Here is a 144,179-nt window from a genome sequence, read left to right as displayed (position 1 = left end):
CGGATGTGGTTGGGCTGGTACTTAGGTTTCCATGGGTAAGACTGTCTTTCTGGGATGTGGGAACAGACGCGCTATCCGCAGCCGTGTCCATAGCAGAGTCACTCCTGGAGTCCAAGAAACAGTTCAAGATCTCCAGGATCCGTAAAGGCTCTTGCGACGCCGTCTATCGTCTACATCATCCATGCGGGTTCCATGGGTCTGTAATTAATGCCGTGGTGTTGCAGGTGGGGTGGAGTGCAAGAAATGTATTGCGTTTGAAGGCTGCAGAGAAGGAGAGACTGCTGCTGTCAAGAAGTAGGAGTGCTGTGTAACACCTGGCTGCAGAGAAGATGGTGGTGTCAGGTGTGGTTTGGGGAAGCTTCACAGATGGCTCTGCACAGCGCACCGCTTCCGAGAATAGGCATGCTTACTGTAAGTTCGTAAAAAACTTTGCTCCTAGGTCACAACAGTTCCAGTTCTACCCATAGTTGGCAAATACTACTTTTTAAATAGCAACACAGGGGCTGGTGCCAGGTTTGGAGGAGCTGCCCTGCAAGTCGTCTTACTCCAGTATTTGGTTAGCTTCTTTCCTCCCTGTTCCAAAGTTGCTAGGACAGTAGGTCTAAAACGTAAGTGTCATTCGACTGTGTGATGCTGTATGCTAAATTGGGGTCTTGTGGTCTTTCAGGCTACCACTCGACCTCCCCTCCGCAATATGTCTGTTCACCTTAGTTTTTTTTTCCCCCCATCAGGATCCTTGTTCTTTTAACAAAGTAGCTTCATTGAAACCCTTGAAGTTGTAAGAGCAATTTACAAAAAAAAAAAATAACATAACAAACTGATATACACAGATCTTCCGTAATTTTTATTCGCTTGCAGTATTTAAGTGGAAGCCAGTTGCATTTAGGAAAGCTATTGTTTAGTATGATTCTCTACTTCTTTTTAATGTTTGTTGTCTTTGAACTGGATTTACTAATCAAAAATGATTATTTTTTGTATTTCCTTTCTTTTAGTCTATGAGCATTAATGGGGACAAAGAATATCTTGATCTGGAGAAGTCTGCCCCATTCTCTTTAGAGCCTGTTATTGCGGTCACCGTCTGCCCCACAATAGAGACTGAAGAGGCAGGACCACTGCCGGTCAAAGTGGATCTGGATAGAACCATCATTTAAGCAATATCTATGATTGCTGAAAAAACATTTCATGTTCAGGCCTTTGCCCCCTAGGTTGTGTGTCATTCTTATTTTGCTCAGTCTCTGTGGACAGTTTATAACATGTAGAACAACCAAACTACTCACAAATGTATTGGGTTTTTTTGTACCAGGATATAAGTTTTTTATTTCTCTGCCAGAGCTCCATTAGATGTCACCAGTGTCTCACCGAACATCCTTTAACTCCACTGTCAAAGTGTGTCTTAATTGTAAAAAGTTGACTCTGTGCCGTGAATGGCCACCGTTGACCGGATCACCAATGGTGTGTATTTCATCATCAAAGATAAACCCTGTCCATGAAGTAAGTCTCTGCAAACAGTCTCTTGTACGGAAACTGATGCTTTTTTCTCTGCAGAGGCGTATTTTATGAAAGCTGTGAACCATAATGCAGCGTGAACGTATCACTTTTCTTTAGTCCGAATTTTAGCAGCTGGAAGTTCTTACATGCAACTGTAGATTTATACATAACTGGAATGAGAATTTCCTTCTTGTCCCAATACTTTTTTTGAGGTTTAGATGTATAAATTACAGAGTTAATAAGGCTGTTGCAATGAAAGTAACATAGTTTTGATCACTTTAAAAGAACGTTTCAAATGTGAAATATCGAAGTTGTTTGGGGGCATAGGTTAGCACATCAAAAGCCTTTCTAGAGTTTGTAGGTTTTGTATCAGTGGGTTCTATTTACAGCACTTTTGTTGGCCAATAAGGAAAGTCTGATAGGTTTACTTTAGGCCAGGGCCGGACTAACCGTAGCGGGCACTGGGTGTTTCCCCACTGGGCCGCCAGTGTGGGGGCCGGTTTTGGGCCCCTGGGGGGCCGTTTTGTTACAGGGAGCAGGCAATATCGGCCCCCCTGTAAAAAAAAAAAAAAACAGCTGGGCCGCAAGCCCCCCCCACCTAGGGTGGCTGGCGAACAGTTTGCCAGGGCCGGTTTCAGTTCCCAGTCTGGCCCTGCTGTAGGTACTTGGAGATCTGTCAGTAAGACCTTGCTGACAATGATGTTGGAGCAGTTGAGGTAATATTTTTGGTCTTGAGATGGGATGTGAAATCCTCAGCAAAGGTAAAACTCGAAAATGCTCACCTCTATTAATTTTGGTGGTAATCTACTCTTCATATGAGCAGTTGGCTCTTGCTAATGTGGGTCATTTTCACCCACGTTCTTTCTTAAGACGATGATTAAAACAGTGCATGGGTACCAACCTGTGTAAGGTTTGTGTTTAAACTACCGAGAACTGACTCAGGCAGACCTTGACATGTACTGTTCTGTTGTATTCCACAGTACCTGGCGAGCTATTCCTCAGCTGTGCACACACTTTTAAATTTGATCTTGTTTTCCTTTCATTAACGTTATCCTTTGTCTATTTTGGGTTATCATTGTGATTAATTGAGATATGGATTGGTAATTTGCTAATATCACTCATATGTAATATCTTTTCTAATACTGATTTCCCACAGTCTTCATAACCATACTATCTAAATTTGTTTGTAATGTTCTAGTCCTCGGTTGTCCAATGTTGCTTTGGTCCACATCGAATGTCTCCCAGAGCTCTTCATTTTAAGGACAGACTGCAAATTGTTAGCATGTTGGTAAAGGGGCAGATTAATCAATGAATTGCTGGTGTGCAAAAAACTACACACATTTTAGTTCGAGCTATGCCTTTTCTAAGAAATGTAGAAGAAATTAAATTCTTAAATTACCATGGCATAATTTACTTGCCCTTAAGTCCCAATGCCTGGCAAATAACACGTTAGCTAAGTAAATACAAACTTTTAATAGTATACTTTCTTCTAAATTCTATTTGTAGGCAAGGTTTTTATTTAAACAAATGTAGACAAATGGAAAAGCTGCATTGAACACAGTTCAGGTGATCTTACTTCTTCATCACTACTTTTAGTAACCTGACTTGGACCGGTTGTTCTTTGTACTGGTGACACATCTTTTAATATTGGGTTAACAGACTTGGAACACAGCTTCTTATTGCAGACTTGTTTCTATTTTCAGTTTTCTACTGAAACTTTCTAGTTTGAATTCTAAGTGAAAACATGCAAGCATATTATTGAAAACTGGGACTAGAGATTTGCAAAGATTCCCCTCTCTCTCCCTCGCTTCTTTTTCTGACTTGTGAAGTAAATAGAGGGGCATATGAGGCAACAAACAGTAAGAATACAAACACTTCTTATTAGTGCGTTCATAGAATACAACTTGATCAACCAAGACTTTTATCTTTGCAAAGTAAATAAGTGATGTTGCATGTTTTCAGCTAGTGCAAAATGGTGAACAACGGTTGCATTCTTTGTAGCTCTCCATTTGTGATTAATTCAACTTGCCACAGAAATTCACCCACGTCTTTGTGTGAAAATAGGTACTATTTGAAATACAGGGGTGCCTGTTGTGTGGGTGAAAGTGTTAAAATTCGGTGTTTCAAAGTACAGTGTCACTCTCTCTAAAATGACAAGTCAGTAATGTTTGTCACAAGTGACAAAGGGGAGAAAGTTAAAATTCAAAGTGAAGAAAGCGATTTTAAAGAAATTGAGCCATTGTGTTGTCTAGTGGTCATTCCTGTACTAAGAAATCCTACGTTGACAGCTAGATGGTGGCATTTGAAAGTGTGTGGTAGGTCAGAGATACAGTAGTTAGATGTTTTTTTCAAGTTTCCTTGACTACTGCTATCAAACTCTGAAGAAAATATTGTGTTTTGACTCAACATTGTAATAATTGCAGAATTGGGTAGCTTCTTATGAAGCTATTTTTTGAGTTTGTGTTTTTGGTGATTTTGTTACTATCGTTTATTTTGAAGCACATTTTTCATAGAAATGTATTGTGTTGTAAATAAATGCTAGATTTCTTGATATTGGGTTTCTCTGATAACCGGCAATACCCTTTTTAGAAACCAGAATACTTTGTGTGGTGTTTTTTAAGATTAGTAACAACTACAGATTCTTTCTTTTGCAGGAACTGAAAAGGTTCATAGGACATCATTTCAATGGGTGGTTTATGTAAATGTTTTGTCAATAGATGACCACGGTGCTGGAATCCTATATTGTGCGCGGTCTCAAATTTGTTAATGAGCAGAGAGACACTGCTCAAGACTATCCTTGAGGCCGAGCCTAGGGAGCTTAGCATGATGAAAATGCAGGAACTTGTCTACATGCAGGATTCTGCACTAATTTAGTTGTAGTTAATTCACTGTGAATTAACTTATTTTGTGGAAAAAGCTGTATAGCTTAATGATATTGTATGACGGTGTCTTTCGTTTGTGTTTGCACAAGCATGCTGAATTCTGGACAGTTTTGCATGCACATTTGGTAATTTCATTGTGAAGAACTTCATTGAAGGAAAGTGCAGGATTTAAAGCCTAGCACCAGTTCCTACTGTGGATGTTTATAAGTAACAACTACTGCATGTCGCTAATACTTGTCTTTCAACTGGATAACTGGTTTTATTTTAATTATTTTATTTAATGTGTCTTGTCTTCAGTTTGTGTAATGTTAGAAAAATAAAATCTAAGCTTTTAAGCTTTATTTTGATGCTGTCAGCTTATTGAATGCGTGCATACATAAATCGTCTCTTGTGTGAGATATACTACTGTTTCTTAGTTAATATGTTGACTTTCCTTGCTTACACTTGATCAGAGCAGACTTGCATTCAACTACTCAACTAAAATGGCACTTTCCTGCAACGAGTGGTCCTTTCACGAACTTCTTTGGTGTTTGGATCCTGTCAAAACATTGGGTCAAACCATTAATGTTTCTTCCGAAAATATTTTAAAAGCAGATTCTTTTATAAACGTGAAGCTGGCGCCTAAGCTGTATCCAGACAGTATGGAAAAAATAAAAAAAGTGTAAATCAAATGTGAAATCTTGTCATTGATGCTAACAAAACAATACACTGCAACGTTATTTACCTGCAATTATGTCACTCCATTGGAATCTGAGGCTCTTTCATTGTGAAGAATTTAGTAGTGTTTACGCTTTATTAGGGGTTTTGTTAATTGTATCCTTATTAAGACAGCCTGTTGAGCTTCTGAGGGGTCTCTGTTTTATTTACGAGAAAATGTAGCAAGGGTAAATGATGGGTAACTGGAATTTCATGTGATTGGCTGGGCAGACCATGCCTACCACAAGTACATGTTCTGACTGTTCTAAAGATTGCTGGAGACACCGTTGTAAACCTAATCGGTGTCGCACAGGCTTTCCACAGAATTGAAATCCTAAACAGCAGTTTGCAAAATGAACTGCATCATGTCCTAGAGATGAAAAGGCTGATGTGAATTTATTTTGCATAAGGGGCACTGGTGGGGGTGCTTGTGTCCTGAAGAATCTCCCCTAGGCTCGTCTCGAGCTATAAAGCTTAGTGTTAATAAATTGGAGACGGTCGCACAATATTACTTGGTCTCTTGAGTCATTTCGTAAAGTGAAGAGATTAATATTGTAGACTGACCTCCACAGGGCTGCTTTGTATATCTTTAGTGATGACCATTGCCACTGCGGAATATTTTTTTCTTTACATGGATTGGGCTGTTAAAAAGCATAGAAAGGGAAACTTCGGCTTAAGTCTGTGGAATCTTTCACCAGCGACCATTCGTTTCACTGAGTATTGCTTAGTGATATTGCTTCTTTTCAGATTAAAGTGGAAAGCGAAAAATCGATTGCCATTTCAATCGATATAATAATGAAGTGCCCTTGTGGTATCACAAGTTTACTGAACAGGCAATATTAGAAAAGAACATACACCTTCCATTTACTATGTTGCCTACCCCCTGCATATCCTCTCTCCTATGCACTGACTGGCCTACTGTTTTTAGGTCGAGGACCGTCGCACTGCATAGCAGTGGGCGGAGGCGAAGATTTTATGTTTCTTAGAGGGGGCTTGGAACCCACCCCTCTTCTCCATTGGCTGGCCAGCCATTGGAGGAGAGGGGCGTCACTCTCTTTAAGCCCCGTCTTTTGGCGATTCAGGGGGGGGGGGGTGTTTTTTAGGTTCTTTCTATCTGTGACGTCATCCGTCACTCAAACCTAAAAAACACGCCCCCGAATCTCAAAATGACGGTGCCTTTCTCCGAGGCATTTCTTCTTGACCTCTGAGAAAGGCGGATGTGCTTTCCCTCACGCTGGGCCCCCCAGAGCGGCGTCCTGCTATCCGTGCCTCCCCTCCGCGGTTCTGGTGAAGGAGAGCCCTGCCCGCGGCACCAGGGGAGCTCTCGAGAGCCCCGAAGTGGAAGTCGTCGGTGAGGAGAGGGAGGACGGGAGCCCACCCCGCCTCCCTGGATGTCCCGGCAGCCATAGAGCCCCGCAGCCCAGCCGCCGAGAGGAGCAGCCGCCGCACCGAGAAAAGTCGGTGAGTGTGAAGGGCGGAGGAGAGCTCCGGGCAGGTTCAGCGTAAGGAGAGCCCCGCCCGCGGCACCAGGGGAGCTCTCGAGAGCCCCGAAGCGGAAGTCGTCGGTGAGGAGAGGGAGGACGGGAGCCCACCCTGCTTCCCAGGACGTCCCGGCAGCCATAGAGCCCCGCAGCCTAGCTGCCGAGAGGAGCAGCCGCCGCACCGGGAGAAGCCGGTGAGTGTGTTGCGGGGCAGGCAGGAAACTTTTGTTGTTGCAGAAGAAAAAGGAAAGAGTGGGGGTGAGAAGGGGTGGAACCTGCATTCCCTCTTGTGCAAACCCATCGCTCCCTTGCACTCTCATCTCACTCGTAACAAACGTTTCACCACATTGTATATAGGTAATCGGGTGAAATGTCAATAGCATTGTTTGCGAAAACAGGCTCTGGTGACTAGCATTGTAACTGTTTACTGCAGGCGTGGGGTCAGGGACTTGGAGAGGAGGGGGGAGTTGAGGCATGGGGGCAGAGGCCATCTCTGTGCCTGTCACAGAACATGTTTTAGATGCAAAACGTATTGATATTGTACTTGCAACTGTGTTTGCACTCTTTAGTTAGTTCTTGTCGAACTCTTATTTTAAACTCGGTTTCTCCCCACTCTTCAAGTTGTTGGCGATACTGGGTCCAATAAAGAACAGCGTATAAACCTGTGCAAATTGTTAACCTCGTATTTTTAAGGGGTCTTGAAACATGTTGCCATGCTATGATAAATCTGAGGAAAGAGGCAAACAGTGACTTGATCTACTCTACATATGCTAAGCTGCTGGTCTCTCTTTCACCCTCTTGCCTGTACCGCATAGTGTATTTTAGCCAGTGTATATCCTCTCCCCTGCCCAGAAGGCGGAACACTACTGCAGCCTCGCCATCTCTCTCTCTCGCCCCGTGGCTTCCTCTCATCCAACTAACATGTCCCCCCCGCGGCTGCCGCCCTTCCCCGTGAACTCTCTTCCTCGCCCCATCTTCACTCCCGGTAGCAGCCTCGGACACTCCCCTCCAGCAGTCTCCCGGCCTCTCTTCTCCACTAAAGCCTTTCCCGGCACCCGCCCACCGCGCCACAGACTTTAGAAATCTGCAAACCTCTCCCATGCAGCTGGTGGGAGCCGCGCATTCCTGCCGGTCTGAGGCAGCGGAAGGCCTCGGCTCTCCACACCGCCGGAGGAGGGGGCCGGGGAGCCCACGTGCTCGCTGGACGAGGAGGTCACAGCTAACGGAGGCCCTGGCAGAGAAGGCCTGACCCCCACCCTGCTCATTACCCCCCCCCTCCTCATTACCCCCCCCTCCACAGATCCCACCTGCTGGTCGAAAGAACACCATGCCATGGAGAAGGGGGGTCTCGCCCCCCCCCCTACCTGCTGAATAAGGAGGTCTCGGCTCAGGCAGGTTTTGGCAATGAAGCATCTGCCCTCCCCCACTAGAACGGCTTATATCCCAGTGAGTCCAGACAACGAGTGAAGGTAGTGGGCAGGTAAGACGAGCGGAATGAGTGAAAGCTAGGGAAAATAAGGGTAAAGTGAAGGTACGGGTGAGAATCTGGGAACGTGGGACAAATGGCTGCCAAGGACAAGTCGGTATGGAACAGGAGGCGATGTATGGAGCTGCTGAGTAGGGGCCGTGGAGATGGGAGAGCAGCATGCTGGAAAGTGAGCCAAGAAAGTGAAAAAAAATGTGAAGGTAAACAATACGTAGGTTTATCCAGTATTATGGGTGTCTTTCATAGATTCACATGCCTGAATCATTCCCCGTCGTCAAGACGGGAGTCTCCGGTACATAGAAAAGTAATGTCCTATAGACATATATAGAGAAAAATAGGCCTAGAGGCCTCGCCTTAGTAGCCTATCTATGACCTTTTGTAAAAAGGACCAAACTCCAGAAGGTAGCCAATCAGCTATCACCGCCCTCTGGAACCTTCCTGTCAGGAGCCTCAGTCTCTCAGATTTTCTACCGCACGTTGTGCTAGGGAGTCTCCACCTGAGTTCTCCTCAGGTTTCCTTATTTCAACTCTTTTCTTCACAGAAATTGGATATTTTCTTCATAATTCTACCATGGCTGATCAACAGAAGAAGGGTCTCTTCAGAGCTTGCTCTTCTTGCTGTAAGAAGAGGCTCCATATTGATAAGCATGAAACCTGCTTATACTGTCTTTATCCGGACCATACTCCAAAAGAATGTAGAATTTGTAGAACATTTTCTACAAAAACTCTGAAAGTCAGAGAAGGACGACTACTACTCTGGTTGAACAGGCTGAAAACCAGAGACAACCTGGAGTCTTCAGAGGACGGTGAGATAGCTTCTGTTTCCTCTAAATTATCCTTGAAGAGGCCAAGGGTTGCTTCCCCTAGCCCTACAGACGTTCCTCCTAAAAAGGCTGTCAAAAAGTCTTCAGAGGCAAAATCCACAACGTCTGACAAGGAGGTTCCTGCCTTCAGGAAGTCTGCGCCGTCGTCGACAACTTCGTCGACGCTTTCCTCAGCGCAGAAGAAGACTGTGTCTCCAGTATATGTTTCGACGACGACGGTGTCGACGACGACGGCGTCGTCAGCCTTCTCTTCGACGACGACTACTCCATCGTCGACGGCGGGTAAGCCTGTGTCATCGATTATCCTCATTAAAAAGCCATCGACTACGATAAAGATTTCGTCGAAGACGACATCAGTGTCGACGACTAAGCCAAAACCGTCGACGCCTACGCCGTCGTCACAGAAACTCTTGTCGACGAGCGTGCCGTCAACGAAGGTACCGTCGACGTAGGTACCGTCGACGAAGGCACCAACGACGACCATTGATATTCAGTCAACGACGACCACGTCGACGACATCATCGTCGACACCATGGAAGCAATCGGAGCTGATTTCTCCGTCAGCTCCCATTCAGCCGTCTACGATCTCACCATCGACGACTGGGCCATTAACACCAGCAGACGGTTTGCATCAAACCCCTAGGAAAAAAGGGCACAATAAAGTCAATTACACCAGACTTCACGTCTCCCAGTAGGGTGCAAAAGTTGCCCCCAGCTCGCCTACTGCAGGACGAGGAATCTGACGAGGATATGTACGAACAGGCTACCAGTCCTTCAGACCTAATAGTGAAGTGCCAAACCACTGATGAGGAGGGGGATGAAGTGGAATTTACAGAAGAGACTGAACATTCACAAGTCCAGACGCAAGTCACGCCTATGGTATGCCTTCCAGTGTCTATTGTTTCAGACTTGCAGTTCTTGATTCAAGACTACAAGCAGCAATTTCCTGAATCCTCAGCTCCATCAATGGGGGCAAATCCAACTACATCTGGACCGACGCCATCTTCAAGGCCTAGACCATCACCTCTAGTGATCCGTCAGGAAAGAGAGCCAGTGCAGGATATCCCGTCTTCTGACGAGGAAGTCGAAGAACCGGAGGTTGGAGAGGTCCAAGATGACCAGTCTGACCATGGAGATGATGAGGACTACATCGCTCCATCTCCTGCCACACCCGAGCCCACTACCTCAGACTCACCGCCAGTGGATATTGGCGGATTTCATAACTTAGTGGAGAGGGCGGCCAAGAGATTCCATATGACGATAGAATCTCATGAAACAGACTGTTTCCTGTATGATTTTAAAGACCCGGTTAGGAAAACAACCAGATCAATTCCTATCATTGACCACATATGGGAGCAGGGAAAACAGCTGATGCAGACACCAGCCTCAGTCTCAGCAGTGGTACCAAGGCTGGACAAGAAATATAAGGCACCAACAACAGCGCCAGCCTGCCTTACTGGTCATCCCAAACCAGATTCTGTGGTTACGCAGGCGGCACAGAAAAATTCTAGGAATCCGTCATCTCCATTGTCAGCTCCACCGGACAAGGAGGGCAGGAAACTGGACAGTATTGGCAAACGCTTTTCCACCACGTCGGCCATGACTGTGAAAGTAGCTAATTCCCTTGCGCTACTGGGCCGCTACAACAGGCAATTGTGGGAGGACATTGCTCCGTATCTGGCGGAACTACCAGATACCGTGAAAGAGGAGGTTCAATCACTCCTTAAAGAAGGCCAAACATCAGCATCGGAACTTATTGACTGTGCGATGGATGTTGCAATGACCGGCTTCAGACAGCTGGCAGGAGCTGCGGTCTTGCGAAGGCAGGGGTGGCTTAAAGCTACATCTTTTCGCCAAGAGGTCCAAACTAAGGTACTAGACATGCCTTACGATGGCCAACACCTCTTTGGGGAAAAAATCGACGAGGCCCTACAAACGATCAAGAAAGACACGGCAAGGGCGCTTGGCATACTACAGTGTCGGTGCCAGTCCTTTCGAGGGAGTAGGGGAAGAGGTCAATCCTCTTACAGAGGATCTTACCAAAACAAATCCTCATACTCCTATAATCAAGGCGGATCGCAATACCAACAGCGTCAGCAGCAACAAGACCTCGTATGGAAAGTCTAACTACAGGGGAAAAAAGCAAAGGAAACCCACTGGCGGACGCCAATGACCTTTTCCAGCAGCCAGTCCGTCCACAATCTCATTTTTTCAAACTTGGAGGAAAACTGACACACTTCCTCGACAATTGGAGATCAATTACAACAGATCGGTGGGTGCTCCAATTGATCCAATTCGGACATTCATTGGAATTCAAAACAATTCCCCCGACAACTCCTCCTCGCAAAATGCAACACAGGAATTTACGATTACTCCTTCAAGAGGTCTCTTCTATGTTGAAGAAAGGAGCAATAGAACGAGTACCATCAACTCACAGAGGAAAGGGATTTTATTCCCGCTTCTGTCTGATACAAAAGAAAGGGAAGAAATGGAGGCCCATCTTAGATCTCAGGGCACTCAACGCATTCTTGAAGAGTCAATTGTTCCGCATGGTTACGATCCAGGAGATTCTGGGATTACTGGAGGAAGGGGACTTTGACGTCTTTAGATCTGCAAGACGCATATTACCACATCCCTATTCACAAAGGCCACAGGAAATTCCTCAGATTCGCAGTGGCGAGTCAACACTATCAATTCTGCGTCCTCCCATTTGGCCTCAAGTCAGCACCTCGGATATTCACCAAGTGCCTCTCTCCAGTGGCGGCTTTCTTTCGACAGCATGGACACCAGGTCTTCCCATATCTGGGCGACTGGCTGGTGAAAGCACTATCTATGAAAGGCGCAGCCAAGTCCTCCAGCGCCTGTCTCAATCTTTTCCAACACCTGGGCCTGACGCTCAATCACGAGAAGTCTACTCTACAGCCCTCCCGAGTTCTTACCTTTCTCGGGGCGACATTGGATACGGAATGTTCAAAAGCATTCCCGTCTCAGGAGAGAAAGCTCAAGCTTATCACTCTGGCTACCGCAGTAGCATCAAGGAAAACCTTACTGGTCCGAACGTTCAAGTCCCTCTTGGGGATGATTTCCTCGTGTATCCTGCTTATTCCCCACTGTCGGCTCAGAATGCGCCCACTGCAGGAGGCCCTGACCAGACAATGGACCCAAAGCACAGGTTCTTTCGAGGATCGCATTGTGGTAACTCAACAAATGACCAAGGCCTTGCTCTGGTGGAGGTCGCTCAAGAACCTCTCACAAGGGCTACCATTCCTGCTTCCTGCAGCCGCACATGTGGTAACAGACGCCTCTCTAGAGGGATGGGGAGCGGTCCTCCAGGAATTGCAGATCAGCGGCAAGTGGACGGACCAGGAAAAGCAGCTCCATATCAACCTCCTAGAGCTGAGGGCAGTTTTTCTAGCTCTGCAGGCTTTCCTACCGCGCATCAAGAACTCCCCAGTGCTAGTCAGGACCGACAACACTACGACGATGCACTACTTGAACAAGCAGGGAGGAACGCGTTCGTTAACACTATCTCACGAATCGCAAAAAATCTGGAACTGGCTTGTGATCCACAGTATCACGTTAAAAGCGGAGTATGTCCCAGGCAAGGACAACGTCATAGCAGATGCTCTAAGCAGACAGAGATCTATGTCCCACAAATGGGAGCTCGACCAAGAGGTGCTCGATCACATCTTTTCGGAATGGGGGACACCGCAGATCGACCTTTTTGCCACCAGGGAGAACGCCAAATGCCGCAACTTCGCAAGTTTGCATCCCCAGTTAAGGTCCCTCGGAAATGCATTTTCCATCGCCTGGCGCAACGTATTTGCGTACGCCTTTCCGCCGTTCCCTCTGATACAAAGAGTCCTCAGAAAGAAGAAGACAGAGCACTGCACTCTGATTCTGATTGCCCCGTTCTGGCCGAGGCAGCATTGGTTCACGGACCTCCATCGCCTCTCAGTTCACCCACCAATCCGTCTGTCTCAACATCCATCCTTGCTCACGATGTCCTACGGCCAAGTACAGCACCGGAATCTGAAATCACTCAGGTTATCGGCTTGGCTCCTGAGTACCAAGAGTTCTGCCAGCTAAACATCCCGCAGGAGTGCAAAGAAGTCCTCGCGAAGGCAAGAGCGGAGAGCACAAACAAAAGCTATTCCTTAGAGTGGAAACGCTTTTGCATCTGGTGTAAGACAAAAATCTACATCCCTTTCAGGCTACTCCGGAGCAGCTACTACCATGCCTGCTACACCTGGCACAGTCGGGCCTTGCGCTGCCTCCATCAGAGTTCATTTGGCGGCGATTTCACGGTTTACAAGAACTTCAAAAGGGCCCTCTCTCTGGTCACACAGGTTAATAAAACAGTTCCTTAAAGGACTCTACAGATCCTTTCCTCGGCCACGGAGGGTTCCACCAACATGGCATCTCAATGTGGTCCTCAACCAATTGATGAAACACCCTTTCGAACCCATTCACAGGGCAGACGTCAAATACATCTCCTGGAAAACAGAGCTTCTACAGGCTCTTTCCATGCAAGGTCCCTTCATGCAGTTTAAGGAAGACAGAGTGGTTTTAAGAACTAATCCTCGGTTTATTCCTAAAGTCCCGTCGGACTTCCATTTAAATGAGCCTATAGTCCTCCGATCTTTCTTTCCAAATCCCAGCACTGCAGCTGAAAGAACTCTGCACTATTTGGAACTGAAGAGGTGTCTTAAATTTTACCTTGACAAGACAAAACAGTTCAGGAAAACGAATCCGCTATTCATCGCTTTTAGTAGACCAAGGAATGGCATGCCGCTTTCCAAACAAAGTATTTCAAGATGGATTTCTTCGGCAATTGCCTTTTGCCACGACAGAGCCGGACGGCCATTGCACTCCAGAGGAAGAGCTCATTCTACAAGAGCCGTGTCCACATCGGCTGCACTGTTCGCTGGGGTGCCGATACTGGATATTTGCAGAGCAGCGACGTGGAAGTCGCTGCATACCTTCACCAGGCACTACTGCCTGGATACGGAGCTGATGCAGGATGCAGCAGTGGGCCAGGCTGTGCTTCGCCATCTATTCCAATGAGGTGAGCCTTCCTTCTTCCCACCATCCTTCGCTGGTATGCACATTTATTTACTTATTTCTTGTTGGCTCATAGTCTCATGATATGTATTATCTACAGACTGGTATATGCTGTTACATCAGAAATGTGCATAATGTATTGCTTGTTACTCTGATTCAGGCATGTGAATCTATGAAAGACACCCATAATACTGGATAAGAAATGCGTTACTTACCTGTAACTGCAGTTATCCAGTATTGGTGTCTTTCATAGATTCACATGCAACCCTCCCGCCTCCCCTGGAAGGACTCACTTATCTCTCCAACAGTTTTACACCTACCTAGCTTGGTGCGTACGAAAATCTGAGAGACTGAGGCTCCTGACAGGAAGGTTCTAGAGGGAGGTGATAGCTGATTGGCTACCTTCTGGAGTTTGGTCCTTTTTACAAAAGGACATAGATAGGCTACTAAGGCGAGGCCTCTAGGCCTATTTTTCTCTATATATGTCTATAGGACATTACTTTTCTATGTACCGGAGACTCCCGTCTCGACGACGGGGAATGATTCAGGCATGTGAATCTATGAAAGACACCAATACTGGATAACTGCAGTTACAGGTAAGTAACGCATTTCTTGGGTGACACCTGGGAGGGTGATAAGGTGGATTATGCAATCCCTCACTCTATCCCACAGGTGAGTGTGAAATGATGTAATTGATACAAGAGGGTTTTTTAAAGCTGAATACCACCAGGGAAGCACACTAAAAGTGTATGAAGAGATGAGTCTTCAACTAATTAATGACTTTTGTTTTAGCTTCACTGCCCCTTGGCTGTGCTTGCTTCCCTGCCCCCCTGCCCCCTGGCTGTGCTTGCTTCCCTGCCCCCTGGCTGTGCTTGCTTCCCTGCCCCCTGGCTGTGCTTGCTTCCCAGCCCCCTGGCTGTGCTTGCTTCCCTGCCCCCTGGCTGTGCTTGCTTCCCTGCCCCCTGGCTGTGCTTGCTTCCCTGCCCCCTGGCTGTGCTTGCTCTCCTGTGTGTGTATGTGGCTCTGTGTGTGTGTATGTGGCTCTGTGTGTGTGTGTGTGTGGCTGGCTCTGTATGTGTGTGTGGCTGTGTGGGTGGCTCTGTATGTGTGTGTGGCTGTGTGGGTGGCTCTGTATGTGTGTGTGTGTGTGGCTGTGTGGGTGGCTCTGTATGTGTGTGTGTGTGGCTGTGTGGGTGGCTCTGTGTGTGTGTGTGTGTGTGTGTGGGTGGCTCTGTATGTGGCTCTGTATGTGTGTGTGTGTGGGTGGCTCTGTATGTGTGTGTGGGTGGCTCTGTGGGTGGCTCTGTATGTGTGTGTGGGTGGCTTTGTGTGTGTTGCTTTGTGGGTGTAAATTCAATAGGACATGCATTTGCGAGCGATTAAGCTATTGGCAATGTAAATGACAATGCCATTTAATTATGATTTTAAAAAAAAAGTCATGAGCAATGCCAATAGCTCTACCTTTATTAATGCCGAGACCATTGCATTGTAAATGCTTGTTAATTTTTTTATTTGAGCCATCCATTACAGCAGTATTGCTGCTGCACATCATGGCTAAAAGACACTGACAAAGCCATTAGCGCTCTCATAGGTGAGACCTAATGGCTATGCCGATGATTGATTTAGTAGTTTTTATATGGTCTTTTGCTGCTTATGCCAGGTTTGAGGGACTTCAAGAAGTACTTTGTATATGTCCCCTCTACCGTTCAATATAAGCACCCCACATTCGGGCAACAGTATTTTTGTTTCCAAATTTGACCTCGTAATTTTTTGATCAGCAGCCATCTGCTTTTCTAAAGGCCTACAGGTACCCAACCAATGATCAATGTTTATCAAAGTACCGTTCGTATAGCTCAGTCATCCTGTTCATTACCTTCATTAGCACATACAGATTGTAAGGAAGTTACTGCGATCCAAAGTCATTGGAAGAAAGACCATTTAAGTCTGATGTGGTTGTTTTATCCATGAACTTAAGATTGGTAGTGAAGCCATAAATCCTTTGTGACCAGGCTCTTGATGACCTGCCTGTTCATTTGGCAGAAAGACAATGTGTAAGTGCCAGCTTATGCCCCTATTTCTGCTCTTAGTTGGGCAATGCCTCCTCCAAAGCCTACTGCTCTTCCACTGTAGATACACCAACGCAGCCTTCTCGTTTCTCGAAGCAACAAATGGACACTGAGGCACATTCTCCTGATTGGTAATAGCTTCCATCCTACCAGGGTTTTGCATTCAGTGATCTCCAAATCCATTCAAAGATTGAATTTGATGATGATGTTCATTCTTTCTGTTCCTTTTCATACGGGCTTGTCAGATGGATGCTACTGCCTCTGTAGTTGGTCCCAGGACTTTGAATGTACTCTTGATCTAGAAAAGAAGCAAACCCAATCTTATCAGCTTCAAGAAATCAGTAAAAACTTACTGTCTCCAAATTAAAGACACTGTCAAAACTCACTGTCTTGAGGACATCTGTTAACTAACCTTTGAATTGGCTTAGTACCCAGGGAACATTCAATAAATAAGCAAGGGGAGGGAGCTGCAGGCTGTAGCTCAGAGCTTATGAACCGATATACACCCACAGTAGAGCGCAAGCCATAACTAACCATCCTATTCCTAGGCAACGTTTCTGGTAAGCAAGAGAGTGGACAGGATAAGTGTAGCATCCTCCCCAGTCTGGGTACTCGTAAATGAATATGCCACACAAAAAACGTGGTCTTACACATCTTAATTGCTTTGCGTGTAACTGGGAACTCAACATTCTAAACATGAACTCTATGCACCACATCCCAATACTTGCGTCACAGTTCTACAGAGTCCATCTGGAACCAAAAGGATCCCGTCATCACTAACTCACAAGACACTACAGCTCCCCCGTCCCCTTTGTTAAATAAAGAAATACTTTTTACAGATATATATATATATAGATATATAGATATATTCAACGTGAAGCTCTTGCCAAATGCCCAGATTGTGTCCTCTGAGGCTGTGAAGAGAAACCTCCATGACTGGCACAGGTGATGTAGGGACAGATGCAGTTGGGGCTCTCTCCAGTCTCATCCCTGACATCAGGAACGGGCAAATGATAAGGCAGAGACTGGAAGTGCGAAGAAACTCACTTAATGGACTTTCCAGGATGGTGAGCAGTCACAACTTTGAAGGGTTCAGCATCAAAGGGAGCATCAGATTTGTGTTTTCTTGGTTGTCGCATCAATACTTGATCTCCTTCATTGAAAATAATGTTCTTGGCCTATTGACGCTTGTCGGGATATACTTTTAGATTTTGTTTACGGCACATTTTCTGTTGATCCATTTTGGTAATTTGGTCATCATGGCTGTCCCGAACATCAGGGTGGCAGGGCTTTTCACCTGTCATTGAATGAGGAGTCGACCAGTAGCCTCTAAGAGCAGCATGGAGAACTGACTTCAGGTCAAGCTTTTCCATTTTAGCACGCTGGACAGTCTTTTTAAGTGTGCTTATAAAGCGTTCATCAAAAACATTTGCTTGCGGCCAAAGAGGTGTGCTTTTCTTGTGCTTCACATTGAGGTGATTAAGAGTCTCTGAATTCTCAACTTTTGAAAGGTGGGCCATTGTCAGACTTTAGAATTGAAAGAACACCCCATGTTGTAAAAATGCCATCCAAGCCAGTGGTTCCGATACTTTTTTGACTCCTGAGGACCCCCATTAAGACACTAGTGGAAGCCAGGGAGCACCCCAAGCAATTTGTACGATTTCAATTTCAAACATTAAAACAGTTATTTAAAAAAAAAAAAAACACGCGTGTACACACCAAACAAATACTCTAATTAATTAAAGGTTTTAGCACTTTATACCGAAAAGATTTGCAAAATCGAAAAATTTTAATGGGAAGGTTGGGGCTGCATCTCCGCTACTAACTATTCAATGACCGGTTTTATTTTGTATAATGGGGCTTCTGCTTCCGCCAGGGCAGGACTGAAAACCCAAACAGCCCTGGCAAATGTCAGACCGGTCCCTGTACGATGCTACCAAGTGCAGTGAGTGAGCCTGACCACTACAAAGGGGACTTTGGGGGGGGCTCTTCTCCCAAGAAAATGTGGGGGGAAAGGTGCATTCTACAACACATTTGTCATTATGTATTGAACTGTTTTAGCTTTTAAAGCCTAGTAAATGATGACCTTACTATGCACCAGGATATGACAAACTTTGCTGGTGCCCTTCAATGATTCCCTCCCTATCACCCTCCAACAGTGCCTCACATCTCTCGGTAGCCCCTCTGTCACATGTATTTTATTTCTTTTATAGCACCTCTCATACCAGTGTAGGGTGTCGGAGCACTTTACATCACACACATACAGTAACAATGAATCATTCATGTGTAAATCAGTGTATAGAAAATGTTAAATAAGGCAGAAGGGATTGCAATGTGTAGGATTCACGCCATCCACACTGGTAGGCATTTTTTGAGAGTGCTTGGTCTGGAGAAGCACAAACTCAGGATTCAGGACATAACACAGTGGGTAACGTTTACTTTAATAATAAGACTATTTCTACGCAAGAAAAACTTTTTAGCAGCATCAGGATAATGAAAGACTGGGGGGAAAAACACAACTTACTAACTTGTACCATGCAGTTTGTATGCAGCTCTTTGATGGCAGTTCATAGCTCACTGTGCTAGATTATGATTGTAACTTATTAATTGTACTGTAACAAAAGAATCTGACAAAAGCAGTATCCCAGTGAGCTATGCACATAAAATACAGTTTTTTTAAATGCATGGTACACATTCTTTGCAACAGGCATATTAGCCATCTGTGCTACCTTAGATGAGTCAAAGGCGCCACTGGGCAAAACTTACATCTTTCTCCAGCAGGTAAATTAATCACTGGAGTTAGCTTGACATTTTTTTGTTGCCCGAAACTGCTGATTATACAAGGAACTTTGCAGTGATTTTAAAACTGCTGCCTTTGGACCCCATGGGAATGTGTCGCGGACCCGGGAGTCCGCAGACCACAGTTTGGAAGCCGCTGATCTCTTGATAACTCTTTCTTGAATGATCGGTGAGAGATCTACTAATGAAAAACTGGAGTATTCATCAATGACCACTATCAGTTGATGTCCATTGTCGAGGACCAAAGAAATCACCAGTGATTCTCTCCCATAAATGTTTTGGTAAATCAGACATGTTCAAGGTATGTTGAGTGGTTTTGGGAGATAAGTGATTGCACAAATGACTGGCCTTCAACTCTCATCAAGATAAAGAAACCAAACTTTTTCTCGGAGAGCTCTATTAGTGGTAACAATTCCACAATGTCCTTCTTGGGCCACTTCAATTACTTGTCGCAGACTCTCCAGTATGAAAATTCTCGAACCTCGTAAGACCATACCTTCTATAGTAACGGACAGTCCATCTTTCACATTTTTGAACTTCTGATAGTCGCTGTCACCTGTGAGAGGTCGAGTGTTCTGTTTTCAGGACTGATGTGCAATAATGTCGTTTAGTATCAAGAGGTCACTTATCTTTGCTCGTTGCAGTAATGATCATGCTCCTTTTGTGTAGCTTCGAAAACCAATGTGTAATCACTGTAATTAAAAGCATTCGTGACAGGTTGTAGGATTAATTGAACGGCATTTTGAGAAAGTTCTGTAGTTGATGACACACCAAAATGTAATTGTTTTTATCCGAACATACCAATATAGGTAGAAAAGATGGTAATGCACCTGAAATTGTCTTCGAGTTCCAATTCATTATATCCTTTGTTCAGATCAAGGCGAGACAAGACTTGGGCACCATTTAGCTGTGTGAGCATGTCGTCAATGTGTGGACCAGGATGTTGTTGTTATTTATCAATTGCCTTGTAAGCTTGACTCGTATTAACACGGATGCATACAGTGCTTTCACTGTCCTTTTTGGGTACAACCACTATGGACCAAACCCACAGAGTTGGACCAGAAGATCGCTCAATGATGTGCTTTAGTAATGTCTCCATCTCTTAACAGCTTCTTATAAACTAAATGCAATTGGTCAATATCTTTGAGCAACAGGACAAACGTCCACATTGATTTGCAGTTGCAGTTTCATGATCTTAAGCTTTCCTAAAACATGAAACGATGACGGGAGCTGACTTACTATTTTGTGTTGAGCATTCCTGTTGCAGATCAGATATCTGTCCCATATCAATAGCAGTATTGAAACTGAGTAAATAGGCACTTGACGCAATACCTTGAAGTACGTGAATGAGTGCTTGTACTTTGGTCTTTTTTGATTTTCATGGTTGCTATAAATTAACCTTGACTCTGAAATGGCATCTATGCAGCCCAGGTATACACTTTTAGTCTTCGACGGTGTGAGACAGGGCAATGGAGACAGTTCATTGTAATTCTCCTCAGGCATAATGTTCGACGCACCACTGTCAATAATAAAAGTTATACAGCAATCGTTTACATTTAGTGTAATTTTCAGACAGTGTTTGAATGACTTTTGTGATTTTACTCGTCGACTATTCTTTGACTCTTATTCTACTTTGCAATTGGCCAGTTCGACATACGCATGTTTTTCTGTGGTAAACATCAACATCGCACATCTATCTTCCTCACTGTCACTTGACAATGAAACTGAAGAACTCTTGAACGAACATTTAGAGGACGTTTGACTCAGTTTAGTGTGCATTTGCCTCAGCTGATGTTGCCGCTTGGCCTTGTGGGCGTGTGTAGAACGTCACTTCTGGAACGTTAGGTGGCCATTTTGCATTCTCGTTTTGACACACTTAGCTTTTCTTTTGCCTTGCAAACCTTTACAAAATGGTTCTCCTTCCTACAGCCTTTGCATACTTGTCCAATGGCGGGACACATGTGGAAATAAAATTCCACACCTAAAACCGTTTCTTTTTCTTTAGAGACATTATGTTGTGTCCAACAGCTCTTGTGTTTTTGCGTACTTTTCATGCTCATGACTGATTCACTCTGGGCACATCTGACCTCCATGTCAGCAGCTTGTTGTTAAGCACTTTCCTCAGCTCTGGCAGCCATGAGAACTCACTCCAGACTAAGGGTTTTTCTCCGCATTTGTCATCTGAGTGAATCTGACAGACATCTGTCGGTACCTCAGACATATAGCTTCTTCAGCATTAAATTAATTGAACTTGGTGTTTCATAAGCGCGTCCAATCTCAACAAATTTGTCAATTGTTTCACCCTGTCACTCCTGACTGAAAATATATCTTTCATTATCGTCATTCGGCATTGAACTGAACTTGAGATTTAACGATTCTTTGATTTGACAGTATCTGACTTCCTCAGTTCACTGCAGTTTTTTTATTACTTTGTTTACTCCTTCACCTGCAAGATTTTTTGAGGTGTTTGCCAATCTTTTTGTTATCAGTTTCTTCCAGTGCATCGATGAAATCATTTAAGGTTTCGATCCAGGCAGTCCATCTGCTGCCAATTTATTTGTTTTTTAGCTGTATCGAATAGGAATTAGGAATGCGGGGACACCATAACCTGTGGGACTTTATACTTTTGAGATCGACACTCACTTCAGCAGCGTCTGCTGCCTGCTTGTACTGGCACCTTCATCAAATACTAGCTGCCTGTTATCATCCAGGTTGTCGCACCTACTCTCTGGCTGTATGACAATGTCTTCTTTGGCGGTGAGTAGCAGCTTTGTTTTTTGCAAGAATTCTTTGCCTTTCTCGCCTCTTTGCATTTTATTTGTTTTCTTCTAGCTTTAGTGTTTCTTTGTGTTAGAAATTATTTCAGCGTTTAGCACTTCCTTGTACTCATTGATCACTGCCTTAGACGCTTTTCTGTACCTGGTTGTGTCTACCTTTAATATTATCGTTCCGTATGATTTATAGCTCTGTGTTGCGTAGTGGCACAATCCCTCTTTCACGACCTTACTAGCAGGTTTTCTGGCCAACGATAAGTAAACTTCTCAGCGGGGCTTTTGTTATCTTCAAAAGCTTCACGCTGGCTGAAGTGGCGCTTTGACTCTACATTTGCCAAACATCGATCTTCACTTAGACGGAGGCTCATGTGGCACACACGAGAAGTTTGGGGGCACTGCAAACTCTCTGGTAGAGCACTGTTGATCTTCGGGTTACGTATCCCCTAACTACTCGTAAATTAATACGCCTCACACAGAGGTTGATCTTTCACATCTTTATTGTTCTGCAGCTAACTGCGAACTCAACATTCTAAACATGAACTCTATGTATCCCAACACTTACGTCCTAGTTCTACAAAGTCCATCAGGAATCAAAAGGGTCCCGTCATCGCTATCTCACAAAACACTACAATAAGCAAGATTAAAAACTGAAAAACCAGCAAGGCCATGCACACATTGATGACTCAGATAGAAATATGACAGCACCTACTATGCTCCCCAAGACATGGGGAAGCAGAGCTTCTTAAGGATTTTTTGTCTTTGAGATTCCACGTGAACCCCTGCGTCCATTTTACGGCTCGACCTGTGCGGTAACCGATGTAACATTAGTAGTGTGCAAAACCACGGGCCTGCAAACTTGGTGCACCCCCAAAAACTGCAACATACCTCTGCTCTGAGGTAGTGGAACCGTAAGTGAGATGTCAACAATGACACCACCTTGAGGTGGTCACCTCCTTGCTGTGCCTTAGGTTATAGTTCATGCCCTAAATGCCCCTTCTGTTAGTGACCTCTTGAGCCTGAAAAAGGTCACCATTGAGTGTTTATCGTAAATCACCCTGTTACCATAGACTGTGCGGATTGACTATGATGTATTCCTCATCTTGATTGATGTTGGATATTACCATTGCCAAAAATAAATGTCTGAGTCTGTTGAGCAGGCTCCTGACCTCAGCTCTGTGTCAGTCTTTGGTACACTGTCCGCAAAGCAAGAACCCTGTAGCTATCTTTGCTTCTGATGCATGGAAGTATTCTTTTTAAGGACCCTGCGAAATCGCTTCCTCTTTTCCAGACCCATTGATCACTGTGTTAGCTTTAGCAGGCAAAATGTAGCTTAAATTTGCGACCTCATCTTCCTCTCCTCCTTCCGTTACAAAAATCTGAGGTTTCTCTCTGGAGGAGAGCGCTTATTTTTTAGGGAAAGGGCTCCAAGTTACAAGGGCTGATTGAATCCCTTCCGTGTTCGCTAGCTTGCCCTATTAGGATGTATTTGGTTTGATTTCCTGTCTTTGCCATGAATTTCTGTGTCGGGGAAATTTTATTCTCATCGGTTCCTGTTGGGGCTTCAAGAATACTAAATATTAGTGCCTTGAAAATTATTTGCATCGTTCGAAAATCTACGTATACTTATTTGAAACTAGTATAAAGACTTTTTTATGTTTGTTGATATTATATGTTGACTAAATGGAATATATATTTTTCGCTATCATTTTCTCTGGTTTATTATTTATTATTTTTTTGTCTCTTTCTGACACTACTCTGACTCTGCTTCCTGGGCTCAGATCATTTTTTCAGCCTACCAGAGATGCTGTGCGCTCTAATTTATCCCTAGGCAGGTGATCCCCCTTTCCCTTCTTCGGAAAGTTCATTTTTTCAGTAGCTTGCCTTATTAACTATGGACTATTGATTTTTCTTCCAGTTTTTCTACAGTGAGTAGGTAATTGAAGTACACATATGTTCCCCACCCAGGGTCTTACCACAGTCTCATAGCATCCATCTTTCATGCAACTACTCAGAGTTGAGAGTAGAACCGGTCATCAACAACTGGACATGATGCTAAATACAATTATCTTAAATGTCCGGAAGACATTGTAGTCACCTCGCGAATAGCTCCACTTCCTCCCCAAAAGCCTGAGGGGTACAAACCTCTGGTTGGTTCCCTTTGTTATAATTTTATTACCTTCCATATTGGAGGGTAGGCTTGCCACTGCAGGAACCCTCGTTTCTACATCATACTCTCTCTTCAATTTTGGGGGCTTCCCCCTAAAATCAAAGACAAAGTCAAGATATTGAGCCTGTCCTGGTAGGAGGAATACTTGGATGTCTATAGGTATCCTATCGCAACCCATCACCATTCTCAGATGTGAGACCCTGACACTGGTAAGGTGAACCTTTGTAGTTGCAAAGTATTCTCTGTTCGTTATGTTTCCATGGTGACATCTCCATGGTTACCGCTGCATACATTATTGAAGACAAGGGGTCATGGTCTGTACCCACTCAGACTTTTATTTCAGAACTAAAGCTGTCTTTTTCAAGGCCTTTTCGTTTATTTTTCATGAATTTAAACTTATTAATCGCGTTTGGAAGGGGAATTTCACGTAGGAGTATATCTCGTCAATGCACAAGGCAGCAGAAAAATTAACAAAAGCAAATCAATTTCTAAAGCGCGAGACCTGAATGCACAAATGCCTTCCCTCTTGAATAGCTCTCACTGCAACCCTCCAACCTCAGAGTGTAATTTGTTTCGCAGCTTTCAGCAAGTGGGAGGCGGAAGGTGCAGGTGAGTTTTGAACAGAAGCTCCTGCCAATATGAGACTTTACTTTTTTGGCAGCAGTTTTATGTGGAGTTTTCACTAATGCACTTGTCTCAAGCCAAGAGGTGATGGAAAGCTCACAAATGTCCTAATACTTTGGGATGTTGGTCCCTTGACCCACTCTCACAGCATCTCCGGTCTGCCGGAACCCGAGGTCCCTATGATCCAGGAATGGCGGTCTCCTCTGCCTCCGTACACAAACCCATAGAATGGAAACCCTGTGCTGGGAATTGGGGGTTCAGGCTAGAATGTGTCGAAATCCTTCCTGAGGGGTGTGCACTATAATAAGTTTTGCTCAGCTCTTACTTGACATTTATCTGGATTGAAACCCTTCCAGGTAGATTAACCCTTGCCACATACCATATTTTCTTCATTTGGGAATAACAGATAGGTGATATTCCTAATCCTGCCAAGGCAGCAGTGAGGGAGTGAACTTTCCAGTTGGGTTAGGGCATCTAGCGGGCTTTTTATTGAATTTATTTTAGCTCCATCCTACCACCCGACTCCTTTATTTAGGATCCTAAAGTTTGGCATCTTAAAATATGGGACTGGATAATTACGCACTGTATAAATGTTGCAATCAAATACAATCCAAATTGACGTGATTTGTGTTGACGTACAGAAAATAATAATGGGAAAGGGCCTAGGGTTCCCATTATCTGACATTTTTTCCCATTAAATTATGCAACATGTCTCATCCAAAATATTTGGCTTTGGTTTGATGGGTTAAAGAGCAGCCCCTTTAAGCTGCCCTGCATTTATTTCCAGAGCCGCTCAGTAAAGTTTGTGCACTATTGCATCCTGTAAAATGTTTCCCTTCCTGTAACTGTTAATCCTTTCCACCTACTAGAGTAAACCAGTGTGTGTAAAACATACACATTGTTGCATGCATCTGAGTATGCTTTCATCATTTGCAGTTTTTTCTGTAGTCTGTGAAGAGGATGAGGCCGGCTAATGGCCAGCCAGAGGTTAGAGAGTTGAGAATGCATAGATCTTCCTTGTAAGCTGTAGAAAGAAGAGCCCTAGAATTCCTGAGGGTAATGAGATAATTCAACCTTTTTCATTATGGAATGAAATCCAGATCAAAGGTAACTTTGGTTCCTGACCTTGTTGGAGTAAGTTGAGGGAAGCAGCCAAGAACAGGTGCCTGTCTACTAGCTTTCACACCAGTAGGCAAGGTGACACACAGCATCAGCAGACTAGTACTCCCCAAGAAGACACTTTTTATAGTGACTTTTTGGGAAGTAGGCACAACCAAAGATATTGAGGCTGACACCTCTTAAGTGATGGTGGATACCAATAGTCCTCATTCATAGGAAACCAATGATTCAGGCTGAGGCTGCAGATAAAGATGCAGGATGTGAACTGCTTTGGGGTGACTGTCTATGTGACGTTACCATGTAACGTGTGTCCTTAGCAAATGGTAATAAAGCAGTCGAGGAAATGGGGGAGCCAGTGGGCACTAGTCAGAACGAGAAGCAAACCGGTCTACAAATAGCATACGTTGTTCCTCCCCAATGCTCCCACACTCAAGCAGTTGCTTGGGCGTGATCGTGCTGACAGTATGTTCTTCAGAGTCCTCTCCCTGTCCAGTTAGAAGAACATGGCGAGGTTGGAGGACTTGATTAACCACCATGGACCAGGAGAAGCTCGCCTGTGTCCAGCATTTATTTTATAGAAGATACACTGGACATGAAGAAGGTCAGGAGCTAGATGGTCCATCAGCACCGACACGTGTTTGCAAGTTGTGTCCCTGGTGTCATCTGCTAACCTTGATAAAGGAATGAGACCTGCTTTCTCGTCTGTGATGCACCGGGAGCCTTTTGATGCACTCTTCTAAGTTTGTAATTTTAGTATTTGTGGCATCGTCATTCCCAAGCGTAAGCCCCTCTACAGTTTCATCCAGACCTGAACTGTTATCCACTTGTAGGTGCTTGCCACGCTCTGAGTCATTTGAAGAGTAAATGTCTTGGGCTACCAGCTATCAGCCTATACCATCATAACCACCACTCTGGTTGGGATACCCTGCTGCTTGTGAGATATTGCAGGACTGACGGATTAAGGGATGGGAGCTATGAGGGACTATCCTAACCAGAACCTAACAAACCCTCTTTCTATAAGATGTCATGGTTAATTTCTGCACAATGGAATCAAAGTGATAGTCATTATACGCCAAAATAACTTGTCTGTATATTTGGTAATTGTTGAAGATGATGCCTTAAGACAACAATATCTGCAAATGTGACTACAATACATTCAAACATAATACAATTAGTACTTGGATAAACATACCAAGCTTTTTGAGACTTTATTGACTATTCTGGGGCAGGACATATTTGAGTATTAAAGTTCTGAAGCTCAGCAAAGCTTGGCCTTGACACCGTTAGGTTTGACAAAATGTTGTTGTGTCTGTCAATTCATTAACAACATAATATTTAATATTTTGTCTGCTTTATGTGACAGAAGTGAAGCTTGACAGCACAGAAGTTATTCACAGCCCACAGCTGACACGTTTCGGCCCAACGCAGGCACTTTTTCAAGGCTCTAAAGTTATAGCTTGAGCCAGGATCAAGAAACAAAATATTACAGTGGAATGACAACTTCCAGAGCATCAAATAATGTAGGTATTATTGTTAGCACATATGCGGTGGAATGCCCTGTTAGACATGGCTTGTAAATCTAATCTGAGAGCAACCCAATTACATATCTTTTGGCACTGTGAATATTTTTAGGTAAATCGCTTTACTTTTTGCTCAGTGCTTGCAAAACTGAGACTAGCAATTCAGTGGCATGCAATGTGTTGATAGGTTCAGCAAAGTTAAATTTTATTAGGTCAATTTGTGAATTTTGCCATTATTTCAAACTAAGTGTGATCACCAAATTGTAACTTAAAGTTGTGTTGAAGGTGATTTTAATACTAGTTATATACCAATTTGCATGTATCTTATTGTTATAAGGGTTTCATTTAAACGGAAAACATTTAGATAAATATTTTTTAAATGTGTGCATGCATTCATGGTTGTATTTTCACCAGCACATATAATAAGTCCTTGATAAAATTGTGTTTTTGTGCTTCCATGCAGGATGAAATCTCTTGTTGGTAGATTACATTTTTAATAGTGTGCTAAAAAGTTAGCAGTTAAAACAAACTCTATTTCTGAAAGCAGTGGACACCATCTAGTATCTTTACTGTAGGAAGGTAGGGTCCGTATAGCATGTTTACTCCCACTTTTTGCTGATGTCAGTGTGTTTGTGATTCTGCTAATCTGGACCCCAGCCACTGTGCTTCCTGCCTAAATTTGACATGTTGAGTACTTCTGCACCTCCACAATTGGCTACAGGTGTACCCTTCTAAGTTCCTAGTATATGGTACTAAGGTACCCAGTGCATAGGTACATCTGGTGTCTCCCATGGGCTACAGAATGGATTATATCACCCATGAGAGACCACTCAAACTGTGACTACAGGCCTGCCGTTGCAGCTTGTGTAAGCTGGTGCAAGCACCACTTACCACCGATATAAGTTTCCTTCTATCTGAGGTCACTACACTTAAAACCTATAAATCACCCCTACAGCTGGCCTTTCAATCCTGAAGGCAGGGTGCTGGGTTATAAGTGTGAGGGTGTCCCTGCATGAGCAGGACACCCCCTACAAACCCCGCAGTCTATTCTCCATGGCTTTTTAAGTGCGCTCAACAATTTTGATACCTATAGTGGCCATGCGTCATTATGCAATGGCTAATTAACACCATGCGTGCGGTGCAGATTTCCGCGGTGTGCTGAAGTTTGCAAAAACCCGCGGTTCATGACGAGCTTAGCTCGTCATGAGCGTACGAGAGGTGTACCTCATGACGAGCTGAGCTTGTCATGAGCGTCGAAGGGGCTATATAGTGGTTGCGCCAAACCTGGGCATGTTTGGTATCAAACATGTTGGAATCATACCCCACAACCATTACCAGTGTTGGGGGTATGATTCTATGCACTGGAGGACTTCTCCGGAAAGCCCCCAGTTCTGTAGTAGGGGATCTCTGTGTATAGTCATAATCTAGTGAATAGTCCCGCCCATGTGCGTGGACCCCGGAGCAATCAAAAATAATCTCTTACAGTGTCAAAAAATGCAGAAAATGCATAGACACTTAAGAGAGAATTTAAAGACAGATAATGCAGCCAAAAGGCTACACTGTCCAGTACTTCAACTAGAAATTTCCACCATAAAATCCACAAAACAGCAAAGCCTGTACAGATTTCCCTTGCTTAACAGCAAAATCCCTCAGGAATGATAGAGAGAAGAACCTGGACAGACAAGCCCCATAGGCTGCCATTATGTGGCTTAATTAGGATACTGTGCCTTTAAGAGAACCTTCCAGAACCTTCTCTCAGTATCCCAGAATGCATAGCAGGTCCAACTTAGCCTCAGTTCTTTTTTCCGGCTCCTGCAAGCAGGACCCTGGAGCATTGAGCTCTCCCTTTCAAGGGTTTTTGTTAGTGTTTTACACTGATTTCGATTTTTGGTACTTTTAAAGTACTCTGGTGACTTTCTTTCTGTGTTTCTGCACTCTTTTTTGTCCATAATGCCTGCATTATTCGACAAATGCCCTGAGTGCTCAAGAAAGAAGGCCAAGACAGACTCCCATGAGGTCTGTATTCTCTGCCTTCCCTCTTCCCACATCCCTGAGGAGTGTAGGATCTGCAGAAGCTTCTCTGGGAGGACCCTGAAGGAGAGGAAGAAGATCAGGCTTCAGGGACTTGAGGAGAGAAAGCTGAAGGCACGAGGTGGGTCAGGAGGGGCTCCTTCTACCCATGCTGAGGCCTCTGGGGGGCTCCCCAGGGGCAGGAAGACCAGCCCTCGCCCAAGGTCTCCGTCTGGGTCAGTTGCGCTGACCACGACGTCGAGGGGACGGTCAACGGCCAGTTCCAGGTCTCCCCAGGGCTCTGGGTCGAGAAAACGTCGCCCGTCGACGTCGAGGAACGTGTTCCGGCCGCCGTCGAAGCCGGTGTCGATATCCTCGTCGTCGCTGTCGGCGTCGAGTGATCGACATCGGAGGGCCCGGCGTCGGCGCTCGCCGTCGAGGCGACACCGCCGTTCGCCGTCGAGGACGTCGTCGTCGAGGGGATCCTCGTCGTCAAGGTCGCCGTCGAGACGAAAGGCGTCTCCGGCGCCGAAGAGGACGACGGCGAAGCATTCCAAAAGGCCGACGTCGAGACGGTCAAGGAGATCGACGTCGAGAAGGTCGGAGAGGTCGACGTCGAGAAGGTCCAAAGGGTCGCCGTCGAAGCGATCCAGGAAGTCGACGTCGAGACCGGCGAAGAGGTCGAGGTCGCCGTCGAGGCACCATCGCCCGTCGTCGAGGTTTCGTGGCTCGTCGATCTGGTCGGGGTCGACGTCGAGACGGAGACACGGTTCGACGTCGAGGAGTGTGATTCGGTCGACGCCGAAGGACCGTTCGACGTCGAGGGGACATCGGTCGCCGTCTGGACACCGGTCTTCAGCGTCTGGAGGTCCTAAGGACAGGCCCAGGACTGTGGGGGGCTCCCCACTCTCTGGTAGAGGTGATGGCTCGCCGGGACCGGCGCATTCCGGGGTGGATACTCCGATGAGGCCGTCTACGCCTCCTCCGCGGCCGGCTGTGCCGAAGGGTCCTCCTCCGAAGGCCCCTACCCCGCCTCCGAAGCCGGCTCCGCGGGACCCGCGTCCGGTTGCTCCTCCACCCCCGATCCCACCGAGGGAGGTGTCGATGCCTAAGTTCCCGACGCCTCCGAAGAAGACTCCTAAGAAGCCTGGAGCTCCTGACCCTGGGAGGCCGAAGGAGCGTCCGAGGCCCAAGAGGTCGAGGTCTCGCTCGGGGAGACGGGACAAGTCGAGGAGTGGCCGCGGATCTTCATCACGATCCAGGCATCATCACAAGAGACGTCGTTCCAGGTCACGTTCTCCGTCTGGGACCCGTTCCTACTCGCCCACGCTGTCCGATTCGCCGGAGACTAGGGTGTCTCCGATAGACGATATTAGCACATTTCAGGAGGTTCTCCTGCGTGGTGCGGCGAAGTTGGGCATTGAGGTTGAAGCGCCTACGGCTTCTACCTCGGTAATCTTTGAGACTTTACACAAGAGGCACTTGTCTCGCCCCCTGTTACCTCTGGTGCCGGGGCTCCTTGAGCCCGCCGAACAGCTATTCCTGACGCCGGCGACGGTGAAATCTGTACCTTCCAGGATACTGAAAAAGTACAGGGCTCCGGACTCAGACCCAGCCTTCTTGAGGAAGGACCCGGTGCCGGATTCAGTCATCGTGACTGCTGCTCGGAAACTTCATGCCACCTCACCTGCGTCCACGGTGCCTCCGGACAAGGAGAGCCGGTGGATCGATTCTGCTGGTCGCAAGGCGTGTGGGACATCCGCCTCGTCCATGAAGGCAGCCAGTGACTCGGCTTTGCTGGGACGTTACGACCGGTCCCTTTGGGACTCGAGGGAGCAGTTCGCAGACCTCGTCCCTCGAGACCGCAAGGAGGACTTTGTGGAGATCGTCAAGGAGGGGATGTTGGTCTCTAATCAGGCCATCGGCGCCGCAGCAGACATATCGTTGCTGTCCGCGCACGGATATTGCCACGGGATTCACCAGAGACGCCATGCTTGGCTCAGGTTGACATCGTTGAAACCGGAGGCTCAGCAACGCGTGGCGAATCTCCCGTTTTCCGGAGATACCCTCTTCGGGAAGCACGCGGATGATGAGATGGCCAGGATGAAGGCCGAAGCGGAGACCCTGACGGCAGTGGGCCTGGAAAAGCCCAAGGAAAAGAAACCCTTCCGACAGTACCAACGTCGGTTTGGGGCGCAGGGTCGTGGAAGGGGGCAGTCTGCTGGTCAACATCAACAGCGGCAGCAGCAGCAGCAGTACAGGCAGCCCTTCCAGAAGCGGCAGGGTGGTAGAGGTCGTCAACAGTCCTCTACCGCGACCAAGGGCCCGGCCGGGTCCCGTCCCTGAGCTGTTACTTCCCCCTCGTCCGTTACCCGCTCCGGTGGGGGGAAGCGTTCAATTTTTTCTGGCAGAGTGGAGAAAAATTACTCAGGACAAGTGGGTGCTGAATATTGTTTGCAATGGATACAGTCTACGTTTCACCAGCCCTCCTCCATCGATTCCTCCCGTCAGCTCGCAGTATCAACTGCGCGAGCTTCAGACGGAGGCGGACGTTCTGCTACGGAAAAGGGCGATCGAAGACGTACCTCTGTCTCAAAGAGGAAGAGGTCTGTACTCTCGGTTCTTTCTTGTCCGCAAGAAGGACGAAAACTAGTTCAGGCCCATTCTGGATTTGCGGCAGGCAAACAAGTGGATTCGCAGAGAAAAGTTTCGCATGCTGTCGTTGCATCAGATCTACCCTCAGCTGCAACGGGGAGACTGGATGTGTGCCATAGATCTACAGGACGCATACTTCCACGTGCCCATTGCATGCAAACACAGAAAATTTCTGCGCTTTCAAGTCGGCACCAATCACTATCAGTACACGGTGCTACCCTTCGGACTGAAGTCTGCACCAAGGACATTCTCAAAATGTATGGCAGTGGTAGCGGCACACCTGAGGAAGAACAAGGTGTTTGTCTACCCGTACCTGGACGATTGGTTGATCAAAGCCTCCTCCTTCTCGGAAGCTCGAGCACACTTCCAGAAGACGTGCGTTCTCTTGAACAAGCTGGGGTTGCACATCAACATGTCCAAGTCGGTCCCGATTCCGGTGCAGTGCATCCAGTACTTGGGGGCCTCCATCAATACGCTGTCAGCAAGCGTGTCTCCTTCGGAAGAGCGACGTTTATCACTCGTTCGGAAGGCTCAGGCTCTCATGAAAACTCCGTCTACGACTGTGAGGACCGTGTCTTCTCTACTGGGATCGATGGCCTCTTGCATCTTTCTCACTCCTCACGCACGGCTACAGATGCGACCTCTGCAGGAGTGCTTGGAGGATCAGTGGGACCAGAGGAGAGGTTCTTGGGACGACAGGATACGACTGTCTCTACATGCTCTTCAGTCTCTGAAGTGGTGGTGCTCGAAGGAGAATCTCCTCAGAGGCGTTCCTTTCCACAAGGACATTCCCACACAGACCATCGTGACGGATGCGTCTCTCCAAGGTTGGGGGGCGCATTCCGGAGACCTGCAAATTCAAGGGACGTGGTCCCCGACGGAGTCCACGTACCACATCAATTTCCTGGAACTGAGAGCTGTTCACTTGGCACTGAAGGCCTTTCATCCGTCCTTTCAGACCAACTCTCTGCTTGTTCAGACGGACAACACGACGACGATGTATTACCTCAACAAGCAGGGGGGCTCGAGATCGCGCACTCTGTCGCAGGAGGCGCAGGCGATCTGGCACTGGCTTCTGGCTCGAGGACTGTCGATAACGGCCACCCATCTGCCAGGTGTGCAGAATGTTCAGGCAGACGAACTGAGCAGAATCGTGCAGGAAAACCACGAATGGGTCATAAACGACGAAGTACTAGGAGAAGTCTTCGCAAGGTGGGGAACTCCAGACGTAGATCTGTTTGCCACCGCCGAAAACAGCAAATGCCGAGGCTTCGCCTCCAGGTACTACCAACCAGGGACGCTGGGGAACGCGTTATGGATCAACTGGTCGAACAGCTTTCTGTACGCTTTTCCACCAATTCCCCTGATTCCGGCGGTTCTCATCAAGCTGTCCCAGTCCAGGGCGAGAATGATTCTGATTGCCCCGGAATGGCCCAGACAGTGGTGGTTCACGGACCTGCTTCACCGTTCTCTCCTTCCTCACATGAAGCTGCCGTGCAGGCCGGACCTTCTCACGAAGTTCGGGGGGCGGATGGTGCACCCCAACCTCTCGTCTTTGAGTTTGGCGGCATGGCTCCTGAAATAGTGCAATATGGCCATCTGAATCTCCCAGAGGATTGTATGGGCATACTGAAGGAGGCTAAGCGACCTTCCACTAGGACTTCCTATGCTTACAAGTGGAAGAGGTTTTGCATCTGGTGCAAGTCTAAGAACTATGACCCTACGTCATGCAAGGAAGATGTCATCCTTCCATATCTGCTTCATCTGGCGCAGTCGGGCCTTAATGTCCATTCCATTAAGGTTCATCTGGCTGCTTTGACTGCCTACAGGAAAGGCCCTTCACAGACTTCCTTTTTCCAGATCCCTGTGATCAAAGATTTTTTGGAAGGCTTGAAGAAAGTGTTCCCTCCTGTCAGGCTTCCTTCGCCTTCATGGGACTTGAATGTGGTGCTGTCCAGATTGATGAAGGAGCCTTTTGAACCCATTCATAAGGCTTCGTTGCAGCACCTGTCCTGGAAGGCGGCGTTCCTAGTGGCCATTACATCGGCCCGCAGGGTGAGTGAGATTCAGGCATTGTGTTGCCAGGAACCTTATACTGTATTTCATAATGCTAAAGTTGTTATGCGTACTCACCCTAAGTTTCTTCCCAAGGTTGTTTCTGATTTTCATATCAATCAGACTATCACTTTGCCTACGTTCTTTCAGAACCCTTCCTCTCCGGCGGAAAGGTCTTTACATTCCCTGGATGTGCGGAGGGTGCTGAAGTTTTATCTTGATAAGACTAAAGATATTCGTAGGTCGGACCAATTGTTCATCAATTATGGCTCGGTCAGGACGGGTCTTGCTACCTCTAAACAGTCCATCTCTAGGTGGATTGTGTCCTGCATTCAGTTGTGTTACTGCAAAGCTAATAAGACCTTAGGGGGCAAACCTAAGGCTCATTCCACCAGGGGCAAGGCTGCTACGACAGCTATGCTCCGTAATGTTCCCATTGCAGAGATCTGCAAGGCGGCCACTTGGAAGTCGGTCCATACCTTTGCTAAGCATTACTGCCTGGACTCTGATGCCAGGGCAGACGCTCAGGTTGGGCAGGCTTCGCTGCGGAATCTGTTCGCACAGTAGTGGCGTTATTTTACTCTCCACCGCCGCTTGGTGTGGGGATGGGCTTGCCATTCTATTCACTAGATTATGACTATACACAGAGATCCCCTACTACAGAAGGAGTAGTTTCTGTCCTGTAACTCCAGTTCTGTAGTAGGGGTATCTCTGTTATAGTCATAAGCGCCCTCCCGCCTCCCCGGTGGAGTGTTGTTCATGATCATAATGCTACAGGTCTGGCGTTTTTCTACGCCTTCGAAAAGAACTGAGGCTAAGTTGGACCTGCTATGCATTCTGGGATACTGAGAGAAGGTTCTGGAAGGTTCTCTTAAAGGCACAGTATCCTAATTAAGCCACATAATGGCAGCCTATGGGGCTTGTCTGTCCAGGTTCTTCTCTCTATCATTCCTGAGGGATTTTGCTGTTAAGCAAGGGAAATCTGTACAGGCTTTGCTGTTTTGTGGATTTTATGGTGGAAATTTCTAGTTGAAGTACTGGACAGTGTAGCCTTTTGGCTGCATTATCTGTCTTTAAATTCTCTCTTAAGTGTCTATGCATTTTCTGCATTTTTTGACACTGTAAGAGATTATTTTTGATTGCTCCGGGGTCCACGCACATGGGCGGGACTATTCACTAGATTATGACTATAACAGAGATACCCCTACTACAGAACTGGAGTTACAGGACAGAAACTACTCCTACTCCTGGTAACAGCCTTCCAGCATCTGCCAGCAAACTAGTGCGGCTGCTGACCCCAGACACAATTCTGCCCTCCTGCTGAGCTCAGCTCGAACAGGGGAAGGTAGTAAAATAGGTTTCCTGTCACAAGGAGGAGTGAACACATCTCAGACAGGACTTAGTGTATTGGGACAGGGTGGGGGTGCTTGCCAGCGCCACTAGGCTGCTTTGAAGGGCACATTTAGTGCCCTCCTTGCCTAGTCCAGTTGAAACTAGTTATGGGAGTCCTTGACTCCTGCTCTGGCATGAAACTGGACAAAGGACATGGGAGTATCCTCCCCTCTATCCAGCCCCTCCTCTGGCAGGGACCCCTGAGTCGTCCTAACCCCTTTCTTAGGGTGTAAAAGGGCTTACCTGTGGGTAAGTCCTCAGATTAGTCATGGGACAAGACTCGAGCCTGAAACCACGTCCCTCTTCAATCGTCTGGACTTCGCATGGAACCGAGACTGCATGAAGGAAGACTCCTGCTGCTCCTGGTTTCGCTGATCTGCACGTTTTCGTCTGTCCGTTATTCTTCCTGGATCTTCAACAGACTTGTGGGCATCGAGGACACCCGAAGTAATCTCCCATAGAGTGAAGGAGTCGCTCCCCTGCATCTGCAGGCACCGCAACGAAGCTGTCTGGTTTGCTGCTCCTGACGTCACAAGCAGTGGCGTAACGAAACTTGAGGGGGCCCCCCTGCAAAGCACATGGAGGGGGCCCCCCTCCACCGGCGGCCCGGCCCACCACCTACCACTTTGCCCTACCACCCTGAAATCTAGTAGATTTTGATTTGAAACCTCCAACAGTCGTCCATTCTGAAAATACTGTGCCTACTGTTTAAAGTTAATGGTCCTGAGTAGGCATAGATTAAAGAGTGCACAGTGAGTGATGCAACAGTGTGAGTAGGGTAAGAGGAGCGACTGCAAAGTGAGTGAGGTGATCATATGTAAGTGCAGAGTTGAACGAAAGAATGCATGGTTAGTGATGGGCTTATTTGAGTGAGATTGCAGATTAAGCAGTGAGGGGGACAGGTGAGTGAAGTGTGACATGAGTGCATTGCGAGTGCAGAGTGATGACTGTGAGTGCAGGGTGAGGGACAGGGTGAACAGTGCAAGTGCATTGCGAGTGCAGAGTGATGACTGTGAGTGCAGGGTGAGCGGGTGAATGGTGAATGGTGAGTGCATGGTGGTCAGTGTGAGTGCATTGTGATTGCTGCGAGTGCAGGGTGAGCGTAAAAGTGAAGGGCGAGAATGAGGAGTGGTACAAGTTAAACTATTGTTATTCTGGCATTAATAGTGATCAAGGTTGTAAGAAATAATGTGCTGATCCTGCAACAAACTTCCAGTCTTATGATTAGGGTTGCCAGCTCATTAATTTGATGCCCCATACAGGACAAAAATAAGCAGTCACCTAAAGCTGTATTTTCAGCACTTATCTGTGCATACTTCGAACAGCAAATAGAAATAGAAAACACTTTTAACTGTGTTTTAGGGCTGCCTGAATGATCCATGACTGATAATTAAAGGGAACAAAGACAGAAAAGTCACATTACAAATGAATACATACAATTTTATTTATAACCCTATTTAGTGTTAAGACTGGGTCATTCAGTGTCTTTAAACAACAAATGGCTGGCATTTTTCTTTTGGCAACCTTACTTTATATTCCATTTCATGAAATGCCTTCTCACACTACAGCAGTAAATGTAAATGTCAAATGTAAGGAATAGGCCCAGGGGGTACTGGAACCAGAAAAGCTAAGCCTCTGTAACCAGTTTACAAAGGTATGTAAATACAAATGGTCTCTGTCCTCAAGGCAGTTGCCTTCCACTCCCTTGTTTCTGGGCCTGGACGCTCAGGTCACCTGCACCCACCGCACATGGCACGCACCTTTTAATTTATGAGGTAGGACTGTTATGAGGCAACTCACTGGTGCAACCAACACCGGCGAGAGAGTGTAGCGCTGCCTGTGTGCGCTAGAGCGCTGATGGGGCCCCTAGAGGCTGGAAAACGGGGGCTGCTGCTGGGGGCAAAGCTGCCAAGGTTTCAGATGCCATGTGTGACTGTTGATGTATGTTGGATCCCATCGTGACTCGCTCTTCGCTTCCAAGCTGAGTGGTCGCTCCCCTGCTGTTGCGGTATCGTTGTGCAGCGCATTCTGGATTCCGATTATTAATTACTGCCTGCTGTGTGCCCTGATTGCCGCTGCGTGCTTTATTCACCGCGCTGCCCATTTGCATAGCTAAATTGCCGATTTGTCCATTTGCCCTGTGTAATTGCCAGCGTGACTTTGTAGCAAACGTTGTGTTCATTTCGCCGCTCTGCTCATTTACATTCTAACTTACTATCATAACTCTGTTGCAGAAATAGCGTTTTTCCCCCAAGCCCTCTTGCCGGTCTGACCCCTCCGCCTCCATTTTGTTGATATTGTCCTCCTCCTTAGCCCGCCCCGCCTCCCAGCTGAACCGCCCTCCCACAGACAACAAACAGCGCTCCCTTACCTGGAAGCGCCGTGACTCGCTCTTCGCTTCCAAGCTGAGTGGTCGCTCCCCTGCTGTTGCGGTATCGTTGTGCAGCGCATTCTGGATTCCGATTATTAATTACTGCCTGCTGTGTGCCCTGATTGCCGCTGCGTGCTTTATTCACCGCGCTGCCCATTTGCATAGCTAAATTGCCGATTTGTCCATTTGCCCTGTGTAATTGCCAGCGTGACTTTGTAGCAAACGTTGTGTTCATTTCGCCGCTCTGCTCATTTACATTCTAACTTACTATCATAACTCTGTTGCAGAAATAGCGTTTTTCCCCCAAGCCCTCTTGCCGGTCTGACCCCTCCGCCTCCATTTTGTTGATATTGTCCTCCTCCTTAGCCCGCCCCGCCTCCCAGCTGAACCGCCCTCCCACAGACAACAAACAGCGCTCCCTTACCTGGAAGCGCCGTGACTCGCTCTTCGCTTCCAAGCTGAGTGGTCGCTCCCCTGCTGTTGCGGTATCGTTGTGCAGCGCATTCTGGATTCCGATTATTAATTACTGCCTGCTGTGTGCCCTGATTGCCGCTGCGTGCTTTATTCACCGCGCTGCCCATTTGCATAGCTAAATTGCCGATTTGTCCATTTGCCCTGTGTAATTGCCAGCGTGACTTTGTAGCAAACGTTGTGTTCATTTCGCCGCTCTGCTCATTTACATTCTAACTTACTATCATAACTCTGTTGCAGAAATAGCGTTTTTCCCCCAAGCCCTCTTGCCGGTCTGACCCCTCCGCCTCCATTTTGTTGATATTGTCCTCCTCCTTAGCCCGCCCCGCCTCCCAGCTGAACCGCCCTCCCACAGACAACAAACAGCGCTCCCTTACCTGGAAGCGCCGTGACTCGCTCTTCGCTTCCAAGCTGAGTGGTCGCTCCCCTGCTGTTGCGGTATCGTTGTGCAGCGCATTCAGGATTCCGATTATTAATTACTGCCTGCTGTGTGCCCTGATTGCCGCTGCGTGCTTTATTCACCGCGCTGCCCATTTGCATAGCTAAATTGCCGATTTGTCCATTTGCCCTGTGTAATTGCCAGCGTGACTTTGTAGCAAACGTTGTGTTCATTTCGCCGCTCTGCTCATTTACATTCTAACTTACTATCATAACTCTGTTGCAGAAATAGCGTTTTTCCCCCAAGCCCTCTTGCCGGTCTGACCCCTCCGCCTCCATTTTGTTGATATTGTCCTCCTCCTTAGCCCGCCCCGCCTCCCAGCTGAACCGCCCTCGCCCCTCCCCCCTCCACTATCCATATATGACAGTTGCTCCCGCGCGCAGCGACCGCGCCCAATCCGCGCCGAAGGTGCGCCAAAGGTAAGCCCGTCTACGCCCGTCCGCGCCTGGCCCGCGCCCAGCGCCAGACCCCCTGCCCCTCGCGCCGCCCAACCCTCTCGCATTTCCTACGATGCCGCCACCCTCCTAGACCTTAACCCCGGCCGCTCCCCCAACTGCGTCCAAGCCGCTCCTGGACACACCCATGGACCTTTCTCTTGCTACTCCTGCAAATTCAACGGCACTGACAACAACTCCGCCTCGACCACACCACAGATTCCCGACCCCAACCACCTACAATGCATCCTTCTCAACACCCGCTCGGTCCACAGACACGCCATTGACCTATGGAATCTACTAGACACCCTCTCTCCAGACGTCGCCTTCCTTACGGAAACATGGATGAATGCTTCCTCCGCCCCAGACATCACCATCGCCATCCCAGAAGACTATAAGATCACACGCAAGGACCGTACCGGCCACACAGGAGGAGGAATCGCTATCGTCCATAAGAAATCTATCCGCATCTCAACCAGCTCTGACACCAACCTCGCCAACTCAGAACACCTTCACTTCCAGATCTACATCGACCCCAAAACAACACTCAGAGGCACTCTCCTCTACAGACCACCAGGACCCCGCGCAAAATTCAGTGAAGACATCACGGACTTCATCACCCCACACGCGCTCCCCTCCAAAGACTATATTCTTCTGGGAGACTTCAACTTTCACCTTGAAAAGACAAACGACCACAACACCACCACCCTCGTGGACAACCTCGCCAACCTCGGACTTAAACAACTAGTCACTTCCCCCACCCACATCGCAGGTCACACACTTGACCCCATCTTCACTTCCAGCAATCATGTCTCCTTCAGCCACACTACGGATCTCCTATGGACCGACCACAGCTGCGTTCACTTCGCCTACAACAAGCCGAAACCCATCAACCACTCCCAACCTACCCTGCAAAGAAACTGGAACAAAATCACCACGGACCAAATCTCCGCATCGCTCCTTCGAAACTCCCCAGCCCTCTCCTCTAACGCCAACGAAGCCGCCGCCAACCTCACCCTATGGTTGTCCAACACCGCCGACACCTTAGCACCACTGAAAAAACGTCAAAGCAAACCTGGCAGCAAGAAAGCCTCATGGTTCAACGATGATCTTAAGAAGTCCAAGAAACTCTGCCGCCTCCTTGAAAAAGCGTGGAAAAAAGACCCAACCACCAGCACCAAGGACGCCTTCAAAAGCGCCACCCGCACTCACCACCAACTGATCCGAAAAGCCAAGAAAACAGCATTCAAGGATCGACTTGACAACAACGCCCACAACAGCAAGGAACTTTTCAACATCGTCAAGGAATTTTCCAATCCCTCGGCCAACTCCAACAACATCACCCCCTCTCAAACCCTCTGTGACTCCCTAGCCTCTTTTTTCCACAACAAGATTGCAGACATCCACAACAGCTTTGTCAACCAACCCGGAAACCAACCCACCTTACCATCTGCTAACCATCTTCCCCCCGTGAACACCCTTAACGCCTGGAACCCAATCTCCACTGAGGACACCATCCGCCTGATGAACTCCATCCACTCAGGATCCCCCACAGACCCATGTCCTCACCACATCTTCAACAAAGCAGACTCCGTCATAGCACCGCACCTCCGCGACGTCATCAACTGCTCCTTCAACTCCGCTACCTTCCCAGAAGACTGGAAACACGCTGAACTCACCGCCCTTCTGAAAAAACCAACAGCGGACCCCACCGAACTCAAAAATTACCGCCCCATCTCGCTTCTTCCATTCCCGGCCAAAGTCATCGAGAAAGCCGTCAACAACCAGCTCGCCACCTTCCTCGAAGCCAACAAATCCCTCGACCCCTCACAAGCTGGCTTCCGAGCAAAACACAGCACTGAGACCGCCCTCATCGCAGCAACAGACGACATTCGAACTCTACTGGACAATGGAGACACAGTCGCCCTCATCCTCCTCGACCTCTCTGCAGCATTTGATACAGTCTGCCACAGCACCCTTCTACAGCGCCTCAGAAACATCGGAATTCAAGGAAAAGCACTGGAATGGATCACCTCCTTCCTCTCCGGAAGAACACAGAGAGTCCGCCTCCCACCATTCAAGTCCGAGGCCACTGAAGTCATCTATGGCGTACCACAAGGTTCCTCACTCAGTCCCACCCTCTTCAACGTATACATGAGCCCCCTCGCGGCCATCGCACGCCAACACAACCTCAACATCATCTCCTACGCGGATGACACCCAACTGATCCTATCACTCACCAAAGACCCTAACACCGCCAAAACTAACCTACACGAAGGAATGAAAGAAGTCTCCGAATGGATGAAATGATGAAACAAAGCCGTCTGAAACTGAACTCAGACAAAACAGAAGTCCTCATCTTAGGTACATCCCCCTCTGCTTGGGACGACTCCTGGTGGCCGGAAGCCCTCGGAAAAGCACCCATCCCGACAGACCACGCACGGAACCTTGGCGTCATCCTGGATTCTTCACTCTCAATGAACAGACAAGTCAACGCCGTATCCTCTTCCTGCTTCCACATTCTTCGCATGCTCAGAAAAACATTTCGCTGGATCCCCTCCGAAACAAGGAAAACAGTCACCCACGCTCTGGTCACGAGCCGACTGGACTACGGAAACACCCTCTACGCAGGTACCACCGCTAAACTCCAGAAGAAACTCCAACGAATCCAAAACGCCTCAGCCAGGCTCATACTAGACATCCCACGCAACGAACACATCTCTGGTCACCTTAAAGACCTCCACTGGCTACCCGTCAATAAGAGAATCACTTTCCGATTGCTTACCCACGCACACAAATCACTCTACGACATCGGCCCAGATTGCCTCAACTTTCGACTGTCCTTCTACACCCCCTCCCGCCAACTACGTTCTTCCAGCCAAGCCCTCGCCACTGTACCTCGCATCAACAAGACCACCATGGGAGGCAGATCCTTTTCATACCTGGCTGCTAAAACATGGAACTCACTCCCCGCTTACCTTCGCCTCACCCAGAACCACCTAGCGTTTAGAAAGCAGCTTAAAACGTGGATATTTGACAAATAATCCTCCCCCCCTTCCTAAGCGCCTTGAAACCCTCTGGGTATGTAGTGCGCTATACAAATTTTATGACTTGACTTGATCATGCGGTCAGTTGTCTATTACTGACACTTCGGACAAGTGGTTCTGTAATGTTCAGCAACTGTGTCCCCGTGTGTCTAGCACTGAATGGACACATAGATGCAAACACAGTGTTTCAGTGGAGGCGCTGTGTTTAAGGAAAGGTGCATACAGGAGTTGATGGACACAGCACGTGAGACACTAACGTGTGCTACAGACATCGATTTAGCCTCACACGTCTGTGAGGGTGAAATACGAACACCCCATGTGTGATCACTAACATCCACAGATGTAGCGCCTAAATGTAGCAATGAAAGGGACTGTGAGTGCCACAATCACAATCTCTGCGTCTGTTGACGAAACCACCACTAACACACTTCTAGCAACCACACACACTTGCCATTGGAGAATTTTTGTAAAAAAAGAACTTGCATGCCCCTTCTATTCATCAAAATTATGGACAAAGGAGGTAAGTTCTTGTAAAAGTGTTTCTACACATCAAAACGTTCTTTTCTGAAATGCAGTAAAACGTACACCTTTTAATAACGTGGAAAAGCAGGAGTTAATGCTGCGATAAACCCAAATCTTATGTTCTAGTATAAATCTGGGTGTGTAGATTGGTAATTCAATGTTTGAATTTACTGTAACTTCATTCAATGAAATCAGCAAGAATAAAATGCCAACAACTGTTTGCAGAAAAATGTGAGGTGGCATATTTATTTACCGGGCATAAAAGAACATTATGTGATATGTTTGCATATAGGTTGGTGATATAGCGATGCTAAAAATTCTAATAATATTTTATGAAGCCAGCTGAAGATACAGATGCCTTAAGTGGTACCTCTAAATCTGAGCCCGCTGGGCAAAGGTGACGTATGGCATATGACAGTATTTCCACCCAGCATGCGCATCCTGCTGTGATACTCTGCCAGATGCAACAGCCATCAATGTGTACCTTGCTATGTGTAAGCAATATAACTAATGTTGCATTGCTATATTTAAATAGTATTTACAGCAAATGATGTCACATCATCATCATACCTGACTTTACACCTTCCGTTGATGTCAACCTCACCATGCAGCTTCAATGTTTCAATTTCCATAAAGTTACCAGATGACGTCATCGTGGATACTATGTTCACAGTCCTTGTCTTTTTCATTTAATAACCTAATGCATTCTGGGAGTTGTACTCTGATTTCATTTTAGCTGAACTAGTTTGACTGACACAACTGAAAACAATGGTTTGGAAAACAAAACTGTGAGACTAGATAGAGCATGGTGCCCCTTTTGACATGCTGCCATCTGGGGGCCTTAGCTTTACAGCAAGGACAGACAACCAAACTGTATTTGTTCTCCAGGCCTAGCTGTGGTCAAGACACCATCTCAGCTCTAGAGCCACCAAAGTAATTAAGATCTGAGTACGACCTTTACAAATGAACAAGGTCACCGAGATTATTCGGGTCTAAGGTGTTTTCCTCATACTCATGGGTTTGTCCCATAATTCAGCATCTGCTGTATAATTGACAGATTTCACCCAAAAAATAGTTTCTAGCTCAAACCAGTCAAAGGTCACTTAACAAAAGTCGCTGCACATGCTTTCACATACCTGGTTATCTTTGAGTTGCTGATAGCTACATTCATGTGTTAAACTAGCACTAAGGCAGGCAGGGGTTGTGCATTGAAAAGGAGGTGGACTGTCACAGGTTCCAATCTCGGTGGGTTCACTCAGCCTTTTATACTCCTGAGGTCGATAAAATGAGTACCATTGAGTTGGTAACAATAAACATCTGTTATTCAGCACCAATAAGCCTACGGGTGAAAGTGCTCTATAAATATATGTAATGTTATGTAATTGTGGGCAGGGGCATCTGTATGCACAGAGCATTCACAAAGGCTGGGAGGCTGCCCCCGAAGTGAGGTGTGCTGTAACCTCAGTGGGTAGGGCCTGCTACTACTCTGCAGCTGCTGGGGGGGGGGACCTTATCAAGAGAGAGGGTCACAGATTAAGATCTCATTCTTCCACAGGTGATGAAAGGATTACCATTTTAGAGAATACCCGTTTTTAGGGCTCGGCCTACGTCACCACGAAGTGGGGCGGAGCTCCGAGCTCCTATTGTTGAAGAAAAAAAAAAAAAAGGTTTCTTTAGGGCTTGGGAAAGAAACATTCCTTAGTGCGCGGGCTTTTTTATGGCATCTGCATAGTGATTCGTCTTCGCTGTGCTGTCTTTTTAGTAGCCTTGAGCGATAGGCTATATGTAATTTACGTCCGCCATGTTTGGCATTTTCTCTGCGGTTTCGCGCACGGCCGTCCATAAATATCAATTAGGAGCTGTCCGGGAGGTGCTGTAATGGAATCCAGATGCTGTGTGCGCGTTCCCCATTCTGCAGTGCGTTTTGGTGGGCGCGCGCCATGCATTATTTTGTTGCTCCTTTCATCTCAGGTTTACTCGGCTAATTTCAATGTTTGAATAGCTGAAATGCTTTTACCGAAATTTAAAATGTTTGTTTGGAATAAAAGGTTTACAGTTTTCAGCTAGCTTGCACCTCCTTGTTTGAACACGGAATGTAAAGCGAGTTTGTTTTAGAGCACTGATAGCCCTGTGAGGTGATACTTCAGGGTCGACGTGGTGGGTGCTTCGGGCTGGCTTGCCAGTTTGTTTATTTAAGCGGCTGACATGGTAAGTGGAATAACGAGGGAAGAACACGGTACCAGCTGTATATTTGACTGTCACTCTTAGCTGCGATAAAAATATGTGGGAAAGTGCAATTTCGGATGATATTGAACATTCACTCATTTCAACAATTATGCATTTAAAAAGATTTTGTAGTGGTATTTTATTCTGTATAATATAATCTGAGCCTCTCTGGGTCACCCGATTTCCTACATGATATTTCTTTACGCCTAAAGCTGCCGTGCGTGAAGGACTCTGTCGACACAGTTCAGCTACTTATTTAAAAAAAAAGAAAGGTTTGTTATTTGCTCAACGATGTGTCAGTTAATATGCGTCTGACTATGCAGGAGTTCCCAGGAGCGAGTGGTAGTGCAGAGTGGTAGTGCAGAGTGCAGAGTGGTAGTGCAGAGTGAGAGTGTGAGTGGTAGTGCAGAGTGCAGAGTGGTAGTGCAGAGTGCAGAGTGCGAGTGGTAGTGCAGAGTACAGAGTGGTAGTGCAGAGTGCAGTTTGGTAGTGCAGAGTGGTAGTGCAGAGTGGTAGTGCAGAGTGGTAGTGCAGAGTGGTAGTGCAGAGTGGTAGTGCAGAGTGGTAGTGCAGAGTGGTAGTGCAGAGTGGTAGTGCAGAGTGGTAGTGCAGAGTGGTAGTGCAGAGTGGTAGTGCAGAGTGGTAGTGCAGAGTGGTAGTGCAGAGTGGTAGTGCAGAGTGGTAGTGCAGAGTGGTAGTGCAGAGTGGTAGTGCAGAGTGGTAGTGCAGAGTGGTAGTGCAGAGTGGTAGTGCAGAGTGGTAGTGCAGAGTGGTAGTGCAGAGTGAGAGTGCGAGTGGTAGTGCAGAATGCAGATTGGTAGTGCAGAGTGCAGATTGGTAGTGCAGAGTGGTAGTGCAGAGTGGTAGTGCAGAGTGCTAGTGCAGAGTGGTAGTGCAGAGTGGTAGTGCAGAGTGCAGAGTGGTAGTGCAGAGTGGTAGTGCGAGTGGTAGTGCAGAATGCAGATTGGTAGTGCAGAGTGGTAGTGCAGAGTGGTAGTGCAGAGTGGTAGTGCAGAGTGGTAGTGCAGAGTGGTAGTGCAGAGTGGTAGTGCAGAGTGGTAGTGCAGAGTGGTAGTGCAGAGTGCAGAGTGGTAGTGCAGAGTGGTAGTGCAGAGTGCAGAGTGGTAGTGCAGAGTGGTAGTGCAGAGTGCAGAGTGGTAGTGCAGAGTGAGAATGCAGATTGAGAGTGCGAGTGGTAGTGCAGAGTGCAGATTGGTAGTGCAGAGTGCAGAGTGGTAGTGCAGAGTGGTAGTGCAGAGTGGTAGTGCAGAGTGGTAGTGCAGAGTGGTAGTGCAGAGTGCAGATTGGTAGTGCAGAGTGCAGAGTGGTAGTGCAGAGTGGTAGTGCAGAGTGGTAGTGCAGAGTGGTAGTGCAGAGTGGTAGTGCAGAGTGGTAGTGCAGAGTGCAGTTTGAGAGTGCAGAGTGGTAGTGCAGAGTGCAGATTGAGAGTGCAGAGTGCAGATTGGTAGTGCGAGTGGTAGTGCAGAGTGCAGATTGGTAGTGCAGAGTGCAGAGTGGTAGTGCAGAGTGGTAGTGCAGAGTGCAGATTGGTAGTGCAGAGTGCAGATTGGTAGAAGTATTGCGGGCAGCAGTACCACTACCACCAATGCTACTGCTACCAGTACCACCACCACCAGTACTCCCGCTACCAGTACCACCACCACCAGTACCACCACCACCAGTACCACCACCACCAGTACCACCACTACCAGTACTACCACCAGCAGTACTACCACCAACAGTACTACCACTATCACCACCTCCAGTACTACCACTACCAGTACCACCACCACCAGTACTACCAGTACCACCACTACCAGTACTACCAGTACCAACACCACCAGTACTACCAGTACCACCACCAGTACTACCACCATCAGTACTACCAGTACTACCACAGCCACCAGTACTACCACTACTGCAGCCACCAGTACTACCACTACCACCACCAACAGTACTACCACCACCACCAGTACTACCAGTAGCAGTACTACCACAACCAGTACCACTACCACACCAGTACTACCACCACCAGTACCACCACCACCAGTACTACCACTACCAGTATTACGGGCAGCAGTACCACCACCACCAATGCTACTGCTACCAGTACCACCACCACCAGTACTCCCGCTACCAGTACCACCACCACCAGTACCACCACTACCAGTACTACCACCACCAGTACTACCACCAACAGTACTACCATTACCAGTACCACCACCTCCAGTACTACCACTACCAGTACCACCAGTACTACCACTACCACTACCACCAGTACTACCAGTACCACCACCATCACCAGTACTACCACTATCAGTACTACCAGCACCAGTACTACCACTACTACAGCCACCAGTACTACCACTACTACAGCCAGCAGTACTACCACTACCACCATCAACAGTACTAACACCACCGCCAGTACTACCAGTACCACCACCACCAGTACTACCACTACCACCACCACCACATTAACACACTCCATAACACTAGGCAAAAATACATTACCATTTACAATGCCATTAGCTCAAACTCAAAAAAATCCGAGCCCGATTGCATTTCTAATGCTTGTTTACTGTAGCTTCAAAGCACAATTCAATGTGTGGTCTATATTGTAAATGGTGACAATACGCTCCATTCTCCATAGTTAGAACAACTGATCATGTGAATCTGCCGCTGCAGCATTTTCTGCAAAATTATGTATTTAGTTCACTGTCCGCATAATTTACTAATTGCTGCATAATTAGCGGATTTCAACCTTTTATTTCATTTCTAGCTGGAATGGACCAAAGATTGCTGAAAAAGAAACTGGTAACGTTTCAGTCCTGCTTGCTGTGTCCAGGTATTAAACGGGCATGAATGAGGTTAAACTTTTTCCTCAGACAGCATCAACAAGATTTGAAACGACAAACTAGCAAAGTAATACTGCCACAGAATAAGATGCATTATGCAGCACAATTTACCTTTTTTGCCTCATAATTTAGCCAACCATGCTGCATAATTTGGTCTACCATTGCCACATAATTCCAGTGGCCCTGTCCATAAACTTGGGGAATGTAAAGTGGAACGCACTATAGCGTTTTCTGAATGTAACATGCACACAGCATAAATAGTCTGGTTAATGTTCTTCACACACAGAAACAGATGCCTAACTACTAATGTGAGGTACTATAATCTGGTGAGTGTACAGTGCACAGACTACAGCTTAGTGAATGCTCAATATAGCCTGATAAATGTGCAATGCCAGCTATGTAGTGTACACTCTGGTCTGACACCATGTTGAATGTACTCTATATTTTTTGTGAGCGTACTTTACTAGTCCCAATAACCAACAATACCACTTGATTAACCACTGACCGTGGATTCAGAGTAGTGTACTACTCGCCATAAAGTTCTTCCGCGCCTGATCAAGGGTAGCAAGCGCTATATAAATGCAATTAGATTTGCAATTACAATATAATATAGACTGTGAAACGTACAGAAAGTGAGCTATAGTTTGGTGAACAGACAATGCAAACACTCACTTAGGGAAAGTACAGGCTGAAGTCTGGTGAATGTACAGCATAAATGAAGGTAAGCATACAATCTAGTGCTGACTGTACAATACACCCCGTATGGACTGGTGACTCACTGCACACATTGCATAGTGAATATCTCTGCCTACTGTATACCCTGGTGAATTTACAGCTTATGCACAGACAGAAATAGTAGCTAGTGGCAAATACCTGGTGCTGTCTGGTGAAAGTACAGTGTGCTAGTGCTATGCACTCGTGAAAGTACAGCATACACATAGGAAGATAACAAGCCACTGGTGAATATGTAGTGGCACCAAGTGCACTCTCTGGTGAATGTAGAATGCATGCATTAATGCATGTTAATGTCCAGGGCTTGTCTAGTGAACATAATGTGGCACACTCACAAGAGACCACTTCGAAAACTAACATAACTGGCAGCTGTCGGCATTAAGAGGCCAAGGCACTGGCAGACACTGCACCCCACCTTATAACACCAGTTAACCTTGACAATACACTAGCCAGGTGGAGACTAAACTGATCACACCCAGGTAGGTTGGTGACTGTTTAGCACATATTTTTTATTTATTTTAGAGTTTTATAGAGCGCAAACTTGACCCGTGAGGGTATCAGAGCGCTTTACAGGAATTATCACAGTGTACAAACAAAGTCAATGTGCAGAAGTATACAGAAACTGTACAAAGGGGTGTATTTACAATTAATTCAAACACACTTTTTCATACCATGAATTCTTAATTCTATTAGTAGTCTCCCACCCTTTCGTTATCTGATGTTGTTACGCCCATGGAAAGCAAAGGTCATACTTTTCTTTGAATCTTCTGCACAAGCACTGTTTTCTCCTTCGTTGCTCCATACTCTCTTAAATTCCTCTGTATGTGCTCCCCCACCCCAAATTATATCCCATTTTCGAAGGCATCCTCTAGCTATGTATGTTTCTTTCTCCGCCCCTGAGCACCAATCTAAGTCTTCCTCCCATCCCCGGAGATATGGTGGTCTGGATGCCCCCACATTTTGGCTATATTCCTTTTTGCCACTATTGCCGCTACTTTAACCCATATCACTGTGTACTTGGGCTGTATTGTTTTCTTGATTATAAAAGTGATGGTGTTTGAACTCAGCCATCATCTGGAATTGCTTGTGCCACAGCTACCAGGGGTTGAACAGAGTATCAACGAGACTTGAATTAAGACATAAGCAGTGTATGTTTATTAAGTTGGTAAGGGTTCCTACATCCCAAATTAATACCAATTTATGAAAGTCTGAACTAAGATAAAGCAGTTGATTTTACTTTATTTCGCACACTACATTGAACTTAGAAAACATACTATCAAGCTGGTGTCTTATGTGCAAAAAGCTCTAAGTTATGGACTGGGCTAAATGATGTAAGAAATTTGTGAAGTTTTCCCTGTACACTAAACAATGTCTATTCGAACAGAAAGCTATCTATAGAATCTATATAACATGCAATTGCAAACATATACAAGAGGCATGGAGAAGCGATATCCAGATATGCAGACAAATGCTATTTGTTACTTCAGAAGTGAGCCTATATGAAAATGTGTAAAATGAAAGCATTAGACAGAGTTTTTTTTTTTTAGCAAGGTTTGACTGCCGTGGTTACTGTTTAATTAAACTTAAAATCTTGCAGCCACTTTCGTTAAACTCAGGCATTCATGGAATGTAGGGGGATCACCAAATCTTGCCATCTCCTTCACAAAAGAACTTGCTTTCAGTTATTCAGAGCACCAATTCATAAATAAAAAGACTCAGAGGCCCGGACGGGGCCCTGAAGTACGTACCATTAATAAATGAAGAGGCTTTAACACCCCCCACCCCACTGTAGACTCTCCAACCTTCTGTCTTCCACTGGGTTTCTTCAGGGTCCACTGCGAAGTGTCTTCCTTAAAAACTGCAACTACGACTTTCCTGTTGACTTCGATTGTGTATGTGGCTGTGTTTCCACTCTGCACACAGCCTCCGTGGGGCTCCGGAGTCCTCAACTTGGGTGGTTCCTTGTGTCCCCAGCTCCCCTGAGTGTCCTGGTCCAAGTCCCGACTTCAGTCGCAGTTCGCATTCCACTATTTTAGTATGTGCTTTCGTCTACTCCTGTAGACCACTGTATATTGTGCATACTTAGCTGTTTGCATTTGTAATCTTGTGTGTCTTGTATTGATATTTATGGGTAGGAGATCTACCAATGTGCTAGGGAGTGTGTGTTATAAATGTAACAAATTTTTTTAATAACTACACTGTGTGGTTCTGTATTGTTTATCCTACACTATATGATTAGTACTGGTAAAACAAGCAACTTTACACTCCTTCAAGATAAGCCTGAAGGCAGCTCTCCACAGCTGCCACTTAGAGAGCTTTCTAGGGTTGTCTGAGACCACTACAATCACCATAAGGGTTCTGTGGATTAGTGCAGGGTGCTACACTTACATAAGTGTGCACCATATACTAAGCCAGCCTCTTACATTTACCGACCTATTTTTGCCTGTCAGTCTGGTAGATTCTGATTCCACAGAATTTGATAAAATTAATGTTTTAATTAGGCGTACATTAGATTCTTCCAGGATTGAGCGCCCAAAATGTTCCTTCGCAGCAGGACAGGACTCCGAGTGCTGGTGAAACGGAGAAGGCGGAGCGGAGATGCGCTTCCGACTGAAATGAGAAACATTTTGCAGATTTTAAAACCGATACTAAAAGCTGTTTTTGCACAGGAGCAGAGATCAGTCACCCTTTCCTCAGGGACGAGACAGTATACATGTCACGCCTACGCAAACGCCCACAGAGCCCAGTATGCAGGCGTCCTTCGTACCGCTGGAGGGCGCCCTAGAGCCACAGATGAATTAATATCCGATGCCGGGCTGCTTGTGTGGGAAAATGATGGGAAAAAACATATTAGTGAGAAAACTGAGAGTGCCTCATGCGAAGAACCAGGGTCTGTGTGAGGTTCTGAAGTAATTAACTCTGTCTACAATTCACCCACGCGTCCTCCCAGTGAGATATTCGGGTACTGGTAAAAACTGTTTTCACTATCCTAACCAGCTCACACTTATTCAGCCCAGAAATGAGTCGTTATTGTTGAGAAACTAGTACTCACATTCTTCAAACTCCAAAGAGAAGACAGCCAAAGATGTCGAACTTGATGTTCGTCTGTGCTCCGCGTCAGTGTTTAATTTTACACAAGATGGTGAGCTCGAAAGTTAATCCAATTCAGGTTTACCGGAATTACACAACCCCCAGCCGCCGCTGGGTTAATTAACGGAATGCCAAGGGCTGGAACGCGGTGTCCAGAATGACCTCGAGTCCTCTGGGCTCACTTACCAAGCAAAAGCGTCCATATTGAATCTACTGTCGGTGTGACTGACGCCACGTGTGATCTTCGACGAAGCAAGCCATTTACCCGAAGTGGTGCCTGTGACCGGCCAGAGGACACTTGGGAGCGGCATTGAATACTTATCTGAGATCAGTAAAAGTGGCACTATCCCAGTTATTGACTAGTGCCAGTACCCATGCTAGGACACTACTTGTGATGCAGCGCTACACTTGTGCACGGGCACGCTACCAGAGCAGTCGTGTAACACAAAATGATGGGACCGCCCTGCAGATAGTAAAGAGGGGGCCAAGAGTGTCCCTTATCTCACACATTCTTCAACGTAGGACTGAATGAGGCCCTCTCAGAAGGGTGGGGGCCCCTGAAGGCTTGACCCCACCCACCCCCTGTGTCATAGCCTCATTCCCATCACTTTTAACACCACTGGAAAAAGTGATGTGATTCACTTGTTAAATGTAGCATGGGGTCCGGCTTGAAAATGACATGTAACAGCCCTACTTAATTAACCCGTTCCTTTCTGTGAGTGGTGGTTCTGATAAACATGACCTGTATAAATTGAGCAATGAAAGTTCCCCGTGTGTTCTTGTGGTTGGAGTGTATGCCATTTATTGCAGTTGTATCCTTGTACCTGTGTGTTGGTACTCTTTTGTAACATGCACACGCCACTTTTCTCTTGTAACACACTGTTTGCTACCTCTCACATTTTGTTTGCTTTTGATACTTGCACAAGTGCCACCATTGCCTACGTGACGTTTGTTCTTGTGCCTGAGTGTCTAGCATATATTGCAGTATATTACCTCTAATTGTACTTTGTTTTCTCTTGTAACCTGCATACTTGTCACTCTTTCCTCCTGTAATGCACTGTTTGCTACCTCTTGTATTTTGTTTGCTCACAGTTGTCACTTTTACCTCATGTAACTTATCGTCTGCTTTTGTAATTTCTTCATTTGTAATTTTCTGTTCCTATTGTGTAGCGCTCTGACGCCTTCGGGTAAATTCTGCGCTATATAAAAACGTATAAATAAAATAAAGTACAATTAATCAACCAATACGTTTTTTTCTGCTCTACAGATCTAGCTATGCATATGGTGGAAGCGAGCTGAGGCCTAGTGTAAATACAATTATGATAGGTCAGGAGAGCATCTTCTGGTTATGCGGTGACCATCACTTCAACCTCTTTTTGCCTCCCTCGGTGCTGGTTTTAGGGTATGAAGCCTCCTGCCTCCAATCTTATTTGGGGGGGGTACATGTAACTATTTCTATGATCCTTGATTTGGGGTAGGTTTCTCTCCCATCTCCTATTTGGGACCTTCCACCCCAGGCACCTCTGCTCCTTGGACAGTTTCCATTCTTGAAGACTGTCAAGCTGCCACCTGCTGATACTTTGTGCAGCCCTGCTGTATCCAAGCTTTGGGAAATGGCTCTAGAAGCTCTGAGCTCAGTGAATGTGCAGTCTGTTTTCATGATCACAGAGTTATATTTAAAGTTTCTTTTCTTTTGTATTTTTGAATCGCAGCCTACTTGTTGTTATGTCAGTGTCTGCACAATACTGCTCACTATATCCTCGCCATTTAGGGATTTAGGGGGTGAAAGAGCGATTAACTGATAACCGGTCTTAAAGGGGACCTGTCTCAGGAGAAGGATCACTCCACTGTTGAAGACTGGGACGAGTAATACTAGAACTCGGTGTGAGGAAGACTGCTGATAGAAGACTGCCGATAGAAGACTGCCGATTGAAGACTGCCGATAGAAGACTGCCGATAGAAGACTGCCGATTGAAGACTGCCGATTGAAGACTGCCGATTGAAGACTGCCGATTGAAGACTGCCGATAGGAAGACTGCCGATAGGAAGACTGCCGATAGGAAGACTGCCGATAGGAAGACTGCCAATAGGAAGACTGCCGATAGGAAGACTGCCGATAGAAGACTGCCGATAGAAGACTGCCGATAGACGACTGCCAATAGGAAGACTGCCGATAGAAGACTGCCGATAGAAAGACTGCCGATAGAAAGACTGCCGATAGGAAGACTGCCGATAGGAAGACTGCCGATAGGAAGACTGCTGGTAGAAGGCTGCCGGTAGAAGACTGCCGGTAGAAGACTGCCGATAGGAAGACTGCTAATAAGATCAGATGCTGGTCAGGAAGACTGCTGGTCAGGAAGACTGCTCGTAAGGAAGACTGCTGGTCGGGAAGACTGATGGAAGTGGTAAGAAAGACTGCTGGTCGGGAAGACTGATGGAAGGGGTAAGAAAGACTGCTGGTCGGGAAGACTGATGGAAGTGGTAAGAAAGACTGCTGGTCGGGAAGACTGATGGAAGGGGTAAGAAAGACTGCTGGTCGGGAAGACTGCTGGTCGGGAAGACTGATGGAAGTGGTAAGAGACTGCTGGTCGGGAAGACTGCTGGTCAGGAAAGCTGCTGGTCGGGAAGACTGATGGAAGTGGGAAGAAAGACTGCTGGTCGTGAAGACTGATGGAAGTGATAAGAGACTGCTGGTCGGGGTAAGAGACTGCTGGTCGGTAAGACTGCTGGTCGGTAAGACTGCTGGTAAGGAAGACTGATGGAAGTGGTAAGAAAGACTGCTGGTAGGGAAGACTGCTGGTAAGGAAGACTGATGGAAGTGGTAAGAAAGACTGCTGGTCGGGAAGACTGCTGGAAGTGGTAAGAAAGACTGCTGGTCGGGAAGACTGATGGAAGTGGTAAGAAAGACTGCGGGTCGAGAAGACTGCTGGTCGGGAAGACTGCTGGTCGGGAAGACTGATGGAAGTGGTAAGAAAGACTGCTGGTCGGAAAGACTGATGAAAGTGGTAAGAGACTGCTGGTCGGGAAGACTGCTGGAAGTGGTAAGAGACTGCTGGTCGGGAAGACTTCTGGTCGGGAAGACTGCTGGTAAGGAAGACTGATGGAAGTGGTAAAGACTGCTGGTAGGGAAGACTGATGGAAGTGGTAAGAGACTGCTGATAGGAAGACAGCTAATAAGGAAGACTGCTAATAAGATAGGATGCTGGTAAGGAAGACTGCTGGTCAGGAAGACTACTGGTAAGGAAGACTGCTGGCAAGGAAGAGTGATGGAACTGGTAAGAAAGACTGCTGATAGGAGGACTACTGGTAAGGAAGACTGGATGGAAAACTGCTGGTAAGAAAGACTGCTGATAGGAAGAATGCGGATGGAAGACTGCCGATAGAAGACTGCTGGTAAGGAAGACTGTGGATGGAAGACTGCTGATAGAAGACTGCTGGTAAGGAAGACTGTGGATGGAAGACTGCTGGTAAGAAAGACCGCTGATAGGAAGACTGCTGGTAAGAAAGACCGCTGATAGGAAGAATGCGGATGGAACACTGCCGATAGAAGACTGCTGGTAAGGAAGACTGTGGATAGAAGACTGCTGGTAAGGAAGACTGTGGATGGAAGACTGCTGATAGAAGACTACTGGTAAGGAGGACTGTGGATGGAAGACTGCTGGTAAGGAAGACCGCTGATAGGAAGACTGCGGATGGAACACTGCCGATAGAAGACTGCTGGTAAGGAAGACTGTGGATAGAAGACTGCTGGTAAGGAAGACTGTGGATGGAAGACTGCTGATAGAAGACTACTGGTAAGGAGGACTGTTGGTAAGGAGGACTGCTGCTAAGTAATCCAGGCAATAACATTTACCATATTCCCAATTTGTTTCTGGTTATCCGGCAATAATGAGGTTGAACACCACTCTCCTCTTCCATGGGCACTGCAGCCGCTGATGTACACATTTCTTTAAATGACTCCAATTCTTGTGGGTAAGGTGTACCCTTAGATCAGTTTTGATGGTGATCCAGCACAGTTGACTGAATAAACAAGCAGTGGCAAAGACAATAGGTCTCACCCATTGCCACATTTTTACACATGCCGTACAGCATGGCAAAAAAAAAAGGTACGACAATGCAGCCACCACATCTTTTCCGTGTGCACACCTACAAAAGGATAGGGACTATTTTCTCTTTATGTTCTGATTAGTAAACTAAAAAAAATAGATTTTAAGTCTTTTATCCAAACATAGCACAAAAGTGCATATTTACCTTAAAAAAATGTCAAACTGATGAGCGGCTTAGGGATGTGGCTGTGGAGGGAATGGGAGGGATCAAGCAACACAGCTGGTCGGTGGGAAGCCACACAAGGGAGAGGACAGACAAAGGGAGAAACACATGGGCGAGACAGCAAAGTGTGGAGCCCGGGAGACCAGAAGCACATGGGCGAGAGAGCAACACGAGTGGGAGTGGGGAGAGAAAAGCTTATGGGCTAGAGAGCAGTGTGGCAGATTGGGAAGAAAAACACATGAGTCGGACAGCTGTAAAACACATGTACTCTCATGGAGTCCTTAACCAAAAAGAAAAAAATAGTTCCCTAAAATTGACCACATGAAACAGAATCTAGCCAGAGATGGTAAAGAAGAAATGCTCCATGGGAGGATCAAACACAAGTTGGAATGGAAAGCAGTGGCGGCTGGTGACATTTGAAAGTGGTAGGGCGTAAAGGTTTGGGATGTTACCAAACTACACTAAACTGTCACGAATTAACACGCAATCAAAGTGTGAACAAACACACCTGCAGGCATGCTGATACAGTCAGTTTACCGCATGCCATTACTCCTCTCAATGGTACCCATTTTATCGACCTCAGAAGAATGAAAGGTTGAGTGGACCCGCCAGGATTTGAACGTGTGACCATGAGGTCAAACAGAGGCCGCATTAGTCCTCTAAGCCAGCAGACCCAGCATAAACATAATGGGGGGTTAGGGGGGCGATTTACAAGGTCGCAATCCCGCTCTCAGATGCTACCAGGAAACCCACAATCAAGAAGTAGCAGATTACCCGCATCAGCTACCGCCTCACAATCACTCCACAAGACCGGCAACACCTGTTCTCCTGATGCACTGGGGGTGCAGCCCTCAGCCTGCAATGCAACCCAAACTCCTGCTGGGTACAAGATGGCATGGCCTCCACCCGCACCTCCCTCTACCCGCAGACAATGCAGCAGCACACCCTGACGCACAGCACACACGTGTGCAGGCCAAGGAGAGAGAAAAGCTTTAAAACCCCACATACGCCACACAGGTGATTTAAAATATGTAAAGCCGGAAACTACATCTCACCCAAGTGCCTCATGGGCCCTGCTACCTGAACGCGAGTGCAGCGCCTAGTGGCAAAGCCAATCCATTTTACCCGCTATTTGTCCGAGTATGGGCTTCATTTCAGACAGTAGAGCAGAGGTGTTTTAAGGCATGGGCAAAGAGGGCTCTGTCCCAGGGCCCCAGCATTTCAGAGGGCCCTTCGGTTGCCTCATTAACTGTCTGCTCGAGCTAGCTCTGTTCTGCAAACAGCCCTGCCAACATTGAATGATCCTCAAACATAGAATATTGTAAATACCGTTTTTTCCAATGCATTTTTGAAGTCGTTACAGGCATTTTACAGAGAACTGCCGTGTTTATGTTGTTCAACACCATGCAATATCCATGAAAAATAATTTTTAATCGAAACAGGACGTAACACATGAGAAATGTTAGGGGGCAACAAAGATTGCATTCATATTAGTGAGCTGCTGCTGCATTACAAGGTCACAACATAAAGCAGGCCGGGGTACAAGCTTAGACTCAGAATAATAAAATAAATATAAAAAACTTACCTTGGCTTCCCGCGCTGACTCCCGACTCGAGTCCCGAGACTGCTCCCGCCGTCCTGGATTTTGAATGCCGCCGCTGCGTCTGACGTGGTGTGGGCTCTCGTCGCTGAAGGCTGCAGGCAGCCTCCCTCCCCTCCATGGCAGCCGGCGCTGATTGGTTCGGCCGGCTGCCCTAACCGCGTCATTTCTCCTAGTCTGCATCCTGCAGAACAGAGAGGTGGAGGTGGCTTGGGGGAGCGGCTTGCCCACTGTTGCTAATACTGTCTGTTTGGACGCCTCTCAGGCTGTCCAAACAGTCAGTATTAACAACAGTGGGCAAGCCACTCCCCCAAGCCACTCCCCCCTGCCCTGAGGCTCGAGTAACCAGGAAGCTGACTGCTTTCTCGCCGTGCGAGAAGGGCAGGCAGAAACAAATGGTAGTTATAAATAAATAACTACCATTTGTTTCTGCCTTCTTCTCGCACAGCGAGAAAGCAGGGGGGGCGGCACCCAAACGCCCCCATGGAAGAACCGCCACTGCTGGAAAGCCATCCAATGGAAAGCAAGTCAATAAATTGACAGTAAAGCCAATCCATGATAAATAGTGGCCGGGCTGCAAGCCCCTGTATGTTCTTGGTAAGCCCTCATATGCTTCTCGCAATCAGACAGCTTGCGCTTCTGTGTGGTAGGCCTGCCTAGTAAAGTGAGCATAAATAAGATGATACACAGGATTATGGGGTCTAAATGAGGAAATATGTAGCTGAGGAGAGTGGTGGACCAGCAAAGGGAGTTGACTATCTGTGGAAGGGAACGAGTGAAAGGGTGTCAGTCACTCCTATCCATCTCGGATTCTTTGCTCGGTGCACCTCCTCATTGGCAGAACTCGCCATCCAGCCCATGCGAGTCTGACTTTTCATCTTGCTTCCAACTTTAGCAGGTACTGATGGAGGCAGGTATAGATGACCCAGGTGGGAGTTGATGGGTCCAGAGGCACAGCGCTACAGGTCTACGCCTCTCTGCTTCCGCTGGAACTGAAGTTGTGATCGCTTTTCCAGCCCTCCAGTTACTATGAAGAGTAGGGTCTTCTAACTAAAGTGTTTCAGTCGCTGATCTCTTTGACAAGTCCCAGGTACATCAAAGTTGACTTCATCAGTGGTCAAGGTGTGTGTCTTAATATGTATTTTGTGTCTGCCTAATCACCCAAGTTCTCTTTTTCGATTGTATAGACTATTGCTATAAAAGCAAACGACCAGTCTTCGAGGAGGTGGGCGCTACATATAAAGCATGAACCAGCAGGACAAGTGCTTCACACAAGCACTAAACTCTGAGGCGACGCATCATAAACTTACGATGTATGTTAAGGGATGTTCATTATTTTGTTTGATGCAATAATGACAATAAAAGGCAACCTCCGAAAGAAGACCAAATGAATATTGAGAACTACACTGCTTAAAGCGCTTTGCCGAACAACCTCTTGGCAGGTGTTAGGTCGGATTCCTGTCTTAAGGACACCTCAAGCTTTCGGCAACGGGCCACATGAATAGGAGTAATCATGAGAGAAGAATAGAGCAACAGAAGGAAGGAGGGACCAGGAGAGGTAAGTGTTCATTTTTGGGGGCCGTAAATACCCTAAACTGACAGCAACACCAAAACATTATTACACAAAACAGGCACTGGCAAAACCAATAGGTCTCGCCTATGTGGGAGCTGTTGGCTTTGGCAAGGTGTTTTAGCTATGGTGTATGACAGCGTAGCTGCTGTTCGGCATGGCCTAAAGTTAGTTGCAATGAATAGATTGGAGTGGGGTAGATTGGCGTAGGTGGGAGTGGGGTAGAAAGGAGTGAGGTGGATTAGGGTAGATTGGACTGGGGTAGATTGTGGTGGAACAGAGTGGGGGAATTGGGTAGATTAGCATGGTAGATTGGAGTGGATAGATTGAGGTACAGTGTATTGGGGTAGATTGGAGTGGGGTAGATTGGTGTAGGTGGGGGTGGGGTAGAAAGGAGTGAGGTGGATTAGGGTAGATTGGACTGGGGTAGATTGTGGTGGAACAGAGTGGGGGAATTGGGTAGATTAGCATGGTAGATTGGAGTGGATAGATTGAGGTACAGTGGATTGGGGTAGATTGGAGTGGGGTAGATTAGCGTGGTAGATTGGAGTGGGGTAGATTAAGGTACAGTGGAGTGGGGGTAGAATGGATTGGGGTAGATTGGAGGGGGTAGATTGTGGTAGATTAGCATGGTAGATTGGAGTGGGGTAGATTGAGGTACAGTGGATTGGGGTAGATTTGAGGGGTAGATTAGCATGGTAGATTGGAGGGGTAGATTAGCATGGTAGATTGGAGTGGGGTAGATTGAGGTGCAGTGGATTGGGGTAGATTGGAGGGGTAGATTAGCATGGTAGATTGGAGTGGGGTAGATTGAGGTGCAGTGGATTGGGGTAGATTGGAGTGGGGTAGATTAGCGTGGTAGATTGGAGTGGGGTAGATTAAGGTACAGTGGAGTGGGGGTAGAATGGATTGGGGTAGATTGGAGGGGGTAGATTGGAGGGGGTAGATTGTGGTAGATTAGCATGGTAGATTGGAGTGGGGTAGATTGAGGTACAGTGGATTGGGGTAGATTGGAGGGGTAGATTAGCATGGTAGATTGGAGGGGTAGATTAGCATGGTAGATTGGAGTGGGGTAGATTGAGGTGCAGTGGAATGGGGTAAGTTGAGTGGTAAGTGGAGTAGAGGGGCATAGAGTGGAATGGTATGTTGTTCAGTGGAGTGAGTGCCGTATATTGAAGTGGCCTGGCGTGGCATAGAGTAGAATGGAGTGGTGTAGTGTGGAGTATGCATGGTGTGGTAGCGCACTGCCCTTAGAGGCCATACATTTTCAGTAGAAATCCCCATTATATTTTCACCGAAAAACTGTTTTACTGCAAACAAACAAACAATGATGTGTGCAAATGTCATCACCTTGGTCAGCTTTCTGAATGTGCCCAAGATGTCTTTAGCAAACTAGACAGCTGCGTTGCCTGGCAGGCTTCGACCTAAAAAGACATCTAGAAGTGGCTAGGTGCAACCCTGAGGGTTGTTCTACGGAAGCTGAACATGGGCTGCGTCTCAGTAGAGTGCAGCAAAACTCCGGTGCAGGACAAGACGCTCCTCTGCTTTGTCCAGAGGCAGACTGTCAGCCAATCCTGAACCCTGAAGCAAGCCAGGCGGCGTTTCATTTACAAGGAGTTACATAAAAGCACGTAGAGGGAAGCGCACCGCAGCCATGGAGGGATGCCCAGCGGTGATGTTAGAGCGCAGATTGTTTTTTTAAAGGCACTTTGCTACCACTAAAAGCAGTTCCCACTGGGGCCAGGCAAGTATGCCATTGATTGATGTAGTCAGGAGAAAAAGCCAAGCGCCATTACCATTCAGGGAACTCATCCCGGGCTCATTAATACTGCAAGGGACGGGGCCCGCCTCGTATGTCTGAAGTGATGGCGGCAGGAAAGCCTGCACTGCTGCCAGAAGATGAGGTGATGCACAGATGCTCAACAGAACCAACTCGCGAGGACACAGACTGAGCCGTAAGACCTAGCCCCTTACTTCCTGGTCGGCCATTTTGTGCTCCCCCAAGTTTGCTGGCAATGACAATATTGAATTTCCCGGCCTCTGGCCATATCTCCTGTCGATTAGACCCAGGTTCTTGGCCTAGGTAAGATGCCCTTGACCAGTGTCACCTCACCGATGAGTCAGCCCAGGGTCCAGATGCAGTTGAATATTGTGGTCATCAGCGTTTCTGATTTACGAGTCGACTGCAGATGCTAACTAGGGTCATGCTTCACAGTTTGAATGCATAGACGTAAAATCAGGCCCGGACAATTTTGGCAAATTATCAGGGATCTGAAATTACTTTGTCACCTACTCATCCATCAAGGTGTTGTTTTTTTCCATTAATGGAACACCATGTCATACTGGCGTTTCAAACTGTAGAGTGACAGGTCAACCAGTGAACCCAAAATCAGGCCTGTGTGAAAATGTCATTACTCTGGCGTAATCATGACCAATTTTTGGCATCTTGCATTAAGCTTGTAGTGCAAAATTCCTGAAATTACACCATATCGCATAATTTCAAGTGCATTCAGGTAAAAATACTATTGCAGAAGCTCGGATATAACACACACAAACAGAACACATACAACTGTTCGCGTCACTTGTGTTTTTCCATTTTTTTTATTGCGATTTTATGTAGCGCAAACATTACCCGAAGGTGTCAGAGCGCTTTACAAAAGAACCAGTTGCGTTACATTAGGACTTCGGATTACATGAGTTACATAGGACATATCAACAGGAAAAATTACAAATGTACAAGTTGTAAAGTCACTCAAGGAAAAGATACAAACAGATAAACTCTACAATCACTTAGGAATGGTAGTAAGTATAAAAGTATACTACATATACTAGTGGTTAGAGTTGTATATACAAGTGGAGTGAAAGGAGGGAAACATTGCAAATGTACAAGTTGTAAAGTCACTCAAGGAAGAGATACAAACAGATAAACTCTAAAATCACATAGGAATGGTAGTAAGGACAAAGGACTACTACATATACTAGTGGTTAGAGAAAAAATATATACACATTGCAAACAATTGGTGTTTTTAGCAAGAAATGCATGCTTGCGTCTGACGCATTTTACACTACAATATTAGGAAAATGCAAGATTTTGAATAATTGTTCTGAAACCTAATGTACTAATGCAAAAATAAATTACAGGAATTTCACACACCCCTAATCAAAATCATGATGGTATTTGCTGCACTAGGGAGAGCTTTAAAGAAAGCTTGAGAATTGATGATTCAATTCACATCATTAAGGGCCCTTTAGATCAATGCATTTCCCCATAGACACAGAATGGATAAAACCCTTTGATGCATCAGGCTCAAAGTCTTTCCTTCCTTCCTGTTCCTCATCCAATCAAGAAAGGGTATGCAAATGACTGCGAAGCGCACACATGGACTCACTTCTACGTTCTTGTTGGAAAGGATTATGCAAACATAACACTTTGTTAAATTCCTGCTGCAATTAGGCATTTCCTAGTAAGACAATTTCTACTTTTTTCTAACATGTAGACCCTGAATCAGAATTGACATCACGCTTCCAAAAAGAAGTTCCTCGCCTCTTCTGTTTTTTTGAATCTGAATTTTTATTTACATAAAATTGTAAAATGCAGTCATATTCAACTTGTTTATCTGCTTCAGGTGTTGGTATACAGGAAGATACGAACCGGTGTGGCATCCGAAACAGTCTGTCCAAATGTTAATCCTTGCAGTTGGGATCTTCCTCCACTTGGTGCATTTGTAAAAAAAAAAACACCAATACTATATAAAGAAATGATCCCGAGGTATGGCAACCATACATCAATTTATTATGTAACGCAATAGGCAGAGTGCAGCCCATCCCCACATCATGGAAGGGCGCGGAGATTGTCCCTATATATAACAAGCATTTGCAATGCAATAGGTCTCGCAGTTGTGAGAGTTTGAGCTATTGGCATTGTAAATGGCAATGCCTTTTATTTATGTGTTGGTTTTTAAAACATAAATGAAAGGCATTGTAACTTACAATGCCAATAGCTTAAACTGTCGCAAATGCGAGACCTATTGCATTGCAAATGCTTGTTGGAAGTTGCAACACTTATATTAATTAGCCTGTCACTGTGTGTAGGCATTTGAAGCAAGCAAAGAATAGAAGGACGAACCTGGAGAAGGGCTGCCTCAGAAAACTGGGTGTGAGGTGGCCATTTTAGGATGATAAATGTTAAGCAACACCGATTGACAAGATACTCTTACAAAGTAGAAGTAGGTTAATAGATACATGAATGGCAATTATTGTTTTTTCCCCACTTCCGAAAATAGTAAAAATTACTGCAGTTCATTATTTCTTCAAAGCCATGTTTGTAAGCATCTTAATGTGCTCAAGATCATTTTTTGCTTTGTCCACATATGTTTTCCTAGTTACCCTTCTTGTTGAAAATGCAACGTTTCTGAGAAACAACATAGCTGTTTCAAGTGAGCTGCGCTGGTGATGTCACACCACTGGCTGGCCCTGTGATCTTGCCAAAAGGGCATCCTTCTATTATGTCTACTTCAGAAACCTTTTTGGAATATGGTAAACCGCCCCGACTCCGAGTCACGTTTTTTCTGCAAAGGGGCCTCGCTGCCCTTTTATAGCCCCGCCTATTTATGAATATGTAGAACCACCATAGAGAGCATGATGGGAACTGCCGGCAGCAATATATGTAATCACCTTAATGTACATGAATTTTTTTTGCTTTGCCCACATATGATTTTCTACTTACCCTTCTTGTTCGAAATGCAATGTTTCTACTAGCATGCTTCTGACATGCTGCTCAGCTGTTTAACCCTTTCCATGCTCATGATGGAACGGTTCCGTCATGAGCTACGGTTGAGCTGTGCTCATGACGGAACCGTTCCGTCATGACCACGCCCGTTTCTATTAGGGCCCAGCACCGGAGGGGGAATCGCGGTCGCACAGAAAAGGTTAAAGTGAACTGTGCTGGTGACGACTCACCACTAGCTAGCCCTGCAATCTTGTCAAAAGGGCGTCATTTTATTATGTCTACTTCAGCAGCCCTACTCGGATTCACGTTTTTTTTTTTCTGCAAAGGCGCCTACCTGCCCTTTTATAACTGCGCATATGGCGAAGAGCAACCAAACATTACAAATAAAACAAGTATTAGTGGAGAGGCTATGGCGCTGCTGACTCGAGAGTGGGAGATCAGGATTTGAGTCTCTGCTCCTCAACATCTTGTCATTCTGGGAAAATCACGTCATTTCTCCTGGTGATAAGTTGTCAATATATATGTGCTGCAAGACAAAAAAGCACGGAATGAACCGCTTTTATGGACGCTCTATCAAATAAAAAGCCACGGCGATTGCTGCTCGATGCTGTGGTGAAAGTGGGAGGGGTGAGGTGTTCTTTGCAGACAGGGCACAAGTCATAAAAAAAGAAGTGGGGGGACACTGACGTCACGACAGGAAGTGACGTCACAAAAGGTGGCTTGCACCATCAGGCTCATTGCCTCACCTGGCTCACCCCTTAGATGCGATTGCATCAGAGAAGCCAGCGCCTGAGCAGCGTTTTGAATGAGCTCCGATCTCGCCCCAAAGAGGCCAGAGAGTGACTGTGTGGCTCCATTTGCTCCAGTTATCGAGCTCCTGGTAAAATAGGTGGGGGGACTCCGTCCACCTGCGTGGTACCCCGACTCGAGCCCTGTTTGCAGACAAGCATTACGGACACCCTAATGGGGCACTTTGAACAAAGAAAGTGAACCCAGCCACGACATCCATGGTGATTGCTGCTCGATGGTGTTTGGGAGGTGGGAGGGGTGTTCTTTGCATGGAAGCATTATGAGCGCTTCTAAAATAACAAGGGCTGGGTGAGAGCAGAAAGGAAGCGTCTGGAGCAAAACATCATTTAAAATTAATGAAAGAAATCCTAAATCAAAGTGCGAGCAGCAGAGAAGCAATGGCGGGCAGCAATATGAACCAGTCTTTGCTTCCAGGTTGTAGATGTTTGCATTAGAGGACAGGCCCCGTCACCTGAACAGGCTGCTTTTCTGGTGGATGACATTTCAAGGTTGTCTCATTTATTAAAATCTAGAGAGAGAGTACCCCACTATCACCAGGGAACAGGGTACAGTGACAAATAGTCAGAGAAAAATCCCTGGGTATAAACACTATCGTGGAAATTCACTATGTATTTAAACCCTATCAGTCAAGGCATTCATACATTCTTTCTACTGTAGTTACAAGCCAATCACTCCCAATACTGGTAGATAGTTAATTTCCACACTAAAATTGAACGTTCACAATCTTTTTAATAAAAGTTAAAATATACACAGAAAAACTTAACATTTTCAAAGAATGATCTTTGAACAAGTACAATAAAGAAACAGGTATTCATAAAAATTAATAAAAATTCATTATAGGCAATTGGACAAGTGCTGTATCATTTGTCTAACATCAACACATAGGAACATAGACATGTTAAAAAACTAGTATAGCAGACACAATTATTATACAAAATTATTATGCAAAATAACCCCCTAAACACTGTGGCCTTCAGATTCCTACGCCACACTTTTCACTAGATCCAATGGTCCTCTCTTTATATATCGATGGTACAGTCAATAGTCTTTATACCCAGGGATTTTTCTCTGACTATTTGTCTCATTTATTAACCTTAGAAGAATGAACGATTGAGTGAGCACCTGGAAGAATTCACTCTTCCGTCTTGTAAGTTAGCTGCAGGCAGTGGGCACGTATTTCAATGCGCTGTTTTTCCACAAGTGGAACTTATGAGAGTGGTTTGTAGAAGTATCTGAGCAGCATGTACCCTGACCCACTGAGCTGTTGTAACAGAATACAAACCAGTGACCTGCAGGTTACTTGCCAAGCTCTGCATGAGGCGCAATAACCCTCCGAACTATGTTAGGACAATTTAGCTTGTGGCCAGCAGATTACACGCAATTCTCTGCAACAAATGCTAAATACCCTAATTTATTTTAATATGTGATCGATAAAGTGAGCTCGAACAGCTTGGTGCGTAGTTTCCTCTAGTCCATCTGTTTGTGGGCGGAGTGTGATAGAATAATGTTTATTTCCTGGCAGGCTGTAGGCGTATCTATCGCTGCTATGTCCCACGGAGTCCCCTGGGTTCCTGTTGTAGCAACCTTCCTCTGCCTCCTGGGCCTTCTGAGACACCTGTGCCTCGTAGCCCGTCCAGAAGGCCGGTTATAACACTTAATCCGCTGCCTGGTCCTGGCTGGCCTCGGTTGGCCACTGAGGCTGTGCAGCAAATGCCTGCTGCTTACATGGAAATTTGTGAATGCCATGTTAGATGCGTCAGCCAGCTAGATGGCTCAGTGAGTTGATTGCTGTAACCTACATGTCACGGATTCGAATCCAGCAAGGCCATCTCAGCCGTATAGCCTTCCGATGCCAGTAAACCGAGTACCTTAAAAATTGGCAATAGGCAGATCTGTTGTTCACAGTGCCGAGAATCAAAAAAATACAAGGCGCTAAATAAAAAGGAGATTATTATTTTTATCCTCACAGACAACGCTTTTCTAAACCTCCCTTCACTACCTAAACCTATAAAACATTCTACAAGTTGCGGGCGCATGGTGGGAATTCTCTGCATGGGAGTGCATTTGACATTCAGTAGCTCGCACGTAAATTATTTAAGCAGGACACCACTTCTGGGCTTGAAGGTAGAAAGAAGTCCATAACCCCGGCTGTCACTGGAATAAATAAATATTAATTGACATGAAAACTGCCCATAGTTGAGCATAACACTGAGCAGCTCCGTGGTGCACAAAATTAAAAATGAAAAGCAACCAGAGCCTTGGATTGCACTATGAGCATTGTTTTTCATTACTTCTGAATGATGTCATTTTGAAAATTACACATTAAGGAGCAGGTGTGTAAAATATGTAGAACAGCTTTATGTCTCTGCATTTTTGCTACGAGTCTTGCCAGCATGCTTTGTAATTTGAATACAGCCGTATTCCAAGCTCTGACACGGGACGAAAAAAAGAAAAAAACATGGCTGTTTATCAGCGCCGCTCGCCTCTCTGCAGACTCCCCCTGCATTCCAGAGAGGCGCGCGACGCGATCCGGTCTGCCATGCCATGCTGTGGAGACAAGACCTGGCCGCGCGCACAACGTTATCCTATGGGGAAACGCTGCGCGCGGCCAGGTCTTGTCTCACTTCGGCGTTCTCAGACTGCTGAGACGCCGACTATAGTTCTCGCTGTGAGAACGCGCTTTCAGCGCGTTCGTCGTAGGTGAGACCTAAAAAGGGTAGTAGGGATGATCCCGCCAATTATAGAACTATGAGCTTGATAGATATTACCCAAAAGGTCTATTCAAAGCAGATATTGGATAAGCTAAATGATTGGCTAGTCGATAATGATATACTCTCCCCGTGCCAGGCAGGGTTCAGAAAAAGAACGAGCACCATAGACCAGGTGTTCAGGTTGCTAACTATCGCCTGGAAATACACCAAATTAAGATCTCGTAACTTGTATGTGGCCTTTATCGACTTAAAGGCCGCTTTTGACTCAATCCCTAAAACAAGGGGCCCCAAAAAATATACTGGTACAACTCATTAAACTACATGAAGATAATTTTGCAAAAGTGCGCTGGGGAATGGGTGGGGAGTTGACAAAAGAAATACCGGTGAGGAGAGGGGTGTGCCAGGGCTGTGTCCTGGCGACTACCCTGTATCTCCTCTATGTTAACGACATGGTTGACTTCCTACTGGACACAAACCATGATTTCCCAAAGCTAGGTGGTACTCATGTATGTGCCTTGACATTCGCAGATGATACCATCCTGCTCTCACAGACCCCAAAGGGATTGCAAAACCTCTTGAATAAGCTTGATGTGTATTGTAAACAAAAAGGTTTGGAAATAAATCCCACAAAAACAAAATACATGTCCTTCAGGCCCTACAAAAGTTTTAAGAAGAATATAATTTTGAATGGTGCACTGCTAGAGAGGGTTCATACTTTTGTTTATTTGAGGGTGACCTTGGACTCTAAGCTTTCATGGTGCCCGCACATAAGAAAATCTGGAACTATCTTAATGCAAAACTCAGCGCCCGTCCTGAGAAACTCCATGCTACTGGAACCAAGTCTATCACTCCAGCACTGGAGGTGTATACGTCGAGGGCCCAAACTGCCGCTCTCTATGGCTCTGAGCTGTGGGGCGGAGAGAGCAAATCTCTCCCCTAATTGTGGGAGAAAATAGTGCTTTAAGAGCGATGGTCCCCCTCCCCCAAAATACACCGGTGATTCCCTATATGTACGTTCTGGGGTTAAAGCGCATCAAGCATAGGGCAGCTTGGATGACCCTGTCATATTGGATTAGGATATGGGTTACTGATTAACTTTATACTTACAGACAGGCACTGGGCGAATTAATTGCACTAGACCTATGTCACATTTCCATGGTGGCTAACATACGAAGATGGCTTCTGGACTTAGGCCTTAGTGAATTTTGTCATCATCCAGATAGGCTGACTGCAGAATCAAAAAGGGAATTTAAAAATGGCTATTGGAATTTTATTGTGCATAAAGTCCTACAAAATTGCGGAGCTGGCTCACTCACAAATGAATTTTTGATGGTTAAACCAACACCCCGCTTTGAGTTTTTTTTAGACCAAATTGAACCTCAACTTGCGAAAATATTGTACTTAAAATTCAGGTACGGGATTCTCTGTGTTAAAACTTTTACAATCAAATGGGAAAAGTCCCACAACGGGGTGGAAGATAGTGAGTGTAAAATGTGCCAGCTGGGTAAGCAGGATAACATAGCACACGTCCTGTTTTTTTGCCCCGCCTACCTTAGTGCTAGACGGAAATGGATTATACCGCTGGGCAGGAACCTGGGTGTTAGGAAATATATTGATATGTTACGTATCTTAAAAACAGATAACACACAGTTCATTATTTTTGAAGTTTCCAGATTTTTATTGGCTATTAACTATATAAGACTGAAGAAGGGTTTGAAATTTTAACTAGCATCCCGTAATAGAGTACATAAGCACATTAATTGTGCATTGCAGGATCAACTCGCCGCATATTTTAATGTACATAGTATTTAACATTTTATACCGAATTCTGTTTGTAGCAGATTTTTTTATCCTTTTTACTGATACTGTGATAAATACAAAAGGGGGCACAAGTATCTCCGTGAAATGTTATTATGATATAAATGCACTTTACTACCTCAATTGTGTACTGTATCCAGATGTTTACCCTCATGATTATGCGCACTTTTTACACTTTTAATCTAGAATCGTATATCTGCCCAAATGTAATGATCCACAAATCTTGCAAATCATTTTCTCAAGGATTATTGTACTGGATTGAAATGATGTAATTATAGTATTGTATTTGTTCTTTTATGATTCTACGAATCGAATAAAGATGTTTTTGATCTATAAAGTAGTGGGCTTGGGCTTTGAGTTGCTAAGTCACTAAAAAAATAATTCTGGACCCACATTAAACCGTGATTTGCACACCTAAGTGACACTTAAATACCCAAATAGTCTTCTTTCAAGAATGTAAATTCAACTGTATTATTCAAAAACCTAGATTTGCACTCCTACATGGATTTCCTCACACGTAATAACACACGGTAAAGTGTTATTGTAAATATGAGTAAAACTCAGATTCTGGGAACACCAACAAATGTATCCTCAAGTGGGTTTTCACAAAGGGGCAATAGGGAATCTGGATTTAGCATTAGAAATGTGAGCTCCCTCTCAACATCCTGCCCCATCCAAAAAAATAAAAAATGATGGAGGATAGTGAAAGCTGTCTTTTCACAGACAAAATTATTTTTCCCTTAGAGAAGAAAAGAAATTTAAAAAAGTTACAATTTATAATACAGAAAAACACCTTGCTAAATTTCTGAATGTGTAAATATACGCGTGCGACTTTGCATGGGGAAACTACAACATGGCCATGTACATAAGTTAAAAGAAAAAAGTCTTGGGGTTCCAACAGGTATTTTTTTAAACGTTGTTCGTTATCGAGACCTGCTACACAAATCACAGTTTTTCAATAGGGGCTTCAATTAAAAACAGCGCCTTGAAGACTTCTGTGAAAACTGTGTAACACCAGATATTCAGACAAGATTGCACGGGACTGTTCCCCTGCAGTTTATTCCCCACAAAAATTGCACGGGAGCTAGGGATTGGACAAGAGACATAACCAAGATTCTGTGGCTAAAAAGTTAATGCACAATGTCGTAAACAATGTTTTGCGGCCAAAAAAATAATTGCCAGTGTCTTGAAATGAATGAAAATCAGGGAATGGAAAAAGTATGTAGCTTTTTGGAGGCTTCAATGCACAGACACCACTAAGCCTGTCGAAAGATTGCTCACAGTGACAGAAATGACTTTAAAAAACAGGAGTAGACGGCAGGGTGCGTGTATAGCCCTGAAATTTAATTTGCAGCCAGAATATATTTTGGCAGCCGTTAGTTTCATTTCCCTAATGCATCATTCTGGGTGCATATGATTGATGGAGATTTAATCCTATTTATGAGGATGTGCTTTGTATCCAATTACTCACTGCTTTGCTTGTTAAAAACATATTAGGACTAACCTCTCTCTCTCTCACAGGACCAAGAGTGGATTCAGCAAGTTTCAGGAAGATTATTGTGTCATCGACTATCTCACGGATGCACTTTAGGATGAGGAAGAAATGACAGGGCTCAATTCCCAGAATTATTTGTGAATGTAAGTTTGGCTTTCACGATTAAATAGGCTTTTTTAGATCTGTAAAACCACTGTTGCTATTCTCAAAAGCTGGGATCATATGTACATTTCTGAAAGAAAAATAAGTTACAAAATATGTGCTCACATAAATCTGTCATCAGGGATGGGTGGTTGTCGTTCCTGAACTCTCAGGTTGTTCTTTACATTTTTTCGTTTTGTATTAAAGATCTGGATATATATTGCATTATTGATGTACTCAATTTCCCTTGATCTGTTACCATAACATAGCCTGTGCTCCGAACTGCACAATTCACTGGTGTGCTGCGAGGAAACAGTTGTCGGGTTTTTTTTCTTTTATTCTGCGAACTGCCACTGTTGCTCTATATTCTCTCATTGACATAACTGTAACTGATGTTGGTGACATGCTGTTCCAAATACTTTGCTTTTATTTCGCTTCTTACAATCGAGTTCATTCATGTGTATGTCAAATTGAACCGACATGTACCGAACTTTTTGTACTACGGCATGGTTAACTATCCATATGTGCAATGTTGCAAATGACAAAAAATGCAATAAACATATTCAAACAAAAAAAAATCAGGGATGGGTGGTTGTCGCTCAGTGGGCATTTAAGGGTAGCAATGCCTGTGTAAACGCCTACAAACTTGATTGGCTTTTCACAAACCTGACCCTGACATTTTCCACACTGAAAAGGGCTGGATATTCCCCACTGTTTAGGACACAACTAAAGTTCTTTCCTTGGTGAGAAATAAACTGCTGTCTCCAAAATTGGTGGTGGTGGCAGTGCAGGAGGAGGGATTTCTTGATGGGGGAACATGTTTTCCCATAAAAGGGAAAAAACATCAGCAAATGTATGTCCACTACAGCTGCCATTTTTTCTAGCCTTCACATTTGACATTCTGACAAATACAGATGTTGTGAATTACATTTCGGGAATATAGCTCCTTATTACAATAGCGAGCAGTCAGACCACCAATTACTTTCACACCGGTCAGGAGACCGACCGACAAGCAGGCGGTGTTCGGACCACCCAATTATGATGTGACCGCCAGGCTGTCGGTCGGAAAAGTGCTCTTTAACACAGCAACTTGTGCTGTGGCCCTGGATAAGGGCTGAAGTGTAAAAAAGCACTTTGTGCACATCCATGCACTCTGTGCCATGCACCATGCAGTGCATGGCACACTGTGCATGGATGTGTGTGTGGGCACTACATGTGCCCCTTGGGCCACTTTGCAGTGGCCCACGAAGGACATGGGCCCTGTTTGGGGGCCCCAAAGTCCCTTTCCGACTTTTCATAGCAGTGGGACCGCCATGAAATGGCTGTCAGAAAGGAACATCGTAATCCTGATGGCAGTGCCTGCCACGGCACCACCGTCATTAGGGATTGCGATTCCGACAGCCACCCCATCGGCATCACAAGATGCTGTCAGAGGCGGCGGTCTGTCCCCCATCCAACAAGGGTCCGACTGCCTGCATCATAATGCGGCAGTCAGACCAAAGGGCTGACGGTCGGGCGGTGTGGCGGTCCGACCCGACATCCTATTTAGGCCCATAGTTCCCCAACAAAGATCGGAGGACTTAGTATCAAATTGTAAAAGGGTATCCTGTAAAAAATGAAACTAAAAGTAACAGATCCAGTAGTCTCTTTTGTTTATGTCTATTGTGACGCACATCAAAGGTGGAAGCAGAGAAGACCATCATACTAGAAGAGTCATGAAAAGAGAGAGGCCCAAATGGCTAAAGTAAAAAAAAAACAAGCATTGCCATAGAATGTTAGGGGACGTGGTCACCCAGCAGCGTCCATGGTAGCGAAGGACCAACAACTCCTCTCTGTTTCGCCTGTCAAGCTCCCGTTAGAGGGCATGGGGGCTTCTCTTGGAGGAAAAACCCCTCAGGTTCTGGTAATACCAAATCGGGGAAGGGGAAGCATGTTAAGCCTACCTGAGTCGCTGAACATCAAAAAGGTTTCTGCAAGATTCCAGTTTTCTACCTGAGAATCATTTGAGGGCATCAAAATCTGTCATGGAAGCGTTGGTTGCTCCCCATGACCTAAAAAAATATTAATAATTTGCCCGTCACTCGACTTCGCCACAATGGGATACTGCCTTTCCCAGATGCCCGTTTAGGAGCCCTAGGAGAACATTGGTGCTAGAAGAAGGTGCTTGAAAATTACTGGTTGACCAGATCTAGCGGAAATTGACAAGAAACTTGGACGTCTTTAAAATTGACCTATAGTATCTGTGAGCAGACTACATCCAGAGGACATACTGCTCGTCCCCACACCAACTTGCCTTGCAGGCTAAAGCTGAATGTAGCCCACGATTTCTGAGTGATACTTGCCACACCCTAGATAGAATCAAAACACCCTTCTGCAATGACAAACATAACTTTCATACAGAAATAATGCTCTATATGTTAGACATAACCATTTTTTGTGCCTTGCTGATCAGCACGTTGTTACCGTGTGCACAAATGTGAGTGATAATCCAAGGAAAGACTACACTTTTCAATTACTGGATAAGAAATAATTTGCAGACTAGAAATCTCTCGTTGGAGTTAGTAAATCAGGTAGTTTTAATCAACAATGATTATTAGATATCTAACCGGATTTAGAAAGGGTATTGTAATGTTCAATTCTGCAACAATAGCGGGCTTACCAACCAGGCATTTAGCTGAATTTTTACCCTGTCTTAAAGCAAATGGCTGAGGTAACTCCTGCTCTCCAGCATGCTAGTGTGGGGGTTGCCAACTCCACCAAATACTACAGCAATGCAGCACATTAATATGCTCAACAGTGCACAGGGTAATGAGTTGTAACTAAACGTTCCACCCATCGCCCCTACTATACTGTAAAATACCCCGGGCATGTTTGAGAGCCGAGGTAGATTGGCAATAAAAACAGATCCCCGCTTTCAGGCTACATTTTTGGCCACATTTGGTGTAGTTCCATTCAGCTGTTTTTTCTGTAGCTGCAACAGAAGATACATTGAGGCTACCTTTATTGGGGGTACATTTACGGTGCCTAGATTTACCAGCAGTTTTCTGCAAGCAGCGATGGTCATTGGTTGTTTTTCTGATGGAGATTTCTCCACCAGCGGGCTCCCTTGACGGCGGAGCCAGAACCTTTGGCTGGAGAAACTATCATTGCCTTCTCTGAATACCATAATCTCATGAGGTGTTGTTGTCACTGCGACTTGGCGAGGGGGCAGGGCATTTACTACAATGATGGACAGACAACCCATTGGCCAAACTCATAATCAGGCTACAAACGTACAACTTGATGAACATAAAAACTGGAAATTATTGCAAAAGAACTTCATGAAGTTTCATCTGTTTCCAAGTTCAATAGCAACATTGGAAAAACATTTAAGGATCTTCTATTGTGATATAACACGTGATTATAATATTGTGGAACATTGACATCTGTAAATAAGTAAACCAGGACTCTTTCAATCTCTAGGTAATTAGTGGAGGGCTTACTATTGTTTTCCAGTAAATATTTAATTTTCTACACTTTGTAAGTAAGGATCCTTTCTTTTTTCCCGTTTTAATTAATTTTTTTAATGAACTAATTACTAAGCTCCCGGTGTGGAAAAAACAAACAACTGGAAATATTGTGCTTTTGTGTTTAATGTTTTACAGCTAAAACCATGTTATTACCACACAGTTCTATTTGTAAGGTTGTGAGTTCTATGTACATTTCCAGCTGTTTTTAAATTACTGTGCATTCTGTACAGCTCCCTGACGATTTCCACAGTAAAAGGTTAATGCTAAAAGAACATGGGTAACACGATAATAAATCAGTAGATTGCTTTTTACCAGGAAACATCTCCACGTTTACTGCTGAGGTTCAAAACTGTGTGACAATATAATTACCTTTACTGGGCATTACCTCTGGATTAGTGGCCAGTTTTAAATGAGATTTTAAGTTGGTTATGGTTTACAAGTAAACGATTTGACCTCACCAGGCGACTTCATCACAGTTTTCTACAGAAAACAATCACTCCTGGATCATCAAAATTCTGTAATGAACAAAACATGGTAATGCTAATAACCCTGGCCTTGGTAAGCTTCCAATGCATCTTTTTATTTTTGCAAACATTTGTAATATGCAAACAAATTGGCAAACATATAAAAATAGAGGAGTGGCCCAGAAGTCCTGCCACTGAAGTGCACTCCTTTTCAGGCGAACGCTACTGTGTCCTGTTGCGTTTCTTTATGACAACACAATGCATTCTTGCTCTTGTAGTTGTAGGAGAGTAGGGTCTGCAATCCTATGATCACCCAGATTTTTGCTTTTTGCTTCACTGGTTTACGACTTTCCCTGGCTGTGGGCCTGCTAATCAGACCCACAGCCTAGCTGTTCTCTCTATTCCAAATTGTACCCAGGTACTGAATTGGCACTGGGCCCTTTCCAAGTCCCTGTACCCAGGGCTGAGGTGTACCCAGAAGTCTCCCAGGGGCTGCAGCATGTATTATGCCACCCCTGGACTGACTAACCAAACAGACACAACTGGCTGCTTGACAGCTGGGGGCACGGTGGTGTACTCACCCTTTGCTTTAGATATAGTATCCCTATATCTAAACCTAAGTGGACACACAGATCTCCTATCAGTCACTCCTATGGCAGGCCTTAACAATCCTGAAGGCAGAGTGCTTGGAATCGTGTGAGATAGTGCTCTGGCATGAGCTGAGCCTGTCTGCGGCTTTCGGGATCCATCCCTTAGCCGTTTCCATGATATCGCATACCATATACTCTTAAGTGCATTATAATCCTCGCGGTTATATGCCAACTCTGGTATCGCTTTATCAAAACATGTCGAGTAAGGTGTCATACGAATTGGAATACTAACCCCTCGCCAATTCTGGCGACGGGGTTAGCATTCCACCCTTCTAGAGGGACACGACATGTATGTAACCTGTAACCCCGGTTAAAGTCAGACATAGCCTTAGCTCCACAAAATGGATGCTGCCACCGAGACACAAGTCTGCCCTCCTGCTGCTGGGAGTCCTCCCAGAGCAGGAGGCAAGGACAAAGGGTTTCCTGTCAGGGGCGGTGCCAGCACCGTCCCAGACAGGATTTTGTGTATCCTAGGTAGGCAGGGCTTTAGAGGAAGGTGACTGCAAGTGGCACCCCGGTGCTCACTGTGCATAGGCCGGCTGAAAACAGTTCCAGGGGCACTCCAGCCCCTGGCCTGGGGAAAGCCCGCCAAAGGAGAGGGGTGTAACCACCCCCCTCCTGGTCCCACCCATAGGGCAGGACTTAGTCGCGTGCCAGCCCCCTTTTTCAGGATAAAGGTAGGAACTGGCCCCCTTCCAAATCAGATCATCTTTGAATCCTGAAACTACTTTCCACGAAAGGAACTCAAGACTTCTTCCCAAGATTCTCCCTTGTGACTAAGGAGTAGTCACCCTGCAGCAGCAGGCACCAACCAAGCATCGCGGTTTGTTGCCAGTCTCTCCTTCGGATCAAGACTGCTCCAGCACGACGAGAACCGGCTTCCCTGGCACCTCTGACCTCAACCTACATCATCAGCCCAGCTGTGATCCGTGGGTGCGACGAGACCTCAAGGGACCGGCCATCTTCAGAACTGCACGACGCTTGTCCAGCACGACCACCGAGTGACCCTCGACTAAGTGCTTTGGGGTAAGAGAAGCCCCGACCCTGAGCAGCTCCAGCACCGAAGTTCAGCCCCCCTGCATCCACGAGATCTGCGTGGGGCCCTTCTGCTCTTTGCTGCCAACCGCGTTGTCCAGGTCGCTTGCCCGTTGGCTAGTGGCCCTCTCACAACGCTCTACGACGACAAACACTGCTGGTCTGGTTGCTCCAGGCTAGCCCTTGCTCCCCTCCAAAGGAGGAGCACCCTGGACCCTCCTGGTCCACTCAAGACGCCATTTTAGGTCCACCGCGTGGGCCTTGCATTTGCCAAAACTTGTTGCCCAATCCTGGGTCCAGCGACGTCGACAGCAAGAACCTTCGTGGGACAGCTCGCACCTCCATCCTGGTCACCGACAACGCCTCCTGGTCCGAGAGACTGCAGAGCCCAGCAGCGCCCACTCACCTGGTCGAGGTGACTTCGTCCGGTGCCACCCTGGTGCCCATCTAATCACTGGCTAGTGATTCAGAACTTGGTCCCCTCTGCTTTCAGGTCTTTCTTCTTCCCTGATCCAGGCTTGGATCACCACGAACTTCTTCACTGGTCGCCTGCCAGCAACTTCTTTCTTCAGGCTCCTGGATCTTCAACGAGGGTTTCCGACGCAACTTCAACCCTATGCAGCCGCAGCCCCTGGGCTAGGTAACCTGAGTACTCCGGTGCTCCAGCATAGTCCAACACCCTAAGTGTTCGGATCCACTCTTGTTTTCGACCCACCTAGTCGGGTTCGCCCGAGAACAGTAACTTTGCAACTGCTAGCCTCCATAGACTTTTTCCCGCCTTACGCGTGAGAGTTCCCACTCTGCACACGACGTCCACAGGCCTCCTGCATCTAATCCCAGTGTTTAGAATTGTAGGCCTAGCGATTCCTGAGTCTAGAAAAGTATTACTTACCTGCTAGCAAGTTCGCATTCCACTTACTGTGTATATGGTTTTTCGTGCCCCTAGGGCATTTGTGTAAATTGTGCGACTTAAAGTATTTTCTTAAGAGTTTTGTTATGTGCTTAGCTCCCTGACTCATAAAGAGTTCAGGGTAGTCTTGTTATAAATAAATATCTGTTTATTTTCATAACAACTTGTGTGGTGTCCTTTCACTTGGTGTTCATGGGGTAATGTGATGGTAAAACAGCTTGCTTAACACGCCCTCTAGAGTCTTAGCCTTAGACTGCTCGTATCCATGCTACTAGGATAGCTGGTATATAAGGTTGACTTACAACCAATCATCAATGAGGGTTGTTTGGACTGCTACAAAGTGCTCACTAGAATAGTGAACATTATATATCAGGCCAACTTCTCACAGTAGTCTTGGTCCGCTTCCAGTAAACTACACAGACGAACACTACTGTGTTCTGTGCATTCCACCAACATCTTAGACTCCTTCATCCATCATGCTGCTAAGCGCTGCAGTCTAAAAAAACATGCTAACCGCACCTTAGTGGCATCAAGCAAAACACAGAAACACTTCCCACATCATATCAAACCAAATTATTTTTTTTTAAATTAACACTCACAAGGTGTAACTCGCTGCCTAGATGGACAAGTTCTTCAGAGCGCCACGTGGCAGTAGTAGGTGCTCTAGAAACTCTGTAATACATTACAATGCATGGAGTGAGGTCACTTAGATGGCACTTCCTTGGGCCACCTCCTGTTATTTCCCTGTAGTCTCTGCAGTCAGCCACTGCCCATGATCTACTGCACCATCCCTCTGAAACAATCACAGCTGCCACGTGTGCACTACCCGTTTATTTTTAGACACCATGGTGAGCATGACACATTTTCCAGCTTGTGGTACACAGGCGCGCGCGTGTGTATATGTGTATGCATATATATATATATATATCATACATGCCAACATTTCAAGAGAGCAAAGTGGGAGATTTAAAAAAAAAATCGGGAGAATGGGACTTTGAATCAGGTTCCTGGCATGTATGGGCTTTGGAAGTGTGCTGCTGTAGGATCGGACATTTGAAACGTAAATGCACGTTTTTTCTTACCTTTCAGAAGTATGCAGCATAATGGCAGGCAAAGAGAGGGTGATGCAAGTTTTGGGCACTGGCCTGGCAGGTTGTTGGCAGTGCACCCCCCACCGGCAGCCTGGGCTGAAACAGCACCCCCACCACACAGTACTTCGCAGGTCTTTAAAAGACGATTCCCTAGTTAATGACACTTTGTTGGTTTTTCACCCCTTCGAGAGCCCCTGCATCGCCACTCTTTGCTGAAAGAATTAGCACTTTACACTATACCAAGCCCTGTCAGCTAAAACCCCAGAGGAATCGGGTTTTTGCTTGTAGGAATCGGGAGGCGGGAGACTAGTCTTCAAATCGGTAGTCTCACGCCTGAATCGGGAGGGTTGGCATGTCTGATATATATATATTGTCCTTTTTTGTTGCTGTTTTATATAGCTCAAACTTGGCCATGAGAGAATTTTACATGAGAACCAGATTACCATACAAGGTCAAATTCATATTTTTCTTAAGTGCTGAGAGATTGAGTGATTTGCCCCAAATCACAGGATTTTGAGCTGTTGCTGGGACTTAAACCTGGTTCCTCAATAACAATGCGAGCACCTCTGGCAGTTAGACCACATCTCCTGCAAGTTAAACTACACGTGTCACTCAGTGCCCTGAGTATGCTGGCAAACAGTACCCAACAGCCTGGAGTGCCGGCCTAGGTACAGCTGGCTCATCGCATCCGGTTCTTCGGATTGATGTCTTCCGGGTCAGAGCAAGGGGCGGTATCTTCCGGGACGAGTAAGACAACCGCATCGCATTGACTGCTCAATCCTAACCAATCAGAGAAGTGATTGGGCAATACGCCCTTCAAGCCCCTCCCAGTGCTGGACCTACATCTGTCAATCACGGTAAAGCAGCTCTCCTATTGGCTCACCGCGCCGTCACTCGCGCCGGTCTCCAGGAGTCCTTCTATGTTGAAGTCAGCCTGGAGTCGAAAGCTAAATACAGACGGTCGGATGATTGAACCCTGTGGGCTGGAGGTGGGAGGTAAGGCGGGTGTCTGAACCCCCCGGGACCGGGCGTGTGTCCATGCATGAGAGGCGAAATGAGGAGAGGCAGCCCCTCCAGGATGGGACAGAGGAATGAATGGGTTGTGGGTCATTTAAACATTAAATTAAAAATAAGAATTTATCTGAAAGTGGTGAAATGAAATGATATGCCTGGAAATGTCTCTGGGCCAGACACTCGGCCTCCATATAATTATTTTCCTTCCCTTACAAGGAGGGTGCATGGGGTGTGTCTGGTTTCTTCAGCACCTTTGCTGTCCCTCAGCTGAAGTTATTTATTTTATGGGCTTGGTGTCTCCCACCCATGGTGGGGTGGGAGACACCAAGCCCATAAAATAAATAACTTGCCTGCCAACTCCTGCACAGTTGGAAGGTGTCAGCCCCCCTTTCCAGTCACATTCACCTCTAGCCAGGACAATACTTCCATAGCATTCCAATGGACTTTAATCATAATACTAACTTTTTTTTTACAGTGTCCGATATCTTTAATCTGCTGTTTTCAAGTGTTTTGCTCTCCCTCAGCTGAAGTTATTCATGTTCTGAGCTGGCTGTCTCCCCCTCCACCCCCTTGCCTGTCAACTCGTCCACAGTTGGAAGGTGTCAGCCCCCCTCTCTTTCCAGTCACATTCACCTCAAGCCAGGACAATGCTTCCATAGCATTCAAAGGGACTTTAATCATAATACTAGCTTTTTTTTGTACAGTGCAGATATCTTTATTCTGCTGTTCTCAAGTGCTTTGCTCTCCCTCAGCTGAAGTTATTCATGTTCTGAGCTTGCTGTCTCCCCCTCCACCCCCTTGCCTGTCAACTCCTGCACAGTTGGTAGGTGTCAGCCCCCCCCCTTTCCAGTCACATTCACCATTAGCCAGGAAAATGCTTCCATAGCATTCAAAGGGACCTTAATCATAATACTAACTTTTTTTAACAGTGTCAGATATCTCTATTCTGCTGTTTTCAAGTGCTATAAAAATAGAAATTGCTGTTAACTCTATTCCAAAGACACTTTGAGAACTAATACTTTCATTCTCAAGCCCCTCTTGGAAGTTCGCTCCTCATTTTAAAATTTTGTATTTTTTCCTGTATATTCCTCTCTCCTGCGTGCTTTATCGGAATTTGTGTCTATGTAACCTTCATTTTTAGTCTCCTGTTTTTCTTTGTAATGTTTTATTGTGTTCCACGGTTCTTTTGTAACGTAACTGGCTCTATTGTGCAGTGCTCTGACACCTTCGGGTAATGTTCGCACTTTATAAAAATGCACAAATAAATACCTACCTCCGAAGGATGGAACGCAGAGTGTGCTGTATGGGCATCACAATCACTTCAATTTGTCACTGACTCGAGGGGCCATACCTTTTTATTATTCTCTTAAAATTGGTTATTCTACATTCCCTTTGATGGAATCAACATCTGAAACATCTGACCACACCCTCAGTGTAGAGTCAGCTGCTTTGCTGGTATTCACTCTCTCCATCTGCCTGTTTGTAAACTGAATCGACCCAAGGCATTTCCTAGCTGAGGAAGAGCAGGCCTCTGGTGGCTTGAAGGGTTGTTGTTCTCTGATCAGCTGTTGCAAAAGTGATAGATGTGCAGAGTTTGAACAAGCATTGGCAAAGCCAATAAGCGTCTGCTTTGTGATCTATTGATGTTGCCATTGCTGTGCAAGGTGGCTACAATTTAATTTAATAAACAGAGAAAAAACTTTGACGTGGCGTTTTGTAGGTGTGTGTACTTAAAAAATGGGGCACGTGTTTTTGTTTAATTTTATTGACTTATCCGAGTTGGATTAAGAGCTAAAAATAAAATAAAACAGAGTTTTTTTAGGGGAAGCAGAAGCAACACCCGGGAGAGGTGGGGGAATGGCAAAGCAATACAGTGGAGGTCAAACAGTGAAGCTATAGGGGTGACCGTGGTGGGACACTGAAGCAACACAGGAGGGGATGTGAAAGCAACTTTTGAGAGGGCTGGAGGAGACGCGAAAGCTACAGGAGGTTGGAGGGTGTGAGTGAAAGCAACTTTGGGGTTGGGGGGAAAGGAACACAATGACCGCGGGTGAGTGAAGCATACTTGGCCGAGAGAGAGGGGGCAGGGAAGCCATCTGGCACGAGTGGGTGAAGGGTGAGAGATTTAAATGATGGCTCAAAAACACACACTAATGAAGATCTTCACACAAAAGAAAAAAAAAAGTAGTACTTGAAAAGCAAGCAGTGGAAGCAGCGATGCCAGCCTGTTAAGGAGAGTGTAAAGAGGCAATCCTGCACGGGATGAGCAAATTCAAGATTGACAAGTTGAGACATAAATTAGAAGCAGGTAAGTAAGAGTGACAAGGAAATCCAATCAATGTTAAGTAATAGGTGGTTTCCAAGCTCTTCTGTGTTCTTGGGCGGTCACAATATGCCTCACAACTAACCGCGCATGTGCTGCCTAGTCGGCTCGACCAAAAAGCAGCATTAGTTGTTTGCATCCTTTTATGATCTTGAGGTGGTCTTGCATCATTTGGTTGACTAGGAAGTGCACATCTGGGAGCATAGGAATATTTTATTGCTAAGGAATTAAAGAGGTTTTCCATATATTTTCTCAGTGTGAAGGTTACTGCTGTTGTGTCCCTGTGTAGGGTATATTGAATAATAGTTTTTTTGCAGTCTCTAATCTAACTGCAGCGTTCTGGGCTATTTTGTGACCCTATTCTATTTGAGATCTCTATATTCAGGATAGTTCTTTCATGTAATGTTGTTTATAACTCTGTCTGTACAATTGCGGTTCCTCTTATTCAGTTAAATCTGAAATAAATAGGTTCAGAGCACTGGCACAAGTACACAGCAGCCTCCCTTCACTTCGTTAAGTGACCATATTTACCCATTTTCAATGCTCATCACTTTACGCTTGTATTGAAGTACGTCTGTCATAATAACATGGTTGTATCCATGCTTGTTGTCCTCTATTTTACCCAAAGCAAATGCTCTTTGTGTTAGTGAAAGTCGGCTCTATCAGTTTGTGAGCTGTATAATGCTTGTTTACCTACATAGGCATTCTAATTAACCAACCATAATACGGTCGAGTAGTGTTCCATCTAAAGTACATATCTCTAGACCGATATCTTTATGGTGTATATGGAGAAGCTTGTTTGTTTCTGTCTGATCAACTACTCTGCGTATTTTTGTTTGTTGTCGCTGATCATCCTTCTGCGTATCAGTCACCAATGAAACAGGAACTAGAACAAGCACAGAAACTCACATCAGTGGGCATGAAAGATATCTTCATCAAAGCAGCTCCTAACATCTTCTAGACCAAAATTGACATTAAAGGTAACTGGGTCTTTGCCAACTTTCCGGACACATGTTCCACATGCCACGCATGACATGGGCATGATCAGCACATCACAAGACAATCCCTAATTATTGACCCAATTCATTTCTGTGGTATGTATGTTATTATTATTTTTTTTGTGGGGTGTTTTATATAGCGCGATATAAACCCCAGGGTGTCAGTGCTTTACATGAGCACTAGTTTCGTTACAGAAACACATTCATTTTTTGTTTTTGTTTGTTAGGCACGGGGAAATTGAGCGCTTTGGCCAGAATCACAGAATGTTGAGCCTCCATGCCGAGACTCATACCTGGTTCCTCATCGTTGACCACTCTAGCCATTAGACCACATCCTCGCCCCTTTATCTTTAAAACCAGATTTATTTTGCGTTAAGATTGTTTTAATTAGTTATTTCTAGTGAGATAACAAAATAGAGACGTTCAGTATACTTTAAGAAGTGAATAGTTAACTCACATAGGTATGGTACTCTGTTAATACAGATTGTTGGCCCATATGCAGGTGCCTTGGGGAGTCCCAAGAGACCTGTATTTATCAGCTGAAAAGATAAAATTATAGGAGGTGATTAATAGTTCGCCTCTCTGCAAAAGTGAAGAATTGTCTAGGGCGTACGGTAAATATATGAGCCAAAGCTTTGTAGGAAGAACCCGCACATGTATTTTAGGCATCCAAGAGCTTGGGGAGTAGAGCGGTTGACTGGGGTTCAGAGTTCTGACAAACTTCAGAGCAAACAAATGTCTGAGCAATCACATTGAGCAATGAGGCTGAAATGTCCAGTGTCTTGGTTGGGGCATAGGTGTCTTATCAAAACCTCAAGAGAGCAGATGTGAGTGAAGACTGAGCGGGGAGGCTGGGCATGGATGGATATTTGACCAAACACTGAGATCTGGGGTGCCGAGGACCAGGTCATGGTACTGGATATAAACTTGAAGTTGTCCAAAGCACCAAGACGAGGAAAGCTACGAGACCAGGTGCGAAGTAAGGAGCTCAGACAGGAACGGGGATGGGATCCAGATTGATGTCGAAACATTCGTTCATAGCAATGAGGCAGTCTTGTCACTGTTACAGACCGACACAATATTAAAAAATAAAATCATCTTTAGTTAAGGGCCCGGCCAACTGTTTCTTTTTTATTTCTTCACTTTTACATTGTTGCTTTGCTTGAATTCTCCTAATTGACTGGTAATCTGCCCAATGTCATAGAGAAAACATTTTGATTTTGCATTGCACTTTCCCCTTGTTTACCTTCCTGGACTGTAAACAAGAGTGTAGAAGTCTGGCATACCCTAGAGTTAACATTTATAAGCCGCTTTCCACCAACATATCTGTCTCCCATTAGTGTAATTAAGTGCGTGAAGTACATCTAAGTATATGAAGTAGCAAGCTTGGATTTTGATTTCAAACCGCATATAAAAAGTGAGATTAATCTCTTCAACTCGAGGCAAAGATAGATGACTGAATGTTCTAAACGAAATGTTCATCTTGAAGTATTGCTTAAGTTTCGTACTGTGCAGAGAGTTCTTGCTCTCTATGTTTATTTATTTTTCCTAGAATTTGAGAAAGTACTTTTCAATGAAAATGATTTTATTGTCTCAGTAGCATAGGGTGCTGGGCGAAGCAGAGTGCATTCTGGATCAGACGAGATTACAGAAACCAGGATGCTATAGCGAGGAAACACGTAATTAGTACAGTACACAGCGCACTTGTTCTTTCAGAGCACAGGTTTACCTTACCTTTCGCGTATTTACTTTTGAGGTACAAGGAAAACAGGCAAATTGCCCGGTATCACACAAAACATTGGTCAAGTGCCACAGCCGGGATTACCACCCGGGTCTCAATTGCTAAGACTATTTTTAGGTCTCGCCTGTCGATGCGCATGCGCATCGAGCAAGCGAGACTATAGGGGCTCATCCACACTTTATCTAACTTGCAAGGAATCGTGGCGATTCCTTGCAGTGCCCGTGACTTTTAAGGTCAATGCGCATGCGCATTAAGCTTATGCGCATGCGCATTGACCTTAAAAGTCACGGGCGCGTGCATGTCCGTCTTTGTTTACCCGCTCCGCCCCCTCCCGCCGTGTCGCCTTGCCTACTCTCTTCCACAGCCTCCCCCAGCTCCGCCCCCTCACTACTTGATTGCACGGCCGCTAGGCCGTGCCTCCCCTACTCTCCTCCCCCCTCCTCCTCTCCTCCCCTGCCTGCCTGCCGCTAGCCTTGTTGATGCTTGTTAAACGCTGCCTTCCTGCTTGGCGTCTGGCTGACGGCGCTCGTCACGTTCCTTCTGATTGTGGTACAGCAGGGGCTGTGTAGGAGGCGAGCGGGACTGACAGCTTTCTCGCTTCTGAAGAGTAGCACGTAGATCCCACCCTGCAAGGTTGTCATCTGCTGTCCAGGACTCTCTTTAATTGTTGCTTTTTTTCCTGATGGGACTTGGCCCGAGGTAGATGTGGGTCTGGATGGGAATCGCAAGGCGATCTAGCGCTGCCTTGGGGCTCACTGCGCCCAGCGTTCTTGGTCTCTTGTTCAGTCTCCCTGATCGACTGGATCTTTTTCTTCAGCTTCTACGGCCATATCATGGCAGACTCCGTTCCCTTGACTGCTCTTCTTTCCAATCCCCCGTCGACACTCGTTGTCTCACTCTGAAGCTGTATATTCTGTCTCTGTTCCCACATCTGATCACGACCTCCGGGCAGTCATCCTTTGTTGCTGGCTCGCTTTTCTAGCGCTGCTGCTCTGCATGCTTCTTTGCGCATCCGTTCACCCTCAGTTTCAGCGTTTGCCTTTCCCTGTGATTGAGCGCATCCTCCGGTCCATTCCCAGCACAGGTCATTCTCCATCTTACACTCGCACAATAGGCCTCCCTCGCTTCTGCCAGTGCACGCCGGTCTCCCTGCCCTCTCACTGCGCGCATCTCGCATTTCTGTCTGTGTGCTACTTTACCAGCGCAGTTTCCCTCTGCCCTGTGCTTCCCAGTCAGTGGCGCTTCTCCCTGCCTGTGGTGTGTGCTTCCCTGTCAGTGGCGCTCCTCCCTGCCTGTGGTGTGTGCTTTCCTGTCAGTGGCGCTTTTCCCTGTCCTGTGCGCTTCCCTGTCAGTGCCACTTTTCGATTCCCCATTGCATGCACTGCATGGTCAGTACCGCTTTTCCCTGCCCTATCAATAACGCTTCTCCCTGCCTTGTGGTGTGCGCTAATCTGTCAGTTCCCTTTTCTCCCGCCCTGTAGTGTGCGCTGCCCATTCTCCCTGCCCTGTGTTGTGCGCTGTCCTGTCGGTATCCCTGCTCCCTGCCCTGTGTGTTGCCCTGTCGGTGCCCCTTCTTCCTGCCCTGTGGTGTGTGTACTGCCATGTTTGGGGTATTTGTTTCTGACCTATGGGGTGCATTGCCCTTCCGTAAGTCCCCCTTCTCCTTGTTTCTGCTGGAAGTGTGTGCTTCAAACTATTAGACCTGGCTGCGGTAATCACATTTTGCAAGCAGACACTTGTTAAAGTGGCAGCTTTCCTGCCATACCAACCTTTCGTAGTTACATTGTAGGGAGGCTGTGATGCATGAAATGAAAAGCAAGTCAGAAAAGACATTACTCAATTCCAATATAAATAATTGTATTTACTACTGAGCGAAGGTGGTCTAGGGGCGCCAAAGGTCGCAAGAAGCTATCGGGCATCCTGCAATCGGCCCATGATAGAGCGGGGCAGAATGGAGTCCGATAGCATTGGTGTATAGATCAAACATTATTAGGTACGCAAATAAAAAGATGGCTATGCAAAAAATGCCGCAGCTGGGACTTATCCGGTGACTGGGACCACTCCTACACATGGGAAGATCTGTACGCAGAATGGGAAATGATAGTGTCTCTGGTTGTAGAATTGTGTTTTTGATGAGTGATGAAACCATTCTAAAAGCTGGAGTTTCTCACTCCCAGAAGGAGAACAATATTGATATCAGATGAGTCTCTGGTTCCTCTGCTTGCATGCTACTTTCGCGGCTCCTTTGATGTGCGTCCATTTGCCACCAGCCACTTAGCCACTTAGCCAATTTGTGTGCAGGCGCCGCCTCTGCTGGCGCGCGCCGCCTCTGCTGCCAGGCTTCAGCACACCAGGCTGCACACCCCTCACCCCCCAGTCACTTCATCCGCGCCCACTTCACACGCGCTCTGCAGGTCATAAACAGGACCATCTGCTCCACTCCCAGCACTGCATGACCATCTTCAAAGCAAGCTTGTAACACGAGCTGCCCTCAGACGTTCCAAGACACACTTTTAATGCTTCTGAGGTCGATAACATGAGCCCCGTTGCATTGACACACACTGCCCTCACACACACAAGTTACTGTCACACACACACACCCTCAACCCCTCACCCTCACTCACCCTCACCCTCACTCACCCTCAACACCTCACCCTCACTCACCCTCAACCCCTCACCCTCAACCCCTCACTCACCCTCACTCTCACTCATCCTCACTCACCCTCAACCCCTCACCCTCACTCACCCTCAACCCCTCACCCTCACTCACCCTCAACCCCTCACCCTCAACCCCTCACCCTCAACCCCTCACCCTCAACCCCTCACCCTCAACCCCTCACCCTCACTCACCCTCGACCCCTCCCCCTCGACCCCTCCCCCTCAACCCCTCACCCTCCCTCACTCACCCTCACCCCCTCACCCTCACTCACCCTCACTCACCCTCACCCTCACTCACCCTCAACCCCTCACCCTCACCCTCACTCACCCTCAACCCCTCACCCTCAACCCCTCACCCTCACTCACCCTCACCCTCACTCACCCTCACCCTCACCCTCAACCCCTCACCCTCACTCACCCTCAACCCCTCACCCTCAACCCCTCTCCCTCACTCACCATCAACCACTCACCCTCAACCACTCACCCTCAACCCCTCACCCTCACTCACCCTCACCCTCAGTCACCCTCACTCACCCTCACCCTCAGTCACCCTCACCCACCCTCACTCACCCTCACTCACCCTCAACCCCCCACCCTCACTCACCCTCACTCACCCTCACCCTCACTCACCTTAAACCCCTCACCCTCACTCACCCTCACCCTCACTCACCCTCACTCACCTTAAACCCCTCACCCTCACTCACCCTCAACCCCTCACTCATCCTCACTCACCCTCAACCCCTCACTCACCCTCACCCACCCTCAACCCCTCACCCTCACTCACCCTCAAACCCTCACCCTCACTCACCCTCACTCACCCTCAACTCCTCACCCTCACTCACCCTCACTCACCCTCACCCACCCTCAACACCTCATCCTCACTCACCCTCACCCTCACTCCCCCTCAACCACTCACACTCACTCACCCTCACTCACCCTCAACCCCTCACCCTCAATCCCTCACCCTCACCCTCACTCACCCTCACTCACCCTCAACCCCTCACCCTCAACCCCTCACTCATCCTCACTCACCCTCAACCCCTCACCCTCACTCACCCTCAACCCCTCACCCCCTCACCCTCACCCTCACCCCCTCACCCCCTCACCCTCCACCCTCACTCACCCTCAACCCCTCACCCTCACTCTCCCTCACCCTCACTCACCCTCAACACCTCACCCTCAACCTCAACCCCTCACTCACCCTCACCCTCACTCACCCTCACCCTCACTCACCCTCACCCTCCCTCACCCTCACTCACCCTCACCCTCCCTCACCCTCACTCACCCTCAACCCCTCACCCTCACTCACCCTCAACCCCTCACCCTCACTCACCCTCACTCACCCTCAACCCCTCACCCTCACTCACCCTCAACCCCTCACCCTCACTCACCCTCACTCACCCTCAACCCCTCACCCTCACTCACCCTCACTCACCCTCAACCCCTCACCCTCACTCACCCTCACCCTCACTCACCCTCAACCACTCACCCTCAACCACTCACCCTCAACCACTCACCCTCAACCACTCACCCTCAACCACTCACCCTCAACCACTCACCCTCAACCACTCACCCTCAACCACTCACCCTCAACCACTCACCCTCAACCACTCACCCTCAACCACTCACCCTCAACCACTCACCCTCACTCACCCTCACCCACCCTTACCCACCCTCACCCTCACCCTCACCCTCCCTCACCCTCACCCTCACTCACCCTCACCCTCACTCACCCTCACCCTCACTCACCCTCACCCTCCCTCACCCTCACTCACCCTCAACTCCTCACCCTCACTCACACTCAACCCCTCACCCTCACTCACCCTCACTCACCCTCAACCCCTCACCCTCACTCACCCCTCAACCCCTCACCCTCACACAGTGCAATAGGTCTCAGACCATTTCAGTTACAGCTTTAAGAAATGTTTATGGCTTTTTTTATTTGTAATTCTTTAGCATTGGCTACAGGAAACAAAAATGCTAAACATTTACAAAAAAAACCCATAAACAATTCTAAAAGCACTAATTCTAATGGTGCGAGACCTATTGCATTTCCAATGCTTGTTTTATATGACCACAAGGGCCTCTATTTACTGGCAGACCTGGATAATAATAAAGTATAGTAAAGTCAAAGTACACATCTGATTGTCATTCATGGTGCTTTGCTATAGTGCAGCCTCGGCACACTGGTTTTGATTCAAATATTTGCTTCCTGGTGACAGGTGGTGACTCACTTGGAGAGGTGTTCTCTTCCACCACAGATAATAGGCAACAAAGCATTATCTTGTATGAATATATAATTACTTGCAACTTGGCACAGCACATGCCGCAGAACTTTTGGAGTTGCATTGAGGCAAAATTTGAGGAATAACTGAATAAGTGCCCACAATTGCACACCATGCCATAGGACACCCTAAAAATAGAAAGCGCTATTCAGAGCGAAGCTATCCACTGAAAGGATGTTTGCCTTTTGGATCCAAAGTGTATAACTTAACCATTAAATGACACTGGTTAAGTTAGGCCAGCCAATCCATTTAGTGTGCAAATCAAGGTTGAACACACCAGGGGCTGTCGAGCCCACTGCAGAGCAGGTTTTAATCCCCACTGAGCTGTATCCTTTTTGAAGTCAAAGGACATAAACTCCAATTATTTGGGTGAAAGTTATTCTCAATACTTTAGGCCAATAGGCTATGATGTTTGTAGCGCCTGTTTTGTAGATGGGCAATATTTTATGATCATTCCTGTTAAAGCTTTTTGAATGTTCCGCTGTTAAATTTTGAAATTGCCACATCTTCAAAGTCAGAAATAGAAAGTTAGTTTTAGGCGCTGAAATCCTTCGCCTTTTCTCAAAGTCCCCTGTAAGATATCCTGTACTCTTCTAATTGGCTAGGTCCCTTATGCTTGGAGAGTTTATGCGACAGGATTTTCACAGTACTGAAGAAGACGTATTGGCTGTTTTATGAACCAGTTCATAATCGCAGTGTCTTCAGAAATAGGTGGATCAGAACCAATGAGTCAACAAGTCTGGGAATGGAGAGAGAACAAGCACTAGATGGCTAACTTGAACATCCATTGGTCAGTACTTACTCCTCAAGCAGTCGACCTGTCATCAGGAGGGTTGGATGCAAGGCTTTGAGGAAGCAAGCGTGCAAGTGGAGCTGCAGCAGACTTCATGCACCCAAAGGGCACAATCATGTCCCCATTATATAGAATTGACTTTATTTAACAAGTGGACACAGTTTTGATACAGAGATTCATGATGCTTCTAGCTCTCTTTAAATGAAAAAATACCTAATGTGTCAGCTACAAGTAACATAAATAGTCAAGTGGCTATCTAGGACTTTATATCCTTGGTCAGTGTCATGGTCCAGAAGTGGTCAAGTGCCTAACTTTTACCTTTCTGTAGGTAAGGCTCTTCTTCATTCAGATTCTTCTTGCGCCCTTATTTCTGGTGTTTCTTCACTGTTCAGAGCCCTGTGGATTTCCCACTATTGGCTGTGCAAGGAGCATCAGTGCTTCTGTGTAGAGCGCAGGAGTGCGGTCTCCTTACACTTACCTGCAAGGAGACGAGTGTGGTTCTTGGTGTCGATGCAGGTGCTGTTGGAGGTTTTGAGTGCTAGAATGTGAATTCATAAGATGCTGGTTTCCATTCAGAAGATAATCTCTGAACTAGGAAGCATTACCTGATTGGCATCCTACCGTGGCTGTCAGTCTGTGTTTTAAGTCAGGTTTTGAATAGTTGACCATCGCTGCTATTTTGTCTTGCAGTATAGTTCCTTTGTATGAAAGCAGTCCAGAATGTATACTTTTTTTATTTTTTATTCAGGCAAGTCAATATTACAAACAATAAGACAGCGTCAGATTATGCATTTGCACTTCAAGTATACATCTACATAAAAAGCAGTGGCCAATTAATCCAAACAAGGCAAAGTTACATCACGTAGAATAATTATATTTCCACTGACTTGTATGTTAAATTTGACCTTATAATCACAGTGCTTTCTAGTATACACATTTATCAGTGACCTTTGTCAGGCATTGGTTCTATTGTAAACAATCAAAGAACGGTATATTTGGCACATAAGTTTAGCAGACTGGGGTGTGCAGCTCCTGTGGGATGTGCGTGCGGGTGGGTGTTAAGTGGGTCGACCCGTGTGATTACATAAATGATTGTGTCTGTGGCTGATGTGGAGGCATCTGGTGTAGAGCTGTCTCTCTCCCTAAGCCCAGCCACAAACGGCTCCCAAATGTCCTTCGGGCGGGATGCCATGGCATGAGGTCCTAGAATACAGCCAGTTGCTCCTGACAGTAGGAATCGTCTCTGACCCAGGTATTCATTTTGGTGTACCTTGGGGCACCCCAGTGTATGGCTAGTCTTCACTTAGCCAATAGTAGCATCATAGCCTCTGGTCGACGTTTTTTAAGGGGAATGTCCTCCACGTAGTCCAGATTTTATACTTCGTTTCATTGTAACTCTTCTGGCTTGCTCCATTGAGCAGTTGGTTGTGCAATCGTATTTGTTGTGTTTGTTATTGTTGTGTGTATTTATTTTTTGTGCCTGTCTGTCAACCTGCAAGGTGAGGCCTGGCTATCTGGCTGCAGTGATGCAGGCATCAGTTCTCTTAACTCCAGGACTGTACTGCAATTCTGCTAGCCATAGCTCTACTAGTTGCAGTTGTGCAAGTTGAGGGAGAGGTGTGGCGCCGCGGCCAGGGTGACTGACGCTGGAATCTGGGGATCAGGGTTCGATCCCCGGCTCTGGCGGCAGGTTAGCCCAGCACCATGTGACTCTGGGCAATAGCTTGCTTAATCTTCCCGACGGCCCCCCAGCGCCTAGAGACCCTTACGGGTGATTGTGCGCTTTACAAATGTGGATTATTAAGTCCTGCACAATCCAGCCTTGTCTCTTGTTTTCATTATCTTCAGCGTGATATCTCCAGTCCTAAACATTCAGTTGTATGTGCTGGTCCTCCAGGGAGGTTTTGGGTTCAGACAGGTTTTTTAAGCCTATCCCTTCTGGTACTATCATCACTACTACTTCGAGAGAGCATGCTACTGTGACCTGTTAGGTCACCAGGAATGACATTGTCCTTTCTGAAAGGGGCCACCATTAATTCAAAACCTCTTAGAAAGTGGTGTACAATCAACCCCCAGTTCCAGTTTTTGATATATATTTTCAAAACCCATGCTCAAAACTCCCCTACATGATTCACAATACAAGAATCTACAGTCTCTTGCTAATCCAGCTAATAAAACATCCGGTCAGAAGCCTGTACGGCTACCCTCCACTGGAATGTTGATAGCCAACCCGTGCACAATATTTTGAGAAATGATAGGTATGGATAGATATTAGGAGAAAGATGAATAGTAGCCCAACTCTGCAGCTTACATTCAGACAACAAAAGAAAATTCAAAGAAATTACTTGACATAAAATGCTAATACAGAAACTAAAAAGAACTAGTGATTGGCAAGATGCAATGCTTCTTGTGCCATGCTACAATTGATTCCCATCAAAATTGATGAAAAAACATATAATCCTTTGGCATACACACGCCTATAGATAAAATAATTCAAACCTCCATTTAGTTACGTACTACCATACAAACAGTTTTGAAATGTAATACTGTACATACTCGTCTAGTTCTCTCGCATGCTGTTCTCCAAAGTTCTACACTTGTTAACGTAAAACTTCGCCCACCTGAAATTTCAGTGTGATCTTGTTACTCTTGAATGTTTGATTTTTAATCCCACTAACAACCTTGAGGTACAGTCGCTCTATATGAGTGTTCGAATAAATAAATAAAAAATACAAAACCAAACAACAAGACACTATTGAACAGCCGTTTCTCCAGTATGATTGGTGGCCATCCCCTATCCACATGAAATGGCGCCTAAATAGAAAATGCTCTACGATGGCACAAAAATGGTAGTAGGTGCTATACAAATGTGTACAGCAAAGCATACGCTTCGCATTGGGTAAATCGTTGTAAGACACAAGATTGAAGACTGCATATAACTATAAAGTCATACAGTCATTTCAAGTGTCGGATTGATATGTTCATCTTTTGCTTTAAAGTTATATTTGTGGGTGTCCAGCACAAAGTGATTTATTGGTGCCGATATCTCAGTAGTTAATGATTTGTGACATACAGCAGTTAAAGACTAAGGCTAATTATCCTCGCTCGCAATGTCCATTGTGACCAATATATCCACTCAGTAGAGTTCTAGAACAGTAGGTCATGTAGTGGGGTTTACTGCTGTCCAGATCGCTGTGTTTTCTTCCATACCTTACTAAGAAGCTCATCTTCTCCTTTTGCCAGGCCAGACACCAAGACGCACCTGGCCACAACCAACAGGGGCTCCAGTACTCCTTCAGAGTATTGAGCTCGGTAGAGGCAAGTAAAGACTTTTGGTGATTTCTCTTTCCTGGACATAGGTTTGGATATGGGCGAGGCTGCTGCTCGTGACTGAAGGGAGAATGGGAGCAAGAAAGGATATTTTTTGATGCCCTCATGAACTAAAAAATGTGAAAAGTTAATGATAATGAGGAATCCACACAAGGTGAGAGAGAATGAGCCTTCCCTAGCTCTCCTGACTCAGACTATAGAGCTCACATAAAGAGAAGGAATAAAGTGCTGTATAAGACAGACCGCTAAAGAACAGCTAGTATCTACATGAAAAGATATTTTTTTCTTGAAATGGTGTGCATAATAAACAAGAAAACCAAACAGGAGTAAGTACTAATAAAAACCAGAATCTTCAAAAAAAGCCCAAGGGTTTGCTAAAGACTGCCCTCACCCGCTATGTAGTGGCATGCTTCCTCATTTGGCCGCTACATATACCCTGGTGCAGACCAACACTGAGGGTGGAGCGCTGATTTATTTTTGAAAGAAGAAAAGAGAAAAGGAGACGGTGCTCCCAACGAGGGATCCCAAATGCAGAAAGAAATAGTGTTAAAACTGCCTAAGTGGATACCAATATACTAATTTATTAGTGGTCCCACTTGACAGGGTTAAAAGTACGTTTTGGATGCTCCTACCGACATGTTTCAGCTAATCATTATAGCCCCTATGGGTCTCTGGCCTTCCTCAGGGTCATGGTCCCTCTTGGCTATTTAGAATCTCAAAGGTTACACTTTAACCGGTAGTAAAAAAATGTTAGGCCTTACTTGATTCTTTGTACGTAAACACACTCACCTTTAATACCCTAGTTGCATTGCTTTTTCTCCCAACTCGGGGCCAAAGTGGGAACACCGCCATGTAGTCACATTCATCAAGGGTCAGGCTCCAGCTAATCCCAAATTGTGCCTCTGGCCAACCCTTGAAATTCCTTTTCCCCCCAATAGATATTAGTCGGTGACCTTGTGACAAGCTTTGAAAATAATGAACTTCCGCCTACCACATATTTCTCTTAACATATCAAGTCACTGTTTGATCAAAAAGCATTGTAACCAGTCAGGAGCTTTAATGATGTTTTTACCATTTTTGGAAAATTTGCAACCACCTTCAGATTGTGTAACAAATTGTTAATCTGCCCTCAAATATTACTATATTGAGGGATCCCAAACCATCCTCTTTTACTAGAGCATTACCTGACTCTTTGGCCGCTTCTGTTGAACTCTAGTTACAAGATTCACTAAAGCTTTTTCCAGGTTTAATAACCGGCATACTTCGGCTCTTAAAGTGCAGCATCTTCCAAGGTCTTCCATTATGACTAAACTCTTGAATGTGTTGCCATGGTTATTATTGTTACCAACCACTGTGAAGAGCTAGGTTATAAAGCATCAGGATGGCAGCGCCACTAAGACTCGGCTGCAAGAGCACATCGCCAACTCTGTCTGAATCACAGGAAAAATCAATTTCCTCTGCTAGGTCTGAGTCTTTCTCTGACTGCATCTTTTCAGCTTCCAGGTGATAAGAGAACTGTGTGTATTTTTCCAAACTTGGCGACTGACGTGCTTTTTGCCCGTGGTTTTGTTGTAGTCTTTCTTGTGCTTTAAACTGTTTACAAGCGATGAAACATTGTCAACCTTTCTATTGCATTTATCTCCCCTCTTGATCAATACTGAACATACTTTCCAAAGATCTGTGGCTTTTTACTCTCAACGCGTGACCCCTTTTATGAACCTGTTTCTGTAATCCAGTATGGATCTCATGACCCTTATGAATGTCATCAATCCTTCTTCGCTTAAGAAGCCTTCTCCGAACCTCTGTGTCACAACCTGTCCTCTGCCTAATATCTCCATTGCCTGCCTCTACTAATCGCCTGGGTTGGGTTGCTACTGTGCAAGCAAGAATTTAATTTACGCAGTAGGGATCTTGACCTTCAGGTTGAGTGTTTCCCTAAGAGATGAAAAGAGGCAGTGCTGGTATCATTATTGAACACTGTCCAGGGGACCGCTGATTCTACTGACACTAGCCCGACAGTGACTGATAAGTTGGTCGCCTGAGGGAAATGATCATGACAGAGGCTCCAATTTGTTTTTAAACATGATGTTCGCAGGCAGTTCTTCTCCTGCTCCTTACATTTCAGACCCATCTTCTGATCTGTAAAATTCCATGGCTTTACTTGTCCCAGTTTGTTCACCTTGCGTTTGTTTCTCTCCTGAAGCATCAGCTCTTTATTTACATTCTCTCTAACTGGGTAGCTTCTAACTTTCCAGAGAGATCAACTCTTTTTTCTATCGGCTTAAGCACTCCACGTGCTTCCCACCCGCCAAATTCCTTGCCTCCCGCACACTGTTACTTTGTTGCTTGTGCTACTCCACCTGCCCCTCAGTGTTTCTCTCCATTGTACGTCTTACAACCCACTCCTTAGTTACCCCCTAAGGCCACTGTCTTATTTTTTTTTTGTTGCTTGAATTTTTTTGTGGACAGCGGGAGGACCAGCCAGCAAATTTCTTCTGACTCCTGTGCTTTAAAAGAACAGTTTATGCCACTTCTTACTCATTTATTTATTAGTTACCAATCCATCTGGAATCATTCAATATAAAAAATGGTGTCTATGTGGTTTTTGTAGTTGCAAATGCGTAAAAACACATTAACACACACGTCAGCACACATGCACACACCTACAAAATGATGCTTTGGCCACATCATGACACTTAAAACATTTTTTTTTACAATTTTTCTTTTTTGTCCTTTTAGCCATGTTGCACAGTATTGCAAAAAGAAATTGGCAAAGCCAGTAGGGCTGCAGGTTTGTTTTAAATCTAGAGTTCTGAAGAAAATATTTCCCTGCCTCACACAGAATGCTTTATGATGACCTCTACCACCTTCCAGTAGAATGAATGAATGAATGAATACCTTCTTCTATAGCGCATGGCTACTCTTGAGCATCCCAGCGCTGTAAGACCAAGGGAACAGGAAGACACTATTGAAACAAGTGTGTCTTTAAACGCTTCCTGAAAGCGAGATGATTAGACTCATGCCTGATGTTATCTGGGAGTGCGTTCCATTCTTTAGCTGCATGCACAGAGAGCCGGCGGCCACCCATCCGCGCCAGCTTTATCCTGGGAACTACCAACAAGTTCCGCTGGTTGGATCTCAGAGATCTCACTGATCGATGGCGACAGAAGAGAGGATCCAGAATCTGCGGTCCAGCGCCATAGATGGACTTATGCGCCAAGCACAATGTTTTGAAAGTAATCCTTCCCTTGATGGGTAGCCAGTGGAGATGTTGAAGTGCGGCTTTCGCTGAGCATCTTTTGGGGACTTTCATGAGCAGCCGAGCGGCACAGTTCTGCACCGATTGCAGAATTTTTATGGTGCCGACTGGAGCTCCCATATAGACGGCGTTTGCATAATCCAGCCGCGACAAGATCAGCGACTGGACCAGCAATCGTCTGGCTTCGAATGGCAGGAGGTCTAGGACTTTTTTTAAGACTCTCAACAGCCCGTAGCAGGTTGCAGCTACCTTTTTAGCCTGATAGTGAAAACCAAGGGAGGAATCTAGCCAGATCCCCAGGCTTTTTATGTGAGTCTTGGGTGCTGGGGGGGGTCCCAGGCAGTGAGGCCACCAAGGGTCCAAATTAATTGGGGCTTTGTAGCCCAGAAGCATAATGTCAGTTTTAGTCCCATTTAGCTTCAAACAGGAGGAGGTCATCCATTCCAGAACCTTGGTGAGACACGGGGTCAGATTATTGATCCCCTGATTTAGGGCATCGTTCCTCACCAAGGATACAACCAGCTGCGTGTCATCGGCGTAGGTAACAAGTTGGATTCCCCAGGGAAGAACCACCTCAGCCAAAGGTCTCATATAGATATTAAATAGAGTGGGGCTGAGGGAAGATCCCTGGGGAACGCCATGATTCAGTTGCAGCTGGCTGGATGACACCTCTCCCTCAAAGACGGAAAAGCTTCTTTCTGATAGAAAAGAATGGAACCATTTGATGGCCACTCCGGAGACCCCTGTGAGACGCAGCCGATGCAGCAAGAGAGAATGGTTTACAGTATCGAAGGCTGCGCTGAGGTCCAACAGGACCACCGCAGCACATCCTCCTGCATCAACAATGCCCCTAACTGCCTCCACTACCGCCACCAGAGCTGTCTCTGTACCTTGTTTTGCTCTGAACCCTGTCTGGGTGGAGTGTAATCCATCCGTGGATTCAATAAAGGACGAGAGAACCTGGTTGACATGTTTTTCAGCTATTTTGCTGATGGTAGGTAGAAGAGAAATGGGCCTGTAATTGGCCAGGTCTTCAGGATCCAAGCTAGGTTTTTTTAGCAAGGCTCTGACCTTAGCCTTCTTCCAATTGGGGGGCACAACACCAGAGGCCAAAGATGCATTAATGACCTGCCTTATCACAGGGCACACTGTCCCTGCTACCTGTTTCAGAACTGCCGGAGGTGCAGCATCTAACGGGGAGCCTGATTTAAGATTAGCAAGGAGACTTTCTACTCCATCCAGATCCAGAGGTGGGAGGACTTTAAGATCTGCAACTGGATTAGGGTCTACTTCCTGGTCCCCCCTTTGTCCGCTCTCCCAATTATCTGGGGAATCTATCACTGGTGCAAAGCCGGAGTAGATATTCGACACCTTGGATTCGAAGAAGATAGCTAACTCCTCACAGTGTTTCTGTGGGTTCAAAACAGGGCTAATAGTCCTGGATGTATTGACTAGGGATTGAAAGATTTTAAAAATTTCCCTAGGGGCGTTAGCTGCTTCCGCAATTTTGCTCTGGTAGTAGGCGGCCTGTGTTGTTTTTAATAGGTTTTTGTATGATCTCAGGGATGACCTGTATTCGTTTTTCGCGGCGACTGCGTAGTTCTTTCTCCACTTCCTTTCCGCACGTTTGCACAGTTGTTTGTGTTCCTTAAGTTCCTTGGTGTACCAGGGTTGTTTGTTGGGGCCCTCTCTGTGCAATAGATCTTTTTTGGGCAGAATAGGGTCTAGTGTGGAGTTGATCCAATGCTCAAAGGCTTCATTGGCAACAACCGGATCCTCATGGGGGGCGGGCGGGCAGCTTTTCAGGGCTGCCTCCCAGTTTTTAGCGGGTAATCTAGACCATACTCGACTGACCTTCTTTAGAATGGCGGCCTTGTGGGTCTGTGTTACTGGGGACCACCTAAAGGACAGTAGTGCATGGTCAGACCATGGTACAAAACTGGGCTGACCACACTCTATGTTTTTAAGATTAGTAAAAAAGTGGTCTAATAGATGGCCGCCAGTATGCGTGGGACTAGTCACAATTTGTTCCAGTTGTACCACTCTCAGGGCATCCAGTAGACATTGCGATGACACGGCATTGACTTCATCCAGGTGAATGTTAAGGTCACCCAAGATGGTAAAATTGGGGGACCTGCTGATGGAAAGGGAAATCTTATCTAACAGATTGTTGCAGAAGTCATGAGAATCACCTGGGGGTCTATAAACCAGGATCCCAGAGAAGGTGCAGGTAGGCGAAAAGGATATAGAGAAGCCAATACTCTCACATTCCAAGAGTGGACTATCCGAGGTTCTACATATGAGATTGTTTTTATAGATAATCGCCACACCTCCTCCTCGACCGGACATGCGGTCCTGTCTGGCGATGGAATACTTGGGTGGGAGAGCTTGCACTATATGAGGGTCTGAGTCATCATTCAGCCATGTCTCAGTTAAAAATAAAATATCGAAATCTCGTTCCTCTAGGAGCAAGTTGATTTCAGTGGTATGCCTCGGAAGGGAGCGACAATTGATCAGTGCAAGAGAAAAGCTAACTAGGTTGCTGCTCGCGGGGATTGTGGGCTTACAATAAGGACATGGGACTGCTACCTCCTCTGAGTAGTAGGACTGTAGGACTGTGGGAATGCCCTGTATTTGTGGCTTCCCAAATACTTTGTAGCAAACTTTGATTCAGAATGCAAATGTGACCTTACGGCTTGACTCCATAAACATGACAATCCTTTTTGCCATCTGCATGGCCACCCAATCACTTCAAAAGCACGTAGCATCAAGTTTAAGTGTAGGACTCCGGCTTTAAGAATTTCTTTTGTAAACAAATGTAAGACTTACTTATAACTCAGGATATACTAGTTATAAGAATCTCTTTTGTAAATATATTGAAGGCTCACTCGTACCTCAAGGTTTATTGGTTATGTTTGGATAATGATTGGCTATCTGGGTAGTGGTTTCAGATCTCAAAGAATTCAAACAAGGTGTTTTAATAAAACTTTTTTTTTTTAAAGCTGGCACCGCAGCAGAACGTAGTTATGCGTTATAGGAGAATTAGTAAATCCCAGTAACTGGAATGCTGGGACTCTGTTGGCCACACAGCGACCTCTGTTGGCTCTAAAATGTAATAACCTGACGTTTCCGCCTTTCCAGTGACTGCCCCTGGCCACGTGGGTAAAATCCACCTCTGACGCGCACTCCTATGTGAGCAAAATGTACTAAACCTAAATGGAGTGCCTTGCTAGGCTATATTATGGTAATTACCTGAGGGAACGTTTGTGTCTTTGACTCTGATCTAAGGGACTTAATCCTGCACTCTTGGCATGTATGCTGCATTAAAATCCAACACATTTGGTGGTGTTGCTGTACAGTTCTCAAGTTGCACATAAAAGCGAGCCTTTCCGATACCAGTGTAGTTCAAGTGCTAGCTTAGTTGCTATACATTGCGCCTTCATACGAAAGGCGGAAGGCACCCCTTTAAAAAGCAGGGAAGGATTTTTGTTGCTTCTGATTTTATCCTGGTGTGTATGACCGATCTCGATCGCGTCTGAAAGTGGTGCATACACTGTAAAAAAACATGCTGATTCATGGTAAAATTTGCATGGATTTTAATAAGTGCACAAGAGCGGAGAGAACACTGCACCCTTTTAGCACAACACCTTTCTGTACTCCCTCAACTATCTGCGCCGACAGAAGCCCCAGTCCATTCCCTATGCCATCCAACACATACCTAGTTACAGTTTCGCAGTTTCCCTCACGAACCCTTTATGAAAAAATGCCAAAAGAATACAGTTAATCGTAAAAACACGGGAACGATCTCTACAACCATAAACCTCCAATAAAATCACAGACACACAAAATTACACACAGTTTACAAATGCACTGATAAAAGACTTATCACTGCATCAAGCCAAACTTTTGGACATGACCATGTCAAATTTCTTTTCATTGTACAATAATAATCTGCTGTATGCCGAACCTCTAACAAGCATCCACCAGAACCACATTCTCCTCGCAGAGGAACAAGAACAACCAGCACAACTAGCAGCACCAACTTCAGCGGGAACTGGGACATCCCAAATTAGATCATGGTGTACTCCCAGCACCAACCTCTCCCATGCCAATGGAATTTCAACGTCCAGTAACACATTCCTATCAGCCTTTTCAAATTGCCACTTAGAGGAAAGCTGCTGCTGCACACACATACTTTGTGTTGTGGCTTGTTCCTTACTAAGTTAAAGATTAGAAAGAGATAATACAGAATACCGAGGATCTAAGAAACAGTTGAAGGAGAGCTTCTGTCCTGCCTGGATCTTGGTGGAGGCTTTGAGATCCAGTTAAACCCTTCTACTGCAAACTTAATTCTTCACCACAGTTTTTGGAAGGGGAAACTTTGACTTAACACTCTCCCTAAAATTAACACTCTTCTCCCTTTACCCTTGCTTTCCTCTGGAACAACCGCCCGTTGTTTATTGGGAACGCTGATGCATGATTTCTTGCATCGCACTACATCTGCCTCTAAACAGCAGGATACAACAAAGTATAGGACTTCTTAGAAAACGGAAAAGACAACATCCTGTTACTAAATGAACTGCAGTCCTGTAAGATAATAGTAGTATCATTTGGAGAGCTCTATTCAAATTAACACTACTACTGTGCACCAGTTGCATGGTGTCCTTGATGACAGTAGTAAATGTCTATATCTGTCGTTTAGCTTCGTGATGAAACACGTATGCTCTTTTGTGGGTAAATACCAGCCGAAACTAAAGATTTCCTGACATGAGAACTATGAAATGGAGGTGCGTTATCGAAAACCATTACTTTGTAGCAAACCTTCCCTGGGGAAAAATGTTATCAAGACACTCCACAATCACATCCGCAACACTTCTTGCACCTTCCTGAAAGCTGGCCATCTGAATAGTACCTTCTGTTGACAACACCACAAAAGGACCAATTATCTCAATTATAAGTTGTATCCAAGGATTTTAGATACATCAAAAGGTTTGGCCTCAACCTTCCAGACTTTAGCCAATTTGCCACTATTCATATCAACAACACAATCACTGACTGAAGGATCCATTTAAGAATCCGTTGATGGCTGCCAAAGCCCTTGTCCAATATGTCTCTTTGTAGCAGAAATCCATAAAGGTTTTCGTGAAACCGGCCACAAATTCTTTCCTAAATCCATACAGAAGAACTGTTTTATCCCCACATATCATCATGCCATTCTCAACTACCAAAGCACCTTGAGGAAATTATTTCAGTTCACTAAAAAGCTTTCTTTCATCAAGCTAACTTGACCCAACATTCTCCATCACCACCTTCAATCCTAAACTGAACTTCATTTCCTTGAACCATTCCTGCTCTGAAATGCACTGAGTACCATCTTCACCACCAACACACATGACATTCAAAGTAACAGCAACCTTGTACTCTCCTTCCTTTTATCGCTTGCGGGCAATGGCATCCTTTGCATTCTCCCCCACTCCCAAAATGATTAAGACACCAAGAACATATAGTACTCTGACAGTGTTCTGTTTCACCTTCCCAAAGGCGGCATCCTGCTAACACCCCTCTTAAACTTAGCATTTTTCTTCTACAGTTTACGAAATAACTCCTTTCAAATGCATAATTCTCAACAAATTTAGGCCAGCTTTAAATTGGACCACTTTTGGTTTTTTGGACTTCATTTATATGGTGTGTCCCCAAAACTCAACAATTCTGTGGGAAAATGTATACTTGACCTACCTTAATGTTAAACCTGGGTCAGCCACAAACTTAAAATCTTCAAATTATGGCCATGCTCTGTGTGGTCTTTGCCATAAAAGAATATTGTCCTGAAAAGTTTGTAACCTTGTAAAGCCTCCAAAGTCTCCTTCATCAAAAATCTATTATAAAATTCACCACCTATATTACGCACAAGAGTCGTCACTCATCTGTACATTCACACCATCCACAGCAAATAAGATGGATGAGAATTTATTTTGTTTCGGTCTATCTTCAAACTCTACACCATCTGTAAATTGAAATTATTGCTTTAAACACTGTCCTCCTCCTCTATGAAAAGTCCCATCCCCCACAATCCATTCTTGCATACTTTGCCAAAATACCCCCTTTTATTCCACGAGTTTACATATTTTATCAATATGTAGAATTCCCCAAATCTAACAACTTTGATGCATAAGGTGTTTGTTCTTCTTGCCACCATCATGAAGAGACTAAAGGGGATAACAACATTTTATGGATTTTGCGCTATTTTAATGTACACTTGGCTGTTGTTATGACATTTTTTTATATTTGATGTATTTTTAGCTTAACATGTCTCTTTTATGGTCCTATCTTTATATGCCGAATAAAGATTATTATTATTATTATTATTATTGCCACCACTTTGGTGTCATTGACTTTCCGGTTTTTCTCATGCTGGTTTCCTAACTATGGCATTAGTGTCAGTAAGTCTAATTTACAATACCAGTTTTTTTCTGAATTCTCTACCCCTTGGCAGTGTTTACTGTTGCACTTAAGAATAAATCATACTCCGATATGTGCCAGCTTCTTTTTTTTATTCTTCATTCCCATTAAAGTCCAATCTCAAACAACGTATTCATAACTCATGCGTTAATAATTGCACATTGCTGTAAATAACCTCCGTGTGGTGTCGTATTCCTGAATTGTCTCATTTTAATTCTGTGATCTTGATAAATCATTTCTAGCACTCCATGAACATGGTCACACTTTTGCCATACTGCAACCCCATTTGCTTTTTGGCCATTTCAAAACCATCCACCCTCACTTCATTCCTCTGATTCTTGAAATTCTTTTAAATTTGCACCTCCAAATGTTTAAGTAATGTCAACTGTCCCTGCCAAGGACCTTCACATGCGTCATGAGTACCTCATTCCCACCCTCTCAAACTATGAATATTTAATCCTTACATCGACGTAATGGGGGGGAGCGGAATACTTAAGCTGTGATGTTGTACCCAATATGTACTGAAGAGAGAAAAATAAAAGTAGACACTGTTGTCTGTGCTGACACACAATAAAGTAAAACATAAAATGTAGTGACCACGGTCCAGAATCAAAAGGACTGACTGATTCACAATTGTTAAAATCTACCTAAATCAGGAGTTAAAAAATAGAGGTGCAGGAAGAATTTTAAGCTGCAGTAAGAACAACTCTTCTGAGCAGGTTCACCTCCTGAAAACTCAAACACATTGGAATGATCTTGTCAATGGGCAGTGTTTTTCTAAAATTATTTCTTTTTTTTAGGTGCCACGTTTCAGAGAGGTTTGTTGTCTTTGGCTTGCCCCCAGATACAAAACGTTCCTTGCTTAACCAGGTAGATTGTTGTAGCGGGAACACTGTTGAGACATTACAACTGATATTAAAGGTTGTGGAATTGAATGGGCTTGATTTGAGCAAGGCAATATTACAATATAAATTCAGAAACCTGGTGGGGAAATGAACACAAACCTAACTTTAGCCTTCCATGGACTCCAGATTGGAAGGAGACCCATCCTGGGATTAAGATCCAATAGCGTACAAAATAATCAGATGACGAGTACCTGATGATGCAACACTGATACCCACTGTTCGGCTTCAGAGGTAAAACAACAACATATTTTATAGAGTACTCGTGAATTGGTGTAGCTGCTTCTCACAGAAAAGCTTCTTGGAGGCTTGCAATGATTTTACCCATTGTGTAAGAAAGAGCATTGTTAGTCCCTCTTCAGTAACAAATAACTTTCTCTTGAAAGCCTTTGGGTATTCAGATCCCCAGTTTGAGAGTGGTCACAAGGCATAAGCCTCTTGCTGTTTGCCATTGTTCAGTTATAATGACTTGTTAGTCGCGATCAAAGATAAACAAGCCGTCCTTATGCAACAAAGCAAGAACAAAAAGGTAACCTCAGGAGCATTATTTTTATGTCTTTTTATGAACGTAGAGCTTTACAGAGGTACTTGAGCGGTCAAATAAGGTTTTCCTTACTGTATTCTATGGCCATTATAAGGCGGACTGAAAGTCACTAGCACAGAAAAGGAAGAAACTTCTGCAGGCGGGTGAGTGTTCCACAGGTTATTACGAATTCATACAAAATGAAAAGTTCACCAACAAAATATCTAGAGGCCGTATGCTCTGGGAACCCTTTAGTTAAATGTTCATATTTCCTAGATGGTTAGCGAGAGCAGCAAGGAGAGCATTGTTTGTGTACAATTGTCTACTGCATGCAATAAGTGAACATGTACACATTCCTAGGTGTGTCAGTTTCTGTAATGTTAAACTCTATACAGGCCATAAAAAGTAAACTACAGAAGCTTTAGTATTTATAATTTGACAGTAAGAAAACAAGTGACTATTTAGAACTTCTGGGAATTCAAAATTCTATTTGACAAATGAACTCAGTAGCTAAAGATATCTCTCAGACTGCTTTGCACACTTTCTCCTGCCCCATCTCAAACTTTGCTTGGCAGTATGCCAGGAAGTGTTGGGTTGTCATCCCTTTGTATCTTTTATTCCCAGAGGGATGCACTGAAATCTGTGTGTAACACATAACCTCCTCTTCTATGACAGGCCCTCCCTAGTGCAAGGCTGCTGCGGAAGAAGTCACATTTGAAGGCCAATCTGCATTAATGTATTCTATACTCCACCAGTATTGGCTTGCGTGAGTGTTTGTGTACTGAGTTGCATTTTATGTTCACGATTATGGTTTGCATGGCAGGTGTGCGTGATATAGTTAGCTTTAACTTTTTTTTCCAGTGAATTTCTGCATTTGTTTCATGATAAACATTCCAAGTTCTACAAAAATAACTCCTTCCACAGGTGACCGAACCCTTGTTCTCATGGCGAGAGGCCTTATTCAGCGGGGTGGCCATAAGACTGGCCCACGGCAAGTGATCCGTGGAAGGCTATCCCCCACTGTCCCTTCCACTGTGCTCAGAGGTTTCCAACTGGAGCCAGATGAGCTTCTGTCATCAGAAACCCTGTGTCTCCCCCACCTCTAAATGGGGCATGGGAACTGCGAGTTTAGCAGTTCAGGAACACCACCGATTGATGACGGTACTCCCAATCTCCCTAACTAGATGACTCCTACTACCTCCAACTACTTGTGGATAATCACAGAGAACTGTGATGAGACATTCCATGTGGGGGTCTATCGGCAAGCTCTAATGACTGCAACTTTATTCTAATCAATATTTCTTCCAAGACGTGATTTCAAGTGAACTAACTTTGTTGTTCTAGTGTGATCATAAATTGATTAATTCACTGAAAAAAAACTAGTTATGATCCACAACGTCATGTAATATCTTTGATCATATGCGTTGTCTGTCACTGGAACTGCATCCTTTGCTCTTCGTGCAGTCTTAATATTAACATCTGTTCCCAGTCAGGGAAATTAAGCCTTTCATTGGTAGGTAATGTTTCTAAAGACATCTGTTCTGCAGTACCAAATTTACAACATTGATCTGCTGCCTTAAATCTACAGGTTCTGTTATGACTTCCCATCAGTGATTTAATTAGTGAGGCCTCCAGTTATATTTCTTATTTGTGGTTGTAGTTGTGTAACTAACCCTAGTTGGGGAATTTCAGTTATAAGTCATTCCTCATTTTGTACTTTTCACTATTTCACGTCTTAAATTAGAGTGTAACAATTGCTCACATGGCACTCTTGGAGGCTTTAAATGTAAGATACATCAATTACATGGTTCTGCCACTCTTTATATTCCATCTCCACCCACATGTCTTATGAACCGTTGTTTGTTTTGTTACTCAACTGACTTATTTCTTTTTTTACATTGTCTTATATCGTCTAACACTTTCGCAGACATTCCTTCTAACTTCTGCCTTTTTTGCTCAGTCCATTTTCTCTTTTGTACATTGTCTTAGTGTTGTGTACCTTTCTAAGGTAGTCTTGCAAATCCCTGCCCTCTTTATTTCACTGTGCTTCTATCTTATTATTTAGCATGTCATAGTCTTCATAGTGTTCAATGCCTTTCTCAAGCTCTCTTATTAACACACTCACCCCTTTGCTCTTCCTTGTTAAATTGTCTTAGTCTTCTGTGATTTCTCAGGCTCCTCTATTATCTCAGCTCTCCTTACCCCCTTTTCTCATACTTTCTCTATTGCCATGTGTTGATCAATGTAGACTTTTTGAGGCCTTTGCTAAACTTTCCTTCGTGTTCCATGCTTCTCTGGTAATCTTGCCTGTTTTTCTCAGGTCTACTACTTTGTTTAATTACTTCTACATCTTGAGCACTATCTGCCTTTTCTCTTCGTCACATCCATGTTTCATCCTTATAACTCCTTCTTTCCCTTTTTACTCACCATCTCTGCTGCAAAACAGTTCTCTTCTATATTTAGGTTACATAACATTTCTTCTGTTACACTTTACCTTCTTGCCCTCTCTCCTTCCCTCCTTTACGTCACTGTCATCAAACTCATTGGCCACCCAAACAATTAGCAATGTGGATTTTACCATGGCTGAATAAAAACTGTCTAGTGTCCTGTCACATCAGAAAGCGCATGTTGACTGAGCCAACATTACACGAGTAAGTTGGTAACACAGAACTCTTTTCCTGGTCCTGTAATGTAGCAGCAACATGTTTCTCCAAGTATGTGTTTCACTGCACATTTTTCGGCTTAATAGTTTGGTAATTTTCTACTATTGAAGTTTTTCTTTACTTAAAAACTATAGCGACCACGTGACTCTCGATGGCAACCTTAGGGAGCATATTTATCTGTTAGCGTTTTTCATTTTCCATTATTTGTAGATCGCAACACACCGGAACTTTTCAGGTTTCCCGATTTTTATCTTTTAAAAAACACAATTAACCACGCATGAAATGCCATTGGGTATCACATTTATGTATAATCCTCAATAAATGTATTTTTCCTTGAAATACCATTTATTTGGTGCATGTGGGTGGAATTTATAGCTACTGGTAACTGAAACCAACCTTATTTTTCTTCTCTTGCTGTAGCCTTCAAAATATTGATAAGCTCTCTACCAATAATCAAATTGATTTTAAAACTTGCATGCTTCCAGTTGGAGATACATGTTGCATAGTCGCAGAGTATGCATCAGTAACTGTACTCCTTTTTATTAGCCTGCTTATAAGCGTCACACAATCTTTACGAGTTTTTAAATTGTTTTCTTGTTTTATTTCAGTATGGCTGACAAGAACAGTGCCCTGAAATGCACATTTTCAGCTCCTGACCATAGCACAACCCTCCTGCTTGGACTTGCAGCACTCCGGGCACAGGGCCAGCTCCTCGATGTGGTGCTTACTATAAATAATGAAGTTTTTCAGGTTCACAAAGTTGTTTTGGCTGCCTGCAGTGACTACTTCAGGTGAGGATTGATTCCACAGGGGATCTTTTAGAGAAACAATTTGTTGTTGCTTTGAGTGTTTTTATTGCCTTCTTGGCACAGCTGTTACTGCTTTGAGGTTTCTCCTACTTTTTTCTTTTTAACCACAGCTGAACTAGTTTACTTTGGAAATACTAGAATGAAATACATTTCCACTCCCAATTATGTAAATCTTTCTCCTCTGACACTTTCTTGATATAACCGCTTATCCTGCCAGGTAGAAAGATCTGGAGAAATATTTAGTGTGCTGATGACCAGTTGCGTCAGATGAAAAGTAAAGTCCTTCAGTGAAAAAATGGTGAGCGTTGATGCGTCCTCCACCTCTCTCCATGCTTGCCTGGTTATGTAAGGTCATCCTCAAGTTGTGCATTTTCATGAGTCTCCTCCATGCTGTCTGAGGGCTTTAGTCTTCATACAGTATCAGGCTGCTATGCAAGTTCTGCACCTCTGTCTTTCATTACATTGCTGTAGGAGTGGTTTACTATCACTCGCCGGACCTTGTCTTGTCGGTACTCTGTGTTTTTCAGCTGTTGTTCGCTTTCCTATCTTCACAACCTCTAGATTTGTTTCTGCTTTTGATGCGCGTGGTAATGCCCGCGTTGTAAAGGCTACTCACCCCTCTATTCCTGCTGTCCAAGTGTCTTTTGTCACTTTACCTCCTCTACCAGTCTTCTGGTGCAACTTATGTATCTTCCCGAATGTTTTACCTGCTAGTACTGACACCATTCTTATACTTTTCATTGCTTGCATTTAGGGGCCTATTATGATTGCGAAATTTCCGCATCCTCCGGGCTGGCGGAAGCCACCGCCGGCCCGGAGGATGCGGAAAAACCGCAGCGGACCCACCAAAGACCCACCGCCACATTAGGTGGCTGGTGGGTCCTGGTTTCCGTCCGCCGCTTTTCCGCCGCGGTTGGCTTACAACCGCGGCGGAAAAGCTCTAATATGGTGGCGGTGTCTCTCAGACACCGTCCGCCATATTAGGATTGCTGCCAAGATATGCTTTTCCGCGGCGGGTTTACCGCTGTTGAAAAGCATACGGAACTTCACTGCAGGGGCCCGTTGCGGGCCCCCTAGGTGAAGGGGGGTGGGGGGGTGCACATGGGGGGTACCTATGGTACCCCCCTGTATTTGTATGCAGAAAGCGGCAGGCACCGCGCGGTGCCTGCCACTTTCTACATACAAATGCAATGCGTGCATTTTTAACATTGCTGCGGGTGCAGCTTGAAGCTGCACCCGCCGCAATGTTAAAAATAGAGGATGTGACCGCCAGGGTGGCGGTCACATCCTAATAGCACAGGAGGGAACGCCGCAGCCCATGCGGACGTTCCCTCATCCTCTGTGATCGCGGACGGACTCAAGTCCGTCCGCGATCATAATCGGCCCCTTATTTAGGGTGAGGGCTTGAGCAGAATCCCTGCTACTTTCTGCTTCTTCTAAACACTTTCCGGATAGGGCGAGGGCATGTGTTGTTAGCACTCATTGGCTATTGAGAGAAAAATAGAAACCTGTAGGGCACTGATACCAATGAACAGGTGAGACTGTAGGACGCTGCAGAGCCAAAGATCAAATGACATGAGCTCAGGTGGGTAGAGTCTTGCCTCTACAGGGTTGTGTGAGTAGAGCATTAAGGTGGGTTACTTATGCAAATTCTTTGGTATGTAGGTGAGGTAGTCTGTGAGTGGAAAATCATGTACACTTTTACACCTGGGGTACTAGGGTAATCAGCATTATGTAATGGAGATCTTGGCACCTTAAATCAACTTTCAACCACAAGTGAACAGATTTGCCTTCAATCAATGTGATTTAGGAAAATTAGAAAATAAACAATATACTGTTCATGAAGGGCAGCAATAAAAAAAATTGATCAACTTTTCAAGTTAATTCTGTGATCATTGTCAGAACAATGATCTATGCGAACTCCATGTCATATCATTATAGTGCACTAACGTCACAAAATATTCCACCTGGGAACTGCTAACACTTCATAAATCAGTACCTCATTCAGAAATACTAAATGCATACAGTGGGTAAATAATGCTTACTATAGTTTCGGCCCTATAGTGAACTCATTAGGGGCTGCATCAGGGTCAGTAACTAAATAACAGTAAAATGCAAAGCTCCTGACCAAAAGGAAACCTGCGCAATATGGCATACGTAAATTGATGTTGTGGATCCAAAGGTGGCATTTCCTGTAAACCACCATTGTCTGCACAAAGCAAACTTTCGGATTGTTAAACTGATTGAGAGATTCATTTACTTAATTTCCCTGCCATGGCAATCTATTAGTGCACTGTTAAAAAAAAGTCTATATATATATATATATATATATATATATTGTAGAAAAGTGTTGCGCAATAAGAGCTCTTAGAAATGGGGGTCAGTAGTTGGTATGTACCCTGTCCAAGTAGAGACCCTCATTCTTGTCCAGGTATGTAAGTTACACAGCTAAGATAACCCCTGCTCACACCTTTGGTAGCTTGGCACGAGCCGTCAGGCTATCTCGGAGGCAATGTGTAAAATATTGGTATGTACACAGTAACACAGTGAAAACACTATAAAAAGACTCCACACCAGTTTATAAAAATAGTCAATATTTATCTGAGTAAAAGAAACGATAAAAATCCAAATTACACAAGTAAAGATATGAATACAGTTTATTGAAGTTGATAGTGCCAACCGGGGCTATTGCTGCGTCGTGAACAGCACAGATCCAACAGTTCAGTGATACGGCGTTGGACAGACCCGCAAAACAGTACCTTAGGAAGTGAGGAGGCCTCAGGGTCTATGTGATGAAATCCAAAGATGGGGCATTGGTTCCGGCAGTCGGGCCGAAGTTGTTGAGCCCTTGGAGTCCTACGTGCTGGGGATCAAGATCTGCGATGTCGAAGTCAGGAGCCCTGGCGGGGCCAGGACTAGAATGTCATTGCGGTCGATGCGTCCTCCTCTTCATGTTCGGTGACCACGGCGGAAGCGCTGTCAATGGCAGACCCGGGGTTGCAATGTGAGATGCGTCGGTCTCTTCACAAGCAGTGCCTTCGGTGCAGGCAGCTGCGTTGGAGATGAGGTCAGAGTCGGTGGCGCTGTCATCCGTACACCAGGGGCTGCGATGTCGTCGAGGCAATGCATTGTGCTCTTCACGAGCGGTACTGTCTGCTTCAGTGCAGGCAGCGGTTTCTATGACAGCATGAAGCTATGCTGTCTTGGGCAATGCATCGTACTCCTCACAAGCAGTGGCCACGGCTTCGTTATAGGCAGCAGCGTCTGAGATGGCGTCGGGTTTGCTTTTCAAGAGGTTGCAACACAAACAGTCAGTTCAAAGGGCCCAGGACTGGTTTTAGCACCATTTGGCAAGGCAGGACTTAAAGCAGAAGAGTCCCAGTGCTGGTAACCAATGTTGATGAAGTGTTTAATATCCCTGGGACTTCTAACAGGAGGCAATCTCAACTCAAGCCGTTGGAGAAACTTGGAAAAGCAGGAGGTAGAAAGCAGAATCCAGTCCTTTCACAGCCCAAGATAGAAGGAGCAGACCAACACAGTAAAGCAAATAGCAAAGTGGTAGTTCTCCTGACAGCACCACTTCTCTTCTTCCTGGCAGAATGTCCTCAGTCCAGAAGTTATGGTGCCACAGCTCCAGTACTTATACCAGTTTCTGCCTTTTGTAGTAGGCAAACGTCAGTGGAAAGTCTCAGTAGTGCACAAGACCCTGCCTTTTCCTGACCTGACTCCAGACACACTACAGGGGTATGAGAACAGCTTAGTGAGAACAAGCACAGCCCTATTCAGGTGTCAGTGACAACTCCACCCGCCACTCTAGCTACGGAAGCAACAGCCTGGTAATGGGCCAACAGGATATGCACGGCACACCTCAGCTCAGTTTGTGTGACTGTCTAGAGTCCATGCCCAACTGCCATACTAACCCAGATGTGGATTCTACAGATGGGCAGAGGCACAGAATGGTTAAGCAAGAAACTGCCCATTTTCTAAAAGTGGTACAAAAGGGGGTGGTGATGGACGGAAGCTCGGAAGCTTGTTTCCGGTCCAGGGAAGGCATGGCTTGGCAGTTCGGGCTGGACTGTTCCCATGAGGCACAGGGTCAGACTGATTTGCATATGGCCATGTCTGAACTGGGGTGGCAGAGTTGGCTAAAGAACGGTGATGGATCAAACCCAGATCTTTTGACTGGGTGTGAGTGTTTGATTGTTTCTGATGCTCTGTCCATCACCACCCCCTTTTGTACCGCTTTTGGCCGCTATAAGTGTGGCAGGGTATGCTCAGACGTGAGTCCCTTGCTCACTTTGCCACTGGATTCAAGCAAGCCGGGCTGAAGACGGCTGGAATGCCAGAAACCGGTCCTCGGAAGCTTGTTTCCGGTCCAGGGAAGGCATGGCTTGGCAGTTCGGGCTGGACTGTTCCCATGAGGGACAGGGTCAGACTGATTTGCATATAGCCATGTCTGAACTGGGGTGGCAGAGTGGGCTAAAGAACGGTGATGGATCAAATCCAGATCTTTTGACTGGGTGTGAGTGTTTGATTGTTTCTGATGCTCCGTCCATCACCACCCCCTTTTGTAGCATTTTCTAAAAGTGGCATTTATAAGCACGCCATTTAAAAAAAACAACTGCACAAAAAGATGTATTTTCAAATTGTGAGTTCAGAGACCCCAACCCATATCTCTATCTGCTTCAGATCGGGTGTTACACTTAAAGGTAATCCCCATTTTGGCCTGTGGGAGAGATGGGCCTTGCAATAGTAAAATATGAATTTAGCAGTATTTTACTATTAGGACATGTACAAAAACACCGGTACATGTCCTACCCTTTAAATGCACTATACCCTGCCCATGGGGCTGCCTTGGGCCACACAGACACTGCAGGGGCAGGCCTGAGACCTGTTTAGAGGGCTACTCATGTAAGTCTCCCAGTCAGTTCTGCATGCCCACTAGTAACATCTAATTTACAGGTCCTGGGCATGCCTGGAGCACTTTACTAGGGACTTACTAGTAAATCAAGTATGACAATCATGGATAACTCAGTCACCAATACAATTTACACAGGGAGCACTTCACCTTTAGCGCTGGTCAGCAGTGGTAAAGTGCCCAGTCCTACAGCCAGCAAAAACGAAGTCAGAAAAATACAGGAGGAAGGCAAAACGTTTGGGGTTAACTCTGCAAAAAGGGCCAGGTCCAACAAGCTGTCAGAAACGCTTTAAACAAACCATCTAAATATATTGATAGATTCTCTAAACATATTCATAAAGCACAGCGCACAGTTCCTGTATCTGGAAATGTGGAGTGCTGCCCGCATGTTTTTCTGGTGGCAGCTCCGCCTTAGGTCCGACCATGAGTCTAGGACCAAATTCTACTGAATTATTCCTTCCAGCTACATCAGTGTGGTACTCGCCACACCCGGACAGCATAGAACTACATTTCAACACACTACCAGAGCAGACTGCTGCAGTGCTCCAAATACCCTGACACCGGCACATTGCTGCTAAAATGTGTACTTTATGCGGGAGAACAATAAAATAATTGTACACAATTTCATTGGCTTTGATGTGTATTGATACGAATTAAAAAGTAGCTTTATCCATATGTATCCTTTCCCTAGCCACCATGTTATAGAAATGTTATGGGCTGCATCATCTTCATTAGCTGAAATTGTGTATTGTATTGTGTACTGTGAAATCATCTTCAGAATAACGTAGCGTATATTTTGTATGTCCAACATTGTCTGCAAGAGCCAAAAATACGTCTTGCCAGGTTGTAAGGGAGGATCAATTAAATAATTCACTGCACCTATTTTTGTTTCCTTTATCCTCCCGGCTGTCCTATTGGTGTTCATACACACACAATTACGAAAGTCTCAGAACATCCCTAGAATGTATTCATATCCTATGGGCATTAGACACAAATTTCTAAGTTGTGACCCTACAGTGGTTGCTCAATTCTTTATTGGTCTTTCAAGTACCTAAGTCAGCGCAATTATGTAAATATATATTATGAGTTTTGGTGGAATAACCTTGTTGACTCTGAAAGTGATGCGGCAGTCATCTTTAAACATTTCCTAGGTATCATTCGGCTTCTTGCCGATTTCCTGCCTATTCTAAGTGCCACTTGTTAGCCAGGCTTATTTTTTTTACCAATGCTACTAAGCTGAATATTTATTTTGAATAAGAATTGCCCACTTGGGTTTTTATCATCATATGATAATATCTTACCAGATCTCCATCATCAGTTGGTATCGTGGGCATCAGAATTTGTATTTAAAATGATGTGAACCAACTTCAATCAGTCTTTGGAACATTGGAGAAATAACATGTATCTAAAGTCGTCTGCTTGGCTTGTTCCGGCCTACACACTATCTGTATTATTTTTTCCAATAATGAAACGGCGACTTGCAAAATTGTTAAGCTTTAAATTGGAAGGTTTGATGGGATAATATAAGAGATTTAGGCTTGACTTTCTTGGAAAATTGTCGGGATCTGATCCCCCAAGGTGAAATTGAAAATAATAGGATAATGAAGTGTGCTAACCTCTGAGGTCTTTGGGGCACTAAAGAGAATTCAATTTTGAATGTTTATAAATTCCCCTCTGAAAATATGTGTTGAACACCTACTTACTTTTGAAACACTCTGAGGCAAACGTGTATAATCCTGGACTGTAACTTGGGCTCAAATTCCACCAAAGGATTTTCACCAGCATGGCTCTGGGTGGGGGAAGGGGAGGCTGTGTTTGGGGGAGGAAGGTACAGATTTAATTTTATGCACCTTATTGTGCAATCATGTAAAAGTTTTGTTTTATTTCCTATGCTGAGATCCCAAACTTGGAATCGGAAAAAAATGTGCCTACCTGATCAATACAGAACTTCATGCAACTGGTAATAACCAGGTGCACAATTTGCCCCCAAACTGCCTCTCTCTCCTGTATTTTTTATAATTTGTCTGTCATTCCATTACTCCTGGCTACTACATTTACTGTTTCGGACTGTGCAGCATTTGGGCAGTGCATACTTTCTAGACTACTTGTGTCTTGCACTTGTGTGTTTAATCTGTTAAGAAGGTCTGACTTGGCTCGTCTTTTGTGAGAGAGTCATAAATGCGCCTCATGGTTTGAGCTATAAGCATCAGCTTTTTCTGCAAGTTTGAAGATTTGTGAGCACATCCTAACCCCGCTCCCCACCATTTCCACATAGGTTAGTGACCAGAAAGTGCGTAATCTTTCAATGAAGGTTTTTGTTAAAAAGGTATTTTTACGCCAATAATTTCCCCCCCACCATTATATGGGCTTGGTTTTACCTTCCTTGTTGTTTTCATAGCTTTCCCAGATGTCTTTCAGATGATATATTTGTGTTTAATTGCCTTAACATTGATAAGAACATTCTCTAACGTAGAAGTGAGTATTTGAAGATACCTTTCTTGCTCCTTGTACATTGTTGATCCAGGAATAAAAACTCTTGACTAAAAGGCAGGAGAGGGAGAGCAGGTTAATTTAAATTTGATATTTTTTTTAATATAGCATGTTACAACACATGCTATTACATCGCATACTTTTACAATGCAGTCGTTTCAACAACCGCATTGTTAGTACGCAATACCTTTACATCGCAAGTCATTACATCGACTTGCTGGACATAGGAATAGTATTATTTACTATTCCTACTCCAGTTTGCGCAACAGCAGGGAAGGTGTTGGTTTTCATATCCAATACCTTCGCGCCCCCTACAGCAAGTCATTGTAATGACTTGCGATGTAAAGGTATTGCGTAGTAACAACGCGGTTGTTGTAACTACCACATTGTGATAGCATTGCGTTGTTGTAAACGCTGTTTCCCATTGTTTAATTTCGATCACACTAGTGGGAAAAAAGTACAGGAAAAAAAATTCCAGTACAAATCACAAGAGATAAGATACTTTTCATACTACTCGTTTTGTTCCACCAGTAAATTCTGTATCTAGTAATAATTATTCAGGTCTCTCCATAGGTACAATAATCAGCCCCTTTTGCAATACATAATACTACCTGTCTACTTACCTAGCTAGAGTTGTGTTTGCACATATGTGCCTGATGATGCTAAGTATCTGCAAAGGGGACTCTTTCTCTATTTCCTCACTTGTACACTTATACTTAAGCACAGCAGCTTGTTCGCTGTAAAACATTTGAAGAACCCTCTCTACACCAGGCATAACACCTAAGACTGGCCACATAGGTCACACATCAAATCTAATAGGACTTAATTAGAAAAATGCCTGTTTTTCCCATTCCTAGAAAATAGACACTGAATCGGGTCCATTAAATTTAAATAGGTCTGCAAATTTGGAGAGGGTGTAGTCTTTGTGGACCTGCATTGGCATCTTTTACCCAAAACCTTTTGTTTGTAAAGCTTTTATTCGACATTTATGCCATAAAGCCAACACATAGAATACATTTATAAACATAATAATTATTAAAACAAAGAATATCACTTGTTACAAAATTCAGTATGTACATATTGTATTATACAATTATTTGCAGTTTGCATTGGGATTCATTAATTTAACATCATTCAAAAAAGGGGATTGTTCCAGTTTGTAATTAATTTTCAAGACCTGATCATAAAAAAGAACGGCTATTTACATCATTTAAATAATTAAAAAATGCCAGAAGTAAAAAAATGCTAAAATTCATATTTTTAGTCCATATTTTTTCCTAATAAAGCAGATACTATGGAGGTACCGACTGACCCCAAAGGTTATCAACCGAACAGACGAAGATCTAAGTAATCTTTCAGCCTCTTTGTAAGAACGTGTACCCAAATTTCTACAAAGAGGTTTGATCCATTTCCTACGTTGTGGTTCATATAATGGGCAGAAGAATAGAATATGTGCCTCGTCTTCATTTTGTTTCAATTCACACAGTTTACAGTATGCATCTTCCCCACTGGAGTAACTGTTTCCCCACCGACAAGTATTAGCATTTATTTGAAGAACCCCATATCTATATTGGAGATAGATAGTTTTAGCCAAAGGTGGTTCAACTTCGTCCATGAATTGTTCAAATATAGGGGTATCTTTAAACTGCAAAAATGTAAGTGTTAATGAACCTGTGGTACGCTCATAAATGTTAGTATTTATATAGTACCAGTAGGCAGTTTTTACCTGGGCTTTACAGTTTGTTTCCAAAATGGTTGGATTTTTCCAGAAGTGCGATAAACCTATTTTTGTGAGCCATGAGGAGATATGTCTCAGCCACTTGATCGAGTTAAAAGTGTCCAGTTCCATAATCTCAATTAATCCGGCTCTATAGTCTGCAAGTTCCGGGGTAGACCATAATCTTACCCAGTAAAGCAAGGGCCTCAACCAACACAAATAGTCTGTACGTTTTAAGTTAATATCTAGGAAAACAGGGATTAAAGGTGTTCTTGCTGGCAGTCTCAGTAGACGTCTACAGAACATGTTCTCGTCGATTTCGAATGTTCTGTTTGAGTAGGAACCCCAAATCTCGGCGCCGTATATTGCAGCGGTTTGGGCTTTAGCTCTGAACACTTCAATCGCCGGGGTTATGGCTTTTGAAGTGCTCCCTCCATGAATTTTTAGGATAGGGAGAGAGTTATGCTTAAGTGTTAACCTACTTTTTTCAAGTTGTTTTGTCCAAGCCAGTTTGCTGTCAAGCCTGATACCCAGATAATCAAAGAACTCCACATATTCTAGTTTAGTGTTGTTGAGGGCCAAATTTTTCTTAAAGGTTTTCGGGGGATTAATGGCCATATACTTAGTTTTTGATGTATTAATTTCTAGCCCTTTTGATTCACAGTAACTATTGAATTGATTTACTAAATTTTGTAAGCCTTTTGGTGTTTGAGATATTAGAATTGTATCATCCGCAAATAGCAGCGCTGTAATTGCCTCATTACAAAGTTTTGGTGAATCATGATTGCATTGCGCCAGATAGGTGGGGATGTCATTTACAAATAGTGAAAAAAGAGTCGGGGCCAGCACGCAACCTTGCCGTACCCCCCTCTGGACTGGTATAGCTTGTGTAAGTTCACCATTTCTCCCCCATCTTACTTTTGCAAAGTTATCAGTATGAAGCTTTATAAGATTAAACAACAGTGCATCCGGGACGCCCATATTTTTTAGAGTATCCCATAAGAGTGAACGAGGGACAAGATCAAACGCAGCACGTAGATCCATGAACGCTACGTATAGGCTACACTTCTTTATATGAATGTATTTCCAACTAATGCACATAAATCTAAGTACCTGATCCACAGTACTCGTCCTATTTCTAAATCCTGCTTGAAATTTTGAAAGAATTTTAAATTCCTCAACCCAATATAAAAGTCGATTTAAAATATGTCTGGCAAAATTTTTTTGTAAAATATCTATTAAACTTATAGGTCTGTAATTACCTGGATTATAGCGATCTCCTTTTTTATAGATAGTGACTATTTCCGCCCCCTTCCATGATTCGGGGATCGGAGTCCCAAACATAATGGAATTACATAGAAAATTTATATAGGGGCACCATATTTCAATGTTATGTGAGAATAAATCCCCAGGTAGTTTATCAGGGCCTGGTGCCTTGTGGCCTTAACTGCCTTAATAGCACACAGCGATTCTTCCATACTAAATTTTATTAAATCAGTACAAGGGGGAACAGATCCAATATGATTAGCATCTGGGGGTACCCCTGGCAGGTCGTATAATTTTAGAAAGTGATCATACCAGATTTTTTCGTCAAGGAAAAAGTCTCTGTTGGAGCTACCCGATTTATTATTTTTGGATATCAAGCTCCAAAAGGTGAATTGATCATGCATCTTGGCGGCAATTAAGAGGTCTTCCCAGACTGAGTCCTCCCATTCTTTTTTTGCCCTAGAGAGGAGGTTTTTATATATATTCCTACACTCTCTTACTCTCATCTGGTCCTTAGATTTTACGGCTTTGATTAAATTGCCTTTGGCTAGACGACACTGTTTGTTATACCACGGTGTCTCTAGTTCCAGTTGTCTTCGTGAATTGCATTTGGTATTATTGCACGTTTTACTCAGGAGGGGAATTAATGACTCCACTAGATGGTAATGCATTTTAAGGACTTCCTGGGATCCCAAGGTCAGATGATCGTATAACGGGATAATATCCGAAAAAGTATTATAAATACCCACAAATACATCTTGTTTTGTCAAGATGTGTGACCATTTTATTGCTCGCCTATTATTGGAGACCTCAACCTCACCCACCTCCATATTTGATTCCGTACCTCCATTAGTTTTTATGAACGATTGGGGGAGTAGCCCTAATTGGAGGGGAAAGTGGTCACTTTCCGGTCTATTCACTATAGTGAAGTCCAACAACAGATGCCACAAGTTGGTAGTAATCAATACAAAATCAATCATTGATTTTGCTGCACCCTTACTATATGTATAGTTTGCTGGCTTATCCGGGTCTAGTCTACCGTTGCATGCCCTAAGGTCAAAGGATACCGTTAGTTCGTAGATCTGCATCACTGCCGCTGAGTTTTTTATGGGTTTTACGCTATCTAGGGGAGGTATATTAAGAACCCTGTCTTCATTTTCAAATACATTTTCAAGCCCCAACACGGGCTCGAATTGACAATTAAAGTCCCCACCTATAATTATTTTTGAGTTTGGCTCTAGTTTACTCAGGTACGAACTTAATTGTTCCACAACCATTGATTCCTTTTTTTGAGGGTTAGGTCTGTTATAGATATTTAACAAGTAAATAACCCCCTGGTCCTTCGTGGAAATCTTTATCCCGAGTATATCTTTGGAAACAATATTCAGTGGTGAGACCTCCACATTCAAGCATATTTTTAACCATATTAACAAACCCCCTGAAGGTCTACCTCTTACCGAAGCAGTCGCTCCACAATGGAATGATTTATATCCAAGTCTATGCACCATATTAATAGCCCACGTTTCTTGAAGGAGCATGATATCATGCTCCTCCATGAAAGAGCTCCACATTCCATCACACAAATTTCTTGATAACCCCGCAATGTTCCATGACAAAATTTTCAAATCACATTTTGGGGTATTCTGTACTAAATTGTTTGGGCAGGCACTACATATACCCTGTATGCTAGGTGTTTCCCTCTCGTTGGGGTCATCAGGTAACCTACTATTACAGACCAAACCTTGCTGCTCAGTATATTCTAGTGAGGTCCTGTTTTGTTTTTGTGCAATAAGAACATTTGCTATATCTTTCCCTAGGTGGTCTTTAAAAAGGCTAACAGTCCTAGATCCTGCCTGTAAAATATCAATTTGTTCAGGATTATCAATTTTCTCAGATACAGGGGGCAATAGCAATGGGCACAATTTTACACAGTGGTTCTCTAAACAATTACTACACATGGGAAAAGATGATACACAATTTCCATAATGGCCACTTTTTCCTATTCCTGTTTGTCAATTACCCCACCATGACCAGTTTTTGTCCACATCCCTATTTTCCACATTTACAGGATACATTCTATCAACTGGGGTCTGAGGGTCAAAAAATGAGTGTCTTGGGTTTGTCGAGCCAGGTCGGGGAAAATCTCTATTGGCTTGTGGCTGTTGCATAGGATAGAAATAGCTAAGGTCACAAGTTCCAATTCCCTGGTTGCTTATCCGTTGATTTTGGCCATACACAAGGTGTGCCACGGATGGCTCTTTAAAATTGACCAAAATACAATCTCCAGCTATGTCTTTCGGTCTGTTTCCCAACCAACTCACTCTACAGACTTGAATGACCTGGCAGTTAACAGAGTGTGGCAAAGGTCTATTCTCTCTCAACCAGTACAAGGTCTTATTTTTCAATTCATCGTATGATTCCCTTTTGTTGATTTTCAGGGGAGGGACACCGGTGAGTACTACCACATATGGTTGGCAACCCGGTGGAAGGTGAGCATTTGGAATCTTTTTCGGCACTGGTCTATCTCTGATTTGGCCATTAGCTTGAGTATTAGTAGCTGAACCACCTTTGTTAGTACAAGTTTTAGATCCTAGAACATCAACTGAGTTTTTCGATGCAGGAGTTTTGGAGATGGTAGTCACCTGTTTTGATTTGCGTGGCGCCGGTTTTGGTGGGGCAACCAGTTGAATTCCTCCAGCATTTGGCTGAGAGTTGGAAATCTCAGCTTGACGTCCCATTGAGACAGTGTTGAAATTATTCAGACCTGACTCTTTATCTCTGCTAGGAAGACCAATTTGTTGCGTTGGGTTTGGGACTGAAGATCTTGGTTCCCCCCTGGTAGAATCTGCCCCAATCTTAGAGTGTAACTTTACCAAGGTCTTTAGTGAGTAAAAGTTATCCAATGAGGATTGCTCAAATTTGTCCAAGCGAACCGATAGCCCTTTTAGACTTTCAGTTAATGGCATCAACAAGGAGGTTATGAGCAGTTGTATCTGGTCAAGTGAAGGTATCACGACTGGTGCGACTTTAGGGGAGTTTGTTACTTCTATATCCGACACTAATGGTTGTTGGTCGCTTGTGTCCGGCCCACTACTCGACATTTCTGGCTCTGTAGATTTATAACACGCACCCCTGACCATATAATTTCTACGTATCCTCTTGAGAGTTTTTAATCTGTAGGCTTTTCGCGGGGTAACCAATCTCTTTCTTTTTACTGCGGCTCTATTTGTTTTACAAATTGGAGATGTTATAACGGTTTGCTCTGTAGGTGTATCATGTACCTGGATTATGGGGAGGGCCACAGGATCAACTGCTATAGTAGCAGAGCTATTTCTTATGGCAGAGTTACCACCCTTTCCGTTTGTAGATATCTGCTCGGGAACAATGTCAAAAAGGCCATTTTCTTGTCTTGGGTCAATAGCACAGGGTTGCACATGGCTAATATTGGTGCAGATTAAAGGTTCTACTGGAATAATGTTACTTGGTGATTTTGCCTGTGCTAGAATTCCCAGCGAGGAGCGTTTGTGTTCCATATAATCACGTGATAGTCTACGTTCAGCTAGGATAATTTCTTTTTCCACAACTGAGACAGCACGGGTAATAAAGTTATCCATGGTGCATATGTTGGAGTTCACCCCGCGTTTAGAGCTTCTGCCCGAACGGGTAGACATTGGGGAGTACGTAGACATATAAAATAGTAAGCCGAATTTGTAGTCTTATGAGGAGCACACAGAAGACAGTGGAAATACCTGAGATGTTAGAGGGGTGACCCGTCCAGGCCCCTGCTGGCCCCGGACGGCCACAGACGGCCCGCCCTTTGCCCGGGCTTCGCCCGGCGTCCCGCCTGCGTCCCGCAGAGCGTGCTCTCTCCTGATGTTATAGGGAGGGCGGCGGGGGCGGGGCACGCAGGGGGGCGCTGACCGGATGTCACGTGGTCAAGCAGGGACTCCTGGGATAGTGAGTCCCTGCCGCGCTACCCCTGCAGCCTCCGCGGATGTTAACCCAGCTCACGGCTCTTCCGGGAATCAGGCTCGAGAAGTCGGCGTTGGTGGGTCCTCCCACGAAGCGGCTCCCGCGAAGCGGGAGCGGCGAGCAGTGCTGGTGCAAACGGGACAGGTGAGCAGGCAAGCTCCCACGGCGTGTCCGAGTTCCAAAAAGGGTCACACTAAGTTAGGGCTTCCAGCTCCTTTTCACCGGTTTGCCGGCGGGGGCGGGGCACGCAGGGGGGCGCTGACCGGATGTCACGTGGTCAAGCAGGGACTCCTGGGATAGTGAGTCCCTGCCGCGCTACCCCTGCAGCCTCCGCGGATGTTAACCCAGCTCACGGCTCTTCCGGGAATCAGGCTCGAGAAGTCGGCGTTGGTGGGTCCTCCCACGAAGCGGCTCCCGCGAAGCGGGAGCGGCAAGCAGTGCTGGTGCAAACGGGACAGGTGAGCAGGCAAGCTCCCACGGCGTGTCCGAGTTCCAAAAAGGGTCACACCCAAAACCTTTTAGAATTGTAGGTTTGCTCGTTAGATATTGAATGTGCAAAGAAAAGAGAATTTGTATGACAGCTTTTTTAGGTCGAGCCTGTCCCATTACGCAGGAATGGATAGGATCGAATTCATGTCGGCAAAATCCTCTTCAAACTAAGGGGTTTCAGCCCGGCGTTTTCTTGCAGTTCACGTGAACATGCACGAGCATTCACGGCAAGGGCTTCTCCTCCCCTAGCAGCACTCCTCCCACACCAGCAACTCCCCCTCCCACACCAGCACCTCCCCTCTCTCTCCCCGCAAACACAGCCTTGCCGTAGCAGCACTCCTCCCACACCAGCACCTCCCCCCTCCCACACCAGCACCTCCCCTCTCTCTCCCCGCAAACACAGCCTTCCTTTCATTTCCCCTCCCCCTCCCCAGCCAGCTTCCCCCAGGCCGTGTTCCCTCAGATATGCTATTGCATATCGTTTGCTACCTCTTGTATTTTGTTGCTCTTGATACTTGCACAACTGTCACTATTGTCTCATGTAACGTAACGTTTGCTTTTGTAACATGCTCACTTGTAATTTTGGCTTCATGTATCTAAAAACGCCTCCCTCGCGCTCCTTTCTCCCTCTCTCCCGCTGCCTAGTCCTCCCACCCCCTCCCTCTCCAGCGCGCGCTCCACTCGCATCTGCCTGCTGCTCCCCCGCCCACCCCCCCACTCCCCCAACCAGCAATGCCGAGAAGCTTGTTTCCTCTAAGAACATATCGTTTGCTACCTCTTGTATTTTGTTTGCTCTTGATACTTGCACAACTGTCACTATTGTCTCATGTAACGTAACGTTTGCTTTTGTAACATGCTCACTTGTAATTTTTGCTTCATGTATCACTACTGTTGTCCGCACTATATAACAAGCATTGGCATAGCCAATAGGTCTCGCTTGTGGGACCTTATAAGTATTTAGTTTTGCAGCACAATATCCGAGTTGCATAATCGGATATTGTGCTGCAAAAGTAAATACTTATAAGGTCCCACAAGCGAGACCTATTGGCTATGCCAATGCTTGTTTTATTTAGCTAAGTAACAGCCAGATTCATCATTGTCCCGTTTTGCGAGTCCTTAATAGCGATTATTAAGGAATCGCTATTAAGGACTTGCAAAACGGGATTCATGTAGAAATTGCAAAAGAAAATGCGATTCCTACATCTTCCTTATTTGCGATTAGCAAATTGCTAATCGCAAATAAGGAATGACTCCCCATGTTGCTAATCGCAAATAAGGAAGATGTAGGAATCGCAATTTTTTTTGCAATTTCTCCATGAATCCCGTTTTGCAAGTCCTTAAAGGCCCATAGGAATGAATGGGGAGTTATTCCTTATTTGCGATTAGCAATTTGCTAATCGCAAATAAGGATGCGATTTCAAGGGTGCCAGGGGTGTCCAAAGGACACCCTGTAACACCCCTGAAATGTAAATGTAGACTGATGTTGCGCACACACATGTCCGAAGGACATGTGTGTGTGTGTAACATACAACGTAGAAAAATGCACTTACGTGCATTTTTCTAATTTTTCGCTATTTACCACGAAGTCAGACTTTGCGGTAAATAGCGGCCAAAAATTGCGAATTCGCAATTTAAAAATGGTTAATGAATTGCATTTAAGGAATCTCAAATAGAGATTCCTTAAATGCAATTCCTCGCGATTTTGCTATTAGCGATTCTTGCATTTGGGATGATGAATCCCAAATGCAAAAATTGCGCTCGCAAAGGGCCAGATTCTCAGAATCTGGCCCTTTGCGAGCGCAATTTGCAATGATGAATCTGGCTGTAAGTATCTTCTTGGTACTTTACGTCATATAAGCTACCATAATTTGTAGATCTGCGTTTTGACGGATCCACTGTCAAAATTACCTATTGTCAGCGATCTACACAGAGAGGGCATTGGGTCTGCCCTTTTAAACCATTGGCTTTCTTCCACCAGCCTCTTTCATCCATTGGCTTGAGACTTTTGTCAGTAACATCTTGGCTCACCCCAGTGGAGTATTCATTTTGCACCCAATGCTATTGACTTTTTGGGTGTATCCGTATGCTTCCACTTCAGTGTTGTTTTGAAATGCATGGGGAGGCTACTTTTTTCCCTAGAGTTTTATATAGTGCAAACTTGACCCGACGGTATCAAGTATCAGAGCGCTTTACATGAGCGCCAGTCGCGTTACATAAGGACGCATTCATTTTTGTTAGGCACGAGGAGATTAAGTGACTTGCCCAGAATCACAGGATGTTGAGCATTGTTGCTGAAGACTCAAACCTGGTTCCCCAGATTTAAGGTTGACTGCCCTAGCCGTTAGGCCACATCCGCTCCCCACTTTACCAATTGAGCCCTCTGTCTGCTCCTTCTGGCTCCCTCCCATGTAAGTCTCTCTGATATGCCAACAAAGCTTATGGTTAATGCAGTAACTCCAGACCTATGCACTTTGCCAGTGCTCGTTATTCTACCCACTGTTGTCATTCAGATCTCCAAAGGTAAAAAATAATTGGCACCACTCGCCCCCTCATCAGATTCCTCCCACAGTATCAAAAAGATCATCCAATTAACCTTTTGATTTTTTATTCATCTTATCAGGAGTGCTGTAAAGGGCAGGTTAAGCTTTGGTTGTTCCAGTCTGAGCTGTTATGGAAATAAATGTATTTTGTAAAAAAAAAATGTGTTTGCAACAGGGAAAACAGTTCACACCATCTGAAGTAGGCATATCTTGGAGACATTTATATTATGCTCAGTGTTAAAACGACATTGACCGCTAACGCAATTCGCCTTTTCATAATTTGAGCGCACAAGGAATCCGTAAAAGTATTTAATATGTTACTGGAAAACCCCATCCCATTTTTAAGAACCTAGGTTTTCTAAAAATGGTGAAATATTAAAAAACAAACTGTTCCTACATGTGTTAAATTAATGATTGTGCCTGGCTGTGCGAGACGCGGCATGTTATCAGTGTAGTTGAGAATCTGAAAGTCTAATGATGTGATTTGTATTCATAACACTAACCTTTTTCCTGTGTTTGTTCGCTGTTAACAGCGTGATCTCCAAGTCATTTTCTGGTATAATTTTCATTTAGTTAAATAGGGCTAAGGGACACTGATAGAACACACACCCACACAATGAATGCCTCATTTGTGTCGAATGTAGCAAAATATCGAGACCAATAGGAATTCTTTGCTACTTTAACCCTTTAATGCTTGCACAAATGCCGATTCATTTGGCTTATCTAATGTTTCATCATTTAAGGCTTACTACCATGCAGATATTGAAATCCTCTAGTTAAGGCATTCATTGCAAAGGCATGAGAATGAGTGTTTCTCACAATAATTAATCATTGCTATAAACGGTGTAAAAACGGAAAAATATTTTGACATGTTTTTAAACAATTAATATATTTATGTCTGCCTTGAGACAGCTATGGTGGGTTGTCAAGTTTGTGAGGAAGGAAATAAATCCTGCAAAGAGGGGCTTTGGGTCAGCCCTCTCTAGCCATGGGTTGCATTGGAATAGTCCACTTCACCCACTGCTTGATGAAAGTGTTTTGACGTTTTATTAAATAATCATAAAACTGTTTATCTGCTTTGTTTCTGTCATTAATACCGTCAATGACTGGACCAGTGGTTGAACATCAAATAAACCAACTAATAATTTGGGGTACTTAGGTGCGGACGCCAGACACTTTGTTCGAAAATTAATAACCTGGGTATAACAAAAAACATAATTTAAAGTGAGGGTGAGTCATGCAGTTACCCACAAAACAAATGTCCTAAAAAGTAATAGAGAGACATGAAAAAAGGAATATTGAAGAATAGGGAACAAGATGATAAAATTGCATATAGAAATCCTCTTTTTCTGACTGGCGCAGTAGCGAATAATAAGCCGTCATCCTTTGAATGCTAAGAAGATTCTGAATAAGTCATAGTGGGGGGGGGGTTGGGTTTCTTGTTTCCTTTTAGTCGTTCAGTGGGAAAACCAAGGCCCAAGTTGACAACATGTTGTGCCGCTCTGCTCTTGCACAGATTGTGGAAAATGCACCTATTGCAAGGGTATGAATTCACAATATAAATCTGTGCATGTACAAGGCATTTCAGCACAAGACCCACCTTTTGGAACCGGTCGAAGTACGTGGTGGGTGTAAATTTCCACGCATCTGTCATTTGTGCTGCATCGGAAATATACCTCCCACGTAGCGTTGCTTTCAAATACCTTCATTTTGGAGTCCATTTTCTAGTATTTCAGAAGGACAAAAGAATGCATATTTCATCAAATCCCTTCTGATACAGGGGATTTGGCACAGGCTGTGTTGCCAGGTGTATCTATCTTAATATGCGTAACATCCACAGCAGGAATGCTCAGCATAGGTTCCGGAGAGTTGGTGCCAGATCAGATATTCAGGATAACATCTGGCTTTGGAAATAATTTCCATTTCGAATTATTGGATGTATAATGATCTAATTTTTGACATTCTGGAAATCTGGCAGGGCACTTGCCCTCCGAGTTCTACACTGTACATACCTGTTCCACCGCGTGGTCATCCCCCGGCATGTTAAAAAATTCATTTTTGCATTTTAGTTGAGGTCAAACACCACAAGACAATGGGACGGAGGACTCACCCTAGATAAGGCAGGTCGCTGCTGCTGCTTATGGGGGAGTCATCTCGACATCTAATTGGAGCAGATGGCAGATCTGGGGGAGTTGCTTCTCGTAACATGTCTGCCATACTCCTCATCTTGTGGGTGTGCTGCTGAAGGGGCTGGTAGTCAATCTTAAATGGGGGCTGAGGATTACAGGAGTTTTGAAAACCCCTTGTCAAAGCATTTCCATATAAACACTTTTTACTTTATTTATGAGCTATCCACTTTCACGCATTTAAATGCTCACGGTGACGGAGCAGGGAATTTCATCAAACTCTTCAAAGAAGATACTATGTGCTATTAACTTGAAATGCTTTGCATTGGGAGAGGAGTTGACCTAACGACTAGGGCGGTCAACCTCGAATCTGGGGAGCTGGGTTCGAGACTCTGCAATGGCGCTGAACATCCTGTGATTCTGGGCAAATCACTTAATCTCCCCTGCCAAACAAAAATGAATGTGTTCTCATGTAATGCAACTGGTGCTATGTAAAGTGCTCTGATACCCGAATCGGGTCAACTTCGCGCTATATAAAAAATAAAACAAATAAGACAATAAAGTTTTTTCAGTTTTAAATCAATTGACTTCTGAGTACATTTATTCAAAATAGAAAGATGTCATTTGAAATGTAAGTGGTGTAGTGTTGGTCTTATAATCTAGCTATGGAATAGGTTAATGATATCGCTTAACATGTGGCTGTTTCTTTCTTTCAGGGCAATGTTTACCGGCGGAATGAGAGAGTGCACCCAAGATGTGATTGAACTGAAAGGTGTGTCTGCCAAGGGACTCAAGCACATTATTGACTTTGCCTACAGTTCAGAAGTGACCCTCAACTTGGACTGCATTCAGGATGTCTTGGGCGCTGCCGTATTCCTCCAGATGGTACCAATTGTGGAACTCTGTGAAGAGTTCCTGAAGTCTGCTATGAGTGTTGAAACCTGTCTTAATATTGGGCAGATGGCGACGACGTTTAGCCTCGCCTCTTTAAAGGAGTCTGTGGATGCCTTCACATTTAGGCATTTTCTTCAAATTTCTGAGGAAGAGGACTTTCTTCATCTGCCTTTGGAGAGACTGGTCTTCTTCTTGCAAAGTAACAAGTTAAAAAACTGCAGTGAAATTGATCTTTTCCGCGCTGCTATCCGTTGGTTACAGTATGATCAGTCCCGTCGTGCCAGTGCCAGTCAAGTACTTTGCCACGTCCGATTTCCTTTAATGAAATCCTCGGAGTTGGTGGACAATGTTCAGACTGTCGACATCATGGTAGAAGATGTCTTGTGTAGACAATATCTCCTCGAAGCATTCAATTACCAAATCTTGCCTTTTCGCCAGCATGAGATGCAGTCCCCTCGGACCACCATTCGGTCAGATGTTTTGTCTCTGATAACGTTTGGCGGGACCCCTTATACGGATAATGACCGCACTGTGAGCAGCAAGGTGTACTACCTTCCCGAAATCAGTGCCCGACAGTTCAAGGAATTGACAGAAATGGAAATGGGCAACAGCCATGCATGTGTTGCAGAACTAGACAACTTTGTTTATGTTGTGGGTGGCCAGCACTTGCAGTATCGCAGTGGAGAAGGAGCTGTTGACGTCTGCTTTCGCTACGACCCACACTTAAATCAATGGCTGCGCATTCAAGCCATGCAGGAGCGGCGGATACAGTTCCAGCTCAATGTCTTGAATGGAATGTTGTATGCAACTGGAGGCAGAAACAGAGCGGGTAGCCTTGCATCTGTCGAGCGATACTGTCCCAAAAGGAACGAATGGACCTACATATGCCCTCTAAAACGCAGGACGTGGGGGCACGCGGGTGCAACTGCTGGGGGCAAGCTGTATATATCTGGGGGCTATGGCATATCCGTGGAAGACAAAAAGGCTTTGCATTGTTATGAGCCAACGCTTGACCAGTGGGAGTCAAAAGCACCAATGAATGAACCCCGAGTACTTCATGCCATGGTTTGTGCAAACAGTAGAATTTATGCACTTGGAGGCCGCATGGACCACGTCGACCGGTGTTTTGATGTTTTGGCTGTGGAATATTATGTGCCTGAGACCGACATATGGACAACTGTGAGCCCGATGAGGGCTGGACAATCGGAGGCGGGCTGCTGCCGGCTAGAAAAAAAGATCTACATTGTGGGTGGGTACAACTGGCACTTGAACAATGTCACCAGTATCGTGCAGGTCTACAATACGGAGAGCGACGAGTGGGAGCGGGACCTGCATTTTCCTGAATCCTTTGCTGGAACAGCATGTGCTCCTGTGATCCTACCACAGACCACCACACAGAGATAACCGACCTGCTGCTTACAGCCACTTGCAGTGCACCTTACCTTTTGTGGTGTTACCAAAGTTGTAATGCTGACCATAGGAGACGATGCACAATAAACAAGAAGTAAATATTTTGGTATACCACTGTGGCACTACGTTAGGGTGAAGATGGCGCAATAATCTGTTTCAGCAGACCTCAACATTTACCTAAATATACACTCTGAGTGTATATAAAGCATTTTGAAGTTAATCCTAATTAACATGAAGCACAGTTTTGCTTATACTTTGATAAGCATTTAGGAATTAATGGCACCATTGTTTATTAACTGCTGAACTCGTGTACTCTATCGTAACACATTTTATAACCTACAGACCTCAGATACAGAAAAAAATAAAAGAAAAACTGTAAACTTGCAGTACAAGTCAAGAAAGCCTTGCCTCAAATGCCATATTGATGGAATCAGTTTTGCATAAAAGTTTTTTTTTCTTACTCTTGAAATATTTTTGTGGGGATATAGTCAGGTGTGCAGCAGTGTGTTATTTTGTTTTTACCAGCTTTGAAAAAAATAGTTCATCAGCACAATTCTTGTTTGTTGGGTAGGTTGCCCCATTTGCTTCTGTACTTGTTATGGGCTGTGTTTATATTTAACCACCAAACACGGTCCAAATTAAGGCCTCTTAGGTTGCAGTGTCAGCATCTATTTCCTGCCTTGTATCAAATATTCTTGAATCTTGGCCAGGCCTGCCCAACATGGAGTTTCTGATCCATGTGGCATTTGTAGGACAACCACATTCTAACTAATGGTTTTTAATTTACTTTTTGTTGTAGGAAATTTGCACTTGCACAAAAGATGGAGTGTATGTCTTTTACCAGCCTAGGCTGCTGGTGCACAGTGTGCGCTCATGGTGGGGCGAGCGGGGTAATGTGCATGTCTTGCATATCCCTGTTATCACCAAGCAAGGCGGTGAGATCTGTGCCTGGTTCACAATCCATTCCGACTACTACTCCACTGCTTAGAATGCGTCTGTACGTATAAATGCTACTTCCATTTTTCTGTTTCATAAGCCTTGGCATCATTAGGCCTTTATTACGATGAAGTCGCTCGTGGGAGCCAGTGCATAGTCTAGTATTTGCGGTGCCAGTCTGAATGTATCTACCTGTGCTGCAAGCCATTCTCCTAAGCTGCACATCTGGCTTATGAATTGGGACCAGCCGGCTTTAAAAATACAGCTGTACATCTAAGAAGGGCATTTTGCATTTCTATTAAATTGGGCCATTGTAATTAAATGTATTTCATGTGATTATTTTCAAAACCTGGCTTGGGTCAGGTGTTTGTGAACCTATGATGAAACCCCTAATGGCAGGGTAGGCTTCTTCTGGGGTCCGAAAGTGTTGGCTATGCAGGCGTGGCATGCTGCATCTCCTTTTCCGAATCCTCTTTGGGCCCTTAAAGAAAAACAGAATAGCTGTTGGGGATGTCCAAAGAATAGGGAGTGATTGCAGTTGACTAAAATAATACTTTCCCTGAGTTACATATTAACTATAGTCTCTCTTGAAGTTTTCCAATTAAGTCTGCTGCCCTTTAGCTATCGTTTGGTGGGTTTTCCAGTTAGTATTTTCAACAGACCCTGTAAGAGCATTAAATCTAGACAGGGCTCACTCATTTTAACTAGGTCAGTACACCCCATGAATAAAATTGTTTCTATAGGGCAGTACTCAACCTATTTTAATTCACAACTCACACGACCACATACCCTCACTCACCATACGGCCGTCTCTGAAAAGATCTACGGCATAGAGCCCCTTCGCGGGAGCCCGTCGGGCATTGCAGCGCCGGCCCGACGAGGAGCATAGCCCAAATGACGACGCATGACATCCTTCGAGGTGTGTGAGGGCAATCCATAAGAGACCTGTTCACTCCTTGACCCTCTCCTCAGGAACTGCACATTTCTTTGATTTACGCATATATTCGGAGCGTAGTGCAGGACCTCATCAACATCTCCTGGCTCCTCTTTTGTTTAAAAAACAAAATCACAAAATGCGGACACCAGTTTTACAAAACAAAGCTTATTTACTTACAGCCAATTTACTGGACCACTTGAGTGTTCTGTGTGTTATTTCAGTGTAGTATTTGCTCCTGCTTTTTTGCCACAGTGTTCTCCAGGAGATCTATAGGAGAATTAGTTCCGTTCCAGATTTTCACGATAACCATTTACTATGTAAAAGGTCTCCATTTAGATGAATGTGATTTATTCTGCCTCCTGTGGTTATTTTGAAGATCTGGCATGGATCCAGCTTCCCGGACCTACCTTGGCATATATTGATCAAACAGGAATGCGTCCATTCTGAAAAGTGGTTGATTGGAGAGACATTGGACAAGAACCTTCCCCTTAGCTGTGCGAGTTCTTTGTATTTTCTTTGCTGTACCTTGATCTTGTTGTGACGTTGAGGAAGACACAGATGGTTGTTGTGACCCATTGACCATGAAATACCATTGATTCTACACACCAGGCAGTTATTATGCACATGCATTCCTGAATGTAACCGCGGAAGTGTTGGCCACTGGTTTTACTGAGTGGCCGTGCCCATCCGAGACTCTTGTTTCATTTACAACTGTGAAATACACTGAGCCTTCAAAAATGTATTGCCTTGTCATCTTTTTGGTGCCATTTAACGTGCATTTTTGCTGTGTATGTTTACAAATTGTTCCAGACACTGCAGAAATTGAACACGTAAAAAAAGAATTGACTGACCTATTGGTACAACATGATTTGTGTGTAGGAATGTAAGATGGTTTTCTGCAGCCAGAGCCATAAACCATGAAACCTGGAAGGGTCTATGCTTTGAGTACACCTACCTGTCGGAGAAAAGTATGGCTCCGGTTTCTGTCCTTCGGAATTGGAGCAGACAGGCTGTTACCTGGCATGTTGTTGACGACATCCAAGCCTTTCTGGGTCCGAAGGCCATACCATTGCATCTGGGAGACAGGTCGCAAACTCTGTCCAGGAATGGGCGTTCAGCCTCTTGTGTAGAATGAGAGGCGAAACTGATTCAGAGCCAATTTTCTCTCAGGCAGCACAAAGTACACTTTGCAAACGTTACTTTTCCAGTAAAGTTATCGAAAACCTGATTGCACCATGAATTAGGTTTTTGAAACTACATGGAAATCTGATGATTAATTATTCTGCCATTTTCCCATTTTGGGATATGAAGTAAAAACTTTATTGAGGTCTACGCATGGCAAATCTAGCATTGCCTGCACAGTGAAAAAAGATTTTGGGCCATTTTTGTCTTACCATTTCCAATATGTACTGTGCCACTTTTTTCCATTGGGAACCTCCCCTTTGGGCTTACAAATCGCACTTTGGAGGTGACATTCTTAACATATAAACATTGATTTTACCATGGCAAGGACACTTCTTCTCCCTGCCCTGCTCCTAAACTATACAATATAATATAGCACATTGCTGCTTCTTACACACATATTTCTTGTCATGTATGTGGGGGGTGTAAATACCCCCTACAGCTCTCGTGTGACATGTAACTTCCAGACGACTTGGGCAATTTCAGCATCAACTTACAGTGAGCTTGCTGGAAAGTTAAATACAGGATTTGGCTAAATCACTTTTAAAATACCACTTTTGGGACAGAGCACATATAGTGGCACTGAATAGTAGTGTCACACTGCAGAGTCGTAATACAGGCAAAAATAGGGGTTCGAAAAAGGTAAACATCAAGGAATCCCTTGCAGAAAAGACACCTTTGCCACACCTAGCTGAACTATTACTGTGCCATGCCGTTTGTTACGGTTGCACCTTGTTTTTTATTAGAACTTTGTATGGTGTAGAAGGAAGCTGGTCTGTTCGGCCATGGGCTGTGGCCACAGGGTAAAGGTGCGATCAAAATGCTTTTTTTTGTTGAGATGCCATAGAACCATGACACATGTTTCAAATTAATCAATTGGCTACTATTGTTAACCACCAAAATGATGGTTAACATTAGTAGCCAATTGATTAATTTGTAACAAAAATAATAATAAAATAAGTGCAGTGCTAAAGGTTTTGCGTGAGGGTAGCAAATGATGCTGCCGTATGCTGGCGTTGCCTAATACCAAGGCTGTCGATTGTTGATTCAACCTCGTGTCTTTTTCTTCCATCCCTTCCATTTCTTGTCTCTTTATTTCACTTTTGCAGGTTTGTTTTATTCTTGCTTTTCTCCCACTTTCTTGTCGCTTTCCTGTCTCTCTCTTACTCCTCCGGTCACCCTTTTCTGCCTTTCTCTCTCTTGCTCTCGGTCACTGTCTGATGATGAAAAATAAATCCTAGTCCCCAAAATTGATTGTCACTGCCCAGGAGCTGCAACCACCGGCATAAATTAAGCTCCAATCTTGCCTTCTCATGGATCTTAAGAAGTGTTGAATAATTCAATTTATTCCTGATGAGAATGTTTTACGTTTCTGCTTGGAGCAAGGCTGCCAAATGTAATTTTAACTTTGACCTAAGGTTATTAGAATTAAATTTGTATCCAGGAGGCTGACTTGCAGCTCTCTTAATACAAACATTAAAGCGACAAAGGGGAATCTATAGAGCCTGTAAAATAGAGCATTCATCAATGATGAGCACCTGAGTGAGGAGACTCCTAAGAAATGCAAGACTTCATCCAGATTTTAAGAATATCATATTTTGTTTCCTAGAAGTTACACCCCTCAAGGCCGGTGTAGAGGTTTCTTTATAGTGGTAAAAATGTATCCTTCAAAGAGGATTAAAATAAGGAAATTGGCGTATATTTTATCTCTCCTATTTTTACCTTCAGCTCTGCTTTGGTACCAGTAAAATAGTTACAAATAGTTTATCCTTGAATCCAGTAGTGGCCAGCGTTAGGGCAAAGTGGCGGGGTGGGGGTAAGAGCTGGGGTGGGTGGGCGTGGACCGAGAAAGAAAGAAAAAAAAAGAACTTGCCCGCAGCGTCGCCGTGTCGTCGGTCTTCTGCTTCTCTTGTGGCTCCACTGCAGGCAGAGGCTCCCAGCCTCCCCTGCGGCCAATCCTGAAGCTGCTCTCATGCATGAGAGCAGCTTCGGGATTGGCCTGAGCGCGCACAATTTGCGCTCTCAGGGAGACAGGGTGCCTCTGCCTTCTGTCTCCAACCCGACAAAGCAGCTCGGGTTGGGGACAGCTCAGTGCGCATGTGGGTGTAGCTGGCCTGAGGTAGCTGGCCAAACCCACATGCGCACTGATAGCAGTGCCCAACACTCCCCCTTGTCACTGCCCCTCGACGGCCCCACCCCAAGGATGCGGCACTTAGAAGTTGAAAAAGAAACTGATAATAAACGGGTTTTATTTTTCAACTTTTAAAGCTGAAAGCTCCCGCTGCTTATTAGTTGCATTGCATTTTTTGCACAAAGTTCCTACTGTGCTGCGTATAACTTGAACATTGTATTTGTAACACTGCGACTTAAGAGAAGTTTACTTACATTTTAGAACAACTTTTAGGGTTTATTGCACATTCTTCTGTTGCAGGGTAATGAAGGTGAGACAGACTCCTGCAATCATCTAATTAATCAATCTTAAGTCTGCTGAAGCACCATGGGTCATAGTCAGAAGTTCTGTCTCTGTTCCTACACTAGGATTACTCCAGGGTGCTTGTTTCTCCAAGCTAGAAGGCAATCGCATGACCGTACCTGCTTGCCTCTAACAAGGAAATGTCTTGTATTGCCCCAAGCACAGACCTTCAGCTTTTCTACCCCTAAAGATGGCCTCCAGTAAGACCGGTGACTTTAAACCTTCACCATGAGAGGACCCTCTATGGGAGAAGATTTGACGCCATCTTCTGTAAACCACTTTCTAATAGTGAGTGGTCCAGCTCTCGGGTACAGCAACGGAAGTTCCCGCAGTCTGCACAAGTCATCATAACCGGTGCTGTGCCTCCGGGATCCTTCTCAGCACTTGCAGGTCACCAATGGGTCTGCCTCACTGCAACACTGGTTGACAATCCTAGACTCGTTCTGCTCAGAGTAAGAATCTGGATTCTACACCAATCGGCGAACAGTCTGCAAAAGTTTTCTACAGTATGCACCATCATTGTCGACGCCTTAATAAACTGAAGGCATAAGTCAGTCTCTTATGTCACAGCATGATAGCAGCTTTAAGCATTTGAGAAACTTTGAGATTCTGGATCCAGTCCCAGATGCACCTATTGGACTAGAACACACGAGAACTGTTGCGTCTGGTTGTTTGCATGCTCGGCTAGAATATAGCCATTGCAAAGTACTTCGGTTTGGCCTACTGCAGGCTTGTCCAGTAAAAGGCCAAGGGAGACTGGATCAATGCCACATTTTCAGAATTACCAGTGGCTTTGTAAATGAAAACTTTTAGATTATATGTAAATTGATGAGGGTATCCTGAAATCCTGTCCTGGAAGTGGACCGATGTTTGTTTACTCATTCCGAGTGTACTCCATTGATTCATTCGCCACCCCGGCGGTCGTGCTAAAAAATCTTTCACAGTATTTCAGAAGCATTCATAAGCACTCATGATTGTGCCTGAGCTTGGCCTTGAATTGTCTATGGTCAAATAATTGGGGTCAACTGAAGACAAGCTGCCATTAAATGCCTTTTGATTCCAGAGATGAAATTCTAACGATTGGACACTTCCTCCCCGCCCTAAGGATGTCCCAGTGTTAGCATGATTAGTACAAATTTGGCCTTCCAGGCACTATGTTTCTGCGTGATTCCCCCGCTGTTGGTTTCACGCCTGAGGCTGTAAGCACTTCCACACTTTAAATAAAATTGCAGGTAATCTTAACAGGATTCCAGCTCATTAATGCAATCCAGCCAGAATCAGAGGCAGATTAGAAGAGATGAAAATCCCAGGATCACGCGGCCCCTTTAAACTAAATCCTCTCCGCGCACAATTCATGCATATAAAACACATCATATCAAGCATAATACATTTGCACTTTTAAAAAAACTTTTTTTTCTTTTTTCTTTGTGAAAAGCTTTTAATTCTGGAAAATTAAATCTATTGTTTTCTCTAAGTCCTTGTACAGCCATTATGAAATTATTATTTTTTAATGTTCTATTTTTTTTCCAGCTAGCCATCTTGCGGATGGCTATGGCAAACGTGATAGTTTCCCTGGAAACAAACACATTATTTGTGTGTGCAAAGCAATTCTTTTCAGTAAGGTTTTTTTTATGGGTGTAGAGTAATTGCACAGTGATTCTTCTTTCTGTAAAAAGGTTTCAGAATAGTTCAGGAACACAAATGAAAGAACTTAAGCACATAATTGAACCTGTGAGCAAGGACGTTGCATGTCCTCGCCCACAATGAAACATCTCCTGGAAGCTTTCGCTTAATGAATTTGCAAGGTTGTTTGACAGTAAAGTGTTGGCTTAGATCCTTGAGTTTTTTAACAATTTTTTTTATTTTTAAGTTCATACTCACCCTGCACCGTACAAACGTGATTCATTTTAATCCACAATGGGGCATAATTAAGCATTTTTGGGGAATTAACAGTGAATATTGCCTGTAGGACAGGGTGTTAATCACAATTATTTACCCTCTTTGTATTTATTGACTGAGCCAACATTTAGGGCATTTCTTTTGGTAATTTTTGATCTGTTTGAGCTAGACACATTTTTTTTTTATGAGTAAAAGGTGTAGCCTCAGAATTGAAAAATGTATGTGTCCCAAACTGTGATACTTTTTCAGTGACCAAATAAAGCGAGCAGTGGCATCTCTCAGACCTTGTTGTAAGTTCCTGACCTGTACCGTGATTTCTAAAATGGTAAAATGTACAACACTTTTAATAAACTTTTTGAGTCAACAAGTCCATAAGGAGCCCGTGAAATATGACAGTAATTCAGGGGTGTATTTGGGTTGTCTATGGGATATAACTGTATACGCACATGGATTCTACCTTTGAAATCACAATGAAGAATTGTATTTTTATTTTTTATTAACTCCTTCGCTGCGGCGGCTATTCCGCCGCAGCGCTAAGGGGGGGGTGGGGCCGCACGGCGTGCCCATGCTGGTGACGGAACCGCTCCGTCAACAGCCTCGGTTGAGCTGTGCTCATGACGGAGCGGTTCCGTCATGGCCCCGCCCGCTCAATAGAACGCGCCGCCCAGGCGCGAAATCAGCGCCGCGCAGGCGCGTCGGGTGGGCCATGACGGAACCGCTCCGTCATCAGCACAGCTCTACCGCGGCTGATGACGGAGCGGTTCGTCAGCACGGAAGTGGTTAAAAAAATCAGGGTGTTTTGCTATAGCATGAGACATTGATGCTCTGCACCAATATTTGTATGGCTATGAATAATTTGATATTTTTAATCGAATGGACACGTGGACCGGGCATCAGGCCTCTGTTTGTGTCACAGGAGAAGTGTAGCATCTGGGTGAGGCAGTATACCGTGGTACAAGCTGGGAATATCCTCCTTTTCGGGATTTAAAAAAAAGTGCATATATGTGCACAAATAGAGATTTGCAAAACTACTGGACTTATGAATGGCGCTGTGAGCCCAGATGCACGCGCTCACATTTTAGAATCTGCTGTTTCTTGTCCTACTTGACTTGATAATTCACCTTGTTCCAAAGCACTGTTTCTCCCTCGCTTGTGTGCGTCGCTTCTGTAACATTTAAGAAGCAGTCTGAGTGTTGGGAAGCCCCCTCTGCCCTTCACTTGATTGCTAAAGTGTCATTTTCTGCACCCACTGACATTTCCTTCTGTCTCCAAATGTGGATAATTAAAGTTCACTTAACCTCGGGGGCACCTGGCCTCTTAACACCAGTCTAGAGTTTGCAATAACTGCTTTCTCTGTGCCAGGGCCTGCTCTCAGGATTACTCATTATGCATGGGCATGTCCTGCAGGAGTCTGTCTGTGGAGCATAGATTTATTAGCCTAAATATTAAAAAGAAATACACTGGAAACCTTGATTAAAGTTGTAGATGTACTTGTCTGTTGCAACTTACTGCTTGGGACTGGATTAGAATGATTTAGCGAGGCCTGGTGGCTGAGTCTGTGTCTGACTTGGTCCCAGGTTCAAATCCCAGCTTTTCATCCTTCTAAGATTGATAAAATGTGTACTATTGTGTTGAGTGAAAATTAGCACCTGCTTTTCAGCGCCTGGATGCCCAAGGATGAATGTGCGCTTTACAAATTCAAGTGATGTTATTTGATAGAAGTATCCGTTACCCACCTATTGTGTTGATGGAGCTGTGAAAACGACATTCAGTGACTTGTGAGTCTGGCCGCTGCATAGTTTTTCACCAATAACTCAACCCTAACTTTAAACGTGCAAATGCACCATTTCCACCATAACCAACTGGTGAAAGGTGACCAGACAACCTTCACAAAGTGTTAGCAATCAAGGGGGACAATGAGGGACAATTTTTACTGGGGTCCAATGTACGTGTCCTACAAGGGGGTAACAAGAGAGTGTACAGAGTTCCCCAAAGGGGTGAGTTTACTACGGGAGGGGAAAGGACAGTAGCTCTCTCTAGAAAGGATAGCAACGTGCAGCAGGGAATCAAGTGAACCCTTAACGGAATAAAGGATGCCTCACACAATTAAAAGGCTGGACAACTGTAGCCATCCGACCTAATGACTGTATTGTGTCATCATTGGCCTCCTGCTCCAGCGACAGGCTGGCGGTGCAATGCCTGCCGGGTAGCACGTCGTGCTACTCTTTTAGCGGAGTTCTTTTATTCCTGGCCAATGGGTGCATGCGTGTGAGGGACCTAGGGAGTGCAATAGTGAGCGTGAGTGGCAAATTAAAATAAGTCAGTAGAGTCCATTAGGACAACTTTAATAGTATGGCTCACTGCTTAATTAAAATTGGTAAAGGGAGGGGTTGCGAAGCACAACGGGTAAGGTAATTTGGCCTCGTTCAACCCTCGCCTATGGTGTGGTCAACATGTTTCATGCCGTAAAGGCAATTCTTCAGGACCTATAGACGCTCATCAGTTAGTGCGAAATTTCAACCTAATTGAAGAAAATTTCATATACAACCTGTGTATCAGGGCAGGGAATGATCCCGCGGTGGTCCATGCCCTTAATGATTTCGGGGTATTCCTTATTCTTTTCCAACCTAATTGGCCCCCCCAGTGAGCACAGAGGGACGCCCGGTGTACCGACGGAAAGAGCGGTGCTCCACATACCTGAGCAGCTGCCAGGTGGGGTGATGACCCTTCCTCCTACCAATTAGGTTGGAAAAGAATAAGGAATACCCCGAAATCATTAAGGGCATGGACCACCGCGGGATCATTCCCTGCCCTGATACACAGGTTGTATATGAAATTTTCTTCAATTAGGTTGAAATTTCGCACTAACTGATGAGCGTCTATAGGTCCTGAAGAATTGCCTTTACGGCATGAAACATGTTGACCACACCATAGGCGAGGTTTGAACGAGGCCAAATTACCTTACCCGTTGTGCTTCGCAACCCCTCCCTTTACCAATTTTAATTAAGCAGTGAGCCATACCATTAAAGTTGTCCTAATGGACTCTACTGACTTATTTTAATTTGCCACTCACGCTCACTATTGCACTCCCTAGGTCCCTCACACGCATGCACCCATTGGCCAGGAATAAAAGAACTCCGCTAAAAGAGTAGCACGACGTGCTACCCGGCAGGCATTGCAACGCCAGCCTGTCGCTGGAGCAGGAGGCCAATGATGACACAATACAGTCATTAGGTCGGATGGCTACAGTTGTCCAGCCTTTTAATTGTGTGAGGCATCCTTTATTCCGTTAAGGGTTCACTTGATTCCCTGCTGCACGTTGCTATCCTTTCAAGAGAGAGCTACTGTCCTTTCCCCTCCCGTAGTAAACTAACCCCTTTGGGGAACTCTGTACACTCTCTTGTTACCCCAACCTTCACAAAGTGTCAGGAGCTGCATTGCACCCAATATGTTTATATTAACACTTGATGCATTTAAGCTCTGCGACTTTTTTTGGTGGCCTTGTGGGAATTATGCGGATGATGATGGCTAACATGGCATGTGTGGCAAATCCGTAATGATGTGGATAATGCAACAGCCTCCGAATCGTACTATGCCAATAGACCTGGCTAAAATACTCAGTCGTTATTCGTGTATCTATTCATTTCGCTTCACTGCATTGGCGAGACAAATGGACCAGTAGCAATCTTTGAAAATACTTTAAGTAAAAGAACAAGGAACTTTTGCCATTAGTAGGAAATTGGTGGTTGTTGTGCCTGTCTCGGTTTCTAACTATTTGTGCTTTTTGTTTTAGGTGACTTGTCCCTTCTTTCTTCATGCATCTGCTGTGATCAGACCCTCACCAGGGTATGTGGTGGGCTGACCCCACTCTAGCGAGGCTACAGTTGTCCATGGTGCATTGACCAGGAGGTGACACTTCACGTTCCGGGAGATGCCGCAGGGTTACATGGTCCCATGATAAGACCATGAGAAAGCGACCATTCCATGATTCGGCTGAGTTTTTGAGGGCTTCAGAGTAGCACATGATGGTTGCACCTCAATACTGTCCCCTTGCAATGTCCCCATTATCCATAAAGATTCACAGGTGCACATTTATGTGTGGTACCTGACCTCACTTGGACATTGAGCTGAGCCCAGTTGGAGACTAGTGCACATGGATGGAGCCGGGAGGTTCACCGATAGTTTGTGGAATCCTCTTTCTTAAGTAAGTTCTTGACCAGAAGGGATTTTGAGTCTGTATCACCAATCAAGCCATGCCATAGTTCTTAGTGATGATACAATTGCGTTCCTGCAACAAGGTCTGCACCATATTTCACAAAAACAAAAAATCTGCGAGAACAAAACAAGTCAGCAAGGCATAGCCTCAATCTAAAGAACAAGCATTTGCAATGCAATAGGTGTCGCATTTTAGAAACTTTGATCTATTGGTATTGTAAATGGCAATACCTTTTATTATTGCAGTTTTTTTAAAGACAATAATAAAAGGCATTGTCATTTACGATGCCAATAGCTCAAAATCTCGCAATTGCGAGACTTATTGCATTGCAAATGCTTAGTTTTAAATATGCAGGCGAGTATTCACTAACGAGGATGTCACCCAGGAAGGGGCACATGACGTTTGTCTCAGAGACAGTGAGCACAGGACACTACATGACCATCTGATCATGGGTGCTGGGTAGACCTGAACTCTAGGGGCACTAAGGTGGGTCTTAAGGGAACTGTCAGGCCCCACAAAGACATCGCTAGGACAAGGAGGGCACTCACCTGGATCTGCAGGGGCACAAGCCGCACTTTGCACCTCTCGTTCACTAGGAAGTCGTTTGGGAAGTCGATGTACTGGCCCCACTCATTGACGAAGAGCTGCATGACGATCTGGTCTCCGTACAAGCCGAGGAACTTCTGGATCCGCAATTCATATCTGGAGCCATGCGACACGGTAGAGGGCCGGGCGAAGACCGAGAAGCAGAACAGCTCGGGCACACTCCCATTCACCTGAGCCGCCGCGGCAGGAACCGGTTACTCCGCCATGTTCACGCTCCAAGTCCTCATCTTTATTCACTTGCTAGGATTGCCCCTAAGCTCCGCCCCCCCAATGTGAGGGAGGTAGGGTCGGTGCCAATAGAGGAGGCGAACGCAGACTGGCTGAGGGATTAGGCAACGAAGAAGCCGAAGCGTGTTGATAGCACCTGCTCCTTGCAGCATATCGGGCGCTGCGACCCCAGCGCGGTGTCCGTAAAGCGGGCACAGCACTGTTTATTTTGTGAATTTGTGAGGGTATTTGTAGAGCGCAGCGGTCGCTCCGGAAGGAGCATCATGGCGCTAAATTTCCCGGTAGAGGATCAGATCATTACCTAGGGGGAGAAGAAGTTATATGGCGGCTTTGGTGTAGTCATCTTTAAGGCTGTAGATCCAGGTTTTTAACAATTTTCTAAATTATTTTTCATGGGTTTGGAATCTCAGATTCTTGGGCATGAGGTTCCAGGCTTTAGCGGCCAAGAGGTGTAAGGTTTTGCCACCTTTTGTCTTCATATTGAACCTGGCAGGGAGGATGAGATTGTCATGAGAGGAACGCAGAGATCTGGTCGGGTTGTAGTGGGGGAAGCGTTTGGTAAGGTATAATGGGCCGGAGCCATTGAAAGCCCGGAAGGCGACAAGCAGCATCTTGAAGAATATTCTCTTGTGGAGTGGGAGCCAGTGCAGAGATCTTAAAGCAGCGGAGATGGACGATTTCCTGGGTAACTTTAGAACAAGTCGGGCTGGGGTGTGAAGAACACTTTGGAGCTTGTTGAGTGTGGCCTTTTTAGCTCCAGCAAGGAGACCATTACAATAATCCAAACGTGAGATTATTAGGGCCAGTGCTACCGTTTTCCTAGAGTCAAGTGGCAAAAAGTCAAAGAATTTTTTCAGGGACTTAATAATTCCGAAACATCGGCCCGCTACGGTCCTGACGTGATGATCAAAAGATAGATCGGTGTCGAACAGGACGCCGAGGTTCCTTGCAGTGGTAACGGTCTGGGGAGGGGCAGCAGAGTTTTCTGGCCACCAGAGGGCTGGGCAGAAGGTGGTATTTTTTCCCATGGGGAGAATCTCCGTTTTGCTGGAGTTGCATTTAAGGTGGTTTAAGTCCATCCATTGAAAGACCGCTTTCAGGCAGTTTTTGAGGTTTAGCTCAGCCTTGGTAGAGTTTTTCTCCAAGGGTACGATGAGTTGAGTGTCATCAGCATACGATGTTACAAGTATGCCGAAGGACTCAATCAGGGATATGAGGGGGATGAGGTAGACGTTAAAGAGGAGGGGGCTCAAGATAGAGCCCTGGGGGACCCCTGAGGAAACTCTCTTCTCTTTGGAGTGGAAGGGACCGAGAGCGATAGTTTGGGATCTGTCAGTTAAAAAGGATTTTATCCAAGATAGGGCCACGTCGGAGATCCCTATGTCTACCAATCTGCTAATCAGGATGGCATGAGAGATGGTGTCGAACGCCGCGGTGAGGTCTAGGAGGATGAGGACGACGTTCCTTTTCTGGTCTTGAAGCATTTTTATCGAGTCCGTGAGTTCTATCAGTGCCGTTTCGCTAGAGTGATTGGGGCGAAAGCCAGATTGTTGCGGATGGAGTATATTATGAGCTTCAAGATATTTTTTGAGTTCTTTGTATACCGTTTGTTCTGTAATTTTTCCCAAGGCTGGGAGGAGCGAGATGGGCCGAAGATTGGTAAGATCTGACGGGGTTTGTTGGCTTTTTTCATCAGGGGTTTAACTATTCCCTGTTTCCATAGACGAGGGACGAAGCCCATGCAAAGAGAAGAATTAACAATGTTGTTAATTATAGGATTTACCACATCAATGAGTTGGTGGAGAATTTTGGGGGGACAGGGGTCGGAGGGCGACCCGGATTTGCATGCCAAGATAACTTCTTTGGTTTGGTCTAAGCTAACCGGAGAGAAATTTTTTAGAGTACACCCAAGGGTTGCTTTTCGAGGCAGATCACCTGAGATTTGGGTAGCTTGAGGGGGGGGGGAATTATTTTGAATGGCGTTGATTTTTTCCTCGAAATAGTCGGCTATTTTGTTACATAGGTCTTGGGA

The 144,179-nt window shown here is 45.1% G+C and overlaps 2 protein-coding genes across 3 annotated transcripts in view; both read left to right on the top strand.

Annotated features, from left to right (window-relative positions):
* Window positions 1-4,711, top strand: part of TMEM59L (transmembrane protein 59 like) — a 217,185-nt gene extending 212,474 nt beyond the window's left edge. The window contains exon 8 of the mRNA XM_078669864.1: window positions 993-4,711. Within this exon, the coding sequence (XP_078525990.1) occupies window positions 993-1,151 (159 nt within the window). The 3' untranslated portion in view covers window positions 1,152-4,711. The remainder of the gene's footprint in view (window positions 1-992) is intronic.
* Window positions 4,712-78,984: 74,273 nt separating this feature from the next.
* KLHL26 (kelch like family member 26) lies at window positions 78,985-132,281 on the top strand. 2 transcript variants are annotated; one of them, XM_078668293.1, is made up of 3 exons: window positions 78,985-79,087; window positions 107,648-107,830; window positions 128,083-132,281. In XM_078668293.1, exons 2-3 carry the CDS (start codon window positions 107,649-107,651, stop codon window positions 129,662-129,664), a joined length of 1,764 nt encoding a protein of 587 aa, XP_078524419.1. In that variant the 5' UTR covers window positions 78,985-79,087; window position 107,648; the 3' UTR covers window positions 129,665-132,281. The 2 variants fall into 2 exon arrangements, with proteins under 2 accessions (XP_078524419.1, XP_078524418.1); XM_078668292.1 differs by lacking the exon at window positions 78,985-79,087 and adding an exon at window positions 105,122-105,142.
* The last annotated feature ends 11,898 nt before the right edge of the window (window positions 132,282-144,179 follow it).

The sequence above is a fragment of the Lissotriton helveticus genome, chromosome 12, assembly GCF_964261635.1.
Source record: "Lissotriton helveticus chromosome 12, aLisHel1.1, whole genome shotgun sequence".
NCBI lineage: Eukaryota > Metazoa > Chordata > Amphibia > Caudata > Salamandridae > Lissotriton > Lissotriton helveticus.
Note: the sequence above shows the minus strand (reverse complement) of the source record. Positions and strands in the feature narration are given on the sequence as shown.

Bases quoted from the DNA above. Each gene is read 5' to 3' on its own strand.
- KLHL26 (XM_078668293.1), top strand. From the start codon at position 107,649: ATGGCTGACAAGAACAGTGCCCTGAAATGCACATTTTCAGCTCCTGAC. The intron at 107,831-128,082 runs GTGAGGATTGAT...TCTTTCTTTCAG, and splicing joins GCCTGCAGTGACTACTTCAG to GGCAATGTTTACCGGCGGAA.